Here is a 144,179-nt window from a genome sequence, read left to right on the forward strand (position 1 = left end):
TGACTGCACATGAGCTAGAGACAGTATCTTACCAGCAAAAGCTGTATTGCTTACCGCCATGAAAATGTATATTATCAAAATAATGATTATATGAACATCAAGATAAATCTTATCTCAAAATACAGCTAGTCAACGAAAATCAAAATCGTTTTAAACCCAATATAATTATGGAATCTGCTTAGAAGGCAGGCACGTGAGGTGTCTCAGTGCTAATTTAAGATAGTTATGCCTACATTAGATTGAAGTTAGTTTAATATTATGTAAGTTAAAAAAATTCGTTTCAGTAATAAAAAATAGGTTATATAGGCATATCTACCTACATATCACTTCATCGAATTGAGGTTGTAAATATACGGATGTTACTACAGAAATACCTGAACTATAATATTATAGATATTAATGTACAGTACATATCTGTAGCACAGAATTTTAATGCAGTCAATAACTGTGTTATTGGAGGCACTGGCAAACCTCTATTATTCGTTTTTGTCAACAAGTCATCGGAAAGATGAGCAGCCTCAATAACAGTTTTTTATCAAATAGGAACCATTTTTTTAAATTCTATATCATTATAAAATTCCACGGGATTGTCTTTAGGCCTATCCATAATGTAGCGCTTTCGTACATTGTCGACTAATTATGCCACCTCTTCCGCATGTTCTAATAAATAGTTCGACAACTTCCAAGACGTCCGCCATTTTTCTACAAAGTGACACTTTCGGCTCAAAGTGTGGTCGGAAGTACACTTTCATCCAAAGTGATCCTTTGCACCAAAGTGTCGACTGTGCAACGGAAAAGTGATACTTTGCGTCTTCCAAAGGACACTTTAATCGAAAGTGTCGAATATGAATACCAGCCTAAGTGTTAAGGCAGTGGTCGTCAGCACTCGCTGCAATGGATGGGTAGAGTGCCTGGAGGGTAAGGAACTCTGCTCCGTCGTGCACAAGGGATAGAGAGACAGCATACCCGCCAGCAGCGACGATTGCACGCTAGCGCTGTGTCTTGTCCGCGGGTAAGAGACGCTAGCCCGAGCGTGCAGTGTTTTGATGACCGCTGTATTAAGGAAACAACGTCAGTATTGAATAATTTCAAAGGAAAAATTGTTCCGGGGCCGGTTATCGATCCCGGGACCTCTGTTTGAACGTACCAGCGCTCTGCCAACTGAGCTACCCGGGAACTCCACCCGACACCTTCTCAACTTTTCCCCTTATATCCACACAACTCTCGTGGGCTGACGAAACGCCAGAGACCCACATCGAGTGCACACAATCTCTGTGTGACTTGGAATTGTGGTTTTCTGTTAACGTACACAGTGACGTATATATTATGCAAATATAGTCTTTCAGGTAAAGCTCCCTGTAAAGCAGATTTGAATAATTTCAAATCGTCGGGTGGAGTTCCCGGGTAGCTCAGTTAGCAGAGCGCTGGTACGTTCAACCAGAGGTCCCGGGATCGATACCCTGCTCCGGAACAATTTTTTTTCCCCTTGAAATTATTCAAATCTGCTTTACAGGGAGCTTTACCTGAAAGACTAGATTTGCATAACGTCAGTATTGTTATCATCGTGCATCTAACGTAGCGTTAATTAACTGTAAGTTAAAAGTGTGAATTGCTGTTAAAAATATTGCGTTTCTTCGACTTTACATTTCACATTTTAACATTCTGTTTGTTAACTCTCTGTTAGGACCAGAGATTCTAGAGTTTAACCATAACCTATAACCAACTATAGGCTCACTTCTGTTTTCTGAACTCTGACAATTGCGATTCTCGTTTGTTTCCGTTGTTTGATTCAGAGAGGATAGAAGTCTTTCTATTCTCAGGTTCGATTTTTGCTTCTTTCCTCGTCTGTATCACAATAGCGTGGAGCGGTGTATTGGTATTGCTATTATGAAATGGAAAACACTGGAACAAAAAGAAATCGTGGGACTAATTTCTCTTCGTTCGAAAGAAACCTTCTGCTGGAAATTATTTCGCACTATAAACTAATTAATGAGAATAAACAAACAAATGGATCTAAGTTGAAAGCGAAAAGTGAGGCTTGGCAGAAAATAGCCTACATTTTTGTATGAACTTCTGTTCTGTCAGATCACAGAAATCATCCGCTCTGTTTATGTATTCATGGATATCATTTTCTAAATAATCCAGATATATAAGTTCAGCATCTAACGCACCAGCCATATTGGATACTTCTATGCTAACAGAGAGTTAAATGATTTAACTGCATGAAATTGGGCAGTTAAATTAACATAGGTTTTAACAGCCTGTTAGTACTAACAGTAGTTGAAGAAATGCTTCAACTGTTAAGTTTACAGTTAAAATGGAATAACACACTGATATAATTTAACAAAGGTTGAAGAAACCGGGCCATAGAGTTGTAATGTTGTAAATTATCATAAATTTTATGGAAATATTTTGACGTAGAATAGGCTGTCTTTGTTCGCATTAGGTATACAGAGCTAAATTCACTCAGTGTGTCACGAAATCAGACAAAATTAGAAACTTATACTCTAAGAAAACCAAATTAAACTTTAGAGCAGTGGTCGGCAAAGATTACGTCATATAAAATGCAGCCCGCGATACTCAGTAAAGGACAGTAGGAGGGAGACGATACCCAAACTTCTTAGCACTGAATGAAAAGAGGGAGATCATGCCTTACAGCGTATTCCGAATCTCACCGGTCCGGTGGCATCAATGACGTCACGTTGCAGCGAAATAGGAACAAAACTGCTGGAAGGATCGATGGCTGTCATGGCGACTGTATAAGTTGTTGTCTGTGCTACGCTAGCAAAATTTTGCGAAATTTTCGTACTCCCATCTCGTTCAAAGAAAAGATAATATAAACAAATTATTTCTCGAACCGGTAGTAATAACAGGTCCGTTGACATGTTCGCTCATAAGCCATTAACATATTGTTTTTACGTTGTGCTCATTACAAACAATACAGCAGAACACACCGCCATGACACAACAGTGCACGATGTCGTTCGTCTGCTAATTCCCGCCCTATACAAGAACCAATCAGATTCACTGATGGCGGCTGATGGAGACTGCCACCACCTCTGCAAGTTGATGGCACCGATGCGACACCGGTGGAGCATCAATGACGTCATCGGTGGAATTCGGAACACCGTGATGCCATCGGATTGCTCACCGGTGAGATTCGGAATACGCTCTTACCTTCCGCCTGCTTCTTGAGGTTTGTTTCCGAACCACCGCTAGCCAAGTCCAACCATAACTCGTAACTGAAGAGGTTATACTCGCGAAATTTTGTCCCGCACGAGTTCTTTTATATGCCAGTAAATCTACCGACATGATCCTGTCGCATTTAAACACATTTAAATACCAACGCCCTCGGCCGGGATCAAACCTGCAACCTTGGGCTTAGAAGGCCAGCGCTCTACCAACTACACTAGCGAGGGCGACCCTCTAACTTTATATTTAGAAACATAATAATTATATCTCGTGCTGTAACTGTGAATTTTTTTTTATTTCTTCTGTAGTTATTTTGTGTAGTGATGTTTATATAATTGGTTTTGTCAACAGTAATCTCACTAGACGTTTTGATTTATCTAGAGAAAATCAAAACTCGAGTGGGATTTAATTGACTATTACACGATTAGAAGAAAGTATATGAAGATTAGAAGTAACGAAGTACTCCAATACAATAAAATATTAATTGACTTACGAAAATACAACTATCTTCAAATGTATTATTGTACCATCTCGACATTACAAATATTACGCTAGATGCATGCTAGATGGCAGTAGTGAGCAATACCTTCTCGTCGAGAAGTTCTCGATCTATACACGATGGCAATGTTACTAGTCAAGAAGGCTTTGTTGATTCAGTTTCATTTTTATTAAAAAAGTTACATTCCACTTCAATTATCCGAATCCCATTAATCAACGTCACTTGACAGATGATTTTCAATAAATCTTAATATTAAACAATCTCTGATACGTGACTATCCATAATATCATATAGCAGAAGCTATAACATAACCTAACTAATATACACAAGTGTTAGGGAAGTTTTAATTAACGACGATGACATAAAAAATTAACATGAATAATTTTAAAAGGAATAATTATTGAATGTACAATTTTCAAATTTGAATGTGGTTGGTGGTTCAGTTGATGTTGTATTGGACGTGTGCGTAATAGAAGTGGAACTCGTTGATTTAGGCCTACATGGTGTATTCAACTTATTCAGGATTTCCGAATGGTGCTCTTCATTTATTTGTAAATAGGATTTCAGAAGATGCATAGGTATGATCAGTGATTTTTATTAATTCTTGTTCTTGAATGCCAATGCGAGTCATATTTGAAACTGCTGTGCATCGACTGGAGTGGTTTGTAATTATATATATATATATTTTTTTTTTGACGTCCAGACCAGCGCAGTTTCAAATGTTGGCAAACAAAGAAACAAATGCTAGGGACGCGATAAAATTGTGCGATAAGCAGCCATGATTGGTTGAAATACGTCCTTTCGTACCGTTTTATTGGACAAAAGTAGTATGACGTAGTAAGAGTGTAATAGTCAAAATAATAGATTTGCATTCAGACCTACGGTTCGATAGAAAATTTGATGTCTTGTGAATGATGTTGCAGGACTAAAACACTCACACAGTAATTAAAAACTTCTTTATTCCATTATTTTTTCTGTTATTAAGCCAAACATGGAACAGTTTCCGCGGCATTATCGTATGCAACACCACTGAAAAAATTAATTACTGATAATTTCGCAGTAACGCGCAAACTTCAAAACAAGGATTCAACCTCTAAATGATTCTGTATTAAATGGTAAAAAAATTACTGTAATCGGACGTGACCGACTATACTAAAACTTATATTGTATTTGAAGAACTTTAAAATGATGTTTCTATTTCAATTGAAATATTTAAACAGTACTGTAAGAAGAAATAGTAATATACGTTACAAGACCGGTATGTTGACGTTTTCATGGTCGAGGAAAAGATTGAAAAAGCGAAACGTAATTGAGCTTTTTTAATTTCCCAGTACATGAAAACAAACATGCCGCTCGTGTATCGTACATTATTTTGTGCGAAGATCGTTTATTACATACCTGAAAGAGGAATTTCTAATTAGTTGCAATGAAATCTCCATGTTGGTTTCTGTTTAATGACGGCAACTTCGGAAAACCAAAATATCTTTCTTCAACATTGTTGCTATAAAATGTTTTCTGTGTTTGCTATACTCCAGCAGGCCGTGATATACGTCCGTCTTTTTTTCCCCCAGTCTATAAATGCGAACTTAAAACAAACGGTAAGGTTATGTAATGATTTATTTTTCATTTTAATATTTTAACAATATTATTTATATAACATATTGCAGAAATAACATCGGCATCTGGAATCTTGTTGATTTTTTCACGGCTTCCTTAATGTTACTTGTATCAGGAATGCAATAAGTTTAGTGGAGTAGTAGACTTTACTTAATTTTTTCAAATACTTAAAAACAATAATTAACATTGCAATTTAGGTGAAATTGCAGTGGTAAGTTTCCAATTTATAATTATTACTATGTTAAACGTCTCTAAAAAATAATATGTTAAAAGCCTAAAGCAGGAAATGAATGTCGCGCTTAAGCGGTAAGAAGAGGGAAATTGTTATGTATGTTACGTTGGGAATACTGAATGTGGTATTTCACACTTACCGCGTATTGGTTCTGTGCGGAAAGCAAGCAAATACTTTACAAACTTAAAATTGAAATTAAATTAGTAAGAACGTACCTATCTGGACAGATTCCATGTCTCACAACGCAATAAATCACAAATAAATCACTCTTTTTTAGTTACATAGTAAGCCTCTCTGTCTACGACTGAATAGGAGTGAGAAGTGTTAGGAAGAACTCATTATTCATACCCTTATAAAATATAGTTTTCCGCTGATAAACCAGTAAAAGCTATTCCTCATAATATTCTCCAAATGTTAAAGAACATGAATTCATATTCACCTATACACAACTAATCAAGTCGAAATTTGATTTTCGTCTACTCAGACTGGGGAAATTGCACACTGTGCACCGGTCCAAATAACATACCGTGCTGAGATTTCATTTATAGGCAAATATTACAAAAATTATTGTAAATATAGTGTGTTAGTTTGAAGACCTGAGAGGAAAAGATCTTCGGGTAGGAGAAGGCGTAGAAGGGAGAAAAATTTAGAAATAGATTTGAGAGCGGTGGGATATGATGGTAGAAACTGGATTAATCTTGCTCAAGATAGGGACCGATGGCGGGGCTATGTGGGGGCGGCAAAGAACCTCCGGGTTTCTTAAAAGCCATTTGTAAGTTTGTAAGTATACGAATCAAAATATGGTAAAAGTTATCTTAATCTTTCGCAATACGACTGCATTATCTATAGAAATATTAGAAATAATTCAGATGTAGATGCTATTGAATAAAATTTATAACTGGGCGTTAAAACATAGGATGAAAATAAATGGTTCTAAAAGTAAATCTATAACATTTTGTAAAACCCGAGAGGAAACTAGTCTTAATTACGAATTCAGTGGTGTTGTAATTCCGCAAGAACAATGTTGTAAATACCTAGGAGTGTATTTAAACTCCAAACTTTCTTGGGGAGAGCATGTTGATAATGTTACGGGTAAAGCATCGAGGGCACTTCACTTTATTATGAGAATCTTGAGAAAGGCTAGCCCCAAATCGAGGGAAATAGCATATCTAACGATAGTGCGACCGTTAATGGAATACGGAACTACGTGTTGGGATCCCTATAGAATATATCAGATAAATTCTTTAGAAAGAATCCAGTATAGGGCAGCTAAATTTGTTAAAGGTAAAAGAGAAGATGGAAACGATGCGATAAAAGAACTTAAATGGGAAACTTTGGAAAACAGACGTAGGAAAACTAGAATAACATCATTCTATAGAGCACATCTAGGTCAGAAAGCATGGGTAGACATAACGGCTCGGTTAGAAAAGCCAACGTACTATGGTAGGAACGATCATGATTTTAAAATCAAATGTAGGAAACAGAAAACGGATGTAGGTAAATTCTCATTTTTAAATAGAACTATAAATGGTTGGAATGACCTATCTGCAGCGGTCTTTGAGGGCTGTCCTTCCTTAAGGAGATTCAAGAATAATTTAAAAAGTTGTGTATAAAGTGAAAATTAAAATTAAGGTGACATTCAACATTTAATTTTTTAAGGTGACGTATTTATCTAGCCTGACGAGTTTACTTCCTTGGTTTGAATGGAAAATTATTTAAAAATAGCGTGTAAGAGGCCCTTAGACTAGAAATATTTAGTTTAAATGTAGTTTTGTTTATAAGTATGCATAAGGGTGTAATTATTTGACTTATTTGAACTGTTGTATCAGTGAAGCGAGGTGAGTCAGTGAAGTTATGGTTTTACAGTGCAGTGAACAGTTCCGATCAGTGATAATTTATAGCGTCAATGAAATGTGTTCTATAGTGTCAGTGAAATGTGTTACAGAGTGTCAGTGAAATGTGTGCTAAAGTGTCAGTGAAATGCGTCATAGTGCCACTACAGTGAGTGAGATGAGAGTTAAGTGAAAGACTATTGAAACTTATGTAGGGCCTGTACATAATTATGTAGGTTGTGTTGTAAAATTAGGTATTTTATTTTATGTTTTATTATTATTGTGTTAAATTGTATTGTGTATTCTTATTGTATTGTGTATAAAATTGTATATGTGTTGTAAATTGTATTGTGTATTGTAGATATTATTGTGTATCGCTTATCATTTTATTGTGTATTGTTAATATTGTATATACCACTGCCACCGGGTGCTTGCCCACTTGCAGTGTAAATAAATACATACATACATACATACTTGAACAAGCAAAATACCCTCTTGGTGCAAATAGTAACTACACAGCATTCAGTCTCAACAGGGTGTACGGTTTTAAGGATATGAATAATAAACTTCTTTTGTTCTCACCTTAAATGTAAAAGCAAAATAACTTGTAGGCAGGAAGCAACCTCAAGTGTCTTGCTATTCCTACCCAAGACAGGGGGTGATGAAATTTGCAAATACCAGAATTCAAATCGGTCCTAATTACAGGGACTTCCCCTACAGGGACATGGACACGGAAAGGACATGGACACGGATATTCCGACTTAAGCTAAATCCAGAAAAATCACAGCCAATCATTGTGGGTCATTCACATTTGTTAAGCACTATTACCATACCAAATTTGTCCCCGATTAAAATATACGGCACCGAAATTCCGTTCATTGAATCAGTAAAGAATCTAGGTATTTATATGGATAAAAGTTTAAATTGGAACATTCAAGTTGCACAAACCTGCAAAAAAGTATTCTCATTAATCCACTCGTTTAGACGATTGAAGAATCTTCTACCCTTTTCCATGAAAAAAATGTTAGTGCAAACACTCGTGATGCCCCACTTCGATAACTGTGATATTCTGCTTACTGACCTAAGCGTTACTTCGGCGCAGAGACTACAACGTGTTCATAATATGTGCGTCCGTTTCGTCTGCAATATTCGCCGGGCTGATCACGTAACACCATCCCTCGAAATGTTGTCCTGACTCCGTCTACAAGATCGTAGGAAAATCCACTGTCTTTCCCTTCTCTTTCACATATTGCATTTCTCCACTCCTGTCTATCTTGCGTCTCGTTTTCAAAATTTATCCACCCATCACAACCTAGACACACGATCACAACACTCCTCAATATTATCCATTCCCTCCCACCGAACATCCTCATATTCATCTTCTTTCACTGTGGCTGTTCCTCGACTTCGGAATTCCCTACCGAGTAATGTCAGGGACTGTCAGACATCAAACCAATTTAAGAATAGGCTAACGAGATATTTTTCTAACAATTCTTGTTAACAATAATAGCTGTTTGAGGTTTCTCAATGTTTAATTGTTATATACAGGGTGTTTCAAAAATAGGGGGCATAATTTCAGGTATGTATTTCCCACATGTAGACAAACAAAATAGTTCATTACAACATGTGTCCGGAAATGCTTTATTTCCGAGTTATGGCCTTCACAACATTGAAATTCACCGGAACCATACCTCATGTTTTAGAAGACATTCCACTGATCAATCGTCAACACATTCACTTCTTGCATGATGGCGCTCCTGCACACTTCATTCGTACGGCTCGCCGGTACTTGGATCGAAGGTTTCCTGATCGATGGATAGGTAGAGGTGGCCGAATGGCTTGGCCTCCACGCTCACCTCATCTGAACCCTCTCGATTTCTACTTGTGAGGCCATTTAAAATCATTGGTTTATTCATCTCCGGTGCCTGATTTGGAATCCCTTCGGAATCGAATTGTGGCATGTTCTGAGGACATACGCAATACTCCTGGAGTTTGGGATCGTGTTCGCAGGTCAATGAGACATCGATGTGAGGTCTGTATTCAAGCAGGAGGTGAACATTTTGAACATTTTCTGTAATGACAACGACCTGCGGAAAGAAAAACGTTCCGGTGAATTTCAATGTTGTGAAGGCCATAACTCGGAAATGAAGCATTTCCGGACACATGTTGTAATGAACTATTTTGATTGTCTACATGTGGGAAATACATACCTGAAATTATGCCCCGTATTTTTTAAACACCCTGTATATCACAGATAAATATCTAAATGATCTCATTATTATTATTATTACTATTATTAATATTATTATTATTATTATAACTATTTCTTACCAATGTTTATTATTGTCACACTAACATTAGTTATCCAATTTTCATTATTTACTTTCATGTTGTTTTATGGTCTAGATATTAATGTAATAACTATGTAAACAAATGTATTTAATTAGAATTAGAGTCTGGCTGGGCGGAGGAGAAGACCTACTGGCCTTAGCTCTGCCAGATGAAATAAATAATTTATTATTATTATTATTATTATTATTATTATTATTGTTGTTATTATTATTATTTCAGATCTGTACAGGAAATAATGCCATTTCTTGTATTTCCTGGGTAAAAGAAAATCCCATTTGCATTCACATTAACTTCTTACTCATGTTTTAATGATATCAGACATGCATTAGCGTAATTTTACAAACGAATTGAACACACGTGGCGTTATTATATAGGTGTTATTTTTATTCTGTTAATTACAAAGCATCCTTCTACATTGACGCTGCTTGCGAGGTGGAGCAGATATGGAATACATTTAGACATTAAATTCAATTTCGACAGAAAATTTAGAAATTAATTATTGCGTAATGTATGTATTTACACACATGTGATACAACGAATGTATTTTGAAAGCCCAACACGTATAAAAGCTTGCTCGTCAAGTCCTGCTCAGCATTCACGATGAAGTCTCTTTTCGTGGTCGCAGTTGTGTGCCTAGGAGTGCTGGGGTTCTCAGGTGAGTACCAAGTGTGAAGGGAACATCATCAATATTGTTCAAAGTAAGTGATCACAGTTGTGACGTTGTAAATTAACGTTTGAGATAGAGTTATTTTGAGATAGAATAAATCTTTTTTCACGCTCGGTGTAGGGAGTCAAAAGCTATCAGAATTTTTCACGAAATTAAAGGAGATTAGAAAGATTCAACGACTCTTCGTCCCAGACCGATCAAAAGAGTCACATTCGTCCAGCACTTTTCGTCTCATAACTATTTCGTCCCGTTGTCAATTTGTCACAAATTTTTCGTTCAAATTGTCCTTACGTCACACTTTGGAATTAATAACGATGGACTAGAAAAGTTCTATATATAATTCCTGTATCTTAGCTTTTCATCAAGGCCATGAAGGAAGAAAACTACTAACCTCCAGAATTGACGTGTATCATGATATAATGTGGCAGTCTTAAGCAAGCAGCTGAGTGTGGAGGTTAATTTGTGCAAGTCAGTCGAAGTAAGCGTAGCAGAGGCATTGACCTGTGTAATGAGTGAAAGAAACCGGAGTAAAATGGAGCATATTGAAATGAAACAAGATTTAGTGGCATTGAAGGAGACCATAGCGGAGATGAGGAAGAAGATGGAAGAAATCCAACACGAAAACGAAGGTTTGAAAAGCAAATGGGAGCATTTAGAGGAGGAAAAGAGAAGAAAGAACTTGATATTTTTTGGAGAACAATAAAAGGAAAAGGAACATAATGGTGAATCATACGAAAAGATAATAGGAGTGTGCTGGGAGTGTTTTGGAATGGATTTGAGCGACGGACAAATTGTGGATGTATTTAGAATAGGGAGAAGAAATCGAAATCGGAATCCAGATCAAGTTAGGCCTATACTAGTAAAATTCAAGAGCATGACAACGAAGGCTAAGATCTTGAGAAAGAGAAGGTTGCTAGGGAACACTTCCATCAGAATGGACAATGATTGGAGTTATGAAGTAAGGAGCAGAAGACGAGTTTTGGTCCCTTTCCTGAAAGAAGCTAGGAAAAGTGGTCAGTTTGCAAGACTGTGTGGTGATAAATTAAAGATTAACAACTTGATCTTTAGTGTTGAAGAATGTCTCGAAAGCATCAAGGAGCCGGTAGTAGGTTCGAAAGAAATGGAGAGGAATAGGAGAGTCCTGAAGGAGAAAATTAGGGGATTAGTGTCGAGGAGCATTGGAAAGGATATCAGCTCGGACAACAGTCATGAAAATAGCAAGGCAAGCACGACACGGAGGTCATCAGACAGTCATGGAATGCGGAAAGAAGCAACTTCATGCGATCGAGTAAAGCCTATGACGTCATCTGAGGAGGAAATATCAACACGTAGCAGAAATCTACAAACGCGTCAAAATTCCTGCAATCAGCATTTTGAGGCGATTCCAAGGCGAGTACGTGAGTTGCAGAGTCAGGGGAAAACAACGACAAGGCAAGTGAAGAAAAATGGAACGGATTCAGGAATAAAGGCGAATAGTAAAAAGAAACATTATGATTTAAGAAGTTGGTGTAGTGGGGAAGTAGTGGGGGAAAATACAAGAAAATAGTAGGAGAGGGAGTCAACATAGCAATGTGAAGTGAAGTGAGGGGAGGATGTAAGTGTGGGGGTCAGCAATGGAGGAGTGGGGAAATATAGATGGATAGGCCGGTGAAGGAGAGGTGACGAGATACATTTAAAGAGAGCATACACATACGCCTCCCATTTAATAGATACTGGACATGAATTAGGCGCGATACACGAAACCTTAAAAATACTAAAATCTGGAATAGATACAAAATTCATAAATTTTGCAGAGGAATATTATATTGCAAAACATATTAAAATGGATAACAGCATCCTCAATGAAAATTTGACTCAAATTCGGAATCCCCTATACAACTTTTAACCCCATCACAACGTAATATCCTTCCGCGTCAGCTGTCTACACGAGCACATACATCGCTCGCGTCACATTAGCCATTGTATTGTATTGTATTGTATTTATTAACATTCCATGGTATTCATACGTGCTTACAGCTAGAATATGGAACAAGTCAAAAAACTTAATACTATTATAAAATCTTAATTTATAGTCTTAATTTATATATAGACAAGATTTACAATATAGTCTACTAGTACAACACAAAGTTTTAGTATCAATTTCATGATGTGTTACTGAATGTCATGAATTCACCTATAGAATAGAAGGCGTGAGAAATTAGGTACTTCTTTAATTTGGCCTTAAATAATTTTATGTTTTGAGTTTCATTTTTTATATCGACAGGGAGGCTATTAAATATTTTTACTGCCATATAACGCACTCCTTTTTGATAGCACGATAGACTTGCCGATGGAGTATGAAAGTCATTTTTTGACGTGTATTTATGCTATGAAATGTTGAATTAGTTACAAAGTTTTCACGATTACATACGAGGAAGATTATTAATGAAAAGATATACTGACAAGCAGGGAAAGGATTTATATGTAAATACATATTTACTTATAAAGCTAATATAATTTATATTTTGCATTATCTTTATGTTTCACAATGTGTAGGGTTGAAAAATCCTACTTTTATTTTCCATATTTTTCCATATTTTAGAGTTTAGTACATATTTTCGTTAATTTCCATATATTTTCCATATTTCATATAAAACAGTCCATATTATATTAGGTTTAACAATAAAACAAAACAAAATTCCATTAACTTTTAAAAATACATTTCAACAATAGAGATTTAAACACATGTTCAGTAATCCCTTTAACATCAGAGTTATTTGAAAATTAGCAGTCCTATCAACAATGGGAAAGTAAGTTACAAAACTGTATTAATTTAATTTAAAATTTTTAACAGACTTCAGTTGTGCAGCTCAACAGTTAAATGCCAGTCAGAGTACACATAGGTTCAGTTTTGTAAATCATACTATAAAGACGGTAAATATGCCAAAAGTACGTCATTCAGTCAATTTAAAATCAAAACTAACAAGTTACATTTCAGAATTTAAAGAAGATGGTTTATCAACTGACAATAAAATATTATTTTGTAATTTGTGTCAGTGTGCAGTATCATCTACACAAAAGTTCCTGGTGCAACAACACATTACAACTAGTAAACATCAGGCCAACAAACAACTAAATTCCAAGCAGAGACAATTGTTTTTAACACAACCAACAACATCGAATGTAAGATCTGAGTTTAACATCGACCTGTGCCGTTCTCTCATCTCTGCTGATATTCCTCTCTACAAACTAAAGAATAAGGTCTTCAGGGAATTCCTTGAAAAATATACTCAACATACAATCCCGGATGAGTCAACACTTAGGAAGACGTATGCTCCATCCATCTACGATGAGACAATACAGAAGATAAGAGATGAAATTAAAGATAGTTCAATTTGGGTTTCCATTGATGAGACTCCCGACAAAGAAGGTAGACTTGTTGGTAATGTAGTTATCGGTTTGTTAAGTGAACAATATTCTGAACGAATTCTTTTACATTGTGATGTTCTAGAAAAGTGCAATAACAAAACTATAGTTAAACTGTTCAACGAAGCTATGGGTATCCTGTGGCCAAAGGGTATTATGTACGATAATGTGTTATTCTTTATTAGCGATGCTGCCCCTTATATGGTCAAAGCTGGACAAGCATTATCTGTTGTATATCCTAAATTGACTCATTTTACTTGTGTGGCGCATGCATTTCATCGTGTGGCAGAAGTGGTCAGAGACAATTTCCCTAAAGTAGATTTGTTGATTTCATCAGTGAAAAAAGTATTTCTCAAAGCTCCCAGTAGAGTTAACGTGTTGAAAGAAATGTACCCTGAAATTCCATTGCCACCAAAGCCAATTTTAACTAGATGGGGTACATGGCTAGAAGCAGTTGAATATTATGCCGAACATATAGACTCTATTAACAATGTTCTCCTTGCATTGGACTCTGAAGATGCAGTCTCAATTGATACTGCGAAAACAGTTACCTGTGACATAAGTGTGAAGAATGACTTAGCTCACATTCAGCATACATTTTCATGCATCATAAAAACGCTCAAAAGTCTCCAAAATAGGCACCTTTCACTATCTGAAAGTTTTGAAATTATAAATAGTACTGTGGAACAACTGAATCGTGGTAGAGGTAAAGTTGCAGATGCAGTAAGAGCTAAGGTGGACACTGTACTTTCAAAAAACCCTGGATATGAAGAACTACAAAAGGTTGTTGCTGTGATGAGTGGTGAATCAACAGTGAAGATTAACTTGGACTTATCCCCAGCAGACATTGTGAAATTGAATTATGTACCAGTTACTTCTTGTGACGTCGAACGCTCTTTTAGTCAGTATAAATCTATCCTCAGAGACAATAGAAGAAGATTCACTTTTCAGCACTTGAAAGAAATGTTTGTAACCTATTGTTATGGTAACAGACAATAAAAATTGTGTTTTGTTGAAACTACATTGGAAGATAAGGTACGTCCATTATATTTTTTGTTTAGTTTGATTAAATTGTACCAATATTTAACGTACATAGTCATTTTTTTATAATTTTAAGTCCATATTTAATTCCATATTTTGGTAAAAATCCATATTTAATTCCATATTTTGGTAAAAATAACTACATATATATTTACATATTTCATATATTTTTAGTCCATATAAATCCGTTCCCTGCTGACAAGCCATGGGCATTATTTGTAGGTTTTTTGAAAATAGTCCTACACGATTCCCTAGATTTGGCACCTACTATTATTCTAATTATTCTTTTTTGTAATAAAAATATATTGTTACTCTCTGTGGAATTTCCCCAGAATATTATTGCAAAACTCATTACCGAGTGGAAGTATGCAAAGTATATTGTTTTTAGGTATTGATATTTACTATCTTTTGCATAGATCTAATAGCAAAACTAGCTGAATTTAGTTTGAGGGTAATTTCTTTAATATGATTTTTCCAATTTAACACATTATCGATTTTTAAGTATCTAAAGCAGCAAGGTCGCCTCATGTCTTCGTAAGTATGTTCACATAATTAGTATATTTCAATACTTAAAAATTTTTCAAAATTTTTGACATTAAAGTTTTCATTACAGATAAACACTACTTCAAATCATAATGATATATCACAACAGCCAGTGCAGTTGCCACGTTTTAATAACGTGAGTGCATTTGATAATTCAATCCAATCACACACTTAAGTTTAAAGGTTTGCTCTTTTCTATTTCATAATTATATAGCTCAGATACATTTCATCATTTTAATGGAATCTACAAAACAAGAGTTACACTGAGTATTATGGAGTTTAAAATTTAAAACACTACGTGTTCTCAATTTTCACAATTTTATGACCTTGTAACATGGTTACATTTTAATTATGCATATGTTTGTACATTTTATATATATCATGATCAATTTTAAACAGTCCATCTCATCGACTATCATTGTAATTATCATACAGATTAATAATGAGATATTGTACACAGAACCTGAAGATGCCTGAATGGGCGAAAACGTTCGTAACTTACTTTGTACAAAACTCAATGACTACATGTTATGAAATATATGTCATTGCTTTAATAATTGATTTGTCATAAGATTGAATAAAACAAATATTACATTGTATTATCTGTGTTAACAATGGCAATCTGAATATTTACAACATGCTTTCTAAGTTAAAAAGTGGAAGAGACGGAAGTAAGTTATGACGCATAAATTTCCTATGTAATAAGGTGGATGGCACTGTATACAAATATGTGAAGTGCCATCTCACCGGAACAAAGTGCTTAATGACAAATATATATCATATCATATATCATATCATATCATATCATATCCTATCGTATCGTATCGCATCATATCATATCATATCATATCATATCATATCATATCATATCATATCATATCATATCATATCATATATCATACCATATCATATAACATATCATATCATATATCTCATATCATATCATATCATATCATATCATATCATATCATATCATATCATATCATATCATATCATATCATATCACATCACATCATATCATACCACACCATATGATATATCATATCATATCATATCATATCATAACATAACATATCATATCATACCATATATCATATCATATATCATATCATACCATACCATATCATATATCATATCATATCATATATCATCACATATCATATCATATCATATCACATATCATATCATATCACATATCATATCATATCATATCATATCACATATCATATATCATATCATACCATACCATATCATATATCATACCATATCATATCTTATCATATCATATATCATATCATATATCATATCACATATCATATCATATCACATATCATATCATATCATACCATATATCATATCATATATCATATCATACCATACCATATCATATATCATATCATATCACATATCACATATCATATCATATCACATATCATATCCTATCACATATCATATCCTATCACATATCATATCATATCACATATCATATCATATCACATCATATATCATATCATATCATATCACATATCATATCATATCATATCATATCATATCATATCACATATCATATCATATCATACCATATATTATATCATATCATATATCATATCATACCATACCATATCATATATCATATCATATCATATCACATATCATATCATATCATATCACATATCATATCATATCATATCACATATGATATCATATCACATATCATATCATATCACATATCATATCATATCATATCACATATCATATCATATCATATCATATATCATATATCATATCATTATCATATCATATCATAATTTAACCTTGCCAACTGATGGCTGCACCTTGAAATTTTAGAAGTCGGTGAATTCTTATGTTTCCAGTCCATACTTCGAATTTTGGTTTCAGAGTCATAGAGGTGAACCTACACCTAATCCATAGTAACATGTCGTTCAAGAATTTTTTGTATGCTCTAAAATTAGTTAAATGCTGCTCGCAGAGCACTGCTCTTTGTGCGATGTCAACATCCGAAGCAAGCGCCTTGGAGTTTTTTTTTTTTTCATGCCAAAATATTGCGTGCACTATGGTATGAGAGACGTGATTCCTCTACTACAGCCGTGGCGAGAACGTGACTCGCGTGACATTGTGGCTCGCAGTGATAGCTGTGCATTTCTCTTCCTTCCTACCTTCCCCAACCCCCACTCCCACCCTCTCACTCAATGGAGTCAAACTCCGTTCCATTTGTAATTGTCTCTGACCTGCGAGTGGCATATGTCTCTCTCGAAACCATGTACGAAAGTTCCAAGTAGGATGGGAAGACGCATTTTTTGCTGTCAGTATGATGAGAATATTAAATGTATGATTTGTTCACAAGTATTACGAGGAAAACAGTTGTATAACATAAAACGGCATTATACTACATGTTACTCATGAAACATTATTATTATTATTATTATTATTATTATTATCATCATCATCATCATCATCATCTCTGTACGTCGACCCATTTTCAGCAGATGTACGAATAATGCGGTTAGCTCTTCAATTTGAACTCACTGATTTACTATGTGATGTCAAATGAAAGCTAGATGTAAGGACTTGACAAATGTTGAACTTTCAAATCGTTGCCAAAAAATAAATACCCGAAGCTTCGTTCTTTCGCTCACTCTGTTGAAGCCATGTTCGCTACAACTTACGTTTGTGAAAAATTATTTTCAACAATGAAAATAGTAGAAACCAAATTTAGATCACGACTGACAGACAAATACCTTCGTGATCAACTACCACTGGCAGTAAGTGACATAATTCCTGATTTTGAAACTTCTTTGTCGCAGACCCATTCTGAAGACAGCTAAATTTAGGTTGTGATAATGTTCATTTATTGTTCATTTATTTCTTCGTTACACATACTAAACATCAGTTTGTAGCCTTGTACTGCATAAAATTATATTTAAGTGCTTGACGTAAAAACAGGGAAATTTTACTTGAAGCAAGTAAAGCGATCGGTTTGGAAGTAAACCCCGAAAAGACAAAGTATATGATTATGTCTCGTGACCAGAATATTGTACGAAATGGAAATATAAACATTGGAGATTTATCCTTGGAAGGGGTGGAAAAATTCAAATATCTTGGAGCAACAGTAACAAATATAAATGACACTCGGGAGGAAATTAAACACAGAATAAATATGGGAAACGTGTGTTATTATTCGGTTGAGAAGCTCTTATCATCCAGTCTGCTGTCCAAAAATCTGAAAGTTAGAATTTCTAAAACAGTTATATTACCGGTTGTTCTGTATGGTTGTGAAACTTGGACTCTCACTCTGAGAGAGGAACATAGGTTAAGGGTGTTTGAGAATAAGGTTCTTAGGAAAATACTTGGGGCTAAGAGGGATGAAGTTAGAGGAGAATGGAGAAAGTTACACAACACAGAACTGCACGCATTGTATTCTTCACCTCACATAATTAGGAACTTAAAATCCAGACGTTTGAGATGGGCAGGGCATGTAACACGTATGGGCGAATCCAGAAATGCATACAGAGTGTTAGTTGGGAGACCGGAGGGAAAAAGACCTTTAGGTAGGCCGAGACGTAGATGGGAGGATAATATTAAAATGGATTTGAGAGAGGTGGGATATGATGATAGAGAATGGATTAATCTTGCACAGGATAGGGACCGATGGCGGGCTTATATGAGGGCGGCAATGAACCTTGAGTTCCTTAAAAGCCATTTGTAAGTAAGTGAATGCTTGACGTAAGGAAAATGAAAATCCATTAATAAGTGAGACAGTTGCTTCACTTCCCCTTCGGGTGTCCGCCTACCTCCACAGGTGCTATGCACGTTGCAGGTTACACAGTGGTTGGCGCACATTACATTTTCGCCACGGCTGCTCTACTATATCCCTGATGGGACTCATCGATCTTGTGGTACTAAAAATGCAATTTATTTATGTTTTCTGGTGTTGTGACAGTTCTCGAAGGCCCGCCACCATGTTCATCTTCACACAATATTTCCCGACATTTAAATATTCGACACCACCTTTTTACTATAGTACCATTAGAACCCTTAAACTGTATATTCTCCCAAGGTACCCGTTACATCTTGGTGAATTGAAATGTAGACATTCCCTTTTTTTGCAGCTCGTTGCTCGACAGGGTCCATTTCTCTCTGACATAGCACCTCTGGCCACTCGAACACCTGCTACGACCCAACGCAGATATATACAGATTTACAATTTGCCACGTAGTCATAACACATTTCTGTCATTTGTGTGCCACAAAATATACATTTTAGTTTAACTAGAAATAGGGCAGGGCTGCAAATAAAATCAACTCTCGTATTAGCATGAATTAGCATTTTACTTCCGCGTGGTTTTTTTTCTGTTTTTTTGTTTTGCATTTCAACCAATAGAGTGTGTGCATAGAAATATAGAAACAAATTTGTACATTAATGACAATTTAAATTCGATGACAATTCTATTTTGGAATTCCTTACCGAGTAATGCCAGAGACTGTCAGACATCAAACCAACTTAAGAATAGACTAAGGGAATATTTTTCTAACAATTCTTGTTAACAATAATAGCTGTTTCAGGTTTCTCAATGTTTAATGGTTATATATAATATACTAGCCGTACCCGTGCGCTCCGCTGCACCCGTTAGAAATAAATATAAAGCAATTACATAATTAAAATAGGACATTTGATCCACGGAACATTCGTGTTTGATAGAAGGATAAATCGTTTAATATTTTACTTAATTTAAATTGTATTTAAACAATTAAAATGCGGTCATTTTGGTCCAGAGAGCAATCATTTGGTGCAATGACAACTCCTTTAACATGTTTCTTAATTGTTATTACATGCAACCATAGTTTAATGAAGATTGACATATCATTCAGTTTTAATGTGTATACTTTATATTACTTGCTATATGTTTCAGAAGTTACTGTAATAACATTGTACAATTATGTCTATCTAGAGAAACTACACGTTCCAATGGTGAAATAATAATTAAGCAATTAATTAGCTTCCGATATTACTTCATACAAACACAGAAACATGTTTAATAGCTGTCGATTATTGTTGTCCAAGGCCCCTTATAGACGAAGTCATTTGTTTTCATATCAGTACAGCGCCTTAGATGGCGTTGTTATTGTGATTTTAAAACTAATTTATCTCATTAAATATCAGTCCTATCAAAATTTTGTATAGAATGAACCTTATCGGAAATTATGTTTAAAGAAACTTTTGTTATGTAATATATTTTAAGAAAATTAATAATAAGCGAGATATTTCGATTTATTTAATTCAGGGCCCCTTATAACCCCCCTTTTAAATAAAGTATTTTGAATACCATATAGCCTAAAATCTAAATTACAACGAACTTAATTTATATTCCAATTTTCATATAAATCGGTTCAGCCATTATCGCGTGAAAAGGTAACAAACATCCAGACAGACAGACAAAAATTTCAAAAAAGCGATTTTCGGTTTCAGGATGCTTAATTATACATGTTAGGACCAATTATTTTTGGAAAATCGAAAATTACCAGAAAAATTTTGGCTACAGATTTATTATTAGTATAGATATCACAGAATAAAATTAATATTAATATTCTCATTGTTATTGCTATTATTATTATTATTATTATTATTATTATTATTATTATTATTATTACTGTTGTTTTATTATTATTATTATTATTATTATTATTATTATTATTATTATTAGTATAATTCTACTGACTTCTTATCCTTACCTAAAATTACAGTTGAAGACGTTTCATTAGCCATAAGAAAGCTTAAACCTAATAAATCAAAGGGCACTGATGGCATTCCTAATTTTATTATTAAGGGATGTTCTAATATTCTAATACCCGTTTTAACCTTTATATTTAATTTAAGTTTATTAACCGGTACATATCCTATGCTTTGGAAAGAAGCATCCGTTATTCCTATCTTTAAGAATGGTAAAAAAATGTTGTTTCCAATTATAGACCTATTTCAATATTAAACAATTTCTCAAAAATTTTTGAAAAAATAATCCACAAACATGTTTCATTTTATGTTAAGAATAAAATTAATTCAGCACAACATGGTTTTACTAAAGGTAAATCAACAACTACAAACTTAGTATCCTACCTTAATCTTGTTATGCCTGTTGTTGAAACCCAAGGTCAAATTGACTCAATTTATATCGACTTTAGCAAAGCGTTTGATGTTGTACCTCACAATATTCTGATAAAGAAATTAAAAAACTTTGGTCTCTCTTCTAACTACGTGAGCTGGTTTGAAAACTATTTAACTAATAGACAATGTTGTGTTCGTCTTGGTGATTCTCTCTCGCACCCATTTAATTGTTTATGTGGAGTTCCCCAAGGATCTACATTGGGCCCTCTATTATTTTTATTATTTATTGATGACATATGTAAAAGAATAAGTTCAAACTACCTGTTATTTGCTGATGATCTCAAAATCTTTCGCTCAATAAGTAGTTCTGCCGATTGCCAAACTCTTCAAAATGATATTAACTCCATTGAACTTTGGTCTGACATTAATGGAATGAAAATTAATGAAACAAAAACTTTTGTCATTTCGTACTCTAGAAAAACTACTTCCATAAAATTTAATTATTCTCTTAAAAACGCCTGTATTATTAGGAAAAATTCTATAAAAGATCTTGGTGTACTACTCGATTCTAAATTATACTTTCACGATCATGTTCAATATATTTATAATCATTCAATAAGAATGCTTGGTTTAATAAGGTCTATAATCTATTCTTTTTCTACTCCTGAGTCACTATTAATTCTATACTTTACTTTGGTTCGCTCTAAACTTGAATATGCATCTGTAGCCTGGAATTCCATTACTTTAACCGATTCGGTTAAATTAGAAAATATTCAAAGAAAATTTATTTCCTTATGTGCTTTTCGATATATACCCAATTCCACTGACTTTAACTATGATATTACCTGTAAATATTTTAACTGTTGTAGCCTTTATGCTAGACGTCTAAATCTTGATTATCAATTTTTTTGCAAAGTTATCAAGGGTGATATTGATTGTGAGTCTATCATAAACAATATCAGCCTTCGTATTCCTACAAAAGGTTTAAGATTTCAAAAAATTTTTTATAACCGAAATTCAAAATCACTTTCTCCAGTCTGTAGATGCATAAAATATGCCAATTTGCATGGGCACAATTTAGATCCTTTTAAGGTTTAGTTTCGTTTTGATTATTAGTTTTTACTGTTTGTACTCAATTGTATTCATGTATGTTTTTGTTATTTAAGATATTATTTATTTTTGTTTTGCACCTTTGTATCTTCTGTTTGTGTATTGTGCTGAACTATAATTGGCCTCTGGCTGTTGTTCAGCACACAAATATTAATAATAAATAAATAAATAAATAAATAAATTATTATTATTACAACTATTATTGTCATTATTCTTATTATTACTGTTATTACTATTATTATTATTATTATTATTATTATTATTATTATTATTATTAGTACTATATGCATTTTTCTTCATCAGTACTGCCCACAGCTGAGGTCTCTATTGCAAAGCACTTACGGTCAAAAGACCCGAGCACTGGATTAAGATTGGAATATAATATTGTTGAATAAACTATATAGCTCCAGCAGCACATACTTCAGTACCGTTTCCTCTTCTACTAACAAAGCCCTATCAGCAGTAAATCTTTTATTCTTCTTTCTCCTATCATCACCCCTCTCATGTCCTGAAAACAGTTCTTCACTAAATCCTCCAAGTATATTTTGAACAGTGTAGGTTATAAACAGGATCCGTGTTGAACTCCTCTCCCTATTCCACTTCCCTCTGACTTTGAATCATATAAAAGATTATTTAAGAGCCTGCTCGATTTCGAACCCATATCAATTTTCTTCAGGATCCCCATAAGTTTATAGGACTACATTTATTTAATGTCTAATAACTTACCATTCCTTAGTCACGGGTGTATGGAAAGTTGAGTTAAGTAGTAATAATTTAAATCACCGCTATTTTTGTTCTGCAACTAGGGTTATGAAGCAAGTAACCACTTACATATATGAATGTTTATGAAATAATATTTCCTATAAATAACAAAAAGATAAAAATATGCCTACACGGATATTTAAATCTTCTCAAATAAAAGTTACAAATACAGATATGTCTATGAACATTCACCTCGCCAAGATAACAAATATACATTAGACGATCTATTTCTTCATTGCAGGACATTCCTCGTCCCTGGATGTGGATCTGGCCGGACTCAAAGAAGCTTTTCTGTCTTCTAATGTCGGACTCGAACCCTTCACCGCTGCTCATTTGTCACGAACACGGCGTAACGATGAAGACATTGAAGAAAAGGTACATTATCTACTCTTCTATGACACCATATTAGAGTACTTTCTTAGCCTAATAGTGCCGAGTATATTATCAGTAAGACATTAGCTCCATTCTGGGATTGATCGTGCGTGACAGAAACCTGAAATCCTAGCATAGATGAAGGCTGTGTTGCCAGACTGTATCCACAGAACCATCACAGCTTTGGTATGGTGAGGAGACTAGACAACAATTCATTTTCGAGGAGCACGTATTGCGTTACTAATTTGCAACACTGCCATATTTAAGGTACTCAGCGTATCTTCTGCTGGAAATGTCCTCAGAATGTCTCACAATGTTCATTCACATCGGATTTACTTCTCTTTGAAAATACGCCTGTAGGAACTTTCATCTTCTTCCAACATGCCGAACACCTGGTTCAAATCTGAACCTTCCACTTCGGATCTGATCGCAAGGAATGTGCATTTATTAACAGTCTGTTTTGCATTTACGTTTTCCAGTCATGCTGCGGACATTTCAACAGAGAAATGGCGAAGAAAATGCCTACACTTCAGATGGAGTGTTACAATTCTATGATAAATAGTAAGTTTTATATTATCGGTCCGTGAATATTTATTTTATGAATTTGCAAATAAATAAAGAAATAACTTTAAACCATTATTTCAGGAAAATTTGAATGCGATAAATCGAAGGAAGAAATTCAAATTAAATACGTAAGTATTCTTTTTGTTATAATTCCTATTACAATTAAGCATAAGATATTATTATCCAATCCGAACAGTTATCATATTTCCATACATAGACTGGATTACACATTACGCTGTAATTCGTTTGATATGCTTATCCTAGTTCTATTTTTCATACATTTGAGATTAGTTAGGCTACAATAAACGTACCTTCTCCTTAAGTTATACAGTTTCACATAATAACTAGGATCTAATTAATTGATATTATAATTACCTAATAATGCAAGGAGTACATAATACTACTTCCCTGTTTTAAACTTATATTCGCATTCCTCGTCACATTTCTACCTACAATCCAAGAGGGAAGAGAACACTTGGAAGACTTTTAAAAAGATGGCTCAATGCCATAAAGGGGTATTAGGCCCAATATTAATTGATAGTGCGACGATGATGAACTTATACGAAACGAAAATAAATCATAGGTCATTCTGCATATAGTAATTTGAAATAATAGGCCTTCAAGAAATAATAAACATATGATATGATATGATATGATATGATATGATATGATATGATATGATATGATATGATATGATATGGTATGATATGATATAAAATGATATGATATGGTATGATATGATATGATATAAGATATGATGTATGATATGACATGGTATATGATATATGATATACGATACGATACATGATGTGATATGATATGATATACGATATGATATGATAGGATACGATATGATACATGAAATGATATGATATATGATATGATATGTGATGTGGTGTGATGTGATGTGATATATATATATTTTTTAAATTTTATTTATTTCATTGGGTTAGTTTACGACGCTGTATCAACATATCAGTTTATTTAGCGTCTGAATGATATGAAGGTGATAATGCCGGTGAAATGAGTCGGGGTCCAGCACCGATAGTTACCCAGCATTTGCTCATATTGGGTTGAGGGAAAACCCCGGAAAAAACCTCAACCAGGTAACTTGCCCCGACCGGGATTCGAACCCGGGCCGGGTTTCGCGGCCAGACGCGCTGACCGTTACTCCACAGGTGTGGACGTGATGTGATATATGATATGATATGATATATGATATATATATATATGTTGTGATGTGTTATGATATATGATATGATATGATATGATATGATATATGATATGATATATGATATGATATGATATGATATGATATGATATGATATGATATGATATGATATGATATGATATGATATGTATGATATATGTGATATTATATGATATGATATATGATATGATATGATATGATATGATATGATATGATATATATGATATGATATGATATATGATATGATATGTATGATATATGTGATATTATATATGTTGTGATATGATATGATATGATAGTTAGACTTGGGATATTCTTTTTTACAGAATGGTAGTCTATGCGAAACAGAACTTGTCAAGTAAAAAATCGAATTTTATATATTCTTGACTGGGATATTATCCAGTCAGATTGAAACTTCAATTTACGACTTCTAACTCAATATCTAATGTATTTACAACCATTGTGTTCACCAGTGTCTTGTACCTGCGTGCCTTACGTGTTCTGAACAGCGCATGCGAACGGTGAGGCACGCTTGCGCTCTCGTCGACAACAATGGGTATAGTGCCAATGAGTCCCTGTTTTGTTCTTGATTAATAATCATACCTTGCTTGCAAATTTCAGTGCACAACAAAACATGATCCTGAAACAACACTGGGACATATTGTAGGACATAAGTAGGGGAGAGATGAGTAATATCGGACATCGGGTAATATCGGACAGTGCGTTTCTTTCATCTACCACAGATGGTAGTAACTGAATGACGTGTTACGTAACTTATGCGACATCACAGAAACATAACCCTGTCATTCAGGTACTTTTATCTGGTTGTAGATGAAAGAAACACACTGTCCGATATTACCCATGTCCGATACTGCCCAACTCTCCTCTAATTCATTCATTCAGTGTCCTTCCCAAGAAGCATGGTGAGAAGGACATTGATGGCAAATCCAATCTACAGTGTCAATGATTTTAGCAATATTCCGTTTTAGATACTATTTGTTTTAACCTCATGTAACTGACAAATCTGTACATTTTAACCTAATTTTATACTATTTCTTTTAAAACATTTAACCTGCTTTTGTGATTATCTGGTGATTGTATATTTAGTTTTTATTTTATTCTTACATTTACTCATATTGTAGTAGCCATGTATTATATATATATATATATCTATATATGTTTATATATATATATATATATATATCTACTCTGACGTTGTCTATGGCAGTAAATCACTGAATGACATTAAATCTATCTATCTATCTATCTATCTATCTATCTATCTATCTATCTATCTATCTATCTATCTATCTATCTATCTATCTATCTATCTATCTATCTATCTATCTATCTATCTATCTATCTATCTATCTATCTATCTATCTATCTATCTATCTATCTATCTATCTATCTATCTATCTATCTACGGTATCTATCTATCCATCTACCCACCCACCCACCCATCCATCCATCCATCCATCCATCCATCCATCCATCCATCCATCCATCCATCCATCCATCCATCCATCCATCCATCCATCCATCCATCCATCCATCCATCCATCCATCCATCCATCCATCCATCCATCCATCTATCTATCTATCTATCTATCTATCTATCTATCTATCTATCTATCTATCTATCTATCTATCTATCTATCAAGGGGGCCCTTCACTACAAAGCTAGCATTCTACAATCCTTCCTATTTTCTGCCTTCCTCTTTGTCATCTTATATGCTCCATATATCTTATTCATTTTTAATTATGAAGTATTAACATTTCAAAAAATATCTGTTTCAGTGTGCGGACGAATGTATATGCAAGAAGCAAAACGCGGTAAGTGTGGTATGTGACTGAGGAGGTACATAATCTTCGTCTAATTTCTACAAAGTTTTAGTTTCAGCGCTCAAATAAATTGTTGTATATTTTTATTGCAAAATTAAGAAATATTCGTTATTTGTTTCTTTTTCTAGCTGAAAATTGTTGTATATTAATTTATTGCAAACCTGCGAAGACACGGAAAATTAGAAGAGATCCTGTCATAAATGTAATGTTCTATATATTTTCAGTGTGACGGGAAAGGAAATGTGAAGCCGGAAGACTTCAAAAAGATATGCCAAAATTATTTTATGCAGAAAGAATTGAATGATGTTATCAAACCCTTATGCGATCATGTTGGCTCCGAAGCAAACGCTCATGCAAAAGGTTAGTTCGCTCAATCTCATGAGTGCCATGCGTTCTCCATTACGAGTGTGTACGTCTTGTAGAGATGCGAAGTTTCAATGACGTAGTGACAATCTCGTTTACAAGCTGCATGAAAAGCATCTACGAGGCGCATCCAGAAAGTAAGTTTCCCGATTTTTTCCCCTTGAAAGTAAACGTAATTAGCCGTGTCAATTGCGCATGCGTAACAGATCTATGACGTATCAATCATATGCCAGCCGGACAGGTCCCGCCTGGTGCCAGTAGCGTGGCAGCAGTGGTCCGAAATGAAAGCTCTTATTCCTTCTCCCGCCGCCTGCGAGGTTCGGTCGGTGATAAAGTTCTTTAATGCACAAAGCATTGCGCCAATTGAAATTCATCGGCAGCTCTGTCAGGTCTATGGGCCGAACATCATGAGTAAGCAGATGGTGCGTCGCTGGTGTAGGCAGTTTTCCGAAGGTCGTCAAAGTGTCCATGATGAAGAGCGCAGTGGACGACCGTCCCTCATCAATGATGATCGTGTTGAGCTGGTGCGGCAGTGCATCATGGAGAACCGTTGCTTCACGATTACGGAGCTGAGCAGCCATTTTCCGCAGATATCGCGATCCTTGTTGCATGAGATTGTCACTAAGCACCTGCTGTTCAAAAAAGTGTGTGCCAGGTGGGTGCCGAAAAACCTGACACCCGAACACAAAATGTATCGTTTAGGAGCAGCGTTTAGGAGCAGCACTGACATTTCTGCAACGGTATCACGATGACGGCGACGAGTTCCTCGACAGGATCGTCACGGGCGATGAGACTTGGATTTCGCACTTCACCCCGGAAACCAAGCAGCAGTCAATGCATTGGCGGCACAGTGGATCTCCGGTCAGGACGAAATTCAAACAGACGCTGTCGGTACGGAAAGTGATGTGCACGGTGTTCTGGGACAGGAAGGGCATTCTGCTCATTGACTTCCTTCCGAGAGGTGAAACAGTGAACGCTGACCGGTACTGTGAAACACTGCGAAAATTGCGACGTGCCATTCAAAACAAGAGGCGTGGAATGCTTACTGCAGGTGTTGTGCTCCTCCATGACAATGCTCGTCCACATACGGCTCGGCGCACAGCAGCTGTTTTGACGGAATTTGGCTGGGAGTTGTTTGATCACCCACCCTACAGTCCTGATCTTGCTCCCAGCAATTTTCACGTTTTCTTGCACCTCAGGAAATTCCTGTACTCCGGTGAGCGTTTTGGCAACGACGAAGAGCTGAAGACGTCTGTCACACGCTGGTTCCATTCACAGGCGGCAGAGTTCTACGACAGAGGGACACAAAAGTTGATCCCAATATACGAGAAGTGTCTCAATTCTGATGGTGGCTATGTTGAAAAATAGCTGAAACATTGCTGTACCTGTTGCCAATAAATGTTTTCCTGACAGTGTGTTCTTTTTTTTTTAAATAGGGAAACTTACTTTCTGGATGCGCCTCGTAATTGCACCTCTGCATCAAAGAATTCTTCTTCGATGTTGTTTTGAATTGACACATTTTTTTCACTGTCTCACACCCAATTCCTTGAAGGACATGACTTGTGATTTTTAACACTTCGCACATACCTGTGTGAAGCAGGAAAGAATTAATATCAGCGTCTGCAGTTTCCTCAACGCAGACAACATTACAGAGGCAACTTTGTCTGCAAATGCTTGGCCAATACATTAAAAGAGTCTTTGAATATTGTAATACGAAATATGAGAGCAGCTATCCGATCATCGCGCACATCTTTAACCCAGCAGAGCTCGCACTGGATCTCAGAGACCCAGAGCAAATAGTTTAAAATTTAAATGTTCTACGTTACTAAGTAAAAACATAGTTGAGCTGTCATTTACTAGAAAAAGAGAAGAAACGTATAAAATTAAGATAATATATGAATAATTTCGAGGGAAAAATTGTTCCGGGGCCGGGGATCGAACCCGGGACTTTTGGTTAAACGTACCAACGCTCTCCCAACTGACTAGCAAACGTTCTCATGGGGGCAGATAAAAAAGTTAAATTTTTTTCTTCCACATAATGTCAAAAGAAGTGCTTATACAAATTTTGGCGACTCGACCGCAATTACTAGACCGTCCAGAAAGTGATTTTCTCTGGGGCCGTTTATAGAAAAAAGCACAATTGCATGGAAATATTTATTGAAACAGATACAGCAATTATTGTGCTATCTGTCAACATATCCCCCACTGGAATTGAGACAATTGTCATACCGTAGGATCAATTTTTGTGTCGTAGAAGTCAATCGCCTCAGATCGGAACCAGCGTTTGACTGCGTCTGCACCTCTCTCTGTCGATCCCATGATATGAGAAATGTTTCAGTTCCGATAGAAAATATATTGAAAAACAGCTCAACAATTACTGTGTCCGTTCCAATAAATTTGTCCAATGAAATTGTTTTTTTTTTCTGTTAGCGTCCCCTGGCGAACTTATTTTTTTACTGCCTCGTAATTGCGGTCGAGTGGCAAAAATTTATATAAGCACTTCTTTTGACATTATTAACACGGTGAAAGAGAAAAAAATAACTTTTTTATCAGCCCCTATCAGAACGTTAGCTTGTGAGCTACCCGGGAACTCTACCAGACACCGATCGATACCCGGTCATGGAACAATTTTTCCCTCGGAATTATTCAAATCAACTTTACAGGGAGTTATACCTGAAGGCTTAATTTGCAAGATAATATATATTTTTAAATATCTTGATTGGCTCTGACAGATCCGGAGTGACCTTAGAAAATATGTGTGATGTCAGCCGGGTTAAAGATGTAAGCTCATAGGCAAATATTAACAGCAATTGAAACTGAGATTATTTTTAATCAAACGCAAAGGTTAGTCTATAATTTTATGTGATTAAGAAACTGCATATGAAATTAACAGCAAATAAGTTACTAAATCGTGTCTTCCAGGTTTAGCAGAAGAGGAGGGATTGAAATCCTGCAACCTGGCGCCAGGCATGGCTTTCAATTTGATCCACTATGTTGCAGTTGCAGTATGTATCACACAGAATCACTACTGAACTCACACACCTTTACAGATTTGAAATTGAAGACTTGAAATAAAAAAGGCTCTAAGTGCCATAATAATAATAATAATAATAATAATAATAATAATAATAATAATAATAATAATAATGTTTTATTTTCGCTGGCGAGTTAAGGCCATAAGGCCTTCTCTTCCACTCAACCAGCCTTAATCAATACAATACATATTTAAATTACGAATATTTATACTACACTTAAAAGGTTCTCCAGCAATATTCTTCTATTTTAATGACCAGTAGACTACATATTTATTTAAATCTAGATAAACCTATAAGGTAAAGTAGTAACTTAATTTATGAGCTAATTTAATTCAATCAATTATAATTAATTTAATATTTGGGATAGCTAGTAAAATGATGAAAATTAATTTAATATAAGCTTACTAGGACTATGTTACAGGGAGAAAAAAAAATATATATATATAAATCTAAAATATATTTTTATAATGAGAATATTAAATTTAATTGCCATTAGAGGTTTTGTAAATCTATTTAGAGAAATTAATGATGATAATAAGAATGGACAGATGTTAGTTTCATTATAAGTAACAAATATTAATCAGCAATTAATCTGTTAATTAAGAATTTATGTAATTTTGATCTAAATGAAGTTATTATCCAACAACCCCTTACATCACTCGGAAGTGAGTTCCAATTTCTAGCAACTGAAACTGTATAAGATGAAGAATATAAAGATATCTTGTGGTAGGGTATAATGAGTAAATTTTTATGATGAGATCTTGTACTTAGCTGATGATATGCGGATAAATTTTGAAAACGAGAAGCCAAATAGATTGGGGTAGCGGTGCGCAGAATTTGAACTAAGAGAACAAGAGAATGCAGGGCTCGTCGATCCTTTAGCCTTAGCCAAGACAGAGTTTGGAAAGACGGGGAAACATGATCATACTTACGAATATTGCAAATATAACGGACGCACGTATTATGCACACGTACACACGCATTGAAATTGTGTGCAAAATGGGATCTATATGCCAAGCCCTATAATGTATAAAAGGCTCGAACTGCCACGAATGAAAATGTAGTACCAAATGCAATCGACAGATAGCATGCGGTTTAACTGCCGCTGCTGTTAACATATGAAAGGCTCTATGTACCGCGCACTTCCTCCTCACAGTTAGATTAAATGGCGGAGGCGGCAGATGTTTGTAAGAGTTTGAGTGGAAAGAAACGACGAATTAAAGGAGAAGGTACTGCGGCCGCAATGAAAAAAAAAAGCTGAAAAATGAAGGAAATGAATACATACGTTCAAATAATAAACATGTTCCTGAAAAAGCTCGTCCAGCACAGGGGGCTAGTCTCATTACTGATCGCTAACCTACACCATACCTGGACAGACTGTTTATTCTTGTTCTTTTTGCATGAAAGCAACAATAAGGTCTAACTAAATTATGTTGGTTGTGACAACAGAAAAAAACTGATAGACCTACAGTCGACCGTTTTTATTTCCGGCAGCAAATCACACGACAGCTTCTGGTCAGCTGACACACTGCTTCACTGGCAGTGGTTGTCGTCAAGGTTATGCAGACGACATACCGCTTCCCGCTCACGGTGGATGTTACTGCGTTGTCAAGTCTACCTTTGTACTCTTAACGAAGTTTTAGCACGTCTAGTCTTAAACATCGAACGAAAAATTATTTCCTACGATAAATAATTAGTAATATATGAATATATAATATTATATATTATTGTTATTGTTCATCCTAGCATCCCAGGACACAGAAGACTTACCATGTTGTGCTATAATTGGTTTTTCCGACCATTTGAACTAACGATTTTCGTAAATACAGAAACAATATTAGAAATTACTAAAATGGGAGAAAGCTGTAAAATATAATAAATAAACATTTTTTATGTGAATGAATAACTAAAACCACACATCCTGTAAATTAAGTAAAATATGTTAGTATTAAAAATTTTGTCATGATGTCATTGCTACATAAAAAAATTACACGAAGAACCTTGCCTACCGGTATTGTTTAATTTATTGTCGCTTAGATGGCTACAGTCATTGTTGGTACCTGCCTCCGCCATAGTTCCCAGTTTTTCTTCTTCTTTGCCGGATTGTCCGTACTTCTCTGTCGTTATTTGAGAAACCGTGAACTTGTTCACATCACACGCATCTGCTGTTCTTTGCACCACTTGCATTAAAGGCAATAAACTACCCTTATTTTCACGTTCATTTTCGAAATAATCTCTAACGCTAAGAATCATTTCCCTCCTTTGCGAATTGATGGTCTTCCGACTCCTCCGCGCCATTATGTTGCTGAAAACTCAGCGATAACACAGCACTAACAACAATAACACTGCACTACCGACTGATTGTTCGACAACCGGCTATTATAACTGCGTTCGTTCACTATTGGCTTGACAGAGATTTAGCAACACCGCTATTGCCTACCTTCGTCGCGCCAAAAGTCGAGAAGGCGTGGCCACGCCGGAAATAAGAACGGCTCGACTGTAGTGAGGTATAGTGCACAGGGTTCTCCATCTTGCTTTCACAGTCGGTGTGCAAGCAAGTATAGATGCAAGAACCTCAGCTATGAACACAAAGTCGGGCTGTTTGAAGATTTTTATGACCTGGAAAATATTGAAAAGCGAGGGAGTTACTTGATGGGGCTGATGCAAGTATCACATGTTAAAAGAAGACGCCATGGTACCTACGATGACCCTTCTCAGAGCAGGAGATAAGCAACTATTCTTTACTCTGTTCCAGATGGGCAAGGTCACTTAGTGCAAGTTTGCAGAGGAACATTTTCTAAAATATGTTCGTTAACTTAGAAGAAAATCCACGTATTAACCGAAAAGAAGAAGAAAAATTTGACTGAAATGATACAGTGCCTGACAAAAATGATGACCACAAACAGTTTTCCAGAAGCATTACAGAATAAACTTTTATTTTATGAACAAAAAACCATTTTTGTTTCATTCGTTTGTCCTCTTCACTATATTTTTGCTAAGTCTGAAGTATAGAATTTAGAGCCTTTCATTAAATTTCCACCTTCAGTACATTTTTCATACTATTGTAATATTACGTTTGTAAGTTCCTTTGGACACTACCTCCATATTATGCTTATCTTTCAATTAAAACACATTGGGTGGTATTCATAGACATTTCGCAGTACGCGCTACGAGCGTACTAAGCTAGCCCCGACTATCCACTGGTTACTAGTACAGAATTCAAATCATATCCTATCGCTAACACTGGTTTATGAATACGAAAAACGCTGATCATTCACCGGAAGCACGCGCTAAAAATGGCTATGAATACGGCCCATTAATATTGACATTATGACCAATAATTACCTAGTACACTTAAAACTCATTTTCCTCAAATTCATGAGTATGGCACTTAGAGCCTTTTTTATTTCAAGTCTTCAATTAGACGGCATTACTAATGTGACAACGCCTAGAAATAACATCAGTTGAATCGTCCAAGCGCACTAGGACTAGAGATGTGCCCGGGCCTGAAGCTGAGTACCTCTGAAGCAGTAAGCCCACTAAGTCTGCCAGCGGCCCATAAGGTCCCTTCACTCATAGTTCGAACTCGAGGCAGTGAACTCCGAGCCCTTCTCGAAGGACGGCTAGCCTTCCCCTTTCTGTCCCTCTTTCTTCAATGGATCTATTATCATGTCAAAAGATTCAAGTGTATAATATTATTCATTATTTTTCCAAATAATGCATGGGATCACAATAAATTCTCTAAGTCTCTCCATAAATTCAGACTTGAACTAAATCCAGAAAAATTACAGTCAATCATTGTGGGCCATTCACGTTTGTTAAGCACTATCACCATACCAAATTTGTCCCCGATTAAAATACACGGCACCGAAATTCCGTTCAGTGAATCAGTAAAGAATCTAGGTATTTATATGTTAAAAGTTTAAATTGGAACATTCAAGTTGCAGAAACCTGCAAAAAAGTATTCCCATTAATCCACTCGTTTAGACGACTGAAGAATTTTCTACTCTTTTCCATGAAAAAAATGTTAGTGCAAACACTCGTGATGCCCCACTTCGATTACTGTGATATTATGCTTACTGACCTAAGCGTTACTTCGGCGCAGAGACTACAACGTGTTCATAATATGTGCGTCCGTTTCGTCTGCAATATTCGCCGGGCTGATCACGTAACACCATCCCTCGAAATGTTGTCCTGGCTCCGTCTACAAGATCGTAGGAAAATCCACTGTCTTTCCCTTCTCTTTCACATATTGCATTTCTCCACTCCTGTCTATCTTGCGTCTCGTTTTCAAAATTTATCCACCCATCATAACCTAGACACACGATCACAACACTCCTCAATATTATCCATTCCCTCTCACCGAACATCCTCATATTCATCTTCTTTCACTGTGGCTGTTCCTTGGCTTTGGAATTCCCTACCGAGTAATGTCAGGGACTGTCAGACATCAAACCAATTTAAGAATAGGCTAACGAAATATTTTTCTAACAATTCTTGTTAACAATAATAGCTGTTTCAGGTTTCTCAATGTTTAATGGTTATATATATATCACAGATAAATATCTAAATTATCTCATTATTATTATTATTATTACTATTATTATTATTATTATTATTATTATTATTATAACTATTTCTTACCAATGTTTATTATTGTCACACTAACATTACTTATCCAACTTTCATTATTTACTTTCATGTTGTTTTATGGTCTAGATATTAATGTAATAACTATGTAAGCAATTGTATTCAATTAGAATTAGAGTCTGGCTGGGCGGAAGAGAAGGCCTACTGGCCTTAGCTCTGCCAGATTAAATAAATAAATAATTAAATTATTATTATAATATAATAAATGACTACAGTACTAATTATCAAGATGACTCACACGAAGTCAAAACTAGTAAACTAAGGTAATTTACCGCTTAGTTTTCATTTTAAAACTTGAAATGTTAAATGTTATATTTTATTTAACGACGCTCGCAACTGCAGAGGTTATATCAGCGTCGCCGGATGTGCCGGAATTTTGTCCCGCAGCAGTTCTTTTACATGCCAGAAAATCTACTGACATGAGCCTGTCGCATTTAAGCACATTTAAATACCATCGACCTGGCCCGGGATCGAACCCGCAACCTTGGGCATAGAAGGCCAGCGCTATACCAGGTCGACTTAACACTTGAATGGTGTAATTATAACTAAAATCTTATGTGATGCAAAGTGATAAATGGGTGTTATCAAGAGGCTAATCATTATTTCTGTACATAAGTATAAAATGCAATACATATAAATGCATAGAATTATTTACGTAGTACTTTTCAGAAATAATAGAGTACCATCACAGTCTACTATATACAGTCACGAAACTTGAGTTCTGAGGGTGCTAGAAACAATAGACTGTGCCGGTACTATTTTGCATTGCCTGTAATGAGGCGATATTAGCGATCCTAGTGGTGAACAACTATCTAATCTTTGCATATATATTAAGTAATGAGCTTCGTGACTGTATTACTAGACTGTGGTACCATGGTATGCATTCATGTTGAAATAAAGCAGGCAAATCTCATGCACTTTTCTCTCTTTTTTTTCAGAATTGTCCTGACAAGTATCTGAACAAATGTGAGTAAGATAAAATAAGAAACAAGATAGCATTTGTAGGTTTCGTTTCATTACAAAGAATCAAAGTAAAGGACACACACCGAACTAGTAGGCAGGAGGGAAGACATTTTAATGAAAGGGTAGTGTTCAAAGCGTCATTCTGTTTTTTCTGTAATGTAATCTCCGATTTTAACATGAAATGGGAGTGAAATATTAATTCACGTAAGCTCAGCTACATTTCTCTTTACAACAGTAGATTCAATGTTCTTAAAATCCAATTGAATCACTAAATTCGAAAAGGGAATAAGTCACTTTCAGTTACTTCTGAGAAAAACACAAATAACTTCTGCACACAACGAAATATAAACAAATTGCATCGAAAATATTTCTATGAACCAATCATGACCACACAAGATATTTATGTAAAAAAAATCCTATATTTCTCAATTTAACCTGCCCTATAGAAACAATTTTTGTGTGTGACTTGTTCCCCTTTCATATCTAACGAAATGTATTGTAAAATATATTAAATTATCTCCATTATTCAAATCAAACGCTTTGTTGTATACCGATTTATGAACAATAGTGGAGTGTAGCACATAGAAACATTGAAAGCTTTCGGTTATTACATAAACCAAAAAAATTTTGTGTGGAGACTTTGTTCCCCTTTCATATCTAACGAAATATATTGTACAAATATTAAACAAAATGTATAGTTTTCTCCATTATTCAAATCAAAAGCTTTATTGTATACCAATTTATGAACAATAGCAGAATGTAGCACAAAGAAACACTGAAAGCTTTCGGTTATTACATAAACCAAAAATTTTTTCTATAGGGACTTGTTCCCCTTTCATATCTAACGAAATATATTATACAAATTTTAAACAAAATGTGTCGGACCAATGTGTTGCATAGGCCTTTTCTACAGGCAGATTGGGAATAACATTTTTCCTTGACAAGAGCTCAAATGTGTGAGAGATCAAACCATCAATGTTCTCATATGCCACAATTCTGCCAGGATATGAGCTCCCATACACACACATGAAATAATGTAAAATATTAAAATTTATCATTTTATGGGTGGGAATGCTTCGTACAATGGACTCTACTAAAATATATTCTTCTTAAAGTATCATGGCCACCAAACTTTGTAGTTGGTAGTGAAGTTCGAATCCAAGTAAGTGACTAAATTTCCCAGAGAACTAGATTCAGGTATGAGCTTAGTGTAATCTATTGGTACGTACACTCTGTCTTCCCTTCGCAGCTTGAGCTTTATGACACCGAAATCCCTATCGCAGGGTAAGAAAGAGTGCCCACGTACTGGATAATACTGAACTATTTTACAGAACCTTCCAGTGGCAGCTAATGTTAGTAAGAAACGAGCTACTGTGTGATTGCGATTTTGTTCTGGAGCACTGTCTGTAAATACTGTACATATAGATATTTCACATTAATAGGAATATTGCTTTGAATGTAGTCATTCAAGAGAGTGCAAACCTCATTGGGTCCTTTTCTTCCAAGACTCTCATGATACGTGTAGAATTGGGATTTTCCTGCTTTAAGATTTTTTATAAACAAAACACCAGAATTGTCTAAAGTAAAATATCTCTTGGACCGACCGGAATATGAGGCAACACCTTCCTTCGTTTTGCAGGACTTGAAGAAGTACTACTTTCATCGTTTAACGCCATTTTACTCATGATACATATTTTTCCTCTAGATGGCAGGAACAACAAACTTGAATTCCTTATGAGAAGGGAACAAGTCGTGGACTAAGCTCCTTTTCAAAGTAAACATGAAAACTAAAGTATTGAAATCTAGACTAAGGAGATGCGGGACCTGTTCCCTTTTCATGCAGAATGAAAGAGCATGCCTAAATTAGTATGGCTACAGTCTCAACTCATTTTTCCCAAAACTGTGTCTTATTCTCTTTTCGTATTCAGTGATTCAATTGATTTCTTTTTCTCATGCAATGACAGTACAAGATTTCTATTCACAATAACGGAACAGACCAGATTTCAATTTATCAACAACTGTGATTTCCTACTACATAATTATTATAGTGGTTTATTTTATGACGTTTTATCAACTTATGAGGTTATCTGTGTCTGAATGATGTGAGGGTGATAGTACCGGCCAAATTACTCCAGGGTTCGGCGCCGGAAGTTACCTAACATTTGCTATTAATGGGTAACTTGTCCCAACCAGGATTTGAACCAGGGCCCGTCCGTTTCAAGGTCAGGCAAGCTAACCGTTACTCCAAAGGAGTGGATAATTATAGTAGTATATAGGTTTCATTAAAATATGATTGCTGGTAAGTAGACATACCAAAGAATTTTTCAAAGAAATTCAACATTTCTACATAAAGGATGAATTTAAATTCAACCGACAACTATGTTGACTGAAAAAACACATCATTTGAAGCATTTTAATGTGGTACAACTTACAGGGAACACTACGTTCCTCAGCAAAAGTCGGCGAAAGTGTCCGATAGTAAAATTACTTCCTTTACGACTTGTGCACTCAAAAGATCATTGAGATTACTTCAAATCCAGTTACTGATCTTTTATATATAGGCTACTACAGTATAAGTTTGAAAATTAGTGTGCGTTAATTGAGTATTTTAAAGCAACATGATGCTTTAAAATTCAGTTGTCTCAAAGCCTTCAATTTTGAGTTGTTTCCCTTTTGAATTCTCGAGTCGATATTAGTTGTATCGTTATGGCCATGGTAAAGCCTCCCCCCAAAATAGGATTGGTATATTCTAATTAATTTGTTTGTAGTAACGTAACTTTTGCATGTCGATTTGCAGCCATGTTCAAGCTGCCCACTTGTCAAATGTCGTCACAGGAGTGTACGCTGAATTTTGATGAAACAGGAATTACAGGAATTTCTTGCTGGTATCCCTTACACCAGTCTTGCGATGGTGATTAATAATTGCGAGCGAGAGCTCATTTATGCCCGCTGCGCGCGCGGAGCTCTTTTACCTGTAAACATTGCTAAAGGATGTACAGATCTTAGAACACAGCGCATCATGACGGAACGGAAGCGCTTGAAGCTTTCAAGGAAGAGTGGAAGATACAATATTTATGCTTCGAACATGGTGATGAACTCCAGTGTTTGTTGTGTAAAAAAAATATCATTTGCAAAAAAAGCAACATAAAAATATATAGGCATTATAAAGGAGAAGAGAGAAATAAATTGATTTCGGAATTGACATCGAAGGTAAATTAATTTACATTTGGATCAGTAGATTGTATCTAGATTCCTTTTATTTCTTTATTTTAAATGTATTGTTGATGTTTTATTTGTTGCTTGTCTCTGGATATTTACTTTTATTATACTACGTGTTTCTTTAATTTATAAATAATATTTTATCTTTGATTGCACTTTAACTTATACTATTACTAAACTCAAAATGCTAATTCACTTTTATTCCAATAACTATTTTCAGGATTTTGAGCAAATATGAACTAAACATTTTGAAAACTTTGATGCAAGGATCTTTTTTAGTAACGTCAATATAAAATATACTTAAAAATATAATTTCAAAATTATTAGACCTAATTGGACAAAATTTTGTACAGAAGATATTATTATAGATCTGTTTATATAGTTTAAATTTCACAAATTTTGGCCGAAATTGTCGAAGTTTTGAAAGTCATTCATATCCCCTTAAATCATTCATCCCAAAAAAAATGATGGCTCTCAATATCTTAACCCTTTGTTGCCGGACATAAGAAAAAATTAAAGTAAATCTGTTTTCTTTAGTGAATGTTGTTAGGATATGAATTCAAAATATACAGTAACTTTTTCAGAAATTTTTTATTTATTTATTTATTTTTATTTTTCATTTTAAAAAAGGTCGTATTTCTATGTACAGTACTGTCAGTATACTTGATGGATTTTATTTATCAGGTTGCACGTAATTTCTGGCGGTTTATTATTCTTCCAGGTCTTCCAGTATGCAAAATAAATCGCGGTACTTCTAAGTACCGTCAGGCAACTAAGGGTTAATTTAATCAATTTCTTTTTTCGTGTTACGTGCATCTCACAAATCACTCTAACAAAACTCATTACATAATCACGACAGGAGAGTAAGGACTACATTTTCGCAATCACACAATCAATATACTGTATTTCAATCAATATTGTCATTATTATTTTTTCAACTAATACTCAAAACTACTTAGAGATCACACACGTAGAGCAGGTAGACCCTATTAGTTTCTCCTAACCAATGAAGTGAAGTATTTACATAATAAATAATCGCTTTTAACAATAAAATGGTTTACATACAATTAACTTTTCCTATTTCTATTTTTGTTCCTAAAAAAACCCTTCCCTTTGCGATTTGTTTATACAGGGACATCATTTTATTTTTACTAACATATCTGATATTAACCTGGCTATACCTTTGAATCATCGGTTGCTAACCCCTTCCACGACTGGAGTCCGATGGCGTAATATACAAACAAATCACTTTACTAGGTATAGGAGGGAAGAAAATTAATTCATCCATTTACGTAAACTATGAAATATCACGCTTTTGAGTTTGATAATTTTCATTAGGTTTTCGTTTAATCAGAATACAGTACAGTATTAAAAACGAGTGTTTTTACTCACGAACTGAGCTGTCCATGTGGACGTATTCATTATGCAGTGTATATTATACTGTCTACAGCACATTAGCGTACAATATAGAGAATGAAGTTAAATTGAAAAATAATCATAATATGGATATTTAAACACATTTTTGAAAATGGTGGCGGTTCATTTCGATACAGGCTTCAGTTCTAATGTATGAAATTCCAATTACCAGTTTCGTCCTTCGTACTAGTAACTCATGTTGAAATAATTCTGTATCTACTCTATAAAAGAGTACCTTACGTACTGTAAATTCAATCTTCACTTCCGCCCGACCCGCACAGATAAAATTACTCAGACATGCTATCTACTGTCCGTCCAAGTGGTTATGTCGTAGGGTCGTAGAAAGGAGGGAAATCACGTGACAGTTAATTACTTAACGAGGCCCTTTTATTTGAGTTATTTTAAACAGTTGTATGGGTATAATATTACGTAGATGTCCAATTCCTAACAGAAATTAATGTTCTCAGAAAAGAGCTAAGACAGCCCAGCCACTAGCCTTTACAGAGAGGCAAATAGAAGCTGGTGGGGAAAACCGGAATGCGACGTAGGTAAATGGACGACAGTACCTGTGCGAAAATGATGCAATATTGAAAGCTCTTTCGTCATTGGAAAACGTGAACATATTTTTGGAACGTACTGTGACGGTGAAGCTACTATGACTGTATATGCGGTCTTGGATTTGTGTGGAAGACATTAGTAGAAGGGGTAGGAGGGAAGTACATTAAAAAACTCAGGTACAATAAAAATTGAAGTAAAAATAAAATGATGTCCCTGTATATGTACATGCATATTAAATAACTGAGTAATTAGCCCTATTACAGAGCCAGAAATTTAGTAACGCAAGTTATTGTAATAATTGCTGCCTTTATTCGCTGCATGTGCATGTACATCCCTGTTGTCTACGTTACAGTGGATGCGCTATGCGCTCGTGATCAAGGTCGAGCTCTTCTACCGTGATTGGGAGCTAATATCGTCTCATCCCTGCCCTACACTGTCGAATTGTCACAGTATCTTCATTTTAGTGTTGATTGTGATTAAACGTCAACTTGAAGTTGAAAAATAACTTCTCCCTGTTTCTATTTTTCAGCTAAGGGATGTATGGAATTGAAGAAATACATTCAGCAGACAACGAAAAAGCAACAACAGGAAAGTAATCGGCACTGATTCTGTCTACCTGGTTCCTTGGGCTGATATGGTACTGAAAAATAATTGCATGTGTGAAGGTACATAGCCTTAGTCACATCAGAATTTTATGTCTATTTTATTCCGAAATCACTGTCTGTCATTGATGTCAATGTAAACTTGAACACATTAACTGTAATATATGTAAGGCAATAAATTTGAATCCAGAATAAAACTTGAATCGTTATTCTAAGATAAATTACATTTTGAAGTGATCCAATTAGTAAAATTACAATAGAAACGTAAAAGACAGTGTCATGAATTATAAATAGAGTTTTGTTCTTATGATTGTTGTTATCAAACTTCTAATTTTGGTTGCAAAACAAAACTATTGAATCCATTCTCAAAGTACTTTTCTTCCTAATTTTATTCTCCGTTAGTCTTGTTATACGACATGTTCTCAATAAAAGATATGTACTGTGCATAAAATCTTATCAATATAACCGTGTTAAGTTTTATATCTCGTGATTCGTCTTATTTCTTGATACCCAAGCTAATGGTGGATATTTCTGTATTTTATAGCAAACTCTTGTAAGTAACTGGAGCATTCCCTCTGTAATTGATTAATATTGCTATTTTGAAGATTCCTGAGAACGATGTTAAAACGTGACCACGCAAGTCAAAAACGCGACGGACGTTGTAACGCACGTTGAATTCAACGTACGTTAGCCGTGTGTCTTGATTCATATGTCTAAACTGTTTCCAACTAAAGATTGAAGTAGACGTAAACAAAACCGAAATGTATTACTCCGAAATCGCAAGCTAGCTACTAAAGCAGCCACCAAGGCGCATTATTTTCAGCAAGTGAGCACACAGGGCAGCCACCGTCTGATATATTGCAGACATTTCAACACATTCATTGAACTAACCCGTAAAATGCTCACAGAGGGTTAATATTTATTATTTCTCTACTGGGAATAGTGGATTTTAATTTTCTGTAGATTCGTGATTAAATGTTATTCTTTGAAGAGTGGAGAATTTCTTTAATTCTACAGAAATTTATTTGAGGTTGACAACACTGAATCTTGCACTGTGTTATACCAGCTGTGCTGATGTGCTCTGTGAAGCTGCAAGTCACCTTGGGAGGGATTTAATGCCTATTACGCATGCGTGTTGCCATAATACACGTTACAATGATTTAACACGCAATGTCTGAAACCACTACTTATTATAAACATGTTGTTTAAATCGTAAGAAAGTGTTCTTATAAGCATGTTTAATTCACTCGTATTCCATGTATATTATACATTTTATTATTTTAGAAGGAACTATTTTTAATATGAGGAAGAAGATGAAAAGCATGAGCTTGGAGACGTTGTGCGTCCAATAGCCAATCAGGAACCGTTAAGCCACGTGCATTTATTTACATTTATTTCAATCTTTAGCTGGAAAGAGAGTAGTTCACCTGTAACGCAAGTTACGACGTGCGCTAAAATGTCCATTAAACCAATACTCCTTGTCCCAGCAAGCATCTGCGCAAATTCAAGCCGGCGTGGTGGACAATAAAACATAAACGAACACTAGGTTCTTTGTCAATAAAGCTAACGGCAATATATTTCTAAATATTGGTTGCGCTAGCTCTCAGTAAATTTAATGCCTGGATGACCCAAGCGACAGAAGCGTGGTGTATCACTTGGTCCGACAGGTTTCCGCCTCGGACATTAGTGTTGTGTACTTACAAGTTTAAAGAAAAGTAAAACCAATAAGGGGAAATAAAGAAAAGGTTAAAAAAATTGCCTGTGGTCGGTAAAACTAAAGAAATAAGTAGTTTCTCAATGAAGTAAGAATGTAGAGAGAAAGAGAGAAAACAAATTTCTCCTGCTAGCGACGTCACAGACAAACGTCATGCCCATATGTTGGCGACATTGTGTGTTTGGTTCCATTTGTTTATCGTCGTAACGGCTCGGTTGGAACTGCAGTAACTTTTCCTCCTGTTCAGCGACACTGTGTAGTTAACACTTCAGCTGTTTTCATAGAAGGCCAACCAATGTTGCCATATTTAGCGATAAGTCGCTAAATCTAGCGAATTTTGAATCAATCTCGGCGACAAATTTTGTAAAATACGATTAACGACTTTTCTGCTCATTTTTATAGTCTTCTACTTTTTTCCTTTCTTTTAAGTTAAAACATTCAACTGAAATCGTGTAGGCCTACTTAGTTTTAGAAGAGGCATGGGTGCATGACTGAGTCGTCTAATGATTCATACGTGAAAGCCCTGATCTCATGTATTTGTGATCAGTGATCAGGGGTGAAAGTTGCTCACGGGTTAGGTCTCTCTCAATGCTACTGTTGCAGCACCCATAAACGGTGGCAACTTTGATTGACACGTGACGTGTCGCGAGCTCCAGCTAATTCTTGGTTCTTCCCCGCAACGCGGAGATTTTCCACTGCAAACCGACCAGAGGCAGTTGAGTTTTGGGATTTTTTGCCGACAGTTTGTGTGAAGTAAATGAGACTGAAGTTTTTGCTGATTTTAATATATAAGATTTAAAACGTGTTAAATTTCATAAAAAACAAACGCTTGAGTGAAAATTTCCGCACTTACAATTCGCCAGAAAGTATAGTGTCAATGATTGGATCAAGTACAGTGTATTCACAATCAGCTGTTCCACCTCAACATCACAGCCGTCAACAACACAACCAGACTCCGCAGAAGAGGGTGACACGAGGAAATTATATTTTTCTCCGCATATGTATGTTTCTCTTATTTTTATTCATTTATATTTATCCACAAACGATTACGGAAAAAGCGGAAATTCTAGTTGAAGCAAGTAAAGCGATAGGGTTGGAAGTAAATCTCGAAAAGACTAAGTATATGATTATGTCTCGTGACCAGAATATTGTACGAAATGGAACTATAAAAATTGTAGATTTATCGTTCGAAGAGATGGAAAAATTCAAATATTTTGGAGCAACAGTAACAAATATAAATGACACTCGGGAGGAAATTAAACGCTGAATAAATATGGCAAATGCCTGTTATTATTCGGTTGAGAAGCTTTTGTCATTTAGTCTTCTGTCAAAAAATCTGAAAGTTAGAATTTATAAAACAGTTATATTACCGGTTGTTCTGTATGGTTGTGAAACTTGGAGTCTCACTTTCAGAGAGGAATAAAGATTAAGGGTGTTTGAGAATAAGGCTCTTAGCAAAATATTTGGGGCTAAGTAGGATGAAGTTACAGGAGAATGGAGAAAGTTACACAACGCAGAGCTGCACGAATTGTATACTTCACCTGACATAATTAGGAACATAAAATGCAGACGTTTGAGATGGGCAGGACATGTAGCACGTATGGGCGAATCCAGAAATGCTTATAGAGTGTCAGTTGGGAGATAGGAGGAAAAAAGACCTTTAGGGAGGCCAAGACGTAGATGGGAAGATAATATTAAAATGGATTTGAGGGAGGTAGGATATGATGGTAGAGACTGGATTAATCTTGCTCAGGATAGGGACCAATGGCGGGCTTATGTGAGGGCGGCAATGAACCTCCGGTTTCCTTAAAAGCCAGTAAGTATGTAAGTAAGTATATTTATTGTTAATTTTTAGCGACAATTCTGGGGATATTTTACAAAACTTTGGAGAGATTTAGCTACTTTTTGTTGAAAAGTTAGCGAGATTGTAGAGCGATATGTTGGCAACAGTGAGGCCAACATACCTTATCGATGAAGCAGCGTAACTCTCCAGATGACAACATAATAGTACGTGTAGAAATACTCAACATCGAGCTGTTGCCGCTGGTAGCCCAAAGTTTTGGGCGCAGGCTTAATGTCTCTCATTTTTCTCGGGGATTTTTCGTTTCCGTCAACAAACTCTCTTCATTTCACTCGAATGTTTTCGTAATTTAATTTCAGTTGAATTTTAGTATAGCGAGGGACGAAAGTTCCTCTACACACCACCTATTTTTCATGTAAAACAAATCCGTGCACGAAAAATTTGTCGGTAACATATGACGGACGGATGTCGAGATGGGATCATGACGGGAGACATCTGGTGTACACCAAGGGCAACCACAACATAATCACAATAATACGTTAATTTGCTGCCATTTCAAGACCGCAAAATGCAGATACGAATATTTTTAGTGTGGCGGAGGAAATTATGGCTTCCGTTTGAGTCCACGAACGGCCGCATAACGAAAAAAAAAACATGAGTATTATTGTGTAGGATATCAGGTATGGTTTTATAAGGCGGCACTGAACAGAGATAACTTGTGGAAGAATTCAGCACGGGATGTGTTAAAGATTCGCTGCGAAGCGGGAGACCGTGCACTCGGCGAGAAACTGATGCTGCCGTCGCCGAGTCATTGACTTTGTCGTCAATCTACTGTAGGCCTGGTCACTGATAAAGATCCAGTGTCTCTCCGTCGAAAACAGACTGAACCTTGGAAAGCTCAGCTAAACAGTTTCGACAGACATGACAAGAATGCATCAATTTTCTGGCTAGTTGAGTTAATATTGTGTTATGACTCACCAAATCTTCAAATTAAAAAATTTATGATTCTGAGAGGAAAAACTGAGGACAACAGGAGGTGTGTTTTTATTTAGAATGTCTTTCGATAACTTTTATTCTGATCGGCTAAATTTCTATTATAGGTAGACACTAATCTCCCGCTGATCTCGACAAGTAACCAAATACTTCGTTATCAGGAATCTTCAAAATAGCAATATTAATCAATTATAGAGGGAATGCTCCAGTTACTTACAAGAGTTTGATATAACATACAGAAATGTCCACCATTAGCTTGGGTTTCAAGAAATAAGACGAATCACGAGATATAAAACTTAACACGGTTGTATTGATAAGATTTTGTGCACATTATATATCGTTTATTGAGAACATGTCATGTAACAAGACTAACGGAGAATAACACTAGGAAGAAAAAGTACTTTGAGAATGGAATCAATAGTTTTGTTTTGCAACCGAAATTAGAAGTTTGATAACAACAATCATAAGAACGGAACTCTATTTTAAAATTCATGACACTGTGTTTTACGTTTCTATTGTAATTTTACTAATTGGATCACTTGAAAATGTAACATATCTTAGAATAACGATTCAAGTTTTATTCTGGATTCAAATTCATTGCCTTACATATATTACAGTTAATGTGTTCAAGCTTACATGGACATCAATGACAGACAGTGATTTCGGAATAAAATAGACATGAAATTGTGATGTGATTAAGGCTATGTACCTTCACTCATACAATTATTTTTCAGTACCATATCAACCCAAGGAACCAGGTAGACAGAATCAATGCCGATTACTTTCCTGTTGTTGTTTTTCATTTCCTGCTGAATGTATTTCTTCAATTTCATACATCCCTTAGCTGAAATATAGAAACAGGGAGAAGTTATTTTTCAACCTCAAGTTGACGTTTAATCATAATCAACACTAAAATGAAGATACTGTGACAATTCGACAGTGTACGGCAGGGGTGAGACAATATTGGCTCCCAATCACGGTAGAAGAGCTCGACCTTGATCACGAGCGCATAGCGCATCCACTGTAACGTAGACAACAGGGATGTACATGCACATGCAGCGAATAAAGGCAGCAATTATTACAATAACTTGCGTTACTAAATTTCTGGCTATGTAATAGGGCTAATTACTAAGTTATTTAATATACATGTACATATATAAACAAATCGCAAAGGGAATGGTTTTTAGGAACAAAAAGAGAAATAGGAAAAGTTAATTGTATGTAAACCATTTTATTGTTAAAAGCGATTATTTATTATGTAAATACTTCAATTCATTGGTTATGAGAAACTAATAGGGTCTATCTGCTCGACGTGTGTGATCTCTAAGTAGTTTTGAGTATTTGTTGAAAAAATAATAATGGCAATATTGATTGAAATACAGTATATTGATTGTGTGATTGTGAAAATGTAGTCCTTACTCTCCAGTCGTGATTATGTGATGAGTTTTCTTAGAGTGATTTGTGAGATGCACGTAACAAAGAAAAAAAAAAACAAATTGATTAAATTAAGATATTGAGAGCCATCGTAATTTTTGGGGTGAATCATTTAAGGGGATATGAGTGACTTTTAAAACTTCCACAATTTCGGCCAAAATTTGTGAGCAATGCCAGTTGTCTGTCCCAAGGTACATTAGTTAAAATTATTGTCAAATTAAGAAAGATAATTATCTACATCATATAGGGCGGTGCAGTAAAGTTTGCAAAACTTGAAAAAGTAATATGGGATACTCTACAAAACATTTTGAAATTGGGAACTTTCATTCATTCATAGTGTTCAGCCACGGTCAGGTCTATCACTGCAAACCCAGCATTCTCCAGTCTTTCCTATTTTCATATGGAACTTAGAGGTCTGGGAAGTCAGATTAAGTAGATATGAGCTTAAACATGTCTATCGCTATCGATTACTGTTTACCATAATACCAACATTTATTATTTATATTTATTTGCATTTATTATTTACATTTGAAAATTATTTTGATATAATTTACAAAACTGAGCTTAAACGCAACCATTTAGTACCTCAAAACAGGTGCTCGAAGTGACGGCAACCAACATTACTATTATCTACATTTAATATTTATATTTCAAAATACTAGTATATGTATCCTCCCCTGAACACGAGAACACACTCTTTCAGGGGAGAGCTGGAATTATTATTATTGTGGCAACCGTGCTGGAAGATTCTAGTTGCCTTGGGAGTCGAGCGCGCGTCCGGCAGAAGGGAGAGCGCAGGAAGGTGAGCTTCGGTGGGCACTGAGGCGCGGGACACGGGGGACTCGGGCTTCGGCGGAAGCGGCTTGGGGTTTGAACTTGAGAGGTTGAGCTAGAAGAACTAGCCAAGGCGAACGAACTGTGAACTGACAGTTTTGTTTGTACATAGTGCTTTGTGAACATTAGTTGAGATTGGGAGTACATTGTTGTTCTTCTCAATAATCCACGCGAATAGTCATTGTCACTGTGTGGAGTGCAATAACGACTACTGTGTTGCAGTGTTGAGTGGAATACCCATTGTTGACGGGAGTGTTGTTGTTGTTGAAATAAAAGTCACATTATTGTTCAAAATAAAAGTTACATTATTATTAATATTATTATTATTATTATTATTATTATTATTATTATTATAGTAAAATGTAGAAGTGTTTAGTTACATGTAGTTCTAAAAGTTAAACAATTACAATTTATTGTTAAGCAAGACAATTTGGATGGAAGGAATGATTAACATAATGAAGGAAAATTAATATATTACAAATAAATATTCTGCAAAAGTAATCTCTGAAGAAAGATCATATTCTAGAGACGAAAAACAGTATTTCTGACAATAGGTTTTTGAAATGACTGACAGCTCTTTACCAAAATACATTGTTTTCACTATTTACACTTTCATAAACAATTGAAGGCTTACATTGATGAAATATTATTTACAATACTGTACACAATTTACAAAAACATGTTGCACATGGTGTTATGAAATAATCCACCTTGCATTACAATACACAACACTGTAATAAGCCGAATAGTGTAAATAATGTTTGATCAATGTAGACCTACATTCTTTACTATAGTGTAAATAGTCACAATGTAATTGTGAACATGAGTGCAATAGTTAAAGTTGTCCATGTTTTATTCTTCCACAATTTACGAAACAAGAGTCGTGTGAGCCGTCAGTCAAGTAATTCGCTTGCTATATGCACATCCAACGTTCACTTCAAGCCCCAGTAATAATTTTGTGTGGTAACTAGTGATTCGCCATTAGGAAAGTCCAGGATAACAGAGAGGGTTTGGAATTGAACGGGTTACATCAGCTGCTTGTCTATGCAGATAACGTGAATATGTTAGGAGAAAATACACAAACGATTAGGGAAAACACGGAAATTTTACTTGAAGCAAGTAAAGCGATCGGTTTGGAAGTAAATCCCGAAAAGACAAAGTGTATGATTATGTCTCGTGACCAGAATATTGTACGAAACAGAAATATAAAAATTGGAGATTTATCCATCGAAGAGGTGGAAAAATTCAAATATGTTGGAGCAACAGTAACAAATATAAATGACACTCGGGAGGAAATTAAACACAGAATAAATATGGGAAATGCGTGTTATTATTCGGTTGAGAAGCTCTTATCATCCAGTCTGCTATCCAAAAATCTGAACGTTAGAATTTATAAAACAGTTATATTACCGGTTCTTCTGTATGGTTGTGAAACTTGGACTCTCACTGTGAGAGAGGAACATAGGTTAAGGGTGTTTGAGAATAAGGTGCTTAGGAAAATATTTGGGGCTAAGCGGGATGAAGTTACAGGAGAATGGAGAAAGTTACACAACACAGAACTGCACGCATTGTATTCTTCACCTAACATAATTGGGAACTTAAAATCCAGACGTTTGAGATGGGCAGGGCATGTAGGACTTATGGGCGAATCCAGAAATGCATATAGAGTGTTAGTTGGGAGACCGGAGGGAAAAAGACCTTTAGGGAGGCCGAGACGTAGATGGGAGGATAATATTAAAATGGATTTGAGGGAGGTGGGGTATGATGATAGAGACTGGATTAATCTTGCACAGGATAGGGACCGATGGCGGGCTTATGTGAGGGCGGCAATGAACCTTCGGGTTCCTTAAAAGCCATTTGTAAGTAAGTAAGTAAGTAAGTAAGTAAACTAGTGATTAGTGCCCCTTTTTCTGGTTGTAATTATATATACGTGATGTCACAAATCATTGTTAACTTATATAAGCCTATATGTCCAAAATAATTTTCAAATTTATAAAAATTATTAAAATCTGAAATTGTACATAAGTTTGCTGCACAAATTAAACTGCTTAAAGATAACCATGGCAACTCGCACTTATAAGTTAATGTGAAAGTCTTGAGGGAAATGAACCTCATTATAAGTTGTAACATTAAATTCTTCAAGCTGAGTTTTATATTACAATTAGTACCTGCATCAATTTTATATCGTTATAGGAAGTAATGTCGTTTCTTCTATTTCCTTGGTGAAAGAAAATGCAACTTGCATTGACATTAGATTCTCAATCATGCATGAATGGTATCAGACATGCATTAGTGTACATTTTCACAGCTACGGAACACTGGTAGCGTTATTACATAGACGTGATTATTATGCAGTTAGTTACGTAACAGGCAAGGTAGAACAGAGTAATGTGTCGATATATTGAATACAATCATTTGACAATGAATTGAATTCAAGTAAAAAATACAGAAATAAATTATTTCTCAACATAGTATATACGTACACGTGTAATGATTTAGCGAAGAGAGTTTGCAAGCCTTACTCGTATAAAAGCTGGCTCGTTGAGCCCTGCAGAGCATTCACGATGAAGTCTCCTCTTGTGGTCGCTTTCACGTGCCTAGGAGTGCTTGGGTTCTCAGGTGAGTGCCAAGTGTGAAGGCAGTGGACGTCAGCACTCGCTGCAATGGGTAGAGTGCATGGAGGGTAAGGAACTCTGCTCCGTCGTGCACAAGGAATAGAGAGACAGCATACCCGCCAGCAGGGACGATTGCACGCTAGGGCAGTGTCTTGTCCGCGGGTAAGGGACTCTAGCCCGAGCGTGCAGTGTTTTGATGACCGCTGTGTTAAGGAAACAACGTCAGTATTATCATCGTGCAGAGCGAGCTGATACAGTTGTAATGTTGTAAATTATCATCAATTTTATGGAAATATTTTGACGTAGAATAGTCTGTCATTGTTCGCATTCGTATAGAGAGCTAAATTGACTCAGTGTGTCACGAAATCAGACAAAATTAGAAACTTCTACTCTAAGAAAACTATTAGACATCCAAATAAACCAAATTAAACTTTAGAGCAGTGGTCGGAAAAGATTACGTCATATAAAATGCAGCCCGCAATACCCAGTAAAGGGACAGTAGGAGGGAGACGATACCCAAACTCCTTAGCACTGAATGAAAAAGGGTAGGGGGATCATGCCTTACCCTCCGCCTGTTTGTTGAGGTTAATTCGCGAACCACAGTTAGCCTAGTCCAACCATAACTCGAACATGTTAGTCGCATTCCCTCCTACATCTATATTAAGTATTAAATTACATAATTATAATTGTTGTCTTTAACAGTGTAAACGTCCGATTACTAAGAGTCCTCTGAAGTTAAGTATTTAGGCATAATCTTCGATAATCATTTAAAATGGAACCAACACATTAATTACCTTTGTAATAAATTACGTAAAATAGTATATTATTTTGTTTTATTGAGGAATTACTTGTCAATAAGTTTATTACGCACAATGTATTTAACTTTATTTCAATCGGTAATTATGTATGGAATTGTAGGATGGGGTAGCTCATTTAAATCCAATTTTAATCAACTTTATTTATTACAGAAGAAAATAATTAAAATATGTCTTCATAAACCTTTTGATTTTCCATCTCAAAAATTGTTTTTCGACTTTAATGTACTTAACTAAGAAAAATTTATTAAATTGTATTAATAAAATTCATACATAAAAATCGAAATAATTTTGAATTGTATTCTCATAGTTATGAAACAAAAGGTATGAATTCTTTAAAATTTTTGAACCAAAATGCAACACTGTTACAGTATTTAATCATAGTAGTAATTTAGGCCCAACAATATATAACAAATTTATAATTAAATATCCTAATCTTGTCAATTCTAATAGTTCTAGTATTAAATTTGAAAAGTTATGTATGGATTTTATAAAAATTGAAAAATTGTAAATTTAAATTTATATACTATATTGCACAATAGACATGACACAAATTGTACTGTATAATTATTATTTCAATTCAGGAATCCGTCCCTGAGCACGAGTTCTACTCTTTCAGGGGCGAGCTAAAGTTTTTCTGTATATATTATATTTTATGTTACAATAATTAGCAATATAAAAATAAATAAATAAATAAATAAATAAATAAATAAATAAATATGGGCTATGAGCACCTCCACCTCCTCGACTTGAGGGGAAATGACTTGCCAGCTATTCGTCCCTTAACCCTTTGCAATACAAATTAATTTATTATGTTTTACACATCATGGATCATAACAAAGTTTCGATCAATTTTTGTTTAACATTTTAACTCTGCACACAATTTCAAAACACAGATGGCACCTCTATGCATACTCAAGAGGTGGTTCGTTGGTAGAATATCTGTGCCATAAAATTTAGAAAGAAAGAAAAATTTGGTTCTTCTGTACAACCACTATGTTGCAATGGGTTAATATGACATGCACGTCAGTTCATTTGCAGTGGCAGCGGGCTTGCGAGTTATTGTAATTTTCAATGGCTTATCCAAAGACGTTCAGATATTTATTTCACGAATCATGGGAATTGCAATATTTTTGTGTCAAAGAGAGCGACCGAGTATAACGTCTATTTGTTATAAATATTTGCAATTTACGACTCAATACAATATTAAACGACATACATTTGCGAGCAAATCTTTTATAAAATGAATTACATTAAAAGCCAGTATCGAAATAGAATGCCCGGCGATCACTTCATATATCTTCTAAGACCTTGTAAGTCATCATGTTTGCCAAATATAGACGAACTTAGCCACCGGCGTGGCTCAGTCGGTTAAGGAACTTGTCTGTCGATCTGAAGTTGCGCTCGGGCTGATTACCTGGTTGTTTTTTTTTTTCAAAGTTTTCCCGAACCGTAAGGTGAATGCCTGGTAATCTATGACGAATCCTCGGCCTCATCTCGCCAAATACCATCTCGCTACCACCAATCTCATCGACGCTATATAACCTAGTATTTGATACTGCGTCCTTAAATAACCAACTAAAAAAATATTGATAAAATTGTTAAAAATAAGAGTTGCCAGAAAAGTCCCTAAGATAAATGTGAAGTACAAACGGCACGCAATGTGCAATGTTCAGAGTTCATATTAAGATAATTGCATTAAACTTCGTTAAAGAATATCATAGCGCATTCAAATCACCACTGCAACTCAGCAGACATAGTCCATGTTTGCAATCACACGATCGCAACAGAATTTCGCAGCTGGTGGAAAGAGGTAAACCCACTCTCCTACAGTAGAGTCGAAAAATTCCTTAATATCATGAAAGAGAGTTTTGTATTAACAAACGTCACAAGATGGTTTGAAGTCTGTTAAAATGTACAAAGTGTGTCAGATGTGCCAATTTATTGAACACAGCAACTACAACCGAGCTAAAACAATTTTTGATTGGCTCAGTATAACTTTAGAAATTTTAAATTACGGTTTATTTAACGACGCTCGCAACTTCAGAGGTTATATTAGCGAAATTTTGTCCCGCACGAGTTCCATTACATTCCAGTAAATCTACTCATATCAGCCTGTCGCCTTTAAACACACTTAAATGCCATCGATCTCGGTCGGGATCGAACCCGCAACCTCGAGCTTAGAAGGCCAGCACTCTACCAACTACGCTACCGAGGGCGACTCAGATATTCAGAAACATAATAATTATATCTCGTGCTGTACCTGTGAAGTTGTTCTTTTTTCTTCTTTAGTCATTTTGTGTAGTGATGGTTATATAATTGGTTTTGTCAAAATACTAGATTTGCAATCTGATCAACGGTTAGATAGAAATGTATCCAAAGTATTTTCAACCTGATGTTCGATGCCATATGAATAATATCGCAGGACTAAAACACTCACACAGTAATTAAAATCTTCTTTATTTCATGATTTTTTCTGTTATTAAGCCACAAACATGGAACAGTTGCCGTGGCATTATCGTATGCAAAGATACAAATACAGAAATGCCTATGAACATTCACGTCGCGAAGTTGACAAATATACATTAGACGATCTATTTCTTCATTGCAGGACATTGCTCGTCCCTTGATGTGGATCTGGACGGACTCAAAGAAGCTTTTCTGTCTTCTGATGTCGGACTCGAACCCTTCACCGCTGCTCATTTGTCACGAACACGGCGTAACGATGAAGGCATTGAAGAAACGGTACATTATCTACTCTTCTATGACACCATATTAGAGTACTTTCTTAGCCTGATAGTGCCGAGTATATTATCAGTAAGACATTAGCTCCATTCTGGGATTGATCGTGCGTGACAGAAACCTGAAATCCTAGCATAGATAAAGGCTGTGTTGCCAGACTGTACCCATAGAACCATCACAGCTTTGGTGTGGTGAGGAGACTAGACAACAATGCATTTTCGAGCAGCACGTATTACGTTATGTGCAACACTGCCATATTTAAGGTACTCAGCGTATCTTCTGCTGGAAATGTCCTCAGAATGTCTCACAATGTTCATTCACATCGGATTTACTTCTCTTTGAAAATACGCCTGTAGGAACTTTCATCCTCTTCCAACATGCCGAACACCTGGTTCAAATCTGAACCTTCCACTTCGGACCTGATCGCAAGCAATGTGCATTTATTAACGGTTTGTTTTGTATTTACGTTTTCCAGTCATGCTGCGGAGATTTCAACAGAGAAATGGTGAAGAAAAGAGCTACATTTCGGAAGGAGTGTTACAATGCTATGAGAAATAGTAAGTTTTATATTATCGGTCCGTGAATATTTATTTTATGAATTTTGCAAATAAATACAGAAATAATATTAACCCATTATTTCAGGAAAATTCGAATGCGAAAAATCAAAAGTAGAACTTCAAGCTGAATACGTAAGTATTCTTTCTCTTATAACTCCTATTACAATTAAACATCAGATAATATTATCGAATCTGAACAATTATCATATTTCCATACATAGACTGGATTACACATTACGCTGTAATTCGTTTGATATGCTTATCCTAGTTCTATTTTTCAGACATTTGAGATTAGTTAGGCTACAATAAACGTACCTTCTCCTTAAGTTATACAGTTTCACATAATAACTAGGATCTAATTAATTGATATTATAATTACCTAATAATGCAAGCAGTACATAATAGTACTTCCCTGTTTTAAACTTATATTCGCATCCTCGTCACATTTCTACCTACAATCCAAGAGGGAAGAGAACGCTTGGAAGACTTTTAAAAAGATGGCTCGAGGCCATAACGGGCCATTAGGCCCAATATCAATTGATAGTGCGACGATGATGATAAACTTATACGAAAGGGCAATAAATCATAGGACATTCTGCATACAGTAAACTGAAATAATAGGCCTTCAAGAAATAATAAACATATGATATGATATGATATGATATGATATGATATGATATATGATATGATATGATATGATATATGACATGATATGGTATGGTATGGTATGGTATGGTATGATATGATATGATATATCATACGATATGATAAGATATGGTATGATATGATATGATATGATATGATATATGATATGATATGATATGATATATGATGTGATATGATGTGATATGATATTATATATGATGTGATATGATGTAATATGATATGATATATGATATGATATGATGTAATATGATGTGATATATGATATGATGTGATATGATATGATATATGATATGATATGATGTGATATGATATATGATATGATATATGTTATGATATGATATGATGTGATATGATATATGATGTGATATGATATGATATGATATGATATGATATGATATGATTTGATATATCATATGATATGATTTGATATATGATATGATATGATATATGACATGATATATGACATGATATGATATGATATGATATGATATGATATGATATGATATGATATATGATATGATATGATATGATACGATACGATACGGTACGATATGATATGATATATGATATGATAAGATATGGTATGATATGATATGGTATGATACGATATGATATGATGTGATATGATATGATGTGATATGATATGATATATGATGTGATATGATATTATATATGATATGATATGATATATGATATGATGTGATATGATATGATATATGTTATGATATGATATGATGTAATGTGATGTGATATATGATATGATATTATATATGATGCGATATATGATATGATATATGATAAGATATGGTATGATATTATATGGTATGATACGATATGATATGTTATGATATGATATGATGTGATATGATATGATATGATGTAATATGATATGATGTGATATGATATATGATATGATGTGATATGATATGATATATGTTATGATATGATATGATGTGATATGATGTGATGTGATATATGATGTGATATATGATATATGATGTGATATGATATGATATTTATGATATGATATGATTTGATATATATGATATATGACAAATGTGATATGATATGATATATGATGTGATGTGATATGATATATGATATGATATATGTTATATGATATGATGTGTTATGATATGATATGATATGATATGATATGATATATGATATGATATGATATGATATGATATGATATGATATGATATGATATGATATGATATGATATGATATGATATGATATGATATGATATGAGTCGATCTTGGGATATTCTTTTTTACAGAATGATAGTCTATGCAAAACTCAACTTGGCAAGTAAAAAATCGAATTTTGTAAATTTTGGACTGGAATATTGTCAATACAGATATTGAATATATTGTAACTGTGATGGTATATTTTCTGTGTCTGATGAGTAAGGATCACAAAACAAATCCAACTTGGGCTAGAGCAGATCAATATCTTTAAATCGCCTATGGAACCGTTGCCAGAGAGTTTTTAAAACATTGCAGTATTTTACACTGTTGAGCACGGAGTTCATTGACTGAAGGCGTTGAAATGAAAAAAATTGTGTTGTGAGATCTGAGACATCCACAATGAAATCTTCGTCTGAAAGCTTTTAACAATATCTGTCAAGTCAGAAGTTAATTGATTCTTTCCTTGCGATCTCAAATCAAAACGTTCAGATGCTCGAATATATTATCAGAAAGTTAAGTTTCTCGATCCATGTAGAGTCAGCTAGTTCTGGAATGTATCTATTTTTCTATTTTGAATTCCGATAAATATTCAGGCAAGTCAACTTTTTCTTGGCTTAACCAAAGAACAAAGCAATGACAAGAAACATCGTCACCCTGAACATTTATGTACGAAAACCTGGACAATTTATAGGCACAACTCGTAACAGATATGGGACAAACCCTTTTCTGTGCTATCAGGAAGAAGGTCTATAGTACATCTTCACATTCATTTACTACTGTTTAATTTGAACACATAATTCTGTAGATCGACTAATCATTTCAGGGGTTCGACACTGCTTCTCTTTGTAACTACACTAATTTACACTTACCAAACGAAGAGTATCACCACTACTATCATACATAAGAGCTCAAGAATCCAGTCAGCCTGAAACTTAAATGAACGGCTTCTACCTCAGTACCTGATATAAGTGCAACCCTTGAGTTCACCAGTGTCTTGTGCCTGCGTGCCTTAACGGGCTTTGAACTGAGCGTGAGGCACGCTTGCGCTCTCGTCGACATCAATGGGTATAGTGCCAATGAGTCCCTGTTTTGTTCTTGCATAATAATCATACCTTGCTTGCAAATTTTCAGTACACGACAAAACATAAGCCTGAAACAACACTGGAACATATTGTAGGATATCATTCATTCATTCATTCGTTCATTCATTCGTTCATTCATTCATTCGTTCGTTCATTCATTCATTAATTCATTCAATCATTCATTCGTTCATTCATTCATTCATTCGTTCATTCATTCATTCATTCATTCATTCATTCATTCGTTCATTCATTCATTCGTTCATTCATTCATTCGTTCATTCATTCATTCGTTCATTCATTCATTCGTTCATTCATTCCTTCGTTCATTAATTCATTCATTCGTTCATTCAATGATTAATTCATTCATTAATTCATTAATTCGTTCATTCGTTCGTTCTTTCATTCATTCATTCATTAATTCATTCAATCATTCATTCGTTCATTCATTCATTCGTTCATTCGTTCGTTCATTCATTCGTTAATTAATTAATTAATTCATTCATTCATTCATTCAGTGCTCCGCTCAAGGGCAGGGCTTTCACTGCAAATCCAGCATTCTCCAATCATTATTTTCAGCCTTTCTCTTTGTTTCCTCATATGATCCATATATCTTATTCATCTTTAATTATAATGTATTAATATTTATAAAAGTATGTTTCAGTGTGCAGAGGAATGTATATGCATGAAACTAAACATGGTAAGTGTGTTAAAATACTGAGTAAGTACATAAACGTCTTCTAATTTCTTCAAAGTTTAAGTTTTCATATACTGTAGGTACAGTGCTCAAATAAATTATTGCATATTAGTTTATTGCAAACATGTTAGTATTCTGCAAATCAAATCTTTCAGGTAAGGCTCCCTGTAAAGCAGATTTGAATAATTTCAAGGGAAAAATTGTTCCGGGGCTGGGTATCGATTCCGGGACCTCTGGTTCAACGTACCAGCGCTGTACCACTGAGCTACCCGGGAACTCCACCCGACACCGTCTCAACTTTTCCCTTTATATCCACACAACTCGCGTGGGCTGACGAAATGCCAGAGACCCACAACGAGTGCACACAATCTCTGTGTGACGTATATATTATGCAAATCTAGTCTTTCAGGTAAGGCTCCCTGTAAAGCAGATTTGAATAATTTCAAGGGAAAAATTGTTCCGGGGCCGGGTATCGATCCCGGGACCTCTGGTTTCGTCAGCCCACGCGAGTTGTATGGATATAAAGGGAAACGTTGAGACGGTGTCGGGTGGAGTTCCCGGGTAGCTCAGTGGTAGGGCGCTGGTACGTTCAACCAGAGGTCCCGGCATCGATACGCGGCCCAGGAACAATTTTTCCCTTGAAATTATGTTAGTATTCGTCAAAAACGATAGGTACTGATGAGTGCAATATTTACACTATTTTTGAGTGCTGTGATCGAGTTAACAAAATAAGCATTAAAATCCTCAGATTAAAGATTAATATAATTACCACTACCACCAGAAGATCTATTATCATTAATAATTTTCCATACCGCTTTACACTTATTAGTAGAATTGTATATACAAGAAGCATTAAATAGTAATCGTAATGATTTGTAAAACAAATTAACGTAATTCACGGTTACTGAATTCAAGTCTGACGTTCTCTTGATTTATAAATTGTTAAAACCTTCTAATTTTTAATCATGATCCACTGATTAAATAATTTCTTCATTTTTTGGACATGGGTTTCTTATGGAAATGTTACTTCCTATACCGGAAAAACACAATGCACTGATACACAATAATTATTGTTCTGATAATGTACACGAAAAGTTATCGCCATGCATCTCAGTACTTGGCGATCCTAATTTATACGGAATGGATAAATAAATAAATAAATAAAAGTGGAAAGAGATCGTGTCAGAAATGTATTGTTCTATATAATTTCAGTGCGACGGGAATGGAAATCTGAAGCCGCCAGCCTTCGACAACAAATGCCGACATTATTTTATGCAACAAGAATTGAATATTATTGTCAAATTCTTTTGTAACGAAGTCTTCGTCGCAGCGAAAGCTCATTCAAAAGGTCAGTTCGCCGAACCTGCGTTCTCCAGTGAGTATGTAGCCCCTCCTGTCATGTTTCTGCATTCCAGAATTCTTCTTCGAAGTAATTATGAATTGATAAATTTTTTCACTGTGTCACACCAAACTTGTTAAAGGACTTGAATTGTGATTTCTAACATTTCGCACATAAATTTGTGCTAAAGGAAAGAATTCATATCAGCGTCTGCAGATTCCTCCGGGAGACTTTCAGAGCTGACGACATTACATCGTCAATCTCGTTTGTAAATGCCTGGCGGGTTTCTCAGACCCACAGCAAATAGTTACAAAGTAGAGACAAAGTTGAGCTGTCATTTACTAAAAACAAAAACGTATAATAACCTTAAGGCCATATCTTTTTTTATCTAAATTGGGTCTGACAGACCCGGTGCGAGCATTTTTGCTAGGAAAATATGTGCGAGACCCGTCGGGTTAAAGATGTAAACTCTAATTACTTCGTACATAAATGTTAACAAAAATTTAAACCGAGATTAATTTTTTATAAAACACTAGGACCAATTTATGATATTTTATGTGATTTTATTTACTTATTTACTTATTTAATTAATTATTTATTTATTTATTTATTATTTATTTATTTATTTATTTATTTATTTATTTATTTTCATTGCTAGTAATACAAATTGTGGGCTAAGGCAAGGAGATGCACTATCACTTTTACTTTTTAACTTTGCTTTAGAGTATGCCATTAGGAAAGTCCAGGATAACAGAGAGGGCTTGGAACTGAACGGGTTACATCAGCTGCTTGTCTATGCGGATGACGTGAATATGTTAGGAGAAAATCCACAAACAATTAGGGAAAACAGGGGAATTTTACTGGAAGCAAGTAAATAGATAGGTTTGGAAGTAAATCCCGAAAAGACAAATTATATAATTATGTCTCGTGACCACAATATTGTACGAAATGGAAATATAAAAATTGGAAATTTATCTTTTGAAGAGGTGGAGAAGTTCAAATATCTTGGAGCAACAGTAACAAATATAAATGATACTCGGGAGGAAATTAAACACAGAATAAATATGGGAAATGCCTGTTGTTATTCGGTTGAAATGCTTTTATCATCCAGTCTGCTGTCAAAAAATCTGAAAGTTAGAATTTATAAAACAGTTATATTACCGGTTGTTCTTTATGGTTGTGAAACTTGGACTCTCACTTTGAGAGAGGGTCATAGGTTAACGGTGTTTGAGAATAAGGTGCTTAGGAAAATATTTGGGGCTAAGAAGGATGAAGTTACAGGAGAATGGAGAAAGTTACACAACGCAGAACTCCACGCATTGTATTCTTCACCTGACATAATTAGGAACATTAAATCCAGACGTTTGAGATGGGCAGGGCATGTAGCACGTATGGGTGAATCCAGAAATGCATGTAGAGTGTTAGTTTGAAGGCCGGAGGGAAAAAGACCTTTGGGAAGGCCGAGACGTAGATGGGAGGATAATATTATAATGGATTTGAGGGAGGTGGGATATGATGATAGAGAATGGATTAATCTTGCTCAGGATAGGGACCAATGGCGGGCTTATGTGAGGGCGGCAATGAACCTCCGGGTTCCTTAAAAGCCAGTAAGTAAGTAAGTAAGTAAGTAATTAAATAAGTAAGTAAGTAATACAAATTAATAAATACAGTGAAAGATAAACTAGCCCAATCCTGAATGAGTAAGACTCGTGCTCAGGAGGGGATTCCAATACAGACAAAAATAAAATTAAAATTGAGAGTGAATTCAGATTAAATAGTGTTTAATATGTTTAAACCCAAACTATAAATCCAATACAAATTTCTTTATTTTATTATTAATTTGGAGAGGATTCGTGGTTGAAATATTATTGCAATAAAATTTGTTTAATAATTTGACTCATTCTGTGATAAAAAAAACTGCATTCGTTTTACATTTTGGTTCAGACAAACGCAGAGAATTCATATTTTTAGTTCTATATTTATGTATATAACTTTCATAGGTATTAAAATTTCTATGAAAATATTTTAATAAAATAAAATAATACATTTGTTTAATGTTGAAAACATTGAAATTTTTAAACAACAATTCAGTTGGGTAATCTTTCTGCTTTTTTAAACAAATTTTTAATACTTTTTTTCTGTAGTAAAATTAACGGATAAAGGTTGGATTTCTAAGTTCCACCCCAACTTATAAAACCATACATAAATATACATTGAAATAATGCTAAATAAATTACACGTAAACATTTAAGAGACAAAATATTTATTAGAACAACAAAGTAACATAATGTTTCACGTAATTTATTACAAATACAAGGAATATGATTATTCCATTTTAAATGACTATCAATAATTATACCTAAGTACAATATTTAACCTCATTAACCTCATTCATAACTGAACAATTGTAACTTATATCGAAACAATCAGAATTATGCATTTTAATTTGTAGTATAGATGAAATTGGTTTATTACGTTTATTATTTAAAGAAAATGGGATAGCTATTGTTTTATCTTTATTAATCAGAAAACTTGATAATGATAATAAGCGCAAATAAATGTCACGAATGTAAAGATATATAAGGAGTTACTAAATTTATCTTCCAGGTGTAGCAGAAGAACTAGGATTGAAATCCTGCAACCTGGCGGCAGGCCTGGCTCATAATTTGATCCACATGTATATATTAGTAGTAAGTATCAGATAGAATCATGACTGAACACAAACGGGTGTACAGGACTGAAATAGACAGCATTACTAATGTGACAACGCCTAGAAATAGCATCAACTGAATCGTCCAAGCGCACTAGAACTAGAGATGTACACGATCCTGAAGCTGACTACCTCTGAAGTAGTAAGCCAGCTGGTTGACAATAAACCGGGAACGAGAACCAGAATGAAAACGAGAAGCAGAGGACGTGAATATGAACATTTTTGATTCACAATAAACCGAGAACGTAGACGACTATGCATATCGATATGTATGTCAATAACGATATGTAAAGTCGATATTACGCATTCTGATGTTATTTGTGTATAATTGACCAATGGCGTACAAGGCAGCCAACATAAACACAGGTTAACCAACATCGAAATTACAACTGAAACATTTCATTAGGTACTATTAATATGCCCATGCATCTTTATTATCACAACCTATTTTAAGTCTACCATAACGTAAAATAATTAGAGAAGAAACACTTGTAACAGAACAAAAATGAAGACAACAGTAGTTATTGCATTGAAGCATGAATATGTAGTGTGTAATACAACTAATATAGTAATAAAATATGATTCACTTACGATCGGTGTTCAAAGATGCAGCTATTGAAAGCCACGTATTTTCCTTCAATTTCTCATCTTTATACGAGGCGCGCCGCTTATCGTAAACGTGAGGATTTTCCTCAACACTCAATATTAGAATCTCATCAAATAAAACTTGCTCCATGATGCACAGCACAGAACAAAATAATGCATAGGTTATGTCACGGTCTTCTTGCTACAAAATATACGACGACAAAATAGCTTTTAGATGGCAATAGAATGAATCTAGTGGGCTGTGATCGGAAACGTGAACGCCAGAGTTGAAACTTGGCCAACCCTCCGTTACCGATCCCGGGCTCCGGCAAGCTTTTCGTTAATTGTGAATGCTCACATTTAAATGTACACATTTTAACAAATTTACTGTTTTCGTTTTCGTTCCGATTATCGTTTCCGGTTTATTGTGAACCAGCCTTAAGTCCGCCTGCGGCCCTTAAGGTCTCTTCACTCATAGTTCGAACTCGAGGCAGTGAACTCCCAGCCCTTCTCGAAGGACGGTTAGCCTTCCCCTTTCTGTCCCTCTTTCTTCAATGGATCTATTATTATGTCAAAAGTTCGCGTGCATAATATTAATCATAATTTTTCTGAGTAACGCATGGCATAAGAATAAATTCTTTAAATAAAATTTCAAATTTATTTGAAATTTATTTACAATTTACATTTGAATTCAATACATATGAATACATACCCGAAATGAGCATAATACTCGTGCTCGGGTACAGTCCAGTAGTCTACATAAATTTTACAGGGTTCAAATAATAATGCTGATGATATAAGTAATAGTAACAATAATACTAATAATAATAATAATAATAATAATAATAATAATAATAATAAGAATAATAATATTTATTTATTTATTTATTTTTTATTCATTTATAATATTAATGTGCGAAACAACAGCACAAGGCCAATTATAGTTTAGCACGATACAAAACAGAACAAAACAACACATGATGATGAGAATGAATGACAGAAATGGCAGTGAGATGAAATACAATCAATATAATAGTCTACATTAATCAATTGACCAAATGCAACAAAATAAATAGCACAAATAAGTATTAAAATTAGTTCACTGAGATAATTAAAAATAATGGCAATTGAATAGAGTGAATTACAAATGTATTAATGAAATCAAATAAATGAAGACTGGAATAATATAAGTAATATTGTAAAGATATTAATTGGCAAGAATAGTATAATACATATCTTGACAATGGCATAAATTAATAAAACTGACATAAAAACTCAAAAGATACACTACACATTAAATGAATCCAAGTTCAATCCATGCAAATTAGCATATTTAATACATCTGCAGACCGGAGACAGAGATTTAGAATTCCTATTGTAAAACATTTTATGAAATCTTAAACCATTAGCAGGAATACGAAGACTGATATTGCTTATGAAGGATTCACAATCAATATCACCCTTAATGACTTTACAAAAAAGTAAATAATCAAGATCCTGACGTGTGGTAAACAAACTACCGCAATTGAAATATTCGCAATTAGTCTCATAGTCATAATCGGAATTTGGTAAAAATCTATAAGAACACAAGGAAATAAATTTTCTTTGAATATTCTCCAATTTAGCCGATAATAATAATAATAATAATAATAATAATAATAATAATAATAATAATAATAATAGAATAATCGTGACAAATGATACAAAGATTGTAATACAAAATAATTCATTTATAATAATAATAATAATAATAATAATAATAATAATAATAATAGTGATAAAACAATAATATTTACAATGATAACATAAATACTAAGACGGATAAAATAAAATATAAAACCACTAGCGGGAGTTAACACAACTTAAATAAGCATAAAATAACCGGAAAGAATGCCAAACTCGAAAATCAACAGAAAAGTTCGTTGTATCGCAGACGACAGCATGTGTCCATAATCTAATAAATACTAGTGGCGTGTGCAGCAAACGCTGCAAACTAAGTCCATTAGACGTTCATATAATTTTTTTTTTTTTTTAATATTTACAGTATTTTCAATGAAGAATACCAGATCTTTTGAAAGTTATTTGCTTCAGTAATAATGAAACATACTCCCCCTGAACGTTTTTTATGCCAAATACTTTTTCTTGAACCTATCCACCTTCAGTTTTTGAGTTTCAGAGCGAAAACGCAAGTAAAAATGTCAGGACGATCATTGTTGTTTTTCATGTGGGAGTAAAGCATTAGCTATTTCAGGTCATTGTGGATTGTAGGTGAATGTTAAAAAAAAAAAAAAAAAAAAAGTCAGGTTTGCTACGCTTTCGAACAACGGATATAGCATCTTGGTATAGTTATTGCATGTAGAGCTTGAAATGTAGAGGGTAAAATCATTTTATCCTGCTGAAATGATCGGGAGACTACATAATTTTGTAGGCTTCTTAGTTTATCAGTAAGTAATACAGTTTGCTCTTTCCGTAGGAACTGTAAGTTTCGCGCTCTCTCGAACCAATACTGAAGAGAATGACGCTTATAAATATCTACACCACACCGCCATTAAGTATATACTTGATTAATCACTATAAAAATATTTGATTTTTAATATTATTATCTTACGAAAGTTTTGTAATATATACTATACAGCCGCCACTCACTAAATTATAGGAATGAAGATCTAATTTAAGATATTCTCTACATCTACTTACATAACCCCAAAACGTTTCACTTTCATATCATCAATATAGCATTAATATGTATAATAATAAAAAATAGTCATATCATGGCATTATCTATAATAATATTTCATTCCTAATGGTAATAATGTCATCAAACTACCTCAAAGTTAGTAGATTTTAATGTCCAATACACAACTGTACTCAGAAAATTACACACCGCAGAATCAGGCCTGTAAATTATTTTAGTAAGTTTTAAAGATTTTAATAACCAATTGAATTTGAGCTCTAAATATGTCAGCAATCCTGCAGGTCATGGCCTTCGTGTAATATCCTACTGTTTATTGTAGTGTGTTTTGTTTTATTCTGAAAAGCCATACAGTATTTCTAAAAACAGACAACAGATGGATTTTGGAAAATAGGAAAATGATGTAGGAAAATTGATATTTCACTGAAAACTGCTATTTTTCCGACAAACTTTGGGTTCCAAGCTTCTAAATGAGAGGTCATTTATTAAAATCCGTTCAGCCGTTTTCCCGCAATTTCCATTACCAGTTCAAATTATATTTATGTAGATCTATAAAAATTTGTATTCCACTTACTCTCATAATATTCAATATATAATGAATTTCTTTATTTCTCTTGTACGGAGGAGGGACCCGAAGGCTTACACTGCAGTCTGATGCTTATTGTGCTTACCACTTCATTCTTATGAATGATTGGGTAGCCGAACGGCCACGCTCTTGTACAAGTACAGCACGCCGCACCGTGAACTTAACCCGGGTTGTGGTATGGATGATGATATGTGAATTAATAATGGCGAAATGAGTCCGAGGTCCAACGTCGAAATGTTACCCAGCAATTCTGCTTCAATTGGTTGAGGGAAAACCACGGAAAAACCCAAACACGTAACTTGTCCCAACTAGAATTTGAACCCGAGCCCGCTCGCTTCATAGCCAGACGTGCTAACCATTACTCCACAGCGGTGGAGTATATAATTCTATTACTGCAACATTAAACGTTTTCACAATCAAATATTAAAATTGAAGGACATATACTACAGTTTTGTGAGCACTTTTTACGTCTGTTGAGCTTTTCAATCATACATGTTTCGGGGAATGCTTCCCCATCTTCAGTGATATCAAGACTGCAACGGAAACAATTGCAATTAATAACTATAATAGCTGTTTATCAAAGGTTAAAATTTGAAATTTTAAAAGAATAAAAATAAACCATGAATTATCATAAAATTACAGTGGGCCTAATATACAATATATTTTGTTGACATAAAATGTTTAAAATAAAAATAAAATATAATTAAATTCAGACAATACAAGTTATATTGTATCTTGTACGTATGAATGTACTAAAATATTGAAAAATGTTTGAGGGGAAACTGTATTAATAATGTTTGAATTAAAAGATGTGAAAGTTTAAGATTGCGTAAAAAGAATTAAACGAGATAATATCTAGTGATGTGTATAGGCCTATTATTATCTAACAAATTGAATAAGACCACTTTTTACAATAATAAAAATAAAAAATGAAGAATATACAAGAGTGCACCACTTTTGTCTCTGTTAGTTCACATCATGCTACGCAGAAACACAGTTCAAATATCTGGAACCACTTCGGTGAGTCAAACATCCAAATTGCACTCTTGTCTATTCTTCATTTTTATTTTTTTTTATATTTTTTATGAAGTCAAACCTTGCCAACTAAGGTAATTTACCACTTAGTTTTCATTTTAAAATCTCACAGTTTTTATTATAACTAAAATCTTAAGTGCTATAAAGTGATAAATGGGTGTCATCAAGATGGATAATTATGATTTCTGTGCATAAGTATAAAATGTAATACATATAAATGCATATAATTATTTGTTGTACCTTTCAGAAATATTAGAGTGCCATGATAAACATTCATGTTGAAATAAAGCTGACAAAATTTGTTAACATTTAATGTTATTCACTATTCTTTTATTATTTTTTTTTTTCAGAAATGCCCTCAGAAGTATCTGAAGAAACGTGAGTAAGATAAAATAAGAAACAAGAAAGTATTTTGTAGGTTTGTCTTCATTAAAAAGAATTATAGGAAAGGACACACACTAAATTAGCAGGCAGGAGAAAAGACTATCGCTTACTTTGCAAAATACGTTCTAATGAAAGGGTAGTGTTCAATGCGTCATTGTGTTCTTTTGTATAACGTAACCTCCGATTCTAAACACGAGATGGGACTAAAATAGTAATTCAGATAAGTTCTGCTACATTTCTCTTCACAAGGGGAGATTCAATGTTTTTATAGTCCAATACATTTTTTCTTTGCAATAACACTACAAGATTTATAATAATAATAAGAGAACACATTTCAATTCATCAACAACTGTGATTTCCTACAACATAATTGAATCGGTCATTGGAGAAAGGGGATAAGTCATGAAAAACGCGAAAGTGAGTTAAGAGTGCCATTGCTTTCTCCAGACCTAGACACACATTTCCATGCAGAAATGGGACAAATTTGCTCATTCTTAACGCAAACCAGAGTACCATAAGCAGCGCAGTCATTGCAGAAAGGGGACAAGTCAGCGACTTACCTTCTTTCTGCTCTGACTGACGACGTGACGCAACTGAATGCCGCGGACCTAATTAGTTACGCGCCCATCAGCTGATCAGGAAAATGACAGATAAGCTAGAAGTAGTGAGTGACCCAGGGGAAGAAAACTGTGTTATTAGTGGTAAACGTAAACGCAATGAAATTAACTACCGCAGAAATGTAAATAAGAAAAATAAACTGAAGGCATTGGAACGTCAATTCCATTGGGAAGTCTGTAGCAGCCCGTACGACAGGAGAACAATGTGGGCAAGAAACTACTCATTGTTTGTTTAGACGCAACTTTGGGTCATCAATTTTCAACGTTCACAATTTCAAAGACCATACGGCGCACTTCTATTCCTATCATGAAGGTACAGGCCACAAATCTTCAAACGAAGTGTGTTCCTTCTGAACTACGTTGAAAATAATGTCTCTTCTTCAGTCAAGGAATTGTTTCTTTTCTCTGATAACTGTGGGGGCAAAATAAAAATCATACCTTGATTCGATTGTTGCTTGCACTGACCCAAATGGGGTGATTTAACAAAATCGTTCATTATATACATATATATATTATATTATATTATATTATATTATATTATGTTATATTATATTATATTATATTATATTATATTATATTATGTTATGTTATGTTATGTTATGTTATGTTATGTTATGTTATGTTATGTTATGTTATGTTATATTATATTATATTATATTATATTATATTATATTATGTTATATTATATTATATTATGTTATATTGTTATATTATGTTATATTATATTATATTATGTTATATTATGTTATATTATATTATATTATGTTGTATTATGTTATATTATATTATATTATATTATATTATATATTATATTATATTATGTTATATTATATTATATTATGTTATATTATATTATGTTATATTATATTATCTTATGTTATGTTATGTTATATGTTATATGTTATATGCTATATGTTATATGTTATGTTATGTTATGTTATATTATATTATATTATATTATATTATCTTATGTTACATTACATTATGTTATGTTATGTTATATTATATTATATTATATTATATTATATTATGTTACATTACATTATGTTATGTTATGTTATATTATATTATGTTATGTTATGTTATGTTATATGTTATATGTTATATGCTATATGTTATATGTTATGTTATGTTATGTTATATTATATTATATTATATTATATTATCTTATGTTACATTACATTATGTTATGTTATGTTATATTATATTATATTATATTATATTATATTATGTTACATTACATTATGTTATGTTATGTTATATTATATTATGTTATGTTATGTTATGTTATATGTTATATGTTATATGCTATATGTTATATGTTATGTTATGTTATGTTATATTATATTATATTATATTATATTATATTATATTATATTATGTATTAACAGGATGACAATAATGCACTTAGTGAATCGGCTATGAGAATTAGCTACAAAATTTGCCACGAAATTGCAAAGGAATTGAAAACATTCAACGAAAGTAAATTCATCAAGCGATATTTAATTATATTGGCAGATGAACTCTGTCCACAGCAAGTAGGGGAAGTGGAAGCCATTCGCCTGCCTCGTAGAACCGTGGTGAGGAGGTTGCAGTATGTGCGTATGGGTTATGTAAATAAGCCTAATGATTTGTGTGTGTGCATAGAGCGAAGTTTATTTCATTAAATTAATAAGAGTGTTATAAATTCTGTACTGTACAATGGATTGATGTAATATCCTTATAAACTATTATATAGGTACTGACAAACTGAATGACTAGAACAACCGTGGCTCTTGTTACATTAATGCAGGGAAGGTAGCTGTAATGCGAGTCCGCCACTGCATGAGCGTTCTGCTCTTTCTAGCCTTGCGGAGCGAGAGCAGCTCTCGCTGCCTAAATGGAGCCGCTCTCAAAATTTAAAGCTTTTTGGAATCTGCATTTCGATGTTTTATTCTGCTGTGAAAAATTGAAAGAATCGTTGAAATTACTCCAAATCCAATTAATTATCTTTTATACATACTGTAACCTTCAAATTCGTGTGTGTTAATTGGGTTTTTCAGAGCATGATGCTTTAAAACACAGTTGTCTCAGAGCCTTCGATTTTGAGTTGTTTCCGCTCTGAACTGTCAAGTCGATATTAGTTGTGTTGTTTTTTTTATTGGGTTATTTTACGACGCTGTATCAACATCTCAGGTTATTTAGCGTCTGAGTGAAATGAAGGTGATAATGCCGGTGAAATGAATCCGGGGTCCAGCACCGAAAGTTACCCAGCATTTGATCGTATTGGGTTCAGGGAAAACCCAGGACCAAACCTTAACCTTGTCACTTGCCCCGACCGGGATTCGAACCCGAGCCACCTGGTTTCGCGGCCAGACGCGCTGACCGTTACTCCACAGGTGTGGACAGTTGTGTTGTTATGGCTAGGGAAAAAGCCAGAATGATATTCTAATTAATTTCTTTTGCAATAACATAACTCAGCCACCGGCGTGGCTCAGTCGGTTAAGGCACTTGTCTGCCGGTCTGAAGTTGCGCTCGTGCGCTTGGGCTGATTACCTGGTTGGGTTTTTTCCGAGGTTTTCTCCAACCGTAAGGTGAATGCCAGGTAATCAATGGCGAATCCTCGGCTACATCTCGCCAAATACCATCTCGCTATCACCCATCTCATCGACGCTAAATAACCTCGTTGTTGATACAGCGTCGTTAAATTACTAAAAATAATAATAACGTAACTCTCGCTTGCCGATTTGCAGTCATGTTCAAATTGCTGACAACAGGTGCTCATTTGTCAAATGACGTCACAGGAGTGTACGGTGAACTTTGATGAAACATGAGTTTAAGAATTTGTTACTGAATCCCTTACTCTATCAAATTGTTGTTTGTAGCTTTGTAACTTTTATGAAGCAGGTTCCAGGCCGATTGTCACAGTATCTCCATTTTGGTGTTCATTATTATTAGGCTATAACCCTTTCCAGCCCAATGATTGCATAAGGCATCATACGCTTTACCTGCTCTGAGAATGCATGTAAAATGCCAAATGACTCCGTATGTTATCATAGCCATATTCTTAGTTATTTTTAAGATAGCTGGCATCCCTGAAATCCCGAAACAAAACACTATCGGGCAGCGTTTCTCCTTCATGTCAAAATATTTTTTTTTTAATTTTCAATTTAATTTGGGCTGGAAAGGGTTAAGCGTCAACTAGGAGATGAAAAATAACTTTTTGTCTGTTCTATTTTTCAGATGAAGAATGTCTGAATTTAAGGAAAGAACTTACACAGAACATAAAAGACTACGACGAGTATAAGAATCGCCACTACCAGTAGCCACTGGAAAACAAATATATGAGTGAAGCTACATTTCCTTACAGCCGAATTGTATGTCAATTTTATTCCGAACTCACTTTGTGTCAATGATGGCCATGTAAACTTGAACGCGTTAACTGTAATATGTAAAGCAATAAATTTGAATCATGAATAAAACATGAAGCTTTATTCTAAGATATTGTAACTTTTTTTACAAAACAATAATGTAATTATATTCTCACAGCAATAATAATCACTTTCTACAATTTATTCTATACACTCCAGTCAACAATGGGATTTCCACTCCACACGGTAACACAGCATTCGATATTGCACTCCACAGACGACAATGACAATTTACTTGGATTATTGAGAACAACAATGAACTGTTAATCTTAACTAATGTTCACAAAGCACTATTTACAAATCAGAACTGTCAGTTCTCAGTTCACAGTTCGTTTGTCTTGGCTAATTCTTCTAGCTCAGTCACTTGAGTTCACAGTATCTCGAACCCCAGACCTTCAGAGACAATCCACTGAACTTCGAATTCAGGTCCCCCAACTGCGGTCCACTGCACTCAAACTCAGGACTTCAGGCTCCCACAGAAACGGACACAACTCAAGTCGAACTCCGGTCTCCAAGCTGGCTTCACTGCTACACAAGACTGGCTGGCTTACTGTCCACAGACTATAACCACAACTGGTCAAGTTCACTCGCGTGTCGTAATTTATAACCAAACCATAGCTACGAGAATGTACGATGCTAGAAACTTCCACGGGTGTCCAGAGATGGCACTCTCGAATTCTCTGGATTTCTCTCCTCTCTGCCGTGGTCGCCCCCTCTCCTCTCCTCTCTGCGCCACAGCACATGCCCCAGGAAGCAGATGCGCGCGCAACTTCCGCGCCGAACTACGGCCGACCTTCCCTTCTTCTGCCGGTCGTGAGATCGAATCTCACGTGGCTGTCACAATATGTTGCAATTTAAAATGATACAATTAAGATTATTATTAAGGAAAATAAAACACAGATGTATGAATTATAAAATAGTGCTTTATTCTCATGATAGTTGTTATCAAACATCTAATCTCGGTTGCAAAACGAAAGTATTGGAGCCATTCTCAGGATATTAATTTCCTCCTAATTTTATTCTCGACGGAAAATTGTTTCCTCAGATATGAAGAGTCCACTGCAACAATGATAGATGTCACTTTCCTGTCGAAAATGAATCAAGACTGGCAATGCATAACTTAAGACACATTCTATGTGTCTTAACACTGATAGTCATTGTCCAGTAATGATCGGAAAATGCGTTAGTCTTGCTATATGACATGTTCTCAATAAAAGATATACAATGTTCATAAAATATTATCAATAAACTGTGTTAAGATAATATAGGCCAATCTCGTGATTCGTCTTGTTTCTGGAAGCCCAAGCTAATGGTGGACATTTCTGTATTGTAAGTAACTGAAGCTTTCCCTATGTAATTGATTAATGCTGCTATTTTGAAGATTCCTGATAACGAAGTATTTGGTTAATTGTCGAGATCAGCGGGAGATTAGTGTCTATCTATAATAGAAAAGTAGAGGATCATAATGAAAGTTATCGAAAGATATCCTAAATAAAAGCAAACCTCCTGTTGTCCTCAATTTTTCTTCTCAAAATCACAAGATTCCCATTTGAAGATTTGTCTGTCTTCGACGGAGAGACACAGGATCTTTATCGGTGAGCAACCCTACAGTAGATTGACGACCGAAGCAATGACTCGGCGACGGCAGCATCAGTTTCTTGCCGAGTATACGGTCTCCCGATTCGCAGTGAATTTTTAACACATCCCGCGCTGAATTCTTCCACAAATTATCCCTTCTCGGTGGAGCCTTAACAAAACCAGACCTGATATCCTACATAATATTACTCATGGTTTTTTTCCGGTATGTGGACGTTCGTGGAACCACACGAACGCCACAAATCCATTCTCTCATATTGAAAATATTCGTATCTGCATTTGACGGTCTTAAAATGGCAGGGAATGAACGCATTATTGTGATTATGTTATGGTTTCCCTCAGGGTGCACCAGATGTTTTCCGTCATGAACTCACGTCGACATACGTCCGTGAGATTCTCTCGCATGGCATACCAACCACAGTCCGAGGATGTGAATATTCAAGAACTATGTTGCCTGTGTCACCGACAAATTTTGAATGTTAATGTAAATGTTATATTTTATTTAACGACGCTCGCATCTGCAGAGGTTATATCAGTGTCGCCGGATGTGCCGGAATTTTGTCCCCCAGGAGTTCTTTTACATGCCAGTAAATCCACTGACATGAGCCCGTCGCATTTAAGCACACTTACATGCCATCGCCCTGGCCCTTGTGCATAGAAGGTCAGCGCTCTACCAACTCGCCAACCAGGTCGACCAAATTTTGAACGTACGGATTTGTTTTACAAGCAAAATAAGTCGTGTGTAGTAGAACTTTCATCCCTCTCTAGTCTTAATTACGAATTCAGTGGTGTTGTAATTCTGCAAGAATAATGTTGTAAATACCTAGGAGTGTATTTAAACTCCAAACTTTCTTGGGGAGAGAGCATGTTGATAATGTTTGGGGTAAAGCATGGAGGGCACTTCACTTTATTATGAGAATCTTGAGAAAGGCTAGCACCAAATCGAGGGAAATAGCATATCTAACGTTAGTGCGACCGTTAATGGAATACGGAACTACATGTTGGTATCCCTATAGAATATATCAGATAAATTCCTTAGAAAGAGTCCAGTATAGGGCAGCTAAATTTGTTAAAGGTAAAAGAGAAGATGGAAACGATACGATAAAGGAACTTAAATGGGAAACTTTGGAAAACAGACGTAGGAAAACTAGAATAACATCATTGTATAGAGCACATCTAGGTCAGAAAGCATTGGTAGACATAACGGCTCGGTTAGAAGAGCCAACATACTATGGTAGGAACGATCATGATTTTAAAATCAAATGTAGGAAACAGAAAACGGATGTAGGTAAATTCTCATTTTTAAATAGAACTATAAATGATTGGAATGACCTACCTGCAGCGGTCTTTGAGGGCTGTCCTTCCTTAAGGAGATTCCAGAATAACTTAAAAAGTTGTGTATAAAGTGCAAATTAAAATTAAGGTGACATTTAACATTTAATTTTTTAAAGTGACATGTATTCATTTAGCCTGACGAGTTACTTCCTTGGTTTGATTTGTAAATTATTTAAAAATAGCGTGTGAGAGGGTCTGAGACTAGAAATGTTTTGCTTAAATGTAGTTCTGTTTATAAGTATGCATAAGGGTGTAATTATTTGACTTATTTGAACTGTTGTATCAGTGAAGCTAGGTGAGTCAGTGAAGTTACGGTTTTACAGTGCAGTGAATAGTTCCGATCAGTGATAATTTATAGTGTCAATGAAATTTGTTCTATAGTGTCAGTGAAATGTGTTCTATAGTGTCAGTGAAATGTGTGCTAAAGTGTCAGTGAAATGCGTCATAGTGCCACTACAGTGAGTGAGATGAGAGTAAAGTGAAAGACTATTGAAACTTATGTAGGACCTATAGATAATTATGTAGGTTGTGTTGTAAAATTAGGTATTTTATTTTACGTTTTATTATTATTGTGTTAAATTGTATTGTGTATAAAATTGTATTATGTATTGTAAATTTTATTGTGTATTGCTTATCGTTTTATTGTGTATTGTTTATATTGTGTATATCACTGCCACCGGGTGCTTGCCCAATTGCAGTGTAAATAAATACATACAACCTATATTTAAATTTAACTGAAATGAAATAATGAAAACATTCGAGTGAAATAAAAGAGTTTGTTGACGAGGAAAATCAAATATATATGAAGCTTGCGCCCAAGACATTGAGTGGAACCATTTCTATGTTGAGCATTTGTACTATTACGTTGTCACCTGGAGTTACGCTGCTTCATTCGAGAAGGCATGTTGGACTTCTAACAAAACAGTTGAAGGGTTAAGTCTTTTTTTTTTGAACCGACGCATGTGACGTGCGAGGTGCGAGGCCCGCCTCGCACAAATCCGAACTACACGAGAGATAGTGAGTGGTTTCTGTAACTGCGAGATACGAGGTCTGCGCACTTCGTAGCCATAGAAACCACTCAGTCTCTCGTGTAGTCCGGATTTGTGCGAGGCCCGCCTCGCACGTCGCACGCCGCATGCGTGGTTCAGAAGAACCAAAGCTTAAAGTACACACTGCCGCCGAACCACAGAAGAAGTTAGGCCTACTGCAGTTTCAATCGTGTCGTTACAACTGTAAACAAATTGAACCAAGGTTCACAATGTCCCCAACATATGGGCATGACGTTTGTCTGTGACGTCGCTTACTTACTTACTGGCTTTTAAGGAACCTGGAGGTTCATTGTCGCCCTCACATAAGCCCGCCATAGGTCCCTATCCTGAGCAAGATTAATCCAGTCTCTATCATCATATTCTACCTCCCTCAAATCAGTTTTAATATTATCTTCCAACCTACGTCTCGGCCTCCGCAAAGGTCTTTTTCCCTCCGGCCTCCCAACTAACACTCTATATGCATTTCTGGATTCGCCAATACGTGCTACATGTCCTGCCCATCTCAAACGTCTGGATTTTATGTTCCTAGTGGAAGTGCATTATATAGCGAAATTTATAAACTTGTACTTTCTATTTGGGAAAAGGAAATTGTACCAGAACAATGGAAGGAGTCCATAATTGTACCTATTTTTAAAAAGGGGGACAAAACCAACTGTGGTAACTTTCGAGGAATATCACTTTTGTTGACGTCGTACAAAATTTTGTCCAATATTCTTTTGAGGAGATTAACTCCGTACGTAGATGAAATTATTGGGGATCATCAGTGCGGTTTTCGGCGTAATAGATCGACTATTGATCAGATTTTTTGTATTCGGCAGATAATGGAGAAAAAATGGGAGTATAAGGGTACAGTACATCAGTTATTCATAGATTTCAAAAAGGCTTATGACTCGGTTAAGAGGGAAGTATTATATGATATTCTTATTGAATTTGGTATTCCCAAGAAACTAGTTCGATTAATTAAAATGTGTCTCAGTGAAACATACAGCAGAGTCCGTATAGGTCAGTTTCTATCTGATCCTTTTCCAATTCACTGCGGGCTAAAGCAGGGAGATGCACTATCACCTTTACTTTTTAACTTCGCTTTAGAATATGCCATTAGGAAAGTTCAGGATAACAGGCAGGGTTTGGAATTGAACGGGCTACATCAGCTTCTTGTCTATGCAGATGACGTGAATATGTTAGGAGAAAATACACAAACGGTTAGGGAAAACACGGAAATTTTACTTGAAGCAAGTAAAGCGATCGGTTTGGAAGTAAATACCGAAAAGACAAAGTATATGATTATGTCTCGTGACGGGAATATTGTACGAAATGGAAATATAAATATTGGAGATTTATCCTTCGAAGAGGTGGAAAAATTCAAATATCTTGGAGCAACAGTAACAAATATAAATGACACTCGGGAGGAAATTAAACGCAGAATAAATATGGGAAATGCGTGTTATTATTCGGTTGAGAAGCTCTTATCATCCAGTCTGCTGTCCAAAAATCTGAAAGTTAGAATTTATAAAACAGTTATATTACCGGTTCTTCTATATGGCTGTGAAACTTGGACTCTCACTCTGAGAGAGGAACATAGGTTAAGGGTGTTTGAGAATAAGGTGCTTAGGAAAATATTTGGGGCTAAGCGGGATGAAGTTACAGGAGAATGGAGAAAGTTACACAACACAGAACTGCACGCATTGTATTCTTCACCTGACATAATTAGGAACTTGAAATCCAGACGTTTGAGATGGGCAGGGCATGTAGCACGTATGGACGAATCCAGAAATGCATATAGAGTGTTAGTTGGGAGACCGGAGGGAAAAAGACCTTTAGGGAGGCCGAGACGTAGATGGGAGGATAATATTAAAATGGATTTGAGGGAGGTGGGGTATGATGATAGAGACTGGCTTAATCTTGCACAGGATAGGGACCGATGGCGGGCTTATGTGAGGGCGGCAATGAACCTTCGGGTTCCTTAAAAGCCATTTGTAAGTAATTATGACAGGTGAAGAATACAATACGTGCAGCTCCCCGTTGTGTAACTTTCTTCATTCTCCTGTAACTTCATCCCTCTTAGCCCCAAACATTTTCCTAAGAAGCTTATTCTCAAACACCCTTAATCTCTGTTCCTCTCTCAAAGTGAGAGTCCAAGTTTCACAACCATACAGATTACTGCTAGGTTTCGTAACATCTGTTTTTTACGGTGATGGGTTGTTAGCCCTTCGCCCAACCCCCAAGCTGAAGGACCACCCCTTATCGGCTGTCCATGACTGCTTATTCAATATATTCGCAGCTACCCTCCATATCTGGAGGCCGGTCTGTGGCGTCGCTACTAGGAGAAATTTGTTTCTCTCTCTCTACATTATTCATTCAAAAACTATTTCACCATATGGTAATGTAGAATTTCTGAACGGAATATCATATGTACTTCTGTACATCATAGTAATACATTTTAGTTTTACCGCCCAGAGACAATTTTCATAATTTTTTCTTTATTTTACTTTTCCTGTTTTTCTTTTCCTTAAACTAATATGTACACAACACCAATGTCCGACGTGGGAAATTTTCGGCCCAAGTGATAGACACATTTCGCACTTCAGCCTCTGGGAACACCTTGGCCTGCAATTTTACTGCGAGTTAGCAGTGTTAGTGGCAGGTTTAGATAAAGGTTCATGAACAGATGTATTAGTCTAAATTAGAAGCTCTGGCTGTGATAAATTTCATCAGTATTTTGAAATGTAGGCCTACTCTCGTTAGCATTATTTTTTTCTTAAATGTAATCTTGTCGTTCTTCTTGTTGTGAGATGTAGTGTTCAAATTAATGTTCTAATTTTCAGTCGTTAATATGATGTTCTTCTTGATAAATATATTAGAAATATAAATATATCGTTAGAATTATGTTCATTTTCATTAGTAAATATTCTCTCGCTAGTACTACATTGTTCTTCGATAATTTATTTTCGTTAGTATTTTGTTGTTCTTCATAAATATATTCTCTTTAGTATTATCGTTTTGTTCATATATATATACATATATATATATATATACTTTCGTCAGAATTATGATGCTCTTCATTAGCATTTGAAATATACACACGTTAGTATTATATCGTTTTTCATAAATATACTCACGTTAGTATTATATCGTTTTTCATAAATATATTCTGGTTAGTATTGTGTTGTTCCCCATAAATTCACTCCCGTTAACATTGTGTTGTTCCTAATTAAAATGTTGAAATTTATTCTCATTAGCATTATGTTGTTCTTCATTAATATTCTGAAATATATTGATGTAAACATTATGTTGTACTTTATTAATATTCTGAAATATATTGATGTAAACATTATGTTGTTCTTCATTACTATGTTGAAATATATTCCCATTATCATTACGTTGTTCTTCATTAATGTTTTGAAATATATTGCCATTAGCATTATGTTGTTCTTAATTAATGTTTTGAAATATATTCTCATTAGCATTATGTTGTTTTTCATGAATATTTTGAAATATATTGTCATTAGCATTACGTTGTTCTTCATTAATGTTTTGAAATATATTCTCATTATCATTATGTTGTTTTTCATGAATATTTTGAAATATATTCTCATTAGCATTATGTTGTTCTTCATTAATAAATTGAAATTTATTCTCATTATCATTATGTTGTTTTTCATGAATATTTTGAAATATATTCCCATTAGCATTACGTTGTTTTTCATGAATATTTTGAAATATGTTATCATTAGCATTACGTTGTTTTTCATGAATATTTTGAAATATGTTATCATTAGCATTATGTTGTTCTTCATTAATATCTTGAAATATATTTTCATTGGCATTATGTTGATCTCAATTAATATGTTCAAATATATTTTCATTAGCTTTATGTTGGTTTTGAAACATATTCTCATTATCACTATGTTTTTCCTCATTAATGATTTGAAATATATTATCATTAGCATTATGTTGTTCTAACAGAGGTTAAGGGTATTTGAGAATAAGGTTCTTGGGAAAATATTTGGGGCTAAGAGGGATGAAGTTACAGGAGAATGGAGAAAGTTACACAACGCAGAGCTGCACGCATTGTATTCTTCACCTGATATAATTAGGAACATTAAATCCAGACGTTTGAGATGGGCAGGACATGTAGCAAGTATGGGCGAATCCAGAATGCTTATAGAGTGTTAGTTGGGAGGCCGGAGGGAAAAAGACCTTTGGGGAGGCCGAGACGTAGGTGGGAAGATAATATTAAAATGGATATGAGGGAGGTGGGATATGATGATAGAGACTGGATTAATCTTGCTCAGGATAGGGACCAATGGCGGGCTTATGTGAGGTCGGCAATGAACCTCCGGGTTCCTTAAAAGCCAGTAAGTAAGTATTTTGTTATTCTTCATTAATACCCATATTTTGAAATAAATTCTCATTAACATTATGTTGCTCTCCATTAATATTTTGAAATATATTTTCATTAGCATTATGTTGCATTTTATTAATATTTTGAAATACACCCAACATATACTATTAGGAATAAAAAAGTACAAATTATTCATAACAATAGTACTGTATTACAAAATACTGTTTTCCCAACAAATCGTAAAAATGGATATAGAGGGTTTTGAATCTACAGTAGATGATTCAATTGTTCATATGCATCTGAAGTCTGGCTAATGTAATATGTAGCTAATCGGCGATGTCTGCAATGGGGGGGGGGAAGGAACGGACCATCCTACCCCATTATCTCCTGGCTTAGTTGGTTCATGAGTGATGCCATATTGGTGTCACTTGAGATAAAACTGGACTTCGGACAGTTCACTAAACAATAATTTGTGAAATATTTTGCTCTTTTGTGACCTATATTTTTACTTTGATATAAAGTCTATTTGAGCCAGCTAAAGTAAGATTTTAGAATTTCAGAATCCGAAATATACTCGTTAGACGTTATGCTGACTTTTCTATTATAATTAGTACATCAATAATAGGCAATAATGTCGTTTCTTATATATCCTGGGCAAAAAAAAAAATCCCAATTTCAGTCACATTAATTTCTTACTCGTGTTTGAATTGTATCAAACTTATATTAGGGTATAATATTGTACTTACTGAACTCATTTGACATTACTACAAAGCTGTAATTTTTGCCTAGTTACGTAATACGCTTCCACAATGACGCTGTTCGTATAACTTATATAGGCCTATATGTCCAGAATAATTTTCAAATTTATAAAAACGATCAAAATCTGAATTGTATACAAGTTTGCTGCACAAATTAAACTACTTAAAGATATATATTATTTTAAAGTACCGAAGTACATATGATATTTCCATGCAGATATTCTGCGTCATCATATGATGAAAGAGTAATGGAACGGAGAAAAATATGCGTAAATCGCTTCGTGATTTAAGACGGCGCTTATTACGTCGGATCCCGGCCAACTAGTCACTCATAACGAGTGCACCTCAGCACATGTGTGGACTTCGGTCCTACGTTCATAGATATCTATGACGTAGTGCAGAGGGCGGCCACTAGAGGGAACCCAAGAGTTGGAGCTTAATCTGAGACAATTCTGTCCGACGCCGGGGTGCTTTCCGGTGTGGCTTAGTAGATAAAGCATCAGCACGTAGAGCTGAAAACCCTGGTTCAAATCCCGGCGCCGGAGAGAATTTTTCTCCGTTCCATTACTCTTTCATCATACTTAAAGATAACCATGGCAACTCGCACTTATAAGTTAATGTGAAAGTCTTGAGGAAAATGAACCTCATTATAAGTTGTAACATTAAATTCTTCATGCTGAGTTTTATATTACAATTAGTACCTGCATCAATTTTATATCGTTATATGAAGTAATGTCGTTTCTTCTATTTCCTTCGTGAAAGAAAATCAAGTTTACATTGACATTAGATTCTCAATCATGCATGAATGGTATCAGACATGCATTAGTGTACAATTTCAAAGCTACGGAACACTGGTAGCGTTATTACATAGACGTGATTATTATGCTATTAGTTACGTAACAGGCAAGGTAGAACAGAGTAATGTGTCGATATATTGAATACAATGATTTCACAATGAATTCAATTCAAGTAGAAAATATAGAAATAAGTTATTTCCCAACATAGTATATCCGTACACGTGTAATGATTTAGCGAAGAGAGTTTGCAAGCCTTACTCGTATAAAAGCTGGCTCGTTGAGCCCTGCAGAGCATTCACGATGACGTCTTCCCTTGTGGTCGCTGTCACGTGCCTAGGAGTGCTTGGGTTCTCAGGTGAGCAAGTGTTAACCCTTTCTTACCCATAGATACCATATGGCAATAAATAACTTTATAGGATTTATATACTTGTGTGTTACATATGAAGGTAAATTTTGCTCGATACCTTCTATTTCAATACATTTTCATGTATGTATGTATTTATTTACACTGCAAGTGGGCAAGTACCCGGTGGCAGTGGTATATACAATATTAACAATACACAGTTAAAATGATAAGCAATACACAATACAATTTACAATACATAATAAAATTTACAACACATATACAATTTTATACACAATACAATAAGAATACACAATACAATTTAACACAATAATAATAAAACATAAAATAAAACACCTAATTTTACAACACAACCTACATAATTATGTATAGGTCCTACATAATTTTCAATAGTCTTTCACTTTACTCTCATCTCATTCCCTGTAGTGGCACTATGACGCATTTCACTGACACTTTAGCACACATTTCACTGACACTCTGTAACACATTTCACTGACACTATAGAACACATTTCATTGACACTATAAATTATCACTGATCGGAACTGTTCACTGCACTGTAAAACCATAACTTCACTGACTCACCTCGCTTCACTGATACAACAGTTCAAATAAGTCAAATAATTGCATTCTTATGCATACTTATAAACAGAACTACATTTAAACTAAACATTTCTAGTCTAAGGCCCTCTTACACGCTATTTTTAAATAAATTACAATTCAAACCAAGGAAGTAAACTCGTCAGGCTAGATAAATACATGCCACCTTAAAAAATTAAATGTTGAATGTCACCTTAATTTTAATTTTGACTTTATACACAACTCTTTAAATTATTCTTGAATCTCCTTAAGGAAGGACAGCCCTCAAAGACCGCTGCAGGTAGGTCATTCCAATCATTTATAGTTCTATTTAAAAATGAGAATTTACCTACATCCGTTTTCTGTTTCCTACATTTGATTTTAAAATCATGATCGTTCCTACCATAGTACGTTGGCTTTTCTAACCGAGCCGTTATGTCTACCCATGCTTTCTGACCTAGATGTGCTCTATACAATGATGTTATTCTAGTTTTCCTACGTCTGTTTTCCAAAGTTTCCCATTTAAGTTCTTTTATCGTATCGTTCCCATCTTCTCTTTTACCTTTAACAAATTTAGCTGCCCTATACTGGATTCTTTCTAAGGAATTTATCTGATATATTCTATAGGGATCCCAACATGTAGTTCCGTATTCCATTAATGGTCGCACTAATGTTAGATATGCTATTTCCCTCGATTTGGGGCTAGCCTTTCTCAAGATTCTCATAATAAAGTGAAGTGCCCTCCATGCTTTTCCTGTAACATTATCAACATGCTCTCCCCAAGAAAGTTTGGAGTTTAAATACACTCCTGAATATAGTTTTGTTTCAAATGTTGCCACTCCCGTAACTTGGTCACTGAATTGGTCCTAATACAGCTATTTGTTTCAACATGGATTGCTTGTAAATTTAATTTGGGTTAGAAAGGGTTGAGTGAACAACGTCAGTATTCTGCGAAGCGAGCTGATACAGTTGTAATGTTGTAAATTATTACCAATTTTATGGAAATATTTTGACGTAGAATAGGCTGTGTCTTTGTTTCGCATTCCTATAGATATCTAAATTGAGTAAGAGTGTCACGAAATCAGACAAAATCAGAAACAATTACTTCAAGAAAACTATTAGGCATCCAAATAAACCAGCCGTGGCGAAAATGTAATTCACGAACATATTGTGGCTCGCAATGATAGCTGTGCATGTCTCTTGCTCCCCCAACCCCCACCCTCTCACTCACTGGAGTCAAACTCTGTTCCATTCGTATTTGTCTCTGACCTGCGAGTGGCGTATCGTCGCAATGTCTCTCTCGAAACCATGTACCTCTACAAAAACTAAAGTTTCACGTAGGATGGGAGGACGCATTTTTTTGCTGCCTATATGGTGAGAATATTAAATGTATGATTTGTTCACAAGTGTTACGAGGAAAACGGTTGTATAACATAAAACAGCATTATACTACATGTTACTGATGAAACATTAAAAGGTTAAGTGTTATTATTATTATTATTATTGTTATTATTATTATTATTATTATTATTATTATTTCGATCCTTTTTCAGCAACGTACGAATAATGCGGTTAGGTCTTCAATTTAAACTCACAGAATTACAATGTGATGTTAAATGAAAGCTAGATGTAAGGACTTGACAAATGTTGAACTTTTCAAATCTTTGCCAAAAAATAAATTTCCGAAGCTTCGTTCTTTCGCTTGCTCTGTTAAAGCAATATTCGCATCAACTTACATTTGTGAAAAATTATTTTCAACAATGAAAATAGTAAAACCCAAATTTAGATCACGACTGACAGACAAATACCTTCGTGATCAACTACGACTGGCAGTAGGCCTAAGTGACATAATTCCTGATTTTGAAACTTTGTCGCAGAGACATTCTGAAGACAATTAACTTTAGTTTGTGATAATGTGTCCTATGTTTTCTTGTTCATTTCTTTCTTCGTTACACGTATTAAACATTAGTTTGTAACGTTATACTGTAAAAAATTATATTTAAATGCTTGACGTAAGGAAAATGAAAATCCGTTAATAAGTCACACAGTTGCTTCACTTCCCCTTCGGGTGTCCGCCTCCCTCCATAGGTGCTATGCACGTTGCAGGTTACACAGTGGCTCGGCGCACGATTACATTTTCGCCACGGCTGAAATAAACCGAATTAAACTTTAGAGCCGTAGTCGGCAAAGATTACGTGATATAAAATGGAGCCCGCAATACTCAGTAAAGGGACAGTAGGAGGGAGACGACACCCAAACTTCTTAGCACTGAATGGAAGGAGGGGGATCATGCTTTACCCTCCGCCTGTTTGTGTATTAAGAGGTTGATTCGCGAACCTCGAAATGCCGACCACTGCTAGCCAAGTCCAACCGTAACTCGTGGCATTTGGGTACCCGGACCTCCCCGACTTGAGGGGAAAGGACTTGGCAGCTGTCCGTCCCTTAATATGACATGCACATCAGTTTATTTTCAGTGGGGGCGGCCTTGTGAGTTATTGTAATTTCCACATTTCTACATTAGTAAGAACGTACCTACCTGAACAGATTCCATGTCTCACAACGCAATAAATCACCAATAATTGGCTCTTTTTCAGTCACATAGCAAGCCACTCTGTCTGTGACTGAACAGAAGTAAGAAGTGTTAGAAAGAACTCATTTATACTAATAATAAATCTGTAGCCGAAATTTTTCTGGTAATTTTCGATTTTCCAAAAATAATTGGTCCTAACATATATAATTAACTACCCTGAAACCGAAAATAGCTTTTTTGAAATTTTTGTTTGTATCTCTGTCTGTATGTTTGTTACCTTTTCACGCGATAATGGCTGAACCGATTTATATGAAAATTGGAATATAAATTAAGTTTGTTGTAACTTAGATTTTAGGCTATATGGCATTCAAAATACTTTATTTAAAAGGGGGGTTATAATGGGCCTGAATTAAATAAATCGAAATATGTCGCTTATTATTGATTTTTGTGAAAAATGTTACATAACAAACGTTTCTTTAGAATTGATTTCCGATAAGTTTTATTCTTTACAAAATTTTGATAGGACTGATATTTAATGAGATAAATGAGTTTTAAAATTAAAATAACGCTGTCTAAGAAGGTGCAATGAATTAAGAACAAATGACTTCGTCTATAAGGGGCCTTGGACATCAACAATCGAAAGCTATTAAACATAGCCTACAGAGAATGTTTCTGTGTTTGTATGAAGTAATATCAGAAGCTAAATTAACCGATTTGTATAATTAATTATTATTTCACCATTGGAAAATGTAGTTTCTCTAGATAGACATAATGCTATAATGTTATTATAGTAACGTCTGAGTAAATCGAGGACAGGTAAAATTAAAATAACTTCTTATGCACAGAAAATTTGATAGGCTATTTTGTACATTCGTTTTCTGTATTTCTTAAAATAATATTTATGTACACTCATTTTAATCTCAGAGAATTAACGAACAACGAGAGTGTATTGATTTAGTATGCAGTAATAGTACGTTAGCTTAGCAATCCATTATTTTATAATTCAAATTTTAACTATGCCCAATTGAATCGTGTTAAAATACATAAAATATATATGCAATGAATGCAATGCAAAAAAAATGGGTAATGAACGAAGCAGATTATCTTGCGCTGTTGTAAAAGTTGTTCCCTGGATCAAACGTCCTATTTTAATTATGTAATTACTTTATATTTATTTCTAACAGGTGCAGCGGAGCGCACGGGTACGGCTATTTGTTCATAAATATAGCTTGCCGCCAATAAAACAGTAAAAGCTATTCCTCACAATATTCTCCAAATGTTAAAGAACATGAATTCATATTCATCTATATGCCTAACTAATCAAGTCGAAATTTAATTTTCGTCCACCTAGATTGGGAAATTTGCACACTGTGCGCCGGTCCAAATTACATACCGTGCTAAGATTTGATTTATAGACAAATATTACAAAAATTATTGTAAACATAGAGTGTTATACATTTTGATTACATAACTTTTAACACTGTATCACTTCGGAATATGTATAAGAACTTTCTTGTGTTAAATTTTAACGTACCTTGTTAACATGTTTCGACCTATTTTCGGTCATCTTCGGAACTAGAAATTAAACTACAACATCGCATACAGAACAAATAACACTCTAGAAAAACATCACAACACACAAACAACACAAACAAACAAATACAACCACGCAGGCGTATACAAACTCAAATGTAACACCTGCAACAACTTCTAGACAGGACAGACAGGCAGATTATTTCAAACACGTTACAAAGAACACATCACAGCCATAACAAAATTACAAAACACCTCCACATATGCAAAACACATCACAAATGCCAACCACACCCACAGAGACATCAACACAGACATGGAAATACTGCACATCCAACCAAAAAGCCAGAAACTCAACACACTAGAACAATATGAAATATACAGACACACGAAAACACACCCCAACGATATTCTCAGCACACAACTCAATTTCAAAACACATACACTCTTTGACTCTACACTACGAACTCACCCACACAGGAAACAAGAGGCGCCAAGACCAACAACGACCAGTTCCGAAGATGACCGAAAATAGGTCGAAACTTGTTAAACAAGAAAGTTCTTATCATACATATTCCGATAGAGTGTTAGTTGGAAGACCCGAGAGGAAAAGACCTTTGGGGAGACCAAGGCGTAGAAGGAAGAAAAGTATAGAAATAGATTTGAGAGCGGTGGGATATGATGGTAGGAACTGGATTAATCTTGCTCAAGATAGTGACCGATGGCGGGCTTGTAAGTATACGAATAACTATGGTGAAAGTTATCTTAATCTTCCTCAATACTTGAACAAGCAAAACACCCTTTTCGTACAAATAGTAACTACACAGCACTCAGTCTCAACAGGGTGTACGGTTTTAAGGATTGTGAATAATAAACTTCTTTTGTTCTCACCTTAAATGTAACAGCAAAATAACTTGCAGGCAGGAAGCAACCTCAACTGTTTTTCTATTCTTATCTAAGACAGGGGTGACTAAACTTTCAAATACAAAAATTCAAATCGGTCCAAATTACACTGTGGTCCAAGTTACATGGACTTCCCCTACATCAATTTCAGATCTGTACAGGTAATAATGCCATTTCTTGTATTTCCTGTGTAAAAGAAAATCCCATTTTCATTCACATTAACTTCTTACTCATGTTTTAATGATATCAGACATGCATTAGCGTAATTTTACAAACGAATTGAACACACGTGGCGTTATTATATAGTGTAATTTATATTCTGTTAATTGCAAAGCATCCTTCTACATTGTCGCTGCTTGCGAGGTGGAACAGATATGGAATACATTTACACATTAAATTCAATTTCGACAGAAAATTTATATATTAATTATTACGCAATGTATATATTTACACACATGTGATACAAGGAATATATTTTGAAAGCCCAACTCGTATAAAAGCTTGCTCGTTGAGTCTCACTCAACATTCACGATGAAGTCTCTTTTCGTGATCGCAGTTGTGTGCCTAGGAGTGCTGGGGTTCTCAGGTGAGTACCAAGTCTGAAGGGAACACCATCAATACACAGAATAAATATTTATATTCTCATTGTTAGGCCTACTAACATTAATATTATCATCATCATTATTATTATTATTATTATTATTATTACTATTACAACTGCTAATATATTATTATTACTATATGCATTTTTCTTCATCAGTACTGTCCACAGCTGAGGTCTCCATTGCAAAGCACTTACGGTCAAAAGACCCGTGCACTAGATTAAGACCGGAATATAATTGTGGAATAAATTTTGTAGCTTCAGCAGCGTTTCCTCTTCTACTAACAAAGCCCTATCAGCAGTAAATCTTACATTTTATTCTTATTTCTCCTATCATCACCCCCCCCCCTTATGTCCTGAAAACAGTTCTTCACTAAATGCTCCAAGTATATTTTGAACAGTGTAGGTTATAAACAGCATCCTTGTTGAACTCCTCTCCCTATTCCACTTCCCTATGACTTTGAATCATATAAAAGATTATTTAAGAGTCAGCTCTGTTTCGAACCGACCGTGATTTTCTTCAGGATCCCCATAAGTTCATAGGAGTACATTTATTTAATGTCTGATAACTAGACATCGGATTTTTAGGCACTAAAAATTGCAGTTTTAGGCGCCTAAAATAAGCTCAAAATTTGTAAAATTAGGCTCTATTTTAATGAAAATAGGCATTTTAGGCACATCAAGATATCATACTTATTTCTTTCACTGAAAGTTTTAGTTATACACTAAAATGAGCACAAAAAAGTATGTTTAAACATTAAAAAAGAATACTATATTATATTTATAAACAGAGCTGCACAAATTTAATATATTGAAACTAATGAAATAATGATTATTGATATCAAGATTACTCATTTTAAGTTATTGAAATTCAGTTCCATGCTCAGACTTTATTATAATTATCTTCACAGTACACCACCAGAATTTTTTCTAAATTCTCCACAGTTAACCTTTGCCTTTTGTCACTGAGAATCATTTTGAAAGCAGAAAAACTTATTTCAACCGAAACTGATGTGAGAGGCGCAAATTTTAAATTAGGTACAATAGAAACATCAATACTTACTGAGAACATTTACACTTTCCCCCGATATCACTCTTGATACTTTTTCCAACAATGAAAATCCTACATTCTTATTTAATACGTTGTCCCACTTATTTTTAACTTTTTTCCCAGTTTCGCCCAAAGCAGAATGTATGTTCACTTGAGCTTCCTTTACTATTGCTATTTGGCTACAAAGAGATTGTTTTTCACGTTCTAATTGTTCAACGCTTGCAGGTATGAAAGAAAAGTTTGATGTTATGTAGGCAATATCGTTTTTCACTCGTGAGTCATTCAGACAATCTTTCACTGCTTTCACACACGCTGCACTATCAGTTTCAGGTAATTTATCAATAACTGTGACCACTTCTTTAAAATACTTAGAATAATACACCACTGACTGAATCCAGGTTCCCCATCGTGTAACAACCGGCTGAGGTGGGAGTGGGATATCTGGAAAGTTCTCTCTGAATATTGAAATCCTGGATGGGGCTTTACAAAAACATTTTTTTTGTGTTAGAAATAAACGAATTGACAAGAGGAAATTCATTCCGGATTGTTTCAGAAACCCAGTGAAGGCCATGTGCTAGACAGGTTACATGCGTGAGGTTAGGATAAAATGTTTTAAGAAGTGGAGCTGCAGCAACCATGTATGAGGCAGCATCAGTACAAAACAACAGAACTTTAGAATCGTCTATATTACATGAGTATAAAGACTGTAGGCCTTTATTTACAAAATAAGCAATGGCTTGGCTATTCACTTTCGAAAGTTCCTTAACACATACGAGGTGTGGAATCGAAGGTCCATCAGGACTAAGTTTTCCTACTACCATATTTGCTATATACCTATTCATAGGATCTGAGGTTTCATCCACAGAGACCCATATGTGAGAATCACCTATATCCTCCCGAATGGAAGCTAAAGTTTCATTGTATATTCTGACTAAGTAATTTTTTCTTAGGGTCGACTCAGATGGGATATTTTGTTTGCAGTATTTTTGTAAAAACTGTCTTAAAACCGGATTTTCAATTGCATTCCAGGGAATGTTAGCAGCAACAAACGCTCTGGTTAAATCAGCATAGAAATTGCTGCTGAGATTGGATGAAGTAGGCTGTGTTAGTAAAGTTTGTTGCAGTTGATTTTTCTGCTGAGCTTTAGCCTTATGAGCCGCTCCTTGCACATGCTGCTTTAGGTGGCACTTCTTTTCTTGCGAAATCTAAAAATGTAAAGTAAACTGAATTAAAATAAAATCCTAATTGTTGTATTGCCGTATTTCTATCACAAAGTTAGTGGGTTCGAACAATCAAAATTTTAATGACCTGCAAATAATTTAACTATCGGAATTTAAAAGGTTAAAGTGTAGTGGTCTTAAAAAGAATTATACCTCAGGATAGCTCAGTCAATGTATAAATATTATAGGCCTACTCATTAAAATTAATAGAATTTATATATTTCAACTATTGTTACATACCTGTTTGCTACAAATCTTGCAGAATATTATTTTTCCATCATAAGCGAATTCTGAATATTCTGTTAGCCATTGCCGGATCAATGTAGATTTTGCACTTATATTTTTCGGCATTATCGCGTTAAACTTCACAGGAAAACGTCCTACGCTCAAAACTTCTCAACACAAATAAGGCGAGGGAAAGAGCAACTGTTAACGAGCATTCAAATGAACCGTTGTTATTGAGATTCAATTGGACAAAAATGCAAAGTTCCACTTATTGTTGCATTTCCTGGTAGTGTTAACACTAGGAGGGCCATTCTTTTAAATATTTTGTAACGGTTTACCCTACTAATTCGCAGTTTTACGACTTTTCATAAATATTTCAAAAACACTCTTTCTCCAAAAATTGTGATTTTATGACACTCTGAAGGGCAGTACAGCTAATCGGTTTCAGACCGAAAACAGTCATTTTTATAGTATAGTGTATCTCTGAATCGGTAGCAGCACATGTTGTGATTGTTGCCTGCTTCAAAACTAAGGTTGGTTCTTTGTCGGCATTTATGCCTCCAAACATGTTAAATTCGGTGAAATCTGTTGCGAGTGTCGTGAGATTCAAAACATTTTGTTTCCTTTATCAATGGTTTCATGGCCGGTGTGACGCAAACTTTCCACTTTTTAAATGCCTTAAATTTCGCAGTGAATGCATGTATAAATTATAAAAAGTAAGAGTAAAATGCGAAACTTTACAGTGAGTTAGGCATTTTTAGGCGAATATTAACAAATTAGGCTCTAATAACCGTTTTAGGGCATTTTAGGGCACTATAAAACTCTTTGAATACCTTTCAATTTCCATTAAACACAAATATTAATAATTATTTTTACTTTTCTCCTAAAGAAACAAAATAGGCATTTGCCCTAGAATCCGATGTCTGCTGATAACTTACCATTCCTTAGTCACGGATGTATGGAAAGTTGGTATAGTTACTTAGTAATAATTTAAAACGCCGTTATTTTTGTTCTGCAACTAGGGTACAAGTAACCACTTACATATATGAATGTTTATGAAATAACATTTCCTAAAAAAAAAAAAAAAAAAACGATCAAAATATGCCAACACGGAAATTTAAATCTCCTGAAAAAAAATTACAAACACAAATGTCTACGAATATTCATGTCGCGAAGTTGACAAATATACATTAGACGATCTATTTCTTCATTGCAGGACATTCCTCGTCCCTTGATGTGGATCTGGACGGACTCAAAGAAGTTTTTCTGTCTTCTGATGTCGGACTCGAACCCTTCACCGCTGCTCATTTGTCACGAGTACGGCGTAACGATGAAGAAATTGAAGAAAAGGTACATTATCTACTCTTCTATGACATCAGATTAGAGTACTTTCTTAGCCTGGTAGTGCTATCGTAGCGGAATATGTTTGCAGTAAGATATTAGTTCCATTCAGGGGTTGATCGTGCGTGACAAAACCTGAAAAACTAGCATAGCTTAAGGCTGTGTTGCCAGACTGTACCCATAGAAACATCTTAGCTTTGGTATGGTGAGGAGTCTAAGCAACAATGCGAGCAACAAGTATAACGGTATGTGTAACACTGCCATATTTAAGGTACTCAGCGTAACTTCTGCTGGGAATGTCCTCAGAATGTCTCACAATGTTCATTCACATCGGATTCACTTCTTTTTGAAAATACGTCTGTTGGAACTTTTATCTTCTTCCAACATGCCGAACACTTGGTTCAAATCTGAACCTTCCACTTCGGATCTGATCGCAAGCAACGTGCATTTATTAACAGTTTGTTTGTATTTACGTTTTCCAGTCATGCTGCGGAGATTTCAACAGAGATATGGCGAAGAAAAAAGCTAAACTTCGGAGGGAGTGTTACAATTCTATGAAAAATAGTAAGTTTTATATTATTGGTCCGTGAATATTTATTTTATGAATATCCAAATAAATAAAGAAATAATATTAACCAATTATTTCAGGAAAATTTGATTGCGATAAATCGAAAGAAGGACTTCAAGCTCAATATGTAAGTATTCTTTTTGTTATAACTCCTATTACAGTTAAGCATCAGATAATATTATCGAATCTGGATAATTATGATATTTCCATTGAGATTAATTAGGCTACAATAAATATATCATCTCCTTAACTTATTTATTTATTTATTTATTTATTTATTTATTTATTTATTTATTTATTTAACCTGACAGAGATAAGGCCATCAGGCCTTCTCTTCCCCTCTACCATGGGATTGTAACTACAATATTAAGAATACAATTACAATTACAATTAATATTGAATATACAAATACAATAAAAATCAAAGTACTAAGAGATTAACAGTCTAATAAGAGCTAGGCAGTTCATTGAAAAAATTAAGAAGAAAGAATTTTTTTTTATTAACTAAGTAAAAATTAAACCTACTCTACGCAGTAACAAAATGCTTAATAAGCTTGCTTTTGAACGCTACTAAATTCCGACAGTCTCTCATGTCACTGGGCAGGGTATTCCACAAGCGCGACAGCGAGATTGTGTATGATGATGAATACGATGATGTCTTATGTGTTGGTATGGCTAGTATGAGGCTATTTTGCGTGCGTGTGAAGAGATTATGATATGATGACAGGTAACTGAAACGGGAGGCAAGGTAGGTAGGTGTAGAGGTGTGAAGGACTTGGAAAAGGAGAACAAGAGAATGAAAATTTCTACGTTCGTTAAGCCGTAGCCAGTTTAGAGTTTGGAAGGATGGGGTAATGTGGTTAGAGCGACGGACATCGCAGACGAAGCGAACACAAGAATTATGAACACGTTGTAATCTTTGCGACTGGTTGACATTGAGGTCGGTCAGTAGAGAAACACAATAATCGAAGTGGGGCATTACTAGTGTTTCCACTAGTATTTTCTTGAGTAATAGCGGGAGGAATTTTCGAATGCTGTTTAAGGGATGTAGTATGAAAAGCATTTTCTTGATAATATGGGTTTTGGTAATTCCAGTTTAAATCCGTGTCAAATTCAACTCAAAGGTTTTAAACACAGGAAGCAGAGGGGATTATTGTGTCGTTTAACTTGACTGGAAGAGCAGTTTCAGATAATAACTAGAATATAATTAATCGCTATTATAATTATCAATAATGCAATTAGTACATTAACACTACTTTCCTTTTTTAAATTTATACGAAAGGAAAACAAATCTTAGGACATTGTGCATATGATAAAAAAATGATAGGCCTACAAGAAATGATAAACACATGACAATGATATGATATATGATATATGATATGGTATGATATATTATATATGATATGGTATGATATATGATATGGTATGATATATGATATATGATATGGTATGATATATGATATATGATATGGTATGATATATTATATATGATATGGTATGATATATTATATATGATATGGTATGATATATGATATATGATATGGTATGATATATTATATATGATATGGTATGATATATTATATATATGGTATGATATATGATATATGATATGGTATGATATATGATATATGATATGGTATGATATATTATATATGGTATGGTATGATATAAGACATGGAATGATATATGATATATGATATGTGATATGATATAAGATACAATATATGATACGATACGATACGACACGATATGATATGATATGATATGATATGATATGATATGATATGATATGATATGATATGATATGATATATGATATGATATGATATGATATGATATGATATGATATATGATATGATATGATATGATATATGATATGATATATGATATATGATATATGATATGATATGATATGATATGATTTTATACCTGCTCACATCGGTAGTAATAGCCCTTCACATTTCTGTAAACAATAAACTATCTCTTTAACATAAACATATACATAATATAGTTATACATAATGATGCCTATAGGCCTATAATTAGTATAATTATTGTTACGTAACGCTTACATGATCATCTACTACATATTAGTTATTAATTAATTTCAAAAAGGCATATGACTCCGTTAAGAGAGCAATAATAATATAACGTAATATTCTTATTGAATTAGATATTTCCCAAGAAAGTAGTTCGATTAATTAAAATATGTCTCAGTGAAACTTATAGCAGCGTCCGTATAGGCCTGCTTCTGCCTGCTTCTTTTCAATTCACTGTGGGCTAAAGCAAGCACATGCACTATCACCTTTACTTTTTAACTTCGCTCTAGAATATGTCATCAGGAAAGTTCTGGATAACCGACAGGGTTTGGAATTTAACGGGTTACATCAGCTGCTTGTCTATGCGGATGACGTGAATATGTTAGGAGAAAATCCACAAACGATTAGGGAAAACGCGGAAATTCTAGTTGAAGCAAGTAAAGCGATTGGGTTGGAAGTAAATCCCGAAAAGTCAAAGTATATGATTATGTCTCGTGACCAGAATATAGTACGAAATGGAAGTATAAAAATTGGAGATTTATCCTTCGAAGAGGTGGAAAAATTCAAATATCTTGGAGCAACAGTAACAAACATAAATGATACTTGGGAGGAAATTAAACACAGAATAAATATGGGAAATATCTGCTATTATTCGGTTGAGACATTTTGTCTCCAATTCTGCTATCTAAACACCTAAAAATTAGAATTTATAAAACAGTTATATTATCGGTTGTTCTGTATGGTCGTGAAACTTGGACTCTCACTTTGAGAGAGGAACAGATATTAAGGGTGTTTGGGAATAAGTTCTTAGAAAAATATTTGGGGCTAAGAGGGATGAAGTTACAGGAGAATGGAGGAAGTTCCAGAATGCAGAACTGCAGGCAGTGTATTCTTCACCTGACATAATTATGAACATTAAACCGTAATGTTTGAGATGGGAAGGGCATGTAGCATGTATGGGCGAATCCAGAAATGCATAAAGTGTGTTAGTTTGGAGGTCTGAGGGGAAAAAGACCATTTGGGCAGGCCGAGAAGTAGATGGGAAGATAATATTAAAATGTATTTGAGGGAGGTGGGATATGATGGTAGAGACGGGATTAATCTTGCTCAGGGTACGGACTGATGGTGGGCTTATGTGAGGGCGGGAATGAACCTTCCTAAAAACCATGAACAAGTACGTAAGTACTTATATTAGCATCACACTTGTAGAAACAAATTAAAATTCTAGACTTCTCGCATAAATCAGAACTGCTTTTTGTACTTTTTCCCGACACCAACCTTGTTATGTCCGGTGAAATGTTGTTTTCTGCAGCAAAATAAACTCTAATGGAAGACCTAAATTGGCAAATATTCCAAGTATATTGAAGTAATTTTTTCAGAAGACCAATGAATCTATATAGGCTTGCAATATGAAAATTGAAATAAATAACTGTATGATCCAAAAACACAGGCTGAGAGTCGGACTTGGGATATTCTTTTTTTATAGAATGGTACCCTATGCAAAACACAACTTGCCATGTAAAAAATCTAATTCGGTAAATTTTGGACTGGGATATTGTCATTACAGGTATTCAATTGTAACTGTGATGCTATATTTTTTGAGTCTGATGAGTAAGGATCACAAAACAAAGCCAACTTGGGATGGAGCAGATCAATATATTTATATTGCCTATGAAACTCATCCCAGAGAGTTTGTAAAACATTGCAGTATTTTACACTGTTGAGCAAGGTGTTCAATGGCTGAAGGCGTTGAAATTATAAAAATTCTGTTTTGAGGTCTTTCACATCCGCAATGAAATTTCATCTGTAAGCTTTTAACAATATTTATGAAATCACAAGTTAATTGATTCTTTTTTGCATTCTCAAATGAAAACGTTCAGAAGCTCGAACCTATTCGTAAAAAAAATTAAGGTACTCGATCCATGTAGAGTCAACTAGCTCTGGAATGTCTCTATTCTTCTATTATGAACTAGCCGTACCCGTGAGCTCCGCTGCACCCGTTAGAAATAAATATAAAGTAATTACATAATTAAAATAGGATGTTTGATCCAGGGAAAATTCGTGTTTGATAGAAGGATAAATCGTTTAATAAGTTACTTAATTTAAATTGCATCCAAATAATTAAAATGCGGTCATTTTGGTCCAGAGACACTCATTTGGTGCAATGACAATTCCTTTAACATGTTTCTTAATTTTTATTACATGCAACCATAGTTTAATGAAGATTGACATAATTTTGATTTAATGTGTATATTTTATTTTACTTGTTATAGGTTTCTATTGAATTATGGTAATAACTTAATTTTAACCCTTGTTTTCTACGTATTCAGTAAATGGCGCTTGGCCCACTATGGTTCTGAACTCTTCAAATTACTTAAATTATATTGTATAAATTACATATTATATTATATTATATTATATTATATTATATTATATTATATTATATTATATTATATATTACATTACATTACTTTACATTACATTACTTAACTTTACATTACATTACATTACATTACATTACATTATATTATATTATATTATATTATATTATATTATATTATATTATATTATATTATATTATATTATATTATATTATATCAGAAGTTACTGTAATAACATTATAGCATTATGTCCATCTAGAGAAATTACACTTTCCAATGGTGAAAGAATATTTAATTATACAAATCGGTTAATTTAGCTTCCGATATTACTTCACAGAAACACAGAAACAGTCTCTGTAGGCTATCTTTCATAGCTTTCGTTTGTTGCTGTCCAAGGCCCCTTATAGACGAAGTCATTTGTTTTTTAATTCATTACACGGCCTTAGATGGCAGTTATTTTAATTTTAAAACTCATTTATCTCATTAAATATCAGTCCTATCAAACTTTTTCAAGGAATAAAACTTATCGAAAATTAGTTTTAAAGAAACTTTTGTTATGTAACATTTTTCACAAAATCAATAATAAGCGAGATATTTCGATTTATTTAATTCAGGCCCCCTTATAACCCCCTTTTTAAATAACGTATTTTTAATGCCATATAGCCTAAAATCTAAGTTACAACGAACTTAATTTATATTCCAATTTTCATCGAAATCCGTTCAGCCATTATAGCGTGAAAAGGTAACAAACATACAGACAGACAGACATGCAAACAAAAATTTCAAAAAAGCGATTTTCGGTTTCAGGGTGGTTAATTATATATGTTAGGACCAATTATTTTTCGAAAATCGAAAATTACCAGAAAAATTTCGGCTACAGATTTATTATTAGTATAGAATCCAATAAATAACTTATTGACGCAATTAAAAAAACCTGGACATAACTTTTTCTTGATTTAACCACAATCGTAAGAAACGCCGTCAAACTGAAAATTTATGTACGAAAATCTGGGCAATTTATAGACACAACTCGTGACTGACATGTAACGAGTCTGCGTCATTAGCAGCACACACTTTTGTTTCTACTTCATTCGGTAAACATAAAAACAATGCTGTGAGGAAGAAGCTCTACAATACATCTTCACGTACATTTACTATTATTTATTTTGAATACATAATTCTGTAGATGGACTAATAATTTCAGGCGTTCGACACTGCTTGTCTTTGTAACTAAATTATTTACACATAGCAAACGATGCATATCACCTCCACTTTCATTACATAAGAAGTCAAGAGTGCAGTCAGATTGAAACTTAGGTTTACTACGTCTAACTCAATATCCAACGTATTTACAACCCTTGTGTTCACCAGCATCCCTTACGTTCTCTGAACAGCGCATGCGAAAGGTGAGGCACGCTTGCGCTCTCGTCGACATCAATGGGTATAGTGCCAATGAGCCCCTATTTTGTTCTTGCATAATAATCATACCTTGCTTGCAAATTTAAGTACATAACAAAACATAATCCTGAAACATATTATAGGACATAAGTAAGGGAGAGTTGGGTACTATCGGACATCGGGTAATACTGGACTGTGCGTTTCTTTCATCTACCATAGATGGTAGTGCCTGAATGACGTGGTTACGTAACTGTATGAGACATCACAGAAACGTAACCATGTCATTCAGGTACTATCATCTGGTTGCGGATGAAATAAACTCACTGCCCGATATTACCCGATGTCCGATACTACCCAACTCTTCCCTAATTCATTCTTTCATTCAATGTCCTGCCGGAAGGGCAGGGCTTTCACTACAAAGCTAGCATTCTACAATCCTTTCTATTTTCTGCCTTCCTCTTTGTCTTCTTATATGCTCCATGTATATCTCATTCATTTTTAATTATGAAGTATTAACATTTCAAAAAATATCTGTTTCAGTGTGCGGACGAATGTATATGCAAGAAGCAAAACGCGGTAAGTGTGGTATGTGACTGAGGAGGTACATAATCTTCGTCTAATTTCTACAAAGTTTTAGTTTCAATATAGGTACAGCGCTCAAATAAATTGTTGCATATTTTTATTGCAAAATTATTAAATACTCGTTATTTATTTCTTTTTCTGGCTGAAAATTGTTGAATATTAGTTTCTTGCGAACCTGGGAAGACAGGGTCGTTTACGAACATCTCGACACGCTAAGGAAAAAGGTTAATTTGGGATCAATTAACGCAAATTTTATTCTCGGTTATCCTGCAATATCTAGGAAAATATTTTCGTACATTTCAGATATCTGGCGCCAATGTGATCATTTTATATCATCGTATTAATAAAAATAGAATATGACGCCGAAGCGTCGACTGCTCTCATAATGGGAGAGATTTCGACATAATAGAGAATGACAAAGGTAATAAACACTTTAAGAACTAATATTTACAACACAAAATATCTTCATGCTCGACCATGCCGAAATGTAGTAATTATACACCTGGTAGCTGTCCTTTAATGCATGTCATTAAAGTACACCTACTCATTAAAGGTCAGGTCTTTCAGCCAATGACGAGTCAGGTTACAACTGTTCAGCCAATGACAGGTCAGCTTTCTACCGTTATAAAACCGCAAGTATCGAATATTCTCGGATATGCAATCGAAAGAGAATTAGTGAAAAGTCACGGAGGCTGGAAATCCAATACTGTCGCAGAAGGTTATGTTCTGTTACTATAATAATTAGCGTTAATTGTAAATAATATTCAAATAAATTCAATTTGTCATCTCGTTTTTCAATGTCTAATTTAATTTCAATGTTATTTCTGTAGGTTCTTATGGCATAGCAAGGTCAAAGTGAACATCTGTTCCTCGAAAAAAATCAATACTTTCGCGTCTGCCAACATCTCACAACATACGGGACATTGGTCTAGGTCAGATACAAAGAAAATTAGTAATATCAAGTTATAAATATGGTCGAGCATAAAAAGTCGTATGAAACACGCCTATAATGGTAATTAAGAAGCTCGTATGAATATTATGAAACTCGCTTTCGCTCGTTTCATAAATATCCATACTCACTTCTTAATTACCTTCATTATAGGCTCGTTGCATAATGTACTATTCTGAAATATAAATATTTTATAACACTTTTACTCGTGTTGGTCACACGAGAATTTTTCACTATTGACAGTGCTCACAATAGCTTACTTTTCTTAAAAGTATCGAGATCTCCCAAAAGAACCCTATACGCAATATTGCTTGGCCTCAAATATAAATATGCATATTTCTTCATAAGTTGGCAATAAAATGATATGCAACAACTTATTTCAGTACTTCATGACCTATCTGTAGGCCTAATTCTCTTTGTAATAATTTCATGTAATTTATCTTTATCAAAGCCTTATACTTAATCCACGATTATTCGTAACATCTTCAGACCTGTTTCAGGACTTTTCTACTAGTACACAGCCACGTCAATTTACTTCGGTTAGGTTATGGTATTGAAGGCCGGTTTCTCGAAAATACGAGTATTAAAGTATTCTTTTTAGATAATGAGGCCACTAAGTATCACAAGCTAATTCAGGGGTTCTGTTCACTAAATTATCCTGTTGATGGGACAATAAGGAATACGTCACTCTTCGATCAAGATCGGATGGCAGACCAGCCATGCGAATAGTGTCGCCAACTAGCATTTCCAAAATTCCCTACATAAACAAGAAACCATCAATTTCCATTGAAGCAACTACCTGAAAATTTGCATGAGGAAATTTATTTTAGTTACTGAAAAGACATATCAAAGTGAAAAGTACCAGTAATATTCTGTAAATTATAGTTTTTAGTTTAAAGAAACGTTTGAATCTCCGTGTGGGAATCCTAGAATCCGGAGGGACTTCTCCCCAGCGGCCATACCTTGAACTCCATCACTGATCCTCGCAGTAAAAATAACACAACTATGTAAAACATGCAAAAAGCTTTGAGTTGAATATAGCTACGGTTAAAGTAATGAGCAATTCGCATGAGCTGTGAATAAACTGAACGAATTTACAACAATTACACTTCTAGGAACATGCTGCAGGTTTCAGTGGCTATTGTCCATGGGAGCGACCTAACATTACGTGTAACTATGAGGCACCTCTGATTTCTTAAGAAGAGAGTTAATATCATTCAAACTAAATGTTTCTCTATATGCTTCGTTATATGTACTTTATATATACGTATATATACCATGTTCATTTCAAAGTATAGTCCATACTAGTGGCTTGTGCAGCAAATGCTGCAAACTAAGTTCATTACACGTTCAAATAAACATTTTTCAGATTTATTGTCAATGAAGAATACCAGACATTCGGAAAGTAATTTGCTTCCATAAGAATGAAAAATACTCTCTCTCGAGCTAATACTGAAGAGAACCACGCATATAAATATCTACACCACACCGCCATTAAATATATGAAAAAGACCCAACCCCACTTGATTAATAATTATAAAAATATTTGATTTTTAATAATATTATCTTACGTAATTTTTATAGCTTTCAGTAACATATACTATACAGCCGCCACTCAGTAAAATATAGAAATCAAAATCTAATTTAAGTTATTCTCTATATCTACTTATATAACCCCAAAACGTTTCACTTTCATATCATCAATACAGGATTAATATGTATAATTAATTAAAAATAGTCACATCATGGCATTAACTACAATAATATTTCATTTCTAGTGGTAAGAATGTCATGAAACCACCTCAAGTTTTGTAGTTTTTAATATCCAATACAAGCTGTAACCAGAAAATTACACACTACAGAATACAACCTGTAAATTATTTTTAGTAAGTTAAGTTGTTAATAACCAATTTAATTTGAGCTCTAAATATGTCAGCGTTCTTGCAGATCATGGCCTTCGTGTAATATTGTTTACTGTAGTATGTATTTTGTTTCATTCTGAAATGCAACACGGCCGACTTGATTCTCGCTTCGCTTCTCCTTTACAAAAAAGCGAAGGGAATATCAAGTCGGCCGTGAATGCTATTAGCCAGATCTCAAAACTGACGACAGATGGATTTTGGAAAATAGGAAAATTATGTTTAAAAATTGACATTTCACTGAAAACTACTATTTTTCCGAAAAACTTTGAGTTCCAAGCTTCAAAATGAGGGATCATTTATTAAAATCCGTCCAGCCGTTTTCCCGTAATTTCTATTACGAGTTCAAATTATATATATATATATATATATATATATATATATATATATATAGGGAATTAACATTGCTATAAGAAATTCATGTACAAAAAATTGTAAGTGGAATTTCACGTAGCTGGCCATGTGTAATAAATTAGTAGGCCTTGTATCTACTTATTATTGCCAACTTAAATTCTGTTGGATGGCATTTATCTTCAAACAAAAGATGATTATTACTGTTAAATACGAGAAAAATTCTCGTATTTAACAGTAATAATGCAACTGACTAGTTCACACTAGTCGTGTAATATTCAATGAGGTGGGCGAGACCTCATTCATATGAATATTTGATATAATTATATAAACTGTTAGCAGTTTTCATTAAACTGATGTTGAATATGGCCACAAAGTCATTTAATATGCGCTCCTGCATACATGACTTGTATCGTCTCAAATGCAGGTAGTAAGGCCGTATAATAGCATTACGAGAGGGGTTCGGCCGGCGCCGTGGATCGTGTCCCGGCATGGCTCAGTTGGTAAGAGCGTTCAGCGCGCAGAGCTGAGAGGTCGTGGGTTCGATTCCCGGTGCCGGTACGAATTTTTCTCGTATTTAACAGTAATAATGCAACTGACTAGTTCACACTAGTCGTGTAATATTCAATGAGGTGGGCGAGACCTCATTCATATGAATATTGATATATAAAAGATGATTATAATACAAGATGAAAACATTTTATTCCTTGAACTGTATGAAAACAATTCTTTGAGGGAGGTAAGAAACCTACTTGCTATTACTAGACGAGTACATACCATAAATTCCATGGCAATACACAATTTAAATGATAATAGCAACTCCAATTTTGAATCATCTAACCTAAAATTGATAATATGTTGTCAAAGGATCATGTATAAGTTTCAATAATCAGTAGAGTCCACACCTGTGGAGTAACGGTCAGCGCGTCTGGCTGCGAAACCAGGTGGCCCGGGTTCGAATCCCGGTCGGGGCAAGTTACCTGGTTGAGGTTTTTTCCGGGGTTTTCCCTCAACCCAATACGAGAAAATGCTGGGTAACTTTCGGTGCTGGACCCCGGATTCATTTCACCGGCATTATCACCTTCATATCATTCAGATGCTAAATAACCTAGATGTTGATACAGCGTCGTAAAATAACCCAATAAAAAAATAAAAAATAATAATCAGTAGATAGTCTTCTTTTCTAAACATCCTACTACCAGTACCCAGAAAATACACTGCACTGATACACAATAAGAACTATTCTTCTAATATTTTACATGAAAGATAATCGTCAAGAATCCCAACATTTGACGATCCTAACTTATATATAAGTAAATAGAAGAAATGAAAAGAGATCGTGTCACAAATGTACTGTTCTATATATTTTCAGTGTGACGGAAAGGGAAATGTGAAGCCGGAAGTCTTCAAAAAGGAATGCCAACATTATTTTGTGCAGGAAGAATTGAATGATATTGTCAAACCCTATTGCAATGATGGTGCCTCCGGGGCAAACGCTAATGCAAAAGGTTAGTTCACTGAATCTCATGCGTCCTCCATTACGTCCTGGTACAGTTGTGATGTTTCAATGACGTAGAGACAACTGCATGAAAAGCATTTAATTGCACCTCTGCAGCCCAGAATAAAATTCTCCTTCGATGTTATTTTGAATTGGTACATTTTTTCACTGCCTCACACTCAATTCCATGAAGGACAAATATTTCGCAGATACGTGTGTGCTGAAGGAAAGAAGAAATATCAGCGTCTGTAGTTTCCTCCGTAAGGTTCTCAAAGCTGACAACATCGTCAACTTCGTTTGTAAATCCTTCCCATTACATTCAAAGTTTTTCTGAATATTGTAATAGGAAATAAAAGAAGAGGTAACCAATCACCGCGCACATCTTCAACCCGGCAGAGCTCTATGTTACTAAGTAAAAACATACTGCGTGTTCAGTTCAAAGAGTGTCGTGGCTCGCTGTATGTCGTCATGTGGCTAGCCGATGAGCCTAGAGAATTCAATCTTCCTACACTTCCGCAGAGGTGTATAACCTATGAGGCAGAGAAGTTGCCTAGCAAGTACGGCGTTTATTCTAAAGAGTACATACTGTAACGCCGGTAGTGGCAAGAATGTGAACTGTTTGGAAATACGTACTGTCGGGATATGGGGAGAGGGTTAAGACGATTGCTTACGTATTTGTTGACATTAACTTCGACGGTCAACATGGACACGGAGCATTTGATTTGTGTTGTGGAATGTTACTGTACGCAACCGATGATAACAAATACCCTACGTACGACTTGCCGGCGCAAAACACAGTTGGAAAGAGGTTATGGTAACATACAGACCGTACAGACCGCCATCTGTTGCTACGACGTTCAAGTTATACCGTACACGTTCTCAAGTTCAGATTGAAGAACGCCTTAAATAATAGGCAACTTCTCTAACATATAAACTGAAACTCGCTTCAAATCGGTGACCCAACAACAGTGACGTCATGATACACTTTGAAATGAACACCCAGTAGTTGAGCTGCCATTTACTAAAAAAAGAAAATACATAATAACCTGAGAGATGCGGAGTGAGTTGAGAAAATATGTGCGATCACCGTCGAGTTAAAGATGTAAGCTCATAGGTAAATATTAACAGCAATTGAAATTGAGATTATTTTTAGTCAAACGCAAAGTTTAGTCTATAATTTTATGTGATTAAGAAACTACATATGAAATTAAGTGCAAATAAGTTACTAAATCGTATCTTCCAGGTGCAGCAGAACAACAGGGATTGAAATCCTGCAACCTGGCGGCAGGCATGGCTTACAGTTTCGTGCACTTTATTGTAATAGCAGTAAGTATCATGACTTAACACACACATCTTTACAGATCTGAAATTAGACAGCATTACTAATGTGACAACGCCTAGAAATAGCATCAGCTGAATCGTCCAAGTGCACTAGGACTACAGGGACATCATTTTATTTTTACAATAATAATAATAATAATAATAATAATAATAATAATAATAATAATAATAATAATAATCCTTGGCGCTACAGGCCATGAAGTGCCAAGACCTAACATTTTCAATATTAACCTGACTATGCCTTTGGATTAACGATTGAGAACCGGAAACACTGTTTGCTACTCTCTTTCACGACCGAATTTTGACGACACTAGTGTAAAATACAAACAAATCACTTTACTAGGTATAGGAGGGAAGAAAAGTAGTGCATCCATTTACATAAACCAGGAATTAACATTGCTATAAGAAATTCATGCACAAAAAATTGTAAGTGGAATTTCATGTAGCTGGCCATGTGTAATAAATTAGTAGGTCTTGTATCTACTTGTTATTGCGAACTTAAATTCTGTTATCCTTCTTCCGAAAGATCGAGGAAGGTGAGTTTATTCAAATAATATATAAACCTTATGTATTTCGTATTTCAATAGTGGAAGGAAGGTGTTAATTTTTCAAAAGAACACGATATCAAAAGTACAATACATTTTATCGTGTGATAGGGAAGGAGTCTGTGATGAGGGGATAGTAGCGATCCTGGTGGCTAGCAACTATCTATGGATGCGTATTTCAACTGTTTATGTTTGCATATTTAGTAAGTATTGAGCTTCGCAACTGTATATACTAAACTGTGGTTTAGCCTTCCCCTTTCTGTCCCTCTTTCTTCAATGGATTTAATAGTATGTAAAAAATTCACGTGTATAATATTAATCATTATCTTTCCAAATAATACATGGGATCACAATAAATTCCTTAAATGTGTCCATAATCTAATAAATGGCTATAAACAATATTGTATTCCATTTACTCTGATGCATTTCAAAATAATTGTATTACAACATTAAACGTATTTAGGCTTACAGCTTACAACAAACAAATGGCTTTTAAGGAACCCGAAGGTTCATTGCCGCCCTCACATAAGCCCGCCATCGGTCCCTATCCTGTGCAAGATTAAGCCAGTCTCTATCATCATACCCCATCTCCCTCAAATCCATTTTAATATTATCCTCCCATCTACGTCTCGGCCTCCCTAAAGGTCTTTTTCCCTCCGGTCTCCCAACTAACAATCTATATGCATTTCTGGATTCGCCCATACGTGCTACATGCCCTGCCCATCTCAAACGTCTGGATTTCAAGTTCCTAATTATGTCAGGTGAAGAATACAATGCGTGCAGTTCTGTGTTGTGTAACTTTCTCCATTCTCCTGTAACTTCATCCCTCTTAGCCCCAAATATTTTCCTAAGCACCTTATTCTCAAACACCCTTAACACGTATTTAGGCTACATTCAAATATTAAAATTGAAATGTACATATTCGGTTGTACTGACTTTTCCAATTTCTGTATTCAGGTCAGAATACCCTTACACTATTTACAGCTTAAGACACAGACGAATGTGACCTTAATACCTCCTCTTAACTATGTCTTTCATGTCCCTTCACCTTCACTTAACCCTCCTTCTAATTTATCACACATTGTTAAGCTACTTCACCTCCCCTATTCTCATTCACACTAAAAGCTATTTATGTTAATTTCCTCATTCAATTACACAGCCACCTTTCTAATAACTAACTAAATGATTTCCTCTGTACATAACATAAATAACTTCAACTTATCAACCCTGTTGACTATTTCAGGAGGAACATTATCCATTATTAAACTCGCCTTGGAATCAGTTTGACATTAGCGCTCTTACCTTATAACATTGGTTTCACTTGATGTAACAAAACAATTTCAATTCCTTGACAAAGTGTATCCGTTCAAATCTATTTTTACATTATACAGACTGTAAAAAATATAAGTTACAAGGCCCGTTGGTAGGTAGATGGATACCATGTAATCATATTTTGTTAATAAACCCATGTCCAGTAACGCTTTGTTTACTTCTTCCTAACTTTTGGGATCCGTACTGCCTACGTCGTCTTCCGCACGTGAACAAAGCGTTTCTGGGCATGGGTTTATTAAGGGAACCAGGTAGTACAAAACTTGCTCTTTAAAACAATATAAATACTGTGGGAGGTATTTCTGGAGGTAAGCCCTTTAAATAACCTCTTTAAATTTGACTGTGAATGTAATTCACATATCCCTCTGTTTTTTAAATGCAGTTTTCCACAAGTTCACATTTTTCAAACTCAAGTGCATTTTTCTCTGAAACCAATGAATCAATTTACATAAAATTTTTACAGTGTTTTCTGCAGCTTATGTACTACATAGTAGGCCTACGGGTTTAAGAATATCGCAGACATAACACGGGAAAAAAATACATTGAAAAAAATTGCAAAAATATTAAATAAAGTTCAATATTTTTCTGTTTCACTAGGGATGAAATATTTAACTAAATTTTGCTTTAGTATTTACAATACACATTACTATATAACTTTAAAAAATGCAAGGTATATGAGTGAAGATGTTCGAAAGTAATGTGCACCTGAAGAATGAGGTACATTTTACAAAGTGGGATAACAGGTTATCAGTTAGGGCCTTTCTTTTGCACTAGGATACGAAACTATTTAGTTGTCTTTTATACCACTGAATTCAGAATGATTGATTGTATCACATGGAAATCTTCATTCCACTCTGAGCACTGAAAGCCTAGAAATATTGAACTAAACTTTTGTACTGAAATTTTTTAATCGCACAGGCATCACTACCCAGTTCCCTTGAGAAAATGTGATCACATGGTATCCATCTACCTAACACCGAGCCTTGTAACATATATTTTTTACACCCTGTATAATTTATTAACCCTGCTATTATTTCATCCCTCTAATACACCATTTCCTCAGATTATTTACTGCTTTTCCTGCCCTACTATCACCTCCCTCCACACTCCTAAATCGATTAACATTTTCCGAACTTCCCCTTATACTCCCTGCACTTCCCCTTTCTCCACTCTCTATTTCATTGATTCAACTTTCTTCTCTCACTCTTTCTGCCTTCCAACATCATGTTCTCCATCTCTGTTACCATCTGATATTTTGCTTATTTCTCCACTTTTCTGCAACTTTGTATTTCTTACTTGGACTTGCGGTGACGTCATTCCTGGTCGTCTCTCTAATGACATCGTCGCCTGAACGGAATTTGCTGACATTGATGATTTCTTCCGACATCCTTCCATCGCAATCTTCAGTGTCACTGCCCTAATGCCTTCCGAAACTTTACCTTTTTTATTCCTTCCACTTTTTTACAATTCTTCTTACTCTTTTCTTCATCTCAATTTTTTTCTTTCATTTATATTCTCTCCATTTGTCAACTCATTAAAGTTTTCTAAACAAAATTTGGCATCGAATAACTCCCCATTAATTTTCAATTTATCCTTAAGGTATCTTGCATAGTGTTCATGTTTTCTGGCTGCTTTCATAAAGAGCACTAACAGCTTCCTTCAACACCTCATCTGGTAATCAAAATCTTATTCTATACTAATACTCGAATTTTTCAATGCTTTCTATATATTATCCTCTCCTTAATCATCCGATCAAAATGGTCAAATTAAAATGTATAAAAATACTTACTTTATAGCACGGTATATCAATCCTTCAATACAAAGTTAATGAATAAACAAAATGACAATTTTCTAGCAGTGCTAACATTCATAAACGACATTAGTAATTGAATAACAAGATAACGTTCTTTACAGTTTTATTTAGATAACTTGTTACTTGAGGTGGTGAATATTTCTCTTCTTCTTTATAGTCAAAGTTATGAATATTATAAATTATCAATACAACTTAAGAAACCACGAAGTGATTCCTTCTATAGAAATTGTTGAATGACAAAAGACAGTATCTATTATCAATTGCTGATAAGATTCCTTAGTCTTGCATTAATTGTAGTTTTGTCTATATTCTATATTTTTTTACAATTCATGTTGGAAAATATTCAGCTAAGCCTCGTGTTAATAACAAATGTCAAAATATGATTAAGTATTATTCAGTCAATATGGCTTAAGCATTGCATTACATATGAAATAAAAAACATATGAGTATATATTGATAATAATAATAATAATAATAATAATAATAATAATAATAATAATAATAATAATGTTTTATTTTCGCTGGCAGAGTTAAGGCCATAAGGCCTTCTCTTCCACTCAACCAGCCTTAATCAATACAATACATAAATTTAAATTACAAATATTTTCACTACACTTAAAAGGTTCTCCAGCAATAATCTTCACTACAAATTTATTTAAATTTAGATAAATCTATAAGGTAAAGTAGTAACTTAATTTATGAGCTAATTTAATTCAATGAATTATAATTAATTTAATATTTGAGATAGCTAGTAAAATGAAGAAAATTAATTTAATATAAGCTTACTAGGACTATATTACAGGGAGAATATATATATATATATATATATATATATATATTTCTATTTCTATAATGAGAATATTAATGTAATTGTCATTAGAGGTATTGTAAATCTATTTAGATAAATTAAAGATAATAATAATAAGAATGGACAGATGTTAGTTTCATTATAAGTAACAAATATTAATCAGCAATTCATCTGTTAAGTAAGAATTTATGTAATTTTGACCTAAATGAAGCAATTGTCCAACAACCCCTTATATCACTCGGAAGCGAGTTCCAATTTCTAGCAACTGAAACTGTATAGGATGAAGAATATAAAGATGTCTTGTGGTAGGGTATAATGAGTAAATTGTTATAATGAGATCTTGTACTTAGCTGATGATATGCGGATAAATTTTGAAAACGAGAAGCCAAATATATTGGGGTAGCGGTGCGCAGAATTTGAAATAAGAGAACAAGAGAATGCAGGGCTCGTCGATCGCTTAGCCTTAGCCAAGACAGAGTTTGGAAAGACGGGGAAACATGATCACACTTACGAATATTACAAATATAACGGACGCACGCATTATGCACACGTTGTAGCCTGCTGCTCAAATTTGCATTTAGGTTACTTAATATAATATCGCAGTAGTCGAAGTGTGGCATCACGAGTGTTTGTACAAGGATTAATTTTAATTTATCAGGAAGAAAGTGCTTCAGTCGCTTTAATGAGTGAACAATGGAAAATATTTTTTTGGAAGTGTGATTCACTTGTTCATTCCATTCCAGGTGACAATCCATATAAATACCAAGGTTCTTCACAGTCGTACTGTATGGAATAGTAGTATTATTTACAATTATCGGTGGCAAATTTTGTTTGTCACACTTCGATCTTTGATGTTCTATTAAGATTGCCTGCGATTTACTTGCATTTAAATTAAGTCCGTGCGTTTTCGACCATATGGATATAGAATTCAAGTCATCATTAACTTTAGTTATGGCGTCATTTATGTAGTTAGGTCGAGTATGCAGATAGATTTGTATGTCGTCAGCATAAATATGGTGTCGGCAGGATGTTAGATTAGAAGAAATATCATTAATATAAATAGAAAATAGTAAAGGTCCTAGGACAGAGCCTTGTGGTACGCCAGTCTTCGTGGTACGCCAAGTGGAATAACGATTATTAATAGACACGCACTGTTGGCGTTCACGAAGATAGGAGTCCATCCACGCTAACGCATTATCAGAAAAATGCAGTACTCTTAATTTTGCAATTAGTAAGTCAACGTCTACAGTGTCGAAGGCTTTGGAGTAGTCTAAAAGTGTTAGTATTGTGATCTGTCCTTTGTCTAAAGCTTCACGTATATCCTCAGTCACTTTAAGCAGTGCAGTCGATGTGCTGTGTCCCGTTCTGAAGCCTGATTGGTAAGGGTCAAGAATATTGTGAGTATTGAGGTAATCTGTCAGTTGTTTGTGCACAATTCTTTCCAAAGCTTTTGAGAGAACAGGAAGAATACTAATTGGTCTATAGTCATTAGGTGTTACAGGTAACTTAATTTTAGGAAGGGGACGAACAATAGCCTTTTTCCATATGTCTGGGTAATGTGAAGTCATTATGGATGCATTGAATATGTGGGTTAGTGTCGGAAGAATTATGTCCATAATTTTGTTCAGAAGTTCTATATTTATATTGTCTACTCCTTGTGATTTTGACTTGATGCGCTTTAGTGCTGATTTTACGTCAGAAGGTGTTATGTAGGAAAAGAAGAACTTGTCTCGTGCTGGGGCGGGTGTAGAGATTAATTCATTAATAGTCTGTTGTTTCGTTGCGGCGTCAGGTGCGTGGGTAGTGGTGGATGTGAAGTAATTGTTTAAATCATCTAGACAAATTGTATTGTCAATTTGTGATTTAGATTGTCCCAGTCCCATTGACCTAACATTTCTCCACATTGATGTGTTACATATTACTTTGATACAAACGTTTTCGCCTCTAATGGGGCATCTTCAGGTACAAATATAAGTATAATCTAAAATCAATTAGAATATAAACTTACATATAAAACTACCTTGACTAGAATAAAATATGACATGGTGACTATGTTATCAATCAACATTAAATTGTTCTGTCAAAATTAAAAACCGAATTGATTTTAAAACAATATAGAATGTGCTTAGCCATGCTAAGTAGATCTCTTGTGTGGTATCTCAGATATATTGCGTTGTCAATGAAATCATTATAATACTAAAAATTCCACATTTGATAATATTAGATTTTAATTTGTATAGTTTTAGTATTATAATGATTTCATTGACAACGCAATATATCTGAGATACCACACAAGGGATCTACTTAGCATGGCTAAGCATATTCATATTGTTTTAAAATCAATTCGTTTTTAATTTTGACAGGACAATTTAATGTTGATTGATAACATAGTCACCATGTCATATTTTATTCTAGTCAAGGTAGTTTTATATGTAAGTTTATATTGTAATTGATTTTAGATGATACTTATATTTGTACCTGAAGATGCCCCATTAGAGGCGAAAACGTTTGTATCAAAGTAAGATGTAACACATCAATATATTTTCTCATATGTTTTTATTTCATATGTAATGTAATGCTTAAGCCATATTGACTGAATAATAATTAATCATATTTTGACATTTGTTATATTCTATATGTAAGGTAGGCCTACACACTCACCCTAAGATACAGAAATTTAACATCTATCCATGCGTTCAGTTCTCCAAGAAAGAGGCACAGAAATTTCCAAGATACTTGTGCCGCAATATTTCTGCGCTTGGAGTAATGGCTAATTTACCATTTGTTTAGAGCACTGCGTTAAATAAATAAATATTCAAGGCTGCAGAAATGTAAGTGCAGTGAATTTAAATAACCTTATACAATATACAGACAACGGATAATCATTACTTCAGAATATAGGGCCTAATTATAACAACAACTTTGAGGTGTTAAAATGAAAACTAAGTGATGAACTACCTGAGTTGACAAGTTTCTACATCGTGTCGTCATCTCCAGGACAGATCCAACTGTCCAGATGGCTCACACGAAGTCAAAACTAGTAAACTAAGGTAATTTACCGCTTAGTTTTCATTTTAACACTTGAATATTGTAATTATAACTAAGATCTTAAGTGATCCAAAGTGTGAAATGGGTGTTATTCTGATGGCTAATCATTATTTCTGTAAATAACGATAAAAGGTAATACATATAAATGCATAGAATTATTTACATAGTACTTTTTAGAAATAATAGAGCACCATGGTATACATTCATGTTGAAATAAAGCAGACAAATCTTATCCACTTATCTCTCTATTTTCAGAAATGCCCTGACAAGTATATGAACAAATGTAAGTAAGATAAAATAAGAAACAAGATAGTATTTGTAGGTTATTCTTCACTACAAAGATTTAAAGGAAAGGACACACATTAAACTAGGAAACAGAATTCAGAACGATGGCATAATAAAACGGGAATTGCGTGCTAAAGAAAGCGTTCATGACGGCAGGTCTAAAAATCGATTGCAAACGCTAATAGCCCCTAAATTATATTTTATGCTCTAGGAATAGTCATAAAGGAGACAATGCTACATCGACGGCAAGAATTAAAAGAGGAAATAACTCAAAATTTAAAATGATGAGGAAACTGAAATTTAAAGCTTCATGCTGCAATGGAAATTTAAAGGATTTTTTAGATTACTCCAAATCCAGTTAATGATCTTTTATATTTCGGAATATGTATGATAAGTCTTTATTGTGTTAAATTTTAACGTACCTTGTTAACATGTTTCGACCTATTTTGGATCATCTTCAGAACTGGTCGTTGTTGGTGTTGGCGGCTCTTGTTTCCTGTGTGGGTGCGTTCGTAGTGTTGAGTCAAAGAGTGTATGTGTTTTGAAATTGAGTTGTGTGTTGAGAATATCGTTGGGGTGTGTTTTCGTGTGTCTGTATATTTCATATTGTTCTAGTGTGTTGAGTTTCTGGCTTTTTGGTTGGATGTGCAGTATTTCCATGTCTGTGTTGATGTCTCTGTAAGTGTGGTTGGAATTTGTGATATGTTCTGCATATGTGGAGGTGTTTTGTAATAATTTTGTTATGGCTGTGATGTGTTCTTTGTAACGTGTTTGAAACGATCTGCCTGTCTGTCCTATGTAGAAGTTGTTGCAGGTGTTACATTTGAGTTTGTATACGCCTGCGTGGTTGTATTTGTTTGTTTGTGTTATTTGTGTGTTGAGATGTTTTTGTAGAGTGTTATTTGTTCTGTATGCGATGTTGTAATTTAATTTCTTGAATGAGGTTGGAATTTTATGTGTGTTATTGTTTTCGTATATTAGTATGATGTATTTTTTGTGTTCTTGTGTTTTTTTCTAGTCTTCTGTTTTTTGTGGTTTTGTTTTGTCTTACGTATTATGTTGTCCATTATGTTAGGGTTGTATCCGTTTTCTTGTGCCGTGTATTTGATTGTGTTTATTTCTTCGTTGTAACCCTGTTGGTGTTATTGAACAGGCTACAGAGCGACTATCACGATATCTTCATTTTAGTATTGATTATTATTAAACATCAACTTCAAATTGAAAAATAACTTCTCCCTGTTTCTATTTTTCAGCTGAGGAATGTATGAAATTCAGGGAATACATTCTGCAGAAAATTAAAAATCGACAACAGTAAAGTAATCGGCACTAATATCTACCTGGTTCCTTGCGTTCATATGATACTGAAAAACTATTATAGCCTATGGGTGAAGGTACATTGCCTAGTCACAGCAGAATTTTGTGTCAATTGTATTTCGAAATCATTGTCTGTCACTGATGAACATGTAAACTTAAACACATTAACTATAATATGTAAGGCAATAAATTTGAATCCATAATAAAACATGAATTGTTATTCTTAGATAAGAAAAAAGTCTTGGATAGTAGAAGAGGAAGTTTTTTGCCTTGCTACTAATGGCTCCTCTAGACGTATTGACATCATAGCGTATTCCCAGACTACCAAGAAAGGATATATAATTGATCCTACCATAAGGATTGAAACGGGGAGTAGCCAGCCGGAGGATGTCAATCAAGAAAAGATCAACATTTATCTGCCAACAGTTGATTACTTCAAAGCAAAATACCAGCTTGAAGACATTGAGGTGATTGGTCTTCTTAGTGGAACTCGTGGTGTGATTAAGTTCTTTGAAAGATTCAGGAAGACTTCTCAACTACCACAGACACTTACTGCTGACATCATAACTTCAGTTTTGAAACGCTCTTGCCAAATTCTGAGTCATCATATTCACTCTGTTTAATTTTTTTTATTATCTTTATAATTCATTTATGTTTATTTTAATTTTCTTTCTACAAAATTTATGTAAACATTTAATATTGTAAAATTCATGTAGGAGAGTATACTGAGTCCTTCTGGGCTACCTCCAATGGGAGGCAGTTATTATCTTATTATCTTATCTTACATTTTGAAGTGATTCAATTAGTAAAATTATTAAGGAAAGTAAAACATAGTGTCATATATTATAAAACAGTTTTTTGTTCTTATGATTGTTGTTATCAAACTTCTAATTTCGGTTACAAAACAAAACTATTGAATCCATTCTCAAAGTAATTTCCCTCCCTAATTTCATTCTCCGTTAGTTTTGTCATACATGTTCTCAATAAAAGATATATAATGTGCATAAAACCTTATCAATACAACCGTGTTGAGATTTATATGTCGTGATTCGTTTTATCCCTGGAATCCCAAGCTATTGGTGTATTTTATATAAAACTCTTGTAACAAAACTGAAGCTTTCCCTCTGTAATTGATTAATATTGCTATTTTGAATATTCCTGATAACGAAGTATTTGGTTACTTGTCGAGATAAGCGGGAGATTAGTGTCTATCTATAATAGAAATATAGGGGATCAGAATGAAAGTTATCGAAAGATAACCTAAATAAAAACACACCTCCTGTTGTCCTCAATTTTTCCTCTCAGAATCATAAGTTTTTTAATTTGAATATTTGGTGAGCCATAACACAATATTAACTCAACTAGCCAGAAAATTGATGCATTCTTGTCATGTCTGTCGAAACTGTTTAGCTGAGCTTTCCAAGATTCAGTCTGTCGTGCACGGAGAGACACTGGATCTTTATCGGTGAGCAGGCCTACAGTGGATTGACGACAAAGTCAATGACTCGGCGACGGCAGCATCAGTTTCTCGCCGAGTGCACGGTCTCCCGCTTCGCAGCGAATCTTTAACACATCCCGTGCTGAATTCTTTCACAAGTTACCTCTCCTCGGTGCCGCCTTATAAAGCCATACCTGATATCCTACACAATATTACTCATGGTTTTTTTTTCGTTATGCGGCCGTTCGTGGACTCACACGGAAGCCATAATTCCCTCCGCCACACTGAAAATATTCGTATCTGCATTTTGCGGTCTTGAAATGGCAGCAAATTAACGTATTATTGTGATCATGTTATGGTTTCCCTTGGTGTACACCAGATGTCTCCCGTCATGATCCCATCTCGACATACGTCCGTCAGATGTCACCGAAAATTCTTCGTGCACGGATTTATGTTTATTTTTATTTTTACTGTGTACATTTTTCTTTTTTTTTTTATTGAATTATCGGCTTCTGTTTTTATGTGATTCGTATTTGATTCTAACAAATTAATATGTATTTCACTATGTTTATTTTTATTTTATGAGGTAAATTTTATGTAACTACCTCTTTTGATCTCATTATGTACCTAAATTGTATCAGTATGTAATTACTTAATTCCGATCAAGTTTTATGTTCAACTGTGTAAGCAAGTTTTAATCCTGGCTGAGTGTGAGAGAAGGCCTTACGGCCTTAACTCTGCCAGGTTAAATAAAGCCATTATTATTATAATTATTACTATTATTATAATTATTACTATTATTATTATTATTATTTATTTATTTATTTTACACTCAAAATAGGTGGTGTGTAGTGGAATGTTCGTCCTTCGCTATACCAAAATGAAACTGAAATGAAATTACGAAAACATTCGAGTGAAATGAAGAGAGTTTGTTGACGGAAACGGAAAATCCCCGAGAAAAGTGAGAGACATTAAACCTACGCCCAAAAACTTTGGGCTACCAGCGGCATCACCTCGATGTTGAGAGTTACGCTGCTTCATCGAGAAGGTATGTTGGCCTCACTGTTGCCAACATATCGCTCTACAATCTCGCTAACTTTTAAACAAAAAGTAGTTAAAACTCTCCAAAGTTTGGTAAAAAAAAATCCATAGAAATGTCGCTAAAAATTAATAATAAATATAACTGAATAAAAATACGAGAAATATACATATGCGGAGAAAAATATAATTTCCTCGTGTCACCCTCTTCTGCGGAGTCTGGTTGTATTGTTGACGGCTGTGATGTTGAGGTGGAACAGCTGATTGTGAATACACTGCACTTGATCCAATCATTGACACTAGGCTTTCTGGCAAATTGTAAGTGTGGAAATTTTCACTCAAGCGTTTGTTTTTTGTGAAATTTAACACGTTTTAAATCTTATATATTAAAATATATTAAAATCAGCAAAAACTACAGCCTCATTTGCTTCACAAAAACTGTAGGCACAAAATTCCAAAACTCAACTGCCTCCGGACGGTTCGGAGTGGAAAATCTCCGCGTTGCGGGAAAGAACCAATAATTGAGGCTGGTTCACAATAAACCGGGAACGAGAAGCAGAGGACGTGAATATGAAAATTTTTGATACACAATAAGTCAAGAACGTAGATGACTATGCTTATCGATATGTATGTCAATAACGATATGTAAAGTCGATATTACGCATTCTGATGTTATTTGTGTATAATTGACCAATGGCGTTCTCTCATGAGTACAAGGCAGCCAACATAAACACAGGTTAACCAACTTCGAAATTTCAACTGAAACATTTCATCAGGTACGGTACTATAAATATGTCCATGCATCTTTATTATCACAACCTATTTTAAGTCTTCCATGACGTAAAATATTTAGAGAAGAAACATTTGCAATAGAACAAAAATGAACACAACAGTAAATATTGAATTGAAGCGTGAATATGTAGTGTGTAATACAACCAATACAGTAATAAAATATAATTCGCTTACGATCGGTGTTCGAAGATGCAGCTATTGAAAGACACGTCATCATCTTTATACGAGACGCGCCGCTTATCGTAAACGTGAGGATTTTCCTCAGCACTCGATATTAGAATCTCATCAAATGAAACTTGCTCCATGAGGCACAGCACAGAACTAAATAATGCATAGGTTATGTCACGGTCTTCTTGCTACAAAATATACGACGACAAAATAGCTTTTAGATGGCAATAGAATGAATCTAGTGGGCTGTGATCGAAAACGTGAACGCCAAAGTTGAAACTTGGGCAACTCTCCGTTCCCGATCCCGGACTCCGGCAAGCTTTTCGTTAATTGTGAATGCTCACATTTAAATTTAAATGTACACATTTTAACAATTTTACCGTTTTCGTTTTCGTTCCGATTCTCGTTTCCGGTTTATTGTGAACCAGCCTTTAGCTGTAGCTCGCAATTCGTCACGTGTCAATCAAAGTTGCCGCCGTTTATGGGTGTTGGAACAGTAGCATTGAGAGAGAGAGACCTGACCCGTGAGCATCTTTCGCCCCTGATCACTGATCACAAATACATGAATCATTAGACGACTCAGTCATGCACCCATGCCTCTTCTAAAACTAAGTGCACGATTTCAGTTGAATTTTTTTTACCGTAAAAGGAAGGAAAAAAGTGGAAGAATATAAAATTCAGCAGAAAAGTCGCTAATCGTATTTTACAAAATTTGCCGCCGAGAATGATTCAAAATTCTCTAGATTTAGCGACTTATCGCTAAATATGGCAACACTGGTTGGCCTTCTATGAAAACAGTTGAAGGATTAACTACACACTGTCGCTGAACAGAGGTAACGACACTGCATTCTCAACCGTGCCGTTACGACGATAAGCAAATGGAACAAAATGTACAATATGACCAACATATGGGCATGACGTTTGTCTGTGACGTCGCTATCAGGAGAAATTTTTCTCTCTTTCTCTCTACATTCTTACTTCATTCAAAAACCACTTATTCCTTTAATTTCACCAACGATAGACAATTTTTCTAATCTTTTCTTTCTTTCCCTTTATTTATTTTAATTTTCCTTAAGGGGAAACTCCACTCAAACCATGAAAATTTTTCAAAAAAGGTTGATTGGCCATTTCACTTCTTTAGAATGTATATTTTCATATCCCAAATAAATTTAGTTCAATTTTGATTACACATATGTTAATTTTTTTAATTATGACTGTAAGGGGCGTGGTATTTAAAGAGCTTTTAAAAGAATTTTTTTCATCAAAGAATTCTTTTTTCAATAAATTTCTCATTAAAAATCTAGTATCTTTTTCTTCTAAAGTTGGCTCCCTGAAGTTACTAGATGAATGTAGCTGAGGAGAATTTTAATAGGTATGTGTTACATAAATATTCATTTTACTTTCAAATACACTTTTTCGTAAGTTTACTTTTTTAATATTCAACATCAACTTTTTTATGCCAAATATTACTCAATCTGGATGAAATTTTTACTGCAAGTATTTATGAGATAGCTGCATGTTTCCATGCATTTATTTTATAAGAAGCGCTGCTGGTATATTTTATTAACATTTTGTTCATGAATTATGAATTCAACTTTTCAAGAAAATTTGTTCAAAGTGAATGAATCAGATATTTCATAAAATTAATGCATAGAAAAGCTTCTCTATATCTTGTGAATGTAACAAAAAAAGGAACCTTAAAAATTGTGATCTTTTACTGAAAACTTGGGTTTGAAAATATTTCTAAAAAGGAAATAAAAAAAAACAAAAGTAAAAAATATTTAGGAGTTCAAAATGTGGATTTTGGTAGTCCTTTACATAGTTAAACATGCTGTCAAATTTTGGTTGAAAAAGAACGATTTGAAAAAAAGTTGTAATTTTTAGTGTAGTGTGGCCTTAAATTTGTAAGTACGCAACACTAATGTCCAAGGCGGAAACCTTTCGGACCAAGTGATACATACAGCACGCTTCTGTCGCTTGGGCCATCCTGGCATATTACGTTTGTGCGAGATCGTGCGTATTTGCTTGGTTTCCGCACAAAACCAATCCGCGGAAAGTCTAAAATTCCACATTCAGTATTCCCAACCTAACACATATAACAATTTCCCTCTTCTTACCGCTTAAGTGACATATTGATTTTACTGCTTTAGGCTTTTAACATATTATTTTTAGAGACGTTCAATATAGTAATAATTATAAATTGGAAACTTACCACTGCAATTTCACCTAAATTGCACTGTTAATTATTGTTTTTAAAAATTTGAAAAAATTAAGTAAACTCTACAACTCCACTAAAGTTACTGCATTCGTGATGCAAGTAACATTAAGGAAGCCGTGAAAAAATTAACAGCATTCCAGATTCCGATGTTATTACTGCAATATGTTATATAAATAATATTGTTAAAATATTAAAATGAAAAATAAATCATTACAAATCCTTACCGTTTGTTATAAGTTCGCATTTATAGACTGGGGTAAAAAAAAAAAAAAAAAAACAGACGTATATCACGGCCTGCTGGAGTATAGTAAACACAGAAAATATTTTAAAGCAACAATGTTGAAGCTAGATATTTTTGTTTTGCAAATTTGCCGTCATTGAACAGAAACCAAGATGGAGATTTCATTGCAACTAATTAGAAATTACTCTTTCAGGTATATAATAAACGATCTTCGCACAACATAATGTACGATACACGAGCGGTATGTTTTCTTTCAATTCTCGGAAATTAAAAAAGCTCAACTACGTTTCGCTTTTTCAAACTTTTCCTCGAACATGAAAACTTCAACACACCGCTCTTGTAACGCATATTACTAATACTGAAGGCACCGCTACTGTTACCGACAGGGGTAGGTAAAGATTGATGAACAGATGTATTAATCTAAATCAAATGCCCTGGCGGTGATAAAATTCATCAATATTTAGAAATATATTGCCGTTAGCATTATTAACAAAGAACCCTGTGTTTGATTATGTTTTAGTTTCCACCACGCCGGCGTGAATTTGTGCAGATGCTTGCTGGGACAAGGAGTGTTGGTTTAATGGGCATTATAGCGCACGTTGTAACTTGTGTTATAGGTGAACTAGACATATGAATCAAGACACACGTCCGTCGTATTTTTGACATTTTTGATATACGTCTGTCTTTTTTTTAACATCCGGTGTACGCATGCAGCACCTCCTTATTCGTACTGGAGCAGGACAAACGACCGTAGCTGGACGTCCGTAGGCAGGACATACTGACGACGATTTTGCATTGTTGTATTGTGTGCAAACATTACAAAATAATAATTCAGAAAGGACCGGTGTTGTGAGATACGTCCTCAGACAAACACAAAGGCAAAATAAGAAAAATATAGCATGGATAGATGCGGAAAAAAATAAATTAGATAGGAAAATACATTATGTAGGCAAATATCATCATATTTGTTGTTTCTATGGTTACTAGATTCCTTCATTTAGATGTCCGCATCGGACGTTTTCGTTCGAGCGCCAAGTAGTTCATAGCATAATCCGATAGGTAGCGCACATGCATGATGGGTAAAATTGTCACGAGCGATAAATCCTCGAACGCTATAAGCCGAACGTTAGACATTCGTTCTTGTTACAGTGATGAACTGTGTAGTAACATCATAGATGTTTATCATTTCAAAACTTTGCAGTGTTTAACCAATCTCTCCATAATACAACTACAAAACTTGCTTTAAAATGTAATATAAATGTTGTAGGTAAATGTTTCCACCCCTCCCCCCCCCCACACAGGAGTGATTTTGTTTTTGCCACATCTGATAGATGTTATTGGATGTAAATGTAATTATTATAAACGGAGAACACAATCACGATAATGCAAGAACTGTATCAAGTTTTCTAGTAATAATAATAATAATAATAATAATAATAATAATAATAATAATAATAATAATAATCTCTAATAATTAGTAAATCAATCTTTGCGTCTGTAACAGTTGTGCAGCATGATTATTCGTTTTATTAAATTTTCTGTGACGTTATCTCTGTACTAATATTGTTATTAATCTACTGCTATATCAATAATATTTTGTAAAACGTTTCTACATTGTCGCAGTATATAGGCAGAACACTATGTATGGACCCATCATATTATATATGTGGTAAATCAAATATTGAATAAATATTAATTAGCAATAATAACTGTATATCGAAGTTTTTCATACTATTTTATTTATAACTTCATGTTCCTATGTTCCTATTTTGGTACGTTCCATTGACTGTTCCATTAAACGTTTATCATAAACGCAGAAAATAAAGCCTTATTTTTACCGTGTGAGCAAAACATATGTGTATCTTATCTGTCGCCTTCCATACAAGATAAGACATGTCGGTGAGATGACCTTGTACTGTTTCTATTTATTACGAGCTTATCACGACCGATCATATCTCACTCGAGGATGCGACACTCGACCGAGTCCAAGCGAGCGATTTAACTCCAATGCAGCACTCTGTTCATTACCAACTGGAGTTCATCAAACGAAATGTTAAACATTTGGAAAGAAAAAAAAAACAGATCATCCTCTTTGAGTTGAATATATAACATAGGCTATTCACATATTTCTGACTATAGACAAGTGAACCTCCCTTCCCTCTTTTATGGACATTTTTTTTTTTCCTTTGTTAGCACTTGTAATGTAAGATATCAGAAGAAAGCTTCAACTTACACTCGATTCATGATACGGTACGGAAGAGTGCGCACATGTGAGTTAGTATTCAATGTGCGTCAATCCGATCGTTCGTTTCAATATCCGTCATTTCAACGCTCGTGTATCCCGGCCTTCAGTTGGCGAGGGTTAGAGGTAAGTGATATATAAGGTCAAGTGTCACAAGGATATTACACTATAGTCGCGACGCTGTTATTCCCGGCGTGACTCCTCCTCTATGCTTACGTCTTAGGAAGTGAAGGCTCTATAAAGTCTAGATAGGTAGTATCGTTCGCCATTTTTGTTCTTTCGTTGCCGAGCTACCATACGAGGAATCTATTTGCCACACCGTTAAACATTATCATGTCGTAGCTCCTATGATTATAAATCAAACGCACTGTAATTCAGCAAATAATTGAGCGGCAAATAACGTCTTTGTGTGCTTTCTGCGAACGCCAACGAAAGAGCCAAAATGGCGGGCGATTATATTTTAAGTATTTATCCAGCCATAGGAAATGTTTTACATCTTCATCAGCGAATCACAAGACGCACACTTTTAAATGTAGCCGACCTGCAACGTGATTGGCTGCCGGAAATTAGAGCGACGGGACTATAGGTTAGTTGAGGGGACAGGTAAGTGACAGAAGACAGGAGGAATGTGAGAAGTTTAGAGTGGGTTAGTCGGGGAGATACAAAGGGCCGTATTCATAGACATTTTTAGCGCGGGCTTCCGGTGAATGAACAGCGTTTTTCGTATTCATAAACCAGTGTTAGCGATAGGATATGATTTGAATTCTGTACTAGTAACCAGTGGATAGCCGGGGCTAGCTTAGTACGCTCGTAGCGCGTGCTGCGAAATGTCTATGAATAGCACCCTTAGTGACCTATAGAGAACGACATAACTAACGAGTAGTGTAGTTTCAGATTTCTATAGTAGAAGTTTTGTTTTATTAATGACAACAGTTCTGCCTTTCAATAATTATCAGAAAAATGAGAGTCCAGAAAAATAGCATGAACACATCACACCCAGTTATAATAAGTATTTTCAGGACTTGACTGTAAAGACGTTTGAAAATCATCCCAGGCTAAGCCTCACTTTCTGCTGAAATATAGGAATGTTACAAAATAATAATTTTCCTTCGAGGGGTTAGGTTAATCTAACATTTTACATACTGCAAACAAAATTACATCCGGCCGCTGATGTCAAGTTCGGAAAATAGTTCCTGACGATTTACCCGAATCCGTTATTCCGAAATTATAACCGTTCGAAGAGGTGGAAAAATTCAAATATCTTGGAGCAACAGTAACAAATATAAATGATACTCGGGAGGAAATCAAACGCAGAATAAATATGGGAAATGCCTGTTATTATTCGGTTGAGAAGCTTTTATCATCCAGTCTGCTGTCAAAAAATCTGAAAGTTAGAATTTATGAAACAGTTATATTACCGGTTGTTCTGTATGGTTGTGAAACTTGGACTCTCACATTGAGAGAGGAACATAGATTAAGGGTGTTTGAGAATAAGGTTCTTAGGAAAATATTTGGGGCTAAAAGGGATGAAGTTACAGGAGAATGGAGAAAGTTACACAACACAGAACTGCATGCATTGTATTCTTCACCTGACATAATTAGGAACATTAAATCCAGACGCTTGAGATGGGCAGGGCATGTAGCACGTATGGGCGAATCCAGAAATTCATATAAAGTGTTAGTTGGGAGACCGGCGGGAAAAAGACCTTTGGGGAGGCCGAGACGTAGATGGGAAGATAATATTAAAATGGATTTGAGGGAGGTGGGATATGACGGTAGAGACTGGATTAATCTTGCTCAGGATAGGGACCAATGGCGGGCTTATGTGAGGACGGCAATGAACCTCCGGGTTCCTTAAAAGCCAGTAAGTAAGTTACTTAAAATTTACACTTTACATAACGGAATTTTTCCGGTAACCATTAACAATAATTTCGTACATTAAGTAACGCTTAAAATACTTTATACATATTTGGAAGTAAAAGCTTTGAACGTTATACTATTAAATATTTTTTGCTGAGTTTTATATTATAATTTGAAGAAGTGTGATCCCAAAACACGTTCAGTCCATTTCTGTGAAAGGCCTGAGCTGGTTTTTGTATTCATCGGTCTAGGAACTGAGCGATTTTTCAAGTGACATGCACAATAACACAAACTTTTAGACAAGGATTGGGGTTGTTTTAAGAAAACAAGCTTAAAATGTAGGCTAATGCTAGAAGTCTCAAACATAATCATGTGAAATTGTACTATAAATCATAAAAACGGCCAAATGGACTGAGTGAGTTTTGGGATCGCTCTTCAATCACTACATCAATTTTCGATCTCTACAGCCAATGATGTCGTTTCTTATATTTCCGGGGTAAAAGAAAATCCAAATTTCAGTCACATTAATTTCTTACACACATTTTAATTGCATGAGACATGCATTAGCTGATAATTTCGGCTCCATTCAACAAATATTTGACATTAGTGCACGTTTCTGATTTTTACTCAGGTAGTTACGTAACATGCCTCAAATTGTCGGTGTTCGGGAAGTGGGACCGGGTAATGTGCCAATAAATTGAATACATTTACATTGCATTAAATTTAAATTAAACACATTGTTTAGAAACGAATTATCTCCCAACATACACGTTACAAACAAGTGATATAGTGAAGATATTTTGCTCGTCGAGCCTCACTCAACATTCACGATGAAGGACCTTCTTGTGGTCGCTGTCCTTCTCGGAGTGATCGGGTTCTCAGGTGAATACCAAATATGAAGGGAAAGTCACCCATATTGTTATTTCTTTGTTTATTTATTTAATTATTTATTTACTTATTTAGGCCTATTTATTTATTTAATTATTTATTTACTTATTTAGGCCTATTTATTTATTTATTTATCAATTTATTCACTTATTTATTTATTTATTTATTCTTTTATTCACTTATTCACTATTTTATTTATTTATTTATTTATTTATTTATTCACTTATTCACTTATCTACCTATCTACCTATCTACCTATCTACCTATCTACGAGTATCTATCTACCTATCTACGAGTATCTATCTACCTATCTACGAGTATCTATCTACCTATCTACGAGTATCTATCTACCTATCTACGAGTATCTATCTACCTATCTACGAGTATCTATCTATCTACCTACCTACCTACCTACCTACCTACCTACCTATCTACCTACCTATCTATCTATCTATCTATCTATCTATCTATCTATCTATCAGACAAAGCCCAATTACAATGTTCACGACTAACAAACTAATTTATAAAACATAAACAAGGAAAAGGAAACATACTCTTATTAAAAACTGAAACAAAATAGAAATAAGAGAAAGATAAATAGAGAAATTGAAATAAGGTGTAAAAGTAGCTTCAAATTAACTAACAACAATATTCTGTAAAATATGATAACAAATAATTCTGTATCTAGAGAAATTCATATTGAAAATATCAACATTCGGATGAGGATGTAATTTACTGTATAACTGTAACATTTGGAAAACTGGGGAATTTTTGTGGGATTCAGTATTTGTCCTTGGTATGTAAAACAAATTTCGAAATCTCGTTTTAAGCTTAGGTGCATATAATGTTATATAATAAAATAAACCAACACAGTCCAACTTATTGCTAATAATTTTATAAAGAAAGTTTAAAGATTGACAAGTTCGTCTAATTTGCAAACTAGTAAACTAGTTATCATTGTGCGAAGCGAGGTCATAGAGTTGTGATGTTGCAAATACCGATTTTGATCGAGATATTTTGACGCAAATTAAGCCTTTTTCTCATTCGATATAGGGAGTCAAATTCACTCAGAGTGTGTCAAGATATTGGAGGAGACTAGAATTTCCTACGCTAAGGGAACTAATGCGGATAATCATATAGGTAAACAAAATTGCAGTACAGGGAGAGATGGTGAATCGGAGGTTCTGTCGCATGGAAACTCGTATTCATTTGTCATTGATTTGCTGCTCAGGACGTTAAGGACTTTGGGTACAGTCACGGCGGTTTAGTTTCCATGGAATTAATCCATTCTTTTTCGAATTAGGTAACGACTAAATTAATGGATTACACAAAATCTGTTTTCCTGTTTAGTATTAGTATTTATTTATTTAACGGTAGAGATAAGGCCTTCAGGCCTTCTCTGCCCCTCTACCAGGAGCTTCTAACTATAATATGAAGAATAAAATTACAATTAGTATAAAATTTACAATTACAATTACAATAAAAATCAAAGTACAAAAAGATTACCTGACTAATTAAAAGCTAGATAATTTATCATAGAAAAACAAAGAATATTTTATATTTACTGAATTACAAATTAAATCTAGAATAACAAAATTGTATAGTGATGAAATTACCGGTTATTGAAATATTTTGTGATAGATTAAGAGAACTATTTACAAGAAATCAATTACTGACCAAGTGAGTAGTAAGTTTGCGTTTGAATTCAATTTTATTTCGACAGTCCCTGATGCTAGCAGGTTGCGAATTCCAGAGTCTTGGCAGGGCTATTGTGAAAGAAGATGAGTATGAGGAGGTGCGATGGGATGGTATTGTTAGTATTGTTTCATGGCGAGAGCGTGTGTTCAGATTATGGTGGGAAGAAAGGTAAGTGAAGCGAGACGACAGGTACGAAGGAATAGAAGAGTTCAAGATTTCGAAGAGAAAGAGAAGTGAATGTAAATTTCTTTTCTTATCTAGTTTAAGCCAACCTATTGCTTCCAGGGATGGGGTAATATGATCATATTTACGAACATTGCTTACAAAACGTACACACAAATTATGAGCACGTTGAAGTTTCGTTTTGTTGTCGCTGGAGAGGTCAGTCAGTAAAATGTCCGCATAGTCAAAATAGGGAAATACAAGTGTCTGCACAAGGGACTTTTTTAAGCAAGAGGGAAAATGAACATTTATCCTTTTTAGCACATGGATAATAGAATATACTTTTCTGCAGGTTTCTGTTTGTTTAGGGAACCGAACGCATTTTTTTCGTCTAGGACATTTTGCTATATATAGCGCAACTATTCTCATCGAAGTTCAGGGCAATACTTCTACAGAAACTATGTTTTTTTTTTTTTTTTTTTAAGTGAGTCAAGTTATTGCCCTTTCCCCTTCTCCCTTAGAAAATCTGTACTCATTTTGAATGATTTTAGCTGACTGTGTATATTTCAGAATATGCCATTATATGGCCAAACTTGCAAATAGCTACCAAAATTCACATCTGTCCAAATTACACTGCGGTCCAAGTTACACGGACTTCCTCGACATCAATTTCAAATCTGTATAGGCAATAATGCCATTTCTTGTATTTCCTGGGCAAAAGAAAATCCCATTTGTATACAATTAATGTTTTATGTAACATGCTTCTACATTGACGCTGCTTGCCAGCTGGAACAGATATGGAATTTACTTACATTACATTAAATTCAATTTAGACACAAAATTGATAAATTAATTATTGCGCAATATACGTATTTACACACAATTGATATAACAAATATATTTTGAAAGCCCAACATGTATAAAAGCTTGCAGGTCGAGACTTACTCAGCATTCACGATGAAGTCTCTTTTCGTGGTCGCAGTAGTGTCCCTAGGAGTGCTGGGGTTCTCAGGTGAGTACCAAGTGTGAAGGGAACATCATCAGTACTCTTATTATTGTACAAAGCAAGCGGTTACAGACATGATAGAACTATTTTGAGGTAGAATAAATCTTTTTCAATGCTTGGTATAGGAAGCCAAATCCCTCAGAATGTTTCACGAAATTAGACGAGATTTAAAATGTTCTACGACTTTTCGTCCCAGACGGAACACAAGAGTAACATTCGTCCAACATTATTCAAACTTTCAAAGTATCCTTACGTCACACCTTGGAATTAAGAACGATATATCTCACAGAATAAATATTTAAAATCTCATTATTACTATTATTTCCAATATTATTATTATTATTATTATTATTATTATTATTATTATTATTATTATTATTATTACTTCCTTACTGGCTTTTAAGGAACCCGAAGGTTCATTGCCGCCCTCACATAAGCCCGCCATTGGTCCCTATCCTGAGTAAGATTAATCCAATCTCTATCATCATATCCCACCTCCCTCAAATCCATTTTAATATTATCTTCCCATCTACGTCTCGGCCTCCCCAAAGGTCTTTTTTCCCTCCGGTCACCCAACTAACCATCTATATGCATTTCTGGATTCGCCCATACGTGCTACATGCCCTGCCCATCTCAAATGTCTGGATTTAATGTTCCTAATTATGTCAGGTGAAAAATACAATGCGTGCAGTTCTGTGTTGTGTAACGTTCTCCATTCTCCTGTAACTTCATCCCTCTTAGCCCCAAATATTTTCCTAAGCACCTTATTCTAAAACACCCTTAACCTATGTTCCTCTCTCAAAGTGAGAGTCCAAGTTTCACAAACATAAAAAAACAACCGGTAATATAATTGTTTTATAAATTCTAACTTTCAGATTTTTTGACAGCAGAATGGATGATAAAAAGCTTCTCAACCGAATAATAACAGGCATTTCCCATATTTATTCTATGTTTAATTTCCTCCCGAGTATCATTTACATTAGTTGTTACTGTTGCTCCCAGGTATCTCAATTGTTCCACCTCTTCAAAGGATAAATTTCCAATTTTTATATTTCCATTTCGTACAAAATTCTCGTCACGAGACATAATCATATTATTATTATTATTATTATTATTATTATTGCCATTTCTTACAATTATTTTTATTGTCTCACTAATATTACTTATCTAACTTTCATTATTCACTTTCATGCTGTTTTACGGTTGGGCTCGCGTCTGTTACCCGCGGATAAGAGATTGCACTATGGTGCATCCGTAGCTGCTGATAAGTATGCTCTATCCCCCTGCATGCTGCACGATGGGGCATATTACGTTGCACTACTTATCCTTTACCCATTTCAGCTAGTGTTGACTACCACGGATCTAAAAATTATTAATGTAGGGTAATAACTACAGTAAGCCAATTGTATTCAATTAGAATTAGAGTCTGGCTGGGAGGAAGAGAAGGTCTACTGACCTTAGCTCTGCCAGATTAAATAAATAAATTATTATTATTATTATTATTATTATTATTATATTATTATTATTATTATTATCATTATTATTATATGCATTTATCTTCATCCTTACTACCCACAACTGAGATCTCTTTTGGAAAGCATGTACGGTCAAAGACCGGTGCACTGGATTAAGACCCGGAATATAATTGTTGAATAAGCTATATAGTTTCGGAATATGTATGATAAGAACTTTCTTGTGTTAAATATTAACGTACGTTGTTAAAATGTTTCGACCTATTTTCGGTCATCTTCGGAACTGGTCGTTGTTGGTCTTGGCGCCTCTTGTTTCCTGTGTGGGTGCGTTCGTAGTGTAGAGTCAAAGAGTGTATGTGTTTTGAAATTGAGTTGTGTGTTGAAAATATCGTTGGGATGTGTTTTCGTGTGTATATTTCATATTGTTCTAGTGTGTTGAGTTCTGGCTTTTTGGTTAGATGTGCACACTCCAACGACATTCTCAACACACAACTCAATTTAAAAATACATACACTCTTTGACTCTACACTACGAACGCACCCACACAAGAAACAAGAGGCGCCAAGACCAACAACGACCAGATCCGAAGATGACCGAAAATAGGTCGAAACATGTTAACAAGGTACGTTAATAATATTCAACACAAGAAAGTTCTTATCATACATATTCCGAAGTTATACAGTGTTAACAGCTGTGTAATCAAGATGTATAAACTATATAGCTCAGGAACATATCGCTTAGCATCTACTAACAACACTCTATCAGCAGTAAATCTTACATTTCATTTTTCTTCCTTCTACTATCACTCCTGTCATCTTCTGAAAACAGTTCCTCACTAAATCCTCCAAGTAGACTTTGAACAGGGTAGGTAATAAAGGGTATCCTTGTTGTAGTCCTCTTCCTATTCCACTTCCATCATTCAATTCTTCTTCTACCTGACTTTGACAGATATAAAAGATTATTTAAGACCCTGCTCTCTTTCGAACCCACAGTAATTTTTTTCAGGATCCCCATAACCTTATAGGACTAATTTATTTAATGTGTGATCTGTTATCATTCCTTATTCACGGGTATATGGGAAGTTAGTATAGCTACGTAGTAATAATTTAAAACACCGTTATAGTTGTTCTGCAAGTAGAGTTATATGAAGCAAGTAACCACTTACATATATGAATGTTTATGAAATAACATTTCATATAAATAACAAAAAGATAAAAATATGCCTACACGGATATTTAAATCTTCTGAACATTCTTGTCGCGAAGTTGACAAACATACAGTACATTACACGATCTATTTCTTCATTGCAGAACATTCCTCGTCCCTGGATGTGGATATGGCCGGACTTAAAGTTTTTCTGTTGTCTAATGTCGGACTCCAACCCTTCACCGCTGCTCATTTGTCAAGAACACGGCGTAACGATGAAGACTTTGAAGAAATGGTACATTATCTATACTTCTATGACACCATATTAGAGTACTTTCTTAGCCTGATAGTGCCGAGTATATTATCAGTAAGACATTAGCTCCATTCTGGGATTGATCGTGCGCGACAAAAACCTGAAATCCTAGCATAGATAAAGGCTGTGTTGCCAGACTGTACCCATAGAACCATCACAGCTTTGGTGTGGTGAGGAGACTAGACAACAATGCATTTTCGAGCAGCACGTATTACGTTATGTGCAACACTGCCATATTTAAGGTACTCAGCGTATCTTCTGCTGGGAATGTCCTTAGAATGTCTCACAATGTTCATTCACATCGCATTTACTTCTTTTTGAAAATACGCCTGTGGGAACTTTCATCTTCTTCCAACATGCCGAACACCTGGTTCAAATCTGAACCTTTCACTTCGGAACTGATCGCAAGCAATGTGCATTTATTAACAGTTTGTTTTGTATTTACGTTTTCCAGTCATGCTGCGGAGATTTCAACAGAGATATGGTGAAGAAAAGGGCTAAACTTCGGAGGGAGTGTTACAATTCTATGAGAAATAGTAAGTTTTATATTATCGGTCGCATGAAATACATTATGCAACGAGCCTATTATGGTAGTAATTAAGATGCCAGTATGTTTCTGAAACGAGCGCAAGCAAGTTTCATACGACTTTTTATGCTCGACCATATTTCTAACTTGAAATTATTCATAAGTATTCATGTTATTCTTATCTGACTGGGGAGCGGAACTGACCTTGTGCAATATCTCGTAAATTGTGAGATGTGCGTAGACGCAAAAGTATTGATTTTTTCCGAGACACAAATGTCATTGACCTTGATATAATCTAGAGAGTAAAATAAACATTAATCTTCATATACGGTAACCTTGAAATAAATTTAGACAGTGAAAACCGAGATGACAAATTGAATTTATTTGAATATAACTTACAATTAACGCTAATTATTATAGTAACAGAACATAACCTTCTGCGACAGCATTGGATTTCCAGCCTCCGTGACGTTTCGCTAGTTGTCTTCCGATTGCATATCCGAGAATAATCTATACTTGCGCTTTCATATTGCTACAATAATGTTTTCTGATTGGTGGAACACCTGAACTTTAATGAATAGGTGTACGTTAATGAGTTCCATTAAAGGGCTGCAACCAGGTGTATAATTACTGCATTTCGGCATGGTCGAGCATAAATTTCTTTTATGAATTTCCAAATAAATAAAGAAATAATATTAACTCATTATTTCAGAAAAATTCCAATGCGATAAATCAAAAGAAACCCTTCAAGCTGCATACGTGAGTATTCTTTTTGTTATAACTCCTGTTAGAATTAAGCATAAGATAATATCCAATCCGAACAATTATCATATTTCCATACATAGACTGGTATACCCATTACGCTGATATGCTTCTCGTAGTTCTATTTTTCAGACATGTGAGTTTAGTTAGGATACAATAAACGTACCTTCTCCTTAACTTATACAGTTTCACATAATAACTAGGATCTAATTAATTGCTATTATAATTACCTAATAATGTAATCAGTACATGAATACTAATTTCCTGTTTTAAACTTATATTCGCATCCTCGTCACATTTCTACCTACAGTCCAGGATGGAAGAGAACACTTGGAATTCTTTTAAAAAGTTTTTTGAGATCGTAACGGGCCATTAGGCTCAATGACATGAAATTAAAATGGTAATAAATATTAAAATTATTGAAATAGAGCTGAAGGAGAGTTAAATGTGGTACAGTTTTCGTTGTCACATCTCGAAGATCAGTCAGCTGGTTTCGGTGCAGTGTTGTTGTTGACGTGATATAATCAGATCAGTTATTCAGCTGAGACTGACGTTCGAACATAATTCCTCCTACATGAAGAATCAATAGCATATGTAATCATTTCACGTCACAATTTTATTTATTGTGTGTTCAATTTTAACATGTTATGATAAAATGCAATACCACGGGTGATTACTTTACATATGTATATGTAATTTCAACAACATAATTTTTCAAACACAGCAATTATTTTGCATTAAGTATGTTCGTAACCTGCTTGTTTTAACTTATACAATATATGGAACATAATACTTCCACAAGAAGAATTCAATAACATATGTAATTATTAGACTTCGTTGAATTGCCACACGCAGCATGCAATCAGGTTGCCGATGTACGGTAGTATAGAGCAGGTGAGCGACCGCCCGGTCTCGTAGTATAAGCAGTTCATGTTAAGAGTTGTGACCGGTCCAAATAGATATAGCAGCTACAGCTAATGTATACCTATGTAAGCACATGTTTCTGCATTACTGTGGTTGGAATAGTCAAAGCTTAACATTTGTTCAGTGCAGATAAGAATTCAATCAAACATACTACAATGAGAGTGTTGCTGTTCCAAATAATTGTCCCTGGAATACCCTTACCCCCACAGCCAGTCTTGACCCGTTGGAAAACGTGGTTGGATGCTGTTAATTATTATGCAGAATTTTACGGAAAAATAATGGAGGTAATTGATGCATTGGATAGCACAGACAGTTCCGCTGTTGCAGCTGTAAATTCATTGCTTCTGAACAGCTATTGGAAGATATTAAGTTCATTGATTATAATTTTAAAATCGTGTCCAAAAGCATCACCGTCTTAGAATCGTCTAAACTACAACTCTCAGAAGCCCTTAATATAGTGCATAAAGTATCACAAGCCGTTACCCAAAATAACAATTCACTAATTTCAGAAAAAGTGAAATGTAAGTTGAACATTATTGCTAAAAATTCTGCCTATTCACAACTTCGTATTATAAATACTATCAGGTCAAGACAAGACGTCTGAAGTTGGTGTACTAAAAAGTAGTAACTTTCCGTTCTTCAAAAATGCACCTACAGTATTACATCGTGTGATGTTGAACGTACATTTTCCCAATATAAAAACTGTTTGAGTGACCATCGGAGGAGGTTCACTTTACAGTCGCTCAAAATTTACGTAAACTCTTTACTGGAATGCACATATTCAAGGATGATGTGAATATATTGCATTAAATTTTAAGAGTTAATATATATCTCACTATAAAATAATTGTGTATTTATACGTTTAGACATTTCCTACTTCAATGATCATTCATTATATTTCTTGAATGCAGGACACAGGTTTCATTGTAACCGAAGTATACTGCTCAGTGTTTACATCAGAGGCAAACTCCATGCGTTGCACGACCCCCTTCTCATACAGTCTATACTGCGTGCGTAGTAAATCTTACGATTCTCGTGGCAATTCCACGAAGTCTACTAATTATTTTATGTCACAATTTTGTGTTCAATTTCAATATTTATGACAAAATGAAAATATTGTTCATGTAAACACCTGAGTCAGGACGCATCTAATTATAATGTAACACTCAACAAGTCAAGTGGTAACGAAGTTTGTTTGCCCGAATATTACTTCATTCAACTAATATTTGTATTTAGTATTTAGCGTGTATAATATGATACTTGTGATGATCTGATGATGGCAACCAATTGCCGAAAACGTTAATGCTATCAATAAATGTGGCTTAGTTAATAATATAAGATTACACATTACAAGATAAGCAAACACACGGACACATTAAACCTATATTCACTTTATTCAATTGCTTATCGGTCTACACCGCCTCTTCAAAATGAAAATAATGTATTAACATTTGAAAAAATATATGTTTCAGTGTGCGGAGGAATGTATGTGCGAGAGACAAAGCATGGTAAGTGTGTTAAAATACTGAGTAAGTACATAAACGTCTTCTAATTTCTTCAAAGTTTAAGTTTCAATACAGGCACAGTGCTTACTTACTTACTTGCATTTAAGGAACCCGGAGGTTCATTGCCGCCCTCACATAAGCCCACCATTGGTCCCTATCCTGAGCAAGATTAATCCAGTCTCTACCATCATATCCTACCTCCCTCAAATCCATTTTAATATTATCTTCCCATCTACGTCTCGGCCTCCCTAAAGGTCTTTTCCCCTCCGGCCTCCCCACCAACATTCTATATGCATTTCTGGATTCGCCCATACGTGCTACATGTCCTGCCCATCTCAAACGTCTGGATTTAATGTTCCTAATTACGTCAGGTGAAGAATACAATGCGTGCAGCTCTCTGTTGTGTAACTTTCTCCATTCTCCTGTAATTTCATCCCTCTTAGCCCCAAATATTTTCCTAAATACCTTATTCTCAAACACCCTTAACCTATGTTCATCTCTCAAAGTGACAGTCCAAGTTTCACAACCATAAAGAAAAACCGGTAATATAACTGTTTTATAAATTCTAACTTTCAGTTTTTTTGACAGCAGACTGGATGATAAAAGCTTCTCAACCAAATAATAACAGGCATTTCCCATATTTATTCTGCGTTTAATTTCCTCCCGAGTGTCATTTATATTTGTTACTGTTGCTCCAAGATATTTGAATTTCTCCACCTCTTCAGAAGATAAATTTCCAATTTTTATATTTCCATTCCGTACAAATTCTCGTCACGAGACATAATCATATACTTTGTCTTTTAGGGATTTACTTCCAAACCTATCTCTTTACTTGCTTCCAGTAAAATTCCCGTGTTTTTCTCTAATCGTTTGTGGATTTTCTCCTAACATATTCACGTCATCCGCATAGATAAGCAGCTGATGTAACCCGTTCAATTCCAAACCCTCTCTGTTATCCTGAACTTTCCTAATGGCATATTCTAGAGCAAAGTTAAAAAGTAAAGGTGATAGTGCATCTCCTTGCTTTAGCCTGCAGTGAATTGGAAACGCATCCGACAGAATCTGACCTACACGAACTCTTCTGTACGTTTCACTGAGACACATTTTAAGTAATCGAACTAGTTTCTTGGGAATACCAAATTCAATAAGAATATCATATAAAACTTCTCTCTTAACCGAGTCATATGCCTTTTTGAAATCTATGAATAACTGATGCACTGTACCCTTATACTCCCATTTTTCTCCATTATCTGTCGAATACAAAATATCTGTTCAATAGTTGATCTATTACACCTAAAACCACACTGATGATCCCGAATAATTTCATCTGCATATGAAGTTAATTTTCTCAAATAAATTATTACATATTTTTTATTGGAAACTTTTGACATAGGCTATGCGTTATATATTTTTTTCCGGGTGAAAATTGTTGCATATTAGTTTATTGCAAATATGTTAGTATTGACCAAAAAAGATCAAGACTGGTGAGTGCAACTATTTACACTATTTTTGAGTGCTGTGATCGAGTTAACAAAATAAGAATTAAAATCCTCAGATTCAAGATTAATATAATTACTTCCACCACCATAAGATCTATTATCATTAATAATTTTCCATGCCGCTTTACACTTATTAGTAGAATTGTATATACAAGAAGCATTAAATAGCAATCGTAATGATTTGTAAAGCAAATTAACGTAATTCACGGTTACTGAATTAATGTCTGACGTTCTCTTGTTTTATAAATTGTTAAAATCTTCTAATTTTTAATCATGATCCACTGATTAAATAATTTCTTCATTTTTTGGACATAGGTTTCTTAAGGAAATGTTAAGTCCCTACTTTCTACACCCGGAAAACACACCGCTTTGATTCACAATATTTATTGTTGTGATAATTTATATGAAATTTTATCGCCATGATCCTAATTTATACAGAATAAATAAATAAATGAAAAAGTGGAAAGAGATCGTGTCAGAAATGAATTGTTCTATATAATTTCAGTGTGATGGGAATGGAAATCTGAAGCCGCGTGTCTTCGAAAAGAAATGCCGACAATATTTTATACAGCAAGAATTGAATGATATTGCCAAATCATTTTGTGATGAAGCTTCCGACGGAGCGCAATTTCACGCAAAAGGTTAGTTTGCTGAATCTGCATGAGCGGCCTACGTCCTGATACAACTGTCATGTTTCTGCATTCTAGAATTCTTCTTCGATGTGATTATGAATTGGTAATTTTTTCACTGTGTCACACCAAACTTCTTTGTGATTTCCCACATTTCGCACATAGGATAAGGTTGCCTATATCGCACCACTTTAGCATTTATAATTTTTATTGAACAATACAATTTTTATTTTCTGCATTCCTTTACAGAAATACATTCCCAGAACATTTACCGTTCATGTAAAAAAGAATCCTTGAACTTGATTTATTATTTTTGAAGTAGAATGACATTTTCGAAACACTTCTCAGTGGTGCCATTTAGGCAACTAGTTTCCTAAATAGCACCTGCGGTTTCTTAAATCGCACCTCTTTAACTGCAGGGAACAGGATGAAGGAAAGCTTTTAATATTGAACATATTGAACAGTACTTGAATGAATAATGTAATAAATGCAAATTAGAAGTTTATTGAAATTAATTTAAGAGAATAACGTAGCTTCAAATGAAATTGAAAAAATAGAGCATAAATTACCTAACATTTAAACTTCCTGAATGCGTTTTTTATTGCTACACATTTGCCACGTGCTTCACCAGGCAGTTCAGACTGTAAACTGCGTCACCTTTTCTCCACGATTATCTCGAAGCCACCTAAGAACTGCTTCATGATATAGCTGTCTGAAATGATTTGAAGATAGAAACATCTAAAGGCTGGGCCTCTGAGTATTATGACGAGGAAGCTGAAATAGGAGCACATCATTTTCCCGAGATAATCTAGCTTCTAAATTTTTGGAATTGTTCGTATAGGTGGATATACAGAAGCAGCACTTTTTTCTATGGCAGGTTTGAGCTATTCGACAAATAGTTCACTGCTGATGTAACCTAAATCAGAGCAGACAACTCACGATCCTGGAAGAACATCAACTGATAATGTAGGATGCACTGTTTGACGTTTAAAATTTTTCATTGGTGGCACGAAATATCTGCTACGCTTGTACAACATACACTTGTTGTATTAACGCCCTTTTCACCATTTGACATTGCACCCACTTGATGCACTCTTCGTTCAGTTAAAATTTTTGGGCCTTCTTTTGTACGGCTAGAATTGCTACAGTTGCTCATATCGCACCGGTGCGAATTAGGCACCTACAAAGTGGTGCGAATTAAGAAACTACGTCATAAGTTATTATTTCCTTCATTCTAGCCTATAATCACCACATGTTCGAAAATCCTACTAAGTTAAATGTTCTTTAATATTTCTTTTAACCAATAACATCTAAAGATTATGGATTCCTTTGCATACAAGTCCGTTATTTAGTTACAAAATGTTAGCTAAATATACATCCACCTGAGCGATTATATTAGATACACTATCACCACGCTGCTGACACAAAGAAGTGGCAGAAATCAAGTGACATGGTGGAAGTTCATATGGTAGATTGTAACAATACCACTAGATGCTACGCTACTACAGTAACTTGTTTTAAACTAGCAGTGGTGCGATTTATGCTACTCTTCCCTACATGTGTGCTAATGGAAAGAATTAATATCAGCGTCTGCAGTTTCCTCCGTAAGCCTCTCAGACATTACATCGTCAACCTCGTCTATAAACTGGTATGGCATAGTTGCGCCCCGAAGAAATCAGGTAGCAGAATGGACATGGCATAGTTGCGCCCCGAAGAAATCAGGTAACAGAATGGACAAGGCATAGTTGCGCCCCGAAGAAATCAGGTAGCACAATTGACATGGCATAGTTGCGACTCGAAGAAATCAGGTAGCACAATGGACATGGCATAGTTGCGCCCCGAAGAAATCAGGTAGCACAATGGACATGGCATAGTTGCGCCCCGAAGAAATCAGGTAGCACAATGGACATGGCATAGTTGCGCCTCGAAGAAATCAGGTAGCAGAATGGACATGGCATAGTTGCGCCCTGATGGGTATAGTACACACGGAAGTGACTGTCATAAAAATAAATGAATTACTTTAAAATATTATAGTGGTAGCTACATTTTTTTTAAGAACATGTATCTGTCTATTTTATCACTTCTGAAGTCCTCGATCATGTGGTTTAAAAAAGGGAGTCTTTCACGATATGTCTTATTATTGCAGTAATTTTTCAAATTTAAGCTGTTCAAAGTTATATATGTTTTTGTTTGTATATCTTTTAAAACAGTTAAAAATACTGGAAGGTTGGGATGTTCTTGGTAGAATGATTTGTTATAACTAGCGTGGAATGATTCATAAGGTTGGTTGATTACGAGGCTCGAGTTCCCGTAATGCCTTTTTCTCTCTACCTATTTCATCGGGGCGCAACTATGCCATGCACTTTTCTCTACCTGATGGAAACGGGGCGCAACTATGCCCACAAAACAAGGACCCTTTTTTATCTGCTGCATCCTACCTGACCGTAGGGTGCAATCATGCCCTGCCCCTATAAATGCCTGTAGGGTTTCTGAGATCGAGAGCCAATAATTTACATTTTCTGGTTCCAATGTAGAAACAAAGTTGAGCTGTCATTTACTAAAAAGAAAAACATATAATAACCTTAAGACCATCTCTTTTTTTATCTACATTCGGCCTGACAGACACGGAGTGATCATTTTTGCTAGGAAAATATGTGCGAGACCCGTCGGGTTAAAGATGTAAACTCTAATTATTTCGTAGATAAATGTTAACAAAAATTCAAACCGAGATTAATTTTTTTATAAAACACAAAGACTGGTTTATTATATTTTTGTTTATTTAATTAATTAATTTATTTATTTTTATTGCTAGTAATACAAATTAATAAATATAATGAAAGATGAACTAGCCCACTTCTGAATGAGTAAGACTCGTGCTCAGGAGGGGATTCCAATACAGACAAAAATAAAATTAATATTGAGAGTGAATACAGATTAAATAGTGTTTAATATGTTTAAACCCAAACTATAAATCCAATAGAATTTTATTTTTTTATTAATTTGAAAAGGATTCGTGGTTGAAATATTATTGCAATAAAATTTGTTTAATAATCTGGGACCTTGACTCATGCTATGATAAAAAACTGCATTGGTTTTACATTTTGGTTCAGACAAACGCAGAGAATACATATTTTTAGTTCTACATTTATGTATATACCTTTCAAGGTTATTAAAATTTCTATGAAAATATTTTAATAAAATAAAATAATACATTTGTTTAATGTTGAAAACTTTGAAATGTTTAAACAACAATTCAGTTGGGTAATCTTTCTGCTTTTTTAAACAAATTTTTAATACTTTTTTTCTGTAGTAAAATTAACGGATAAAGGTTGGATTTATAAGTTCCACCCCAACCTGTAATATCATACATAAATATAGATTGAAATAATGTTAAATAAATTACACGTAAACAGTTAAGTGACAAAATATTTCTTAGAACAACAAAGTAGCAATGTTTTACGTAATTTATTACAAATATAATGAATATGATTATTCCATTTTAAATGATTATCAATAATTATATCTAATATTTAACCTCATTAACATCATTCATAACTGAACAATAATTGCAATTTATATTGGAACAATCAGAATTATGCATTTTAATTTATAGTATAGATGAAATTGGTTTATTACTTTTATTATTTAAAGAAAATGGGATAGCTATTGTTTTATCTTTATTAATTAGAAAACTTTACATGATAATAAGCGCAAATAAATGTTACGAATGTAAAGGCACATAATGTACCTTCCAGGTGTAGCAGAAGACCTAGGATTGAAATCCTGCAACCTGGCTGCAGGCCTGGTTCACAATTTCATCCACTCTGCCGTATTAGCAGTAAGTATCAGATAGAATCATGACTGAACACAAACCGCTCTACAGGACTGAAATAGACAGCATTACTAATGTGACAACGCCTAGAAATAGCATCAGCTGAATCGTCCAAGTCACTAGGACTAGAGATGTGCGCGGGCCTGAAGCCGAGTACTTCTCAAGCAGTAAGCCCACTAAATCTGCCCGCGGTCCTTACGGTCTCTTCACTCATAGTTCGAACTCGAGGCAGCGAACTCTGAGCCCGTGTCGAAAGACAGATTAGCCTTTCCTTTTCTGTCCCCCTTTCGTTAATAGATCTATTAGTAAGTCAAAACCTTCAGGTGTATGTATAATGTTAACCATTCTTTTTCTGAATACTGCATGGCATAACAATAAATTCTTTAAATGTGTCCAAAATCTAATAAATACCTATAAAAATTGTATTCCACCTACTTTCATTATTTGCAATATAATGATATATTTTTTTTATTTCTCTTGTACGGAGGAGGAACCCGAAGGCTTACACTGCAGTCTGATGCTTATTGTGCTTACCACTTCATTCCTATGAATGACTGCGTAGCCGAACGGCCACGCTCTTGTACAAGTACAGCATGCCGCACCGTGAACTTAACCCGGGTTATAGTATGGATGATAATATGCGAATTAATAATGGCGAAATGAGTCCGAGGTCCAATGTCGAATGTTACCCTACAATTCTGCTTTAATTGGTTGAGGGAATACCACGGATAAACCCAAATACGTTAGTTGTCCCAACTAGAATTTGACGATAGCCAGACGTGCTAACCATTACTCCAAAGTGGTGGACTATATAATTCTGTTACTGTAACATTAAACGTGTTCAAAATCAAATATTAAAATTAATACATATTGTGAATTTTATTTCACACAACAATGTTACTTTTAGATTCATTTTCCGGCCTGAGAGGCCGTGGTCTATTGGTTGGTTTTATACCAGACGTTTCGTCTGCAACTGCGGCAGACATCTTCAGTGGAGTGGTATCCGAGGTCGCAAGACTCTTCTCGGCGTACCTGAGGCAACTGATGAGGCAACTAGGTACGCCGAGAAGAGTCTTGCGACCTCGGATACCACTCCACTGAAGATGTCTGCCGCAGTTGCAGACGAAACGTCTGGTATAAAACCAACCAATAGACCACGGCCTCTCAGCCCGGAAAATGAATCTAGATCTATAGACTCCGGCCGTGAAAGCCTACACTGCAATGTTACTTCTATTTACAACAATAATGACTTTCTATAACTGAATTTAAACACTCCCGTCAACAATGGGCATTTCACTCTACACACAGCAACACAGTATTCGTTATTGCACTCCACAGACGACAATGACAATTCACTTGGATTATTGAGAACAACAATGTACTGCTAATCTCAACTAATGATCACAAAGCACTATTTACAAAACAAAACTGTCAGTTCTCAGTTCACAGTTCGTTGTCTTGGCTAGTTCTTCTAGCTCATTCACTCAAGTTCACAGTATATCGAACTCAAGACTTCCAGAGACAGTCCACTGCACTCGAACTCAAGACTTGCGGATACGCCGCACTCACCGGGTCGCTGCCACAGTTGCGGTCCTCCTCAAGTCGAACCCAGATCTCGAAGGCTGGCTTCCTAGCTCGTCCACTGTTGCTTGACAAGACTGACTCACTGTTCTAAACTGAACTGGCTCGCTGTCCAAACTAAACTGGCTCTCTCGAAGGCTGCTCGCTTTTTATTAGTTAAACCACACTTCGCGAACCTTCGACCCTGGAAGTTTCTGTTTCTGGACGATTCCCGGTCTCCCCAACACTTAGACTGCAGACTTCCTTTACGTCCGTCGCAGTCGGTTTTCTTCCCCTCTCCCTTCGACACGTGCCGCGCCGCCTCCTCGCGAACCCTCCCTTCTGCCGCACGCGCACGAAGCTCTCCGAAGCGGCCAGGCACGACGAGAATATTCGGCCTGCAGCCACAATATATATTAAAATTGAAGGAGATATACTACAGCTGTATGAGCACTTTTTATGTCTGTTGAACTTTTTAATCATACAGTACATGTTTCGGTGAATGCTTCCCTATCTTCAGTGATATCAAGATTGCAACGGAAACAATTGCAATTAATAACTATAATAGTTGCTTAGCAGATGTTAAAATTTGAAATTTTAAAATAATTAAAAAAAATGAATTGTCATAAAATTGCAGTAATATACAATATATTTTGTTGACTTAAAATGTTTAAAATGAAAATAAAATATAATTAAATTCTGACAACACAAGTTATATTGTATACGTATGAATGTATTAAAATATTGAAAAATGTTTCTGGAGAAACTGTATTAATAATGTATAATTTGAATTAAAAGATGTGAAAGTTTAAGATTTCGTAAAAAGAATTAAACGAGATAATATCTAGTGATGTGTATAGGCCTACTATTATCTAACAAATTGAATAAGACCACTTTTTACAATAATAAAAATAAAAAATGAAGAATAGACAAGAGTGCACTCTTTTGTCTCTGTTAGTTCACATCATGCTACGCAGAAACACAGTTCAAATATCTGGAACCACTTTGGTGAGTCAATCATACAAATTGAACTCTTCTATATTCTTCATTTTTATGTTTTTAAATATTTTTATGAAGTCAAACGTTGCCAACTAAGGTAATTTACCACTTAGTTTTCATTTTAAAATCTCACAGTTTTTATTATAACTAAAATCTTAAGTGCTATAAAGTGATAAATGGGTGTCATCAAGATGGATAATTATGAT

General features: G+C 34.7%; 4 protein-coding genes across 5 annotated transcripts; all 4 read left to right on the top strand.

Annotated features, from left to right (window-relative positions):
- The first annotated feature begins 10,323 nt into the window (after window positions 1-10,323).
- On the top strand, window positions 10,324-42,374 carry LOC138697078 (uncharacterized). The gene is made up of 9 exons (XM_069822675.1): window positions 10,324-10,378; window positions 23,613-23,746; window positions 24,223-24,304; window positions 24,389-24,435; window positions 27,318-27,353; window positions 27,587-27,722; window positions 30,648-30,730; window positions 36,349-36,376; window positions 42,096-42,374. Exons 1-9 carry the CDS (start codon window positions 10,324-10,326, stop codon window positions 42,170-42,172), a joined length of 678 nt encoding a protein of 225 aa, XP_069678776.1. The 3' UTR covers window positions 42,173-42,374.
- Window positions 42,375-51,471: 9,097 nt separating this feature from the next.
- LOC138697080 (uncharacterized) lies at window positions 51,472-72,559 on the top strand. The gene is made up of 6 exons (XM_069822676.1): window positions 51,472-51,563; window positions 54,986-55,119; window positions 55,592-55,673; window positions 55,759-55,805; window positions 70,790-70,856; window positions 72,477-72,559. The coding sequence occupies exons 1-6, from the start codon at window positions 51,509-51,511 to the stop codon at window positions 72,557-72,559; spliced, it is 468 nt and encodes a 155-aa protein (XP_069678777.1). The 5' UTR covers window positions 51,472-51,508.
- A 10,234-nt stretch (window positions 72,560-82,793) lies between these two features.
- Window positions 82,794-117,187, top strand: LOC138696970 (uncharacterized). 2 transcript variants are annotated; one of them, XM_069822511.1, is made up of 9 exons: window positions 82,794-82,899; window positions 92,766-92,899; window positions 93,373-93,454; window positions 93,539-93,585; window positions 99,814-99,849; window positions 104,447-104,582; window positions 105,816-105,898; window positions 113,712-113,739; window positions 114,995-117,185. In XM_069822511.1, exons 1-9 carry the CDS (start codon window positions 82,845-82,847, stop codon window positions 115,054-115,056), a joined length of 663 nt encoding a protein of 220 aa, XP_069678612.1. In that variant the 5' UTR covers window positions 82,794-82,844; the 3' UTR covers window positions 115,057-117,185. The 2 variants fall into 2 exon arrangements, with proteins under 2 accessions (XP_069678612.1, XP_069678613.1); XM_069822512.1 differs by lacking the exon at window positions 82,794-82,899 and adding an exon at window positions 88,963-89,038 and having other exon boundaries at window positions 114,995-117,187.
- An 11,528-nt stretch (window positions 117,188-128,715) lies between these two features.
- LOC138697081 (uncharacterized) lies at window positions 128,716-143,089 on the top strand. The gene is made up of 8 exons (XM_069822677.1): window positions 128,716-128,812; window positions 131,589-131,719; window positions 132,192-132,273; window positions 132,976-133,022; window positions 135,422-135,457; window positions 137,459-137,594; window positions 141,338-141,420; window positions 142,934-143,089. The coding sequence occupies exons 1-8, from the start codon at window positions 128,716-128,718 to the stop codon at window positions 143,087-143,089; spliced, it is 768 nt and encodes a 255-aa protein (XP_069678778.1).
- Window positions 143,090-144,179: the final 1,090 nt, after the last annotated feature.

The sequence above is a fragment of the Periplaneta americana genome, chromosome 3 (assembly GCF_040183065.1).
Source record: "Periplaneta americana isolate PAMFEO1 chromosome 3, P.americana_PAMFEO1_priV1, whole genome shotgun sequence".
Lineage (NCBI taxonomy): Eukaryota > Metazoa > Arthropoda > Insecta > Blattodea > Blattidae > Periplaneta > Periplaneta americana.

Coding starts and splice junctions, on each gene's coding strand:
- LOC138697078 (XM_069822675.1), top strand. CDS start 10,324: ATGAAGTCTCTTTTCGTGGTCGCAGTTGTGTGCCTAGGAGTGCTGGGG. Junction 24,305..24,388: donor TTACAATTCTATGATAAATA/GTAAGTTTTATA, acceptor CCATTATTTCAG/GAAAATTTGAATGCGATAAA. Junction 27,354..27,586: donor TATGCAAGAAGCAAAACGCG/GTAAGTGTGGTA, acceptor ATATATTTTCAG/TGTGACGGGAAAGGAAATGT.
- LOC138697080 (XM_069822676.1), top strand. CDS start 51,509: ATGAAGTCTCCTCTTGTGGTCGCTTTCACGTGCCTAGGAGTGCTTGGG. Junction 55,120..55,591: donor ATGAAGGCATTGAAGAAACG/GTACATTATCTA, acceptor TACGTTTTCCAG/TCATGCTGCGGAGATTTCAA. Junction 55,806..70,789: donor TAGAACTTCAAGCTGAATAC/GTAAGTATTCTT, acceptor CTCTGTCCACAG/CAAGTAGGGGAAGTGGAAGC.
- LOC138696970 (XM_069822511.1), top strand. CDS start 82,845: ATGACGTCTTCCCTTGTGGTCGCTGTCACGTGCCTAGGAGTGCTTGGG. Junction 93,586..99,813: donor AAGGACTTCAAGCTCAATAT/GTAAGTATTCTT, acceptor TATCTGTTTCAG/TGTGCGGACGAATGTATATG. Junction 99,850..104,446: donor TATGCAAGAAGCAAAACGCG/GTAAGTGTGGTA, acceptor ATATATTTTCAG/TGTGACGGAAAGGGAAATGT.
- LOC138697081 (XM_069822677.1), top strand. CDS start 128,716: ATGTATAAAAGCTTGCAGGTCGAGACTTACTCAGCATTCACGATGAAG. Junction 137,595..141,337: donor AGCGCAATTTCACGCAAAAG/GTTAGTTTGCTG, acceptor TGTACCTTCCAG/GTGTAGCAGAAGACCTAGGA. Junction 141,421..142,933: donor TCCACTCTGCCGTATTAGCA/GTAAGTATCAGA, acceptor CAAGACTTCCAG/AGACAGTCCACTGCACTCGA.